We start from the raw sequence: 102,090 nt of genomic DNA on the forward strand, positions 1-102,090 counted from the left end.
TTTCCTTTTTCTCTAGTCAAACTTTTGATTGTCCCATGTAAAATTCATGGATCTCCATTTCCATATTTTATTTATGCTGCTATCTTACCTAGAATGAACTCTGGTAATTAACTGTCCCAAGTTCAAATTAGAAGGCTTTTCTAAACCATATTTACACTAATTGCTAACACCCTAAATAACAACAAAAGGGACAAGATGGTTTTTGTCCTCCCTACTAAGAAATTTGAGGGCTTCTAGATCTGTCTGATGATATAAATGATATGTAAACTAAACTAAACTAAAATGACAGGCAGATACTCAGTTTTGCCTTCAGAAACATAGAAATTCATGCCCCTGAAACTGGTTTTCATTCTTAGAGATAATTCTATGGAAAGGAAAAAAAAAGGAATCTTATACAGTAATACAATACTAGTAAGGCTCACGTAATTTAATACATAATTAGCACTGGCAGAAGGAACATGTGTACTGTGTATACAGCATAATAACATGAGATGGGATATGAAGATATTAGAGAAAGGGGAGGCAAATATTTTAAGATCATAAAACCTAAGAATAAACTCAAAATAGTCAACTTTAATGTTGATAAACAACACTTTATTTTTCCACCCCAACACTCTAAAACTATAGTAATAAACAAAGCGTAAGTCCTTTGAAAAGTCAACGTGGCTAAACAAAACTTCTATTAAATATATTTCATAGACCATAAGCATCATATTTTTTCAGTTCCTTGCAGATATTCAGAGCCATGCAGCATAGTTGGACTTTCGGTGTTTAAAGCCCGCTTCATGTTGTTTTATTATTATTATTGCTAAAGAATATGAATTAGTTGTCAAGGTTTCAGCAACAGTGATTAATTAATTTTTGAAAGCTCCACAAGATATTCGGACATAAAGTCATGAATCCATATATCAGTATCTGGTAGTGATGTGTCCACCAAGTAGGCCACTATTTTTCGATCCCAAGGATTGGTACTTTCAACAACTGCCTGTACCAATGCCACCAAAGGTTTCTTCTCCACATGATTTCGAAACACTATTGAAGCTTCTTCTGACCACTGACTGCATCTTACTCCTAGTACAAAAATGCAAAGAATATGCTGTAAGAATAGACATCCATAATCAAATATTACTTATATTTTATTCAAAGCAGTTTGAACAGTCCAAGTTAAAATTCCTGAAACTAAAAAAGTAAGCAGCAGGAAAAAAAATTTTTTTCCCCCAATCTGGATTGAACTACTTTTATGATTCTATGTCTCTGAACAGTAATTATTTATTAAGAACTAAACACCAGAAATGCACCCCTCCAAAAAAAATTGAATTTAAATTCTCAAAAAATTTACATTCCGGAAGAACCCTTGGAGTATAATGCTGTGGAATAAAGAACATATAATGATCACATCTCTTTGGTCAACATGATTTTAATGGATAATTTCAAAAGAGAAAGGATAGGTCCATTTACCTCATAAATAATTAAGATACAGTACTCCTTGAAATGTTCCTAGTTAGAGTAAATGCAAGTGTGTGTATGTGTGTGTATGTGTTAAGGCTTATCTTGGGCAAGCCATTCTCTTTGGGTGTCAGCTACAAAAATGAGGGGTTAGACTAGATAATCTTCTAAGTCCCTTCCAATTCTGGGACTTAAAATCAATGAATGACATCAGTAAGTTTTCTCTAATTCTAGATCTTTTTACAGTTTTTAATACAACTTATTCTAAATAAGTGGTATGGGACTGTGATTTAGGCAACCTAAGTTACCCAGGCAGATTACTAAGGATTTAGAAAAAAAGCTGGGAAAGGCCTTAAAATTATCTATTTTACTCCTTTTCATTTTACAAATGAGGAAACTGAGGTCTATCAAATGATCTGCTTTAGTTCACATGGGCAGTAGATAGGAAAGTCACAAGTTCAAGCCACGTTCCTTCCCAACTACAAATTTAGTGCTCTTTCCATTATACCAAAGTGTGTCTGTCTTCTCTCTGGGCCAAGTTTTTCTCATTTCTAAAATGAACAGACTGAACTAGATAATTTTTAAAATTTCTTTTCATTTGTTAGATTCTATAATCTAAGATCTCTAGAACTCAGAAGGCAAGTGTTATGAGACCCAACTTTACAAAATCTTTAAAACTGAACTGAAACAGGGGCAGCTTGGTGGCACAGTGGATAGAGCACCAGCCCTGAAAGTAAGGAGGACCTGAGTTCAAATGTGACTTCAGATACTTAACACTTCCTGACCCTAGATACTTAACCTTAATTATAATAATTGCCTTAGGGGAGGGAGTTAATTGAACTGAAACTTAATAATAAAATTTTATTTCCTAAGCTTGCACAAATTTGATGTTAAGTCTATAATAAAGTTAGTATGTTAGTTACATATTTTGTTGGACTTGTAATATGCAAAGAAAAGAATAAAGGATCATATAGAGCCATATAGTGCTGCAATGGATGCCCAAGGTTAGAAAGCCATTGTTAAGAGGGGTGGAACTTGAGTTCTTTTAAGTCTACAATCCATGGTGTTCTTTTCCTGGTATCAAAATTTAGTTAAAGTTAGCATGAAGTTAGATAAGGGTTAATAAAAAGTAATGGAATTTAGGCATGATATAATTTTATATGCTTTTTGTTTTTACATTATTCATTTCTGAAAATATTCCTCCCTGTCGAACAAAGTATCCTTAGTCATAAAGACTTCCAAAAAAACCAAAAAAAAAAAAAAGCACTAGTGTTATAAAATCAAACATACTTCTGCATCTAACAGTGAATGTGATATTCTACATTGGCAGTGATAAGAAAGTCTCAATTCTTCACTGGGGACATGTTTGGTCATTTTATAAATATATAACGTTCAGTTTAGTTTTATTTTGTTCTTACCACCTTCCATTGTTTGTCATCGTGTATTTTATTTTCCTGATCCTCTTTACTTTCTATCCATTTATAACATTTATAACATTGGCTGAATGGACTATTAAGTCATGATTTTTTAGAGCACAAGAATATTCCATTTTCCCAGTTGACAGGTCTTTGTTTTTAGTTCTTTGCCTTCCCCCAAACCACAATTACTATTCTGGTGTATGTCAGAACTCCAGAGGGCCCATGGATAGCAGAGACATAGACATCAAGACAAGAGCATGATCTAGGGCTGGTTCCAGTTTTACAATTTACCTGCAAGTTGAGCTGTGATGGCTTGAAAGGGCAGCTTCCGGAACACATCCACTAGAGGCTGTACTTTCCTGATGCTCACTAATTCATGTTTACCATAATCCAACTCATAAACAGATACCAGTCCATTGGTCAGAATTCCTTTCAAAAGTACTCTGTGCCACCTAAAAACATTTAATGAGTTAAAGAGAAAAACGATTCAAGTAAATATTGATTTAATGATTAAATATGATTAAATTAAATGATTAAAAATGATTAAATAAATAAAAATTATGAACATTTATAAAATTAATGTGGGTTGTTGCTTCTCAAAAGCTAAGATCAAAGGACAAAATAATATAGATGGGGCACACTTTTTGAAGCCATTACCATTTCTTGGTCCACAGACTATCATTAACATAATAGCTCAAAATCAGAATGAATATGGCAATAAGGTTAAGACATTAAGACATTTAAAAATTCCAAATTTAATGCCAAATACAATGAGCATTTCCATATACACAGAAAACAGAAAGAGAATTGTACAGGAGAATATACATTTCTATAATTTGCTGCCTGTTTTTCTTTCTAAGTATATAATAAATTTAAAGTGTAACTTTCAAAGTTGTTCTGCTTAAGACAGCACAATTGAGAATGACATAAATGAAAAAAGATTAGATTTTGAAGTTAAGCACAAGAAAAAAGTCAATGCTAGTTTTTTTCTTTCCAAATGATCCCCCAAAATGAGACTTCTTGATCAGTTCTAAACTTCAATCCTTGCACAACTAGAACATATTTTGTTGAGCTATTAATATGCGAAGAAGAGGGGAAAGGATCTTGAAACCATACAATGCTGGACTGGATGTCAGAGATATTCCAATTCAGTCCCTTTTTTTTGCATATGAGAGAAGCCAAGTGCCTAGCCTAAGTTTAGAAAGATAGCATCAGGGACAGAGTTGAATCCAGGTTTAAGTCTAGAGCTGGTGGTATTCTTTCACAATTTAGGGTTCCAAAATTTAGGGCTGGAAGAAAGTTTGGAGGGCAATGAATTGCAGATGATACAGCAATAGCAATGAAGGCCCATAGAGAGGAAGCAGCTTGATTTGTACAGGAGATAGAAATGGACGAAAGGCAGCTATGATTTATGTGAAGTAACCCTTAACTACTGGAAAAATGAAACTATCCTTCAAACAACCCCCCTTAAATGTAGCAATCAGAAAGTGAGTTGGAAATAGTAGTTAATAATATAAATACAGGAACTGAAAAGGTAAGGCTCCAAGAGAAAAGTGGAGAAACGGAGCTATGTGACATCTCTTGACATCTACTAGGTGTGTGCATGATCCTGGACAAATCCCAACCTCTCAATATTCTCAGTAAGACAAGTTGCAGAAAAGGTGGTCATCTACAATGATCGAGTTTCCTCATTTAAGAGTTCACTATGTCAATAAAACTCAGTTCTAGTTTCTATCTCTTCTATGAAGAGGGTGACAATTCAGATGACTGTTTCTAGGTGTGCAAGTGGCCAAATAGAATATATATCTACTTCAGAGTGACAAAAACATATTTTTTTTAAAGTGGCATTTTGATGTAATCAAAAGCATGGTGCTATAATAACTAGGAATATGAAATATACAACAAAATATGGATATAACAATAAAAAATCAATGGGACCAGAACTATAGGTACACTGATTATGATCATGGAGGGGAAAAAAATTAGGACAAACAAGTAGAACTTGGTGTAGATCTGAAAGGCAACAGAAAACAAAAATGTTTCTTTTTTGATTTAATTGGCTTTTTCTTGTTGGACCCATTCATTAGTAAGATACTGAGATGACCATAGGATTTGAAGTCAGAGGTGCCGGGTTCAAATGCTGCCTCAATGGCAAGTGTCACTTAACTTTTTGGATACTGAGCTTCCTCTTCTGTTAATGAAGGGGTCAGATTAAATGATCTCTAAGTTCAGCACAGTTCTAAATTTGTAAGTTTATATTTATTTGATTGCTTTTATTGATAAAACTTAAGTTTATAATTTAAAACATTTAATATTAAGGAAACAGGAAAGATCAATTTGAAAATATATTCACTGTATTTTAGTTTTGTTTTCATTTCTCAAGGATAATGGTTTAAGTAAAAGTTCTTTCCTTGATAGATTATGGATGGATTCTAGAAGTCTGACATTTTACTTTCTAACCAAGTATGAAGAATATTCAACATATGAGCTCGAATAGAAAAGTCATTTATAACTGACATTTACCTCATCCTATATTTGGATAGTTCAGTATCAGTCAAGAGTTCCATTGTGCAATGTATTTACTTTTTGAAAATTATCTTTCAAAGTTTTTTCTTTCGTATCTTAATCTTGATCCAAAGATGTACGGATAAAAAGTTGCATTTGATTAAATTAAAATATAAATTCTAGTCACTTTTCTGCCAGGACTAATGCAAGAGACTTCTAATTGACCTCCACAACTTAAGTTTCTTCCTATTCTTATTTTATCTCCACACACTTTCCAAAGTGGTTTTCCTAAATCACAGATCTGGCCATGTCATCCCCACCCTGCTAAAAAAAAAAAAAAAAAAAACTAGTAGGACCTTATTATCTCTAGAATCAAATATCAAATCATGTATGTGGCATATAAAGATCTTTACAATCTTCCCCCTTCCTATCTTTCTAGTCTTACACATTACTTTAATCCATGTATTTCTTGACTTTTTTCTAATTGGAAATGGAGCCCTAGAAGCACTCAGACAAGACTTCTCCCACACATGTTAAAGTCACATAAGATAGCATGAAAAAAGAGGGAGACAGATTTATTTGATGGTGAATATCAAGTGAAGAATAAAACTGCGAGACATAGACTCACTTATATTATTCACTAATATCATGGAAGATGTTTTACAGAATCCACATAGAAGATGGTTTCTCTACTAATGACAAAGTTTTAAAATGTCCCTATTGATAATTGAATTATGTTGTTTTATAGACTGGCAAACCCTACAATTTAATCAGTCTCCTTTTCCGTTTAAAATCCTTAAAAAAAGTATCTCCATTTTTTTCCCAAAGTAACTCCATTGGGGCAGAAAACTTTTGGCACTGACTTCTCTAAAAGCCAGTACAAACATCATGTGTAAAGACACCCTACTACTACCGCATCTCCCAAACACCTACTTGTTTTCCACCTTTGCAGCATACACTTTGTCTTTCTCCACTGTTACGGGTCGCTCTTCAGACACACTATAATACAGAATCATTTCTTCCATCAGAACTTCCAGTTTATGTAACTCTTGCCAAGGCTGGATAACAAAATGACCAGGATGGCAGGCCACTGGCACATAGACATCCATGTGTTCTCCTGGCTTCGACAAAGGTATTGGAGGGGGAAGCTCCATAATAGAAAGGTTGGTGGCATGTTCTATTAAAGACCTTGGGATGGTATCGATGAAGTTTTTCTTGACACTTTCAAGAGTGGTTCTTGGTAGAGTGACACTGTCACTTTTGTTGTTAGGAGGAGTAACTTCACAAGGTGCGGCACTCAAAAACACATCTTTCTGATGCTTCCATAAATCCGCATTTGTAATCTGCCGATTAATGCTGCGATGAGGATCTGGGAAATTTTTAGGAGTAAATAGATAAATATGTGCGATTCCTTTGGGTTCATCCAATTTCATAACCTTTTAGAAAAGAAATAAAATGATTAAATAAAACAAAATCTAAATTTATCAAAAAAAGGTAAAATTATTTACAGAATCAACATCATGAAAAAGATGATCTAGTATTTCATTATTAATTGTACAAATTTAAGACATAACACATTTTCTATTGTATTTGTATATCAAGGTAACTTTAGGGTCCTGACTTACATACTTAAAAACCCATGGAGAGTATTATGTTATGAATGACATTTTGCTTAAACTTACTTTCATTTATGAAGGTTATATGCTTTGGGAAATAGGAATTGTAGGTCTATGAAAAAATTTCAATGTTATTAACATTTCCCCCTTTGAAATTAAATTATGTATGCATTTTAATAATATCTACAATATGACACAATTATAAACATGTTATTTTGAGGTATGAAAATAAAGTTACTTTTCTCTTTTTGCTCTAAGTTGTTTTATGGTTAAATTATTTAGGAAAATACCAATATAGGGTGACTTATTTAATAACCAAGTAGTTTTTGTAGTTATAGCTGAAATATCCTCAGACTGGGATAGGAATAAATACAAAATAAACAATTTTTGGATCCAAATAACAAAAGATTCTGGTGAGCTGTTCCAAACTACTAGATGACTCAAGTGCCCCTTTCTTTAGCCTCTGTGCCAGCTGGGAGGCTCTGGATAGTCTAACAAGAAACAGAGTACATTTCTAATTTCTGTTAGAAAAGCCCTCAGCTATATTTCTAGAATTGGGGTATGTGCAAGAAATGGGAGTTTTGCAGCACAGAGAAGTCCTAGTGTGGGAATCTTATACCTGTATAAATTGCAACTGTCTAAATGAACAGATTTATAAGTTCATAAATTTAGAGCTGAAAGGAAAAGCTCAGAGATCAATTAGTCTAACCCCTTAATTTTAGAGAAAAGTCATACAGGTAGGTAGTCAGAATTTGAACCCAGTTTCAGAGACTTTACAATCAGTGGTTTTTGTTTTTTAATATGGAATTGACGATTTAGCGATATAAGTCCTGGTAGAATTGCCTGAGACAACACAGATGGTTTGTCCTGCATCACAAAGCTAATAATTATCAGATTTAGTGGGAAAATCACTCATGTGGTTACAATGGGAAAAAAAAAAAAGATCTGGAGCCCCATGAGCAAAATTCAAATTTCTTATTCTCTATTTGCTACAGGTAGGTGACTTTGGGTCACTTATTTAATGCTTTTCTAAGACCTCAGTATCTTTATCTATCAAGTCCCTTCCAGTTCTAACTCTGTAAGCCTATGATAAGAACCCAGATTTCCACATTCCAAGACCAGTACAAAGACTGGGAAAGACAAGAAGAGATGAGGTTAAATTAACTTTAAATAGCAAAGTAGTTTATATTTGAAGTTGGGGGTAATAGGGAGCTACTAGAATTTGCTGAGGAAAATGGAGGGGAAGTAGTGTGACATATAAGACTTATGCTTCAGAAAACCACAGTAGCAAGTCTGCAGAAGATGAATTAATATGGGGAGAGACTTAAGGAGTTCAGTTAGAAGGCTATGGTGATAGACTAAGGATTGATCAGAGCTTGAAAAAGAGTGGTAGCTTCTGTGAATGTGGAAAAACTGGAGGGGAAAGATTTTGCTGAGAAAGAAATTACAAAGTTTGGATTAGAATGTAGGTTGAGTTAAAGAGAAGAGTCTGGGATGATAAAAGGATTGAGAACTTGAATATCTAGAAGGATAGTAGTCAATATAATAGGAAAATTTAGTACACAGTTTTGTTCATAAGTATTTTAAAATGTACTTATGGCCTTCTAAATTTTAATCTATTTTTCTTTACCTAACATAAGACAGTTTATTACATTCTGTCAGATGTCATTAGTGTCTCTTTTCAAATTTTTCCCTATGCTAGTATCTTGTATATGGTGGGTGTCAGTCAACAAGCATTTATTCATCAATCACTGTGCTAAATACTAAGGTTTCAAAGTTCTACGGAGTTCAGAGAAAGGGAAAAAATCAGTATGGAATGTACTTAGTAGGAGGAAGATGGCTTCTGAATAAAGTGAGAATGGAGCTGGGTCTTAGTTTGGTATTTCTGGAAAAGGGGAATTAAGATACAAAAATAGCTGATTTTTTTGGTAGCTATTCAAAAACAAATATAAACAAATCAATTTAAAATTCTATCCAAGAAGAGAACCATTTTTTTTTCAATCAGTATTTTTTGCTTATAACACAAATTATGGCAGTTATGTTGCATTGCAGAAATATGTTAATTGTATCTATGCATTTCATACCAGTTAGCAAATAATACCTAAATCTTTTTAAAAGATCTTTTGGGTATTATTAAAAGGCAGTACTGTGCAGTTTTAAAGCATTTTGGACATAAGAGTCAGTTGGGCCCCACAGAACCACCAGTGTGTGTGACTCACACTTGGGCAAGTCCCACCCATCCTTCATATCCAACTTCTCACTCTTCCCAGCCAGCTAAAACCTTCCCAGGCTCTAAGGGGGGGAAAGTCAACATTATCCACCACACGGCACCGACATGAGGAAAGTGCATCATAAATCAAAAAATGTACTACATGGGCAAGTTATTATAGAAAATAAAAGCTCAAGTATTTAAGCAAAGTTCTATAAAAGAGAAATGTTTCAGGTTATAGAATACTTAGTTCCTTATCACCAGTTAAAATGGTGGCAAAGGGACATCTATTGGCATAATTGTGGCACATGAATGAGAGAATGAAATGAAGGCTATTCACAAAGACTTCATGAGCAGTGTGCTCGGTAATAAGGTAACAAAGTAAGAAAAGTGTCTTACAGATACTGCAAAAATCTGGAACACTTTCTCAAACAAGAAATTATTTAATTGTGAGCTACATTATATATATAAAAACATAATTGGAGCTCATGACCAAATCTAAAGGAAAGTTTTCATTTTGCCATAATATAAAATCATCTAGTTATATTTACAACTTTTTTCTTAAGAGATTTAAGCAATTAAGTTATTTAATAAAATGCCAACCTTAATGCTACAATCAGAGCAGTTCAAAACTGTATCTCTTAACCAAAGGACAGCATCTGGTGTCCACATGCCAATACTAAGTGGAAGATCAGCTAAACAGCATTTAATAGCCTGAAAATGAAGAACAATAAAAATGTATGAATATTTTTAGCTCATGCTATTTAAAAATTCACTATCTTAAAAAAAACATTATTTTTTATAAATCAGAGATGACCACAGTACAACGCAATCAATTACTCCTATGAAAACACACTCAGAGGACAAAATTGAACACAATCACAAAAATTATTGTAATATTTAGCTCTGAAGTTTGTAGAAAAAATACAATAAACTCCTAATTATGTGCAATCTTGAGAAAGAATGACATTGAAGTCAGACAGCCTGGGCTCTGATGCCAGTTTTGCCACTTACTACTCTGGTGACTATGTTCACGTCCCTTCAATTTCATGGACCTCTGTTCTGTCACCTATAAAATGGGAAGCCCAACTAGGCGGCCTCTAGGCAAGCTTTCTGCTCTAACTTTACAATAATATAAGATGCTAGAATCTAACAAATGATAATCATGATTGCCTTTGGTTTTTACCTTATCTCTTGTTATGTGTTGTTCAGTCATTTCAGTCGTGCCCAACTCTTGTGACCCCATTTGGGGTTTTCTTGGCTGAGACACTGGACTGCCATTTTCTCCTCCAGCTCATTTTTATAGATGAGGAACTGAAGCAAACAGGGTTAAGAGACTTGCCCAGAGTCACATAGCTAGTAAGTGTCTGAGGTCGGATCTGAAATGAGATCTTCCCGACTCCAGGCCAGACACTATCCACTACGCCACCTAGCTGCCCCAATATGAAATGCTGAAATCTAACATGATAATTAAAAAAACAAAAACAAAAACCCTCATTACCACCTTTGGCTTTCACCTTATCTGTTATTTTATCTCATTTCTATGTGAGCAGCTGCTCCTAAGCAAGCAGTAAGTCATCTCTTGGAGGCCTATAAGGCTTTTTAGGTTGAGCCTGGGTAAAACTGAGCTGAAGCTTGTTTCCAATGGCCTTGTCTTCAACTCCCTTTCTGTGCTGGATTCTTTTTTTGTACTTTCTCCTCCTGTGCTGTCCCATACTATGATGCTTTTCCTGAGTACCAGTAATTAGTTAATAATATAATACCTGAAGCTTTCATTTTAGTGGCAATGTGGAATGACTCAATACAATTTAGACACATTCATTTGTATTTCAGAAATGGACCAGGATTGTTTTTGGGGCAGTTGTTGACTCAGTGAATAGATAAAGTACCAGGCCTGGACTCAGGAAGATCTGAGTTCAAATATGTTCTCAGACACTTACTAGCTGTGTGACCCTAGACAAGTCACTTTATTTTGTTTGCCTCAATGTCCTCAAATGTAAAATGAGCTGGAGAACGAAATGGCAAATCATCCAATATCATGCTCAGAAAACCCCAAATGGGGTCACCAGTGAAAACAACTAAATAACAATAACAATGGACAAAGATTAGGAAAGAAAATAACTTACTTAAGGCTTTGTTTTTAAACATTCCAGCAATATGCATTTACAAACAATAATTGCAGTATATGAATATTGATGCCAGTACTGTTTACTTTGCAATATTTTAATTACTTATCATTTCTGTCTGTTCATTAAAGCTTGATTCCTACTATGAAACTCGTTTACTTCTAATTAACTGTGTGATCTTGGAAATGATAAAACAGAATTTCTTAAAAATACATTCAAACTAATAATAAAACATGATTCATACTAATCTAAGTATGAATTGGCAAAATTTGTCTGAAAGTGAGTAAGCAGCTAAATTCAGACTAATCTGAGACTAGGTTTTCTTAAATCTAATAGTGACTTTGGCTATACTCTAAGCATTTTCTGCAAATTTTTAAAAGTGATATGTTACCTGGGGTGGTATTGCAATCAATTCTTGTAGAAATCGAGGTGGAATTTCTCTGAGTTCTGATACTTTGACAGAAGTGACTGTGCCACTATCCAAGAACTGAACATCAAGAGCCCGACTACTGTGAACATTTGTTATCTGAAATGAAAAAAAGCATTTATTAACTTAAGATGGACAAAATATAAAGGTTTTTGAGTACTAGAATTCCAACTCATTATTTAAAATTTTCTAGAGATGGAGCTGATAGGACTATTGAGTCCAATGTCATCATTTTACAAAATAAGGAAACTGAGGCTTAGAGAAGTTAAGCGGCCTGACTATAGGTCTATTAAGTGTCAGAGGCATAACTTACCCCAGAGTTCTGACTTTAAAGCCTGGGTGCTTTTTACTCTAACAGGCAATAATTAGCAGAAAATATCAGCACTAACCAATTATAATGCTCACTTGCCCTAAAGTTAAATTGTACTTTTCTATGCTTCAAGTAATTTAATTTTAGGAAGATTTAATCCTTCTTTCCTACAAAGAGCACATTTTATATTGACATGAATTCAACTATTTAAGATCCTAAGAGACTTTGTCCTAGATTGCACTAATAGGGGTGTGTGTGTGTGTGTGTGTGTGTGTGTGTGTGTGGTGCTAGTTGTAACAAAAGGAATTAGCACACGTTATGGTAACATTAAAAAATTAAGGGAATTCTTCTAATCTAGTTTCCCTTAACTAACAGCATATTTTCAGTCACTGAAAAATAAGCTTAATTTGGTTAAGATTACCCTTTAGACACTTACTACATAAATTTGAGCTCTTTATATGCCACCAAGTAGGCCTTGAATATGGTATAAATATGGCGATGAGGCCTCATTTAAAAATTTATTTTTTAAAAAATGGAAGAGCATGCATAAGTAGAGAAATACCGTATGGAACAATATATATACAAAGTAGTCACAGATGGGAGTCACTTCTCACTGCTGAAATGTAATGTCACCAACGGTTTTATTTGCCATCAAACAGCTATCCACCTTTGATATTCTCTTAGTCTAATCTGAAATCACATTGAGTCTTGTAGGTCTTGAAAAGTGGGTCTTAAGTCTTAGATTGGGCATAACACTATAATAATCTACTTATTCTCTTAGTATAATCTGAAATCATATTGAATCTTATAGATCTTGAAAAGTGGGTTAGGTTGGGCATAACACTATAACAATCTACTTGGTTACACATTCAAAGACTGGTAATTACTTGAGGTGCTATAAATTATTATTATTTTCCCTGAATAAAGAATTTTGCTGACTGCCAGGCTGTTCTTACAAGTTGAGATTTATCACTACTCTCTAATATCAACTCTCCAGTGATAAACTAAAAGCTTGGCCAATCTACAACCAACCACTTCCCTCTCTGTAGAGTGTGTACTCCAACCAGCAAGTACATTGGAAACACTGTGTATGCTGTTTTCGGTGAATGGGGCAATGATGACATACCAGAGAGAAGAGAAATGACTCAAATTCCTACTATTTTTTTTTTGGCTTATTGATTAAAAAACATAACATCTTAAGAGTGTGGGAACTGAAACTGAAGAAAAATGGAGAGAAAATAAAAGGGCCCTTCACTATCCTATGGGAGAATCAAAATCACTGCCCCAGACAAATTACATCTTGGATTACAAAAATGATTCTCAGTTATAGTCTCTGAGGCACCATAGGTGCCTGGGCAAACACAGAGCCAGGTGGTGGGTTCTAGGGCAGGAAACAGATAAAAGCACCCCAATTTTCACAGAGAAAGAAGGTGGAGTCTACCTTCAAACTTAGGTGGAAGAATTTGATGTTGACCATAACAAAAGTCTGAAATACTCGAAAACATTTATTTAGTAATCAAAGAATCACTGCCATTTTGAGTTAAGAACAATCATGTTCATTTTTTTTTCTCTTGTGGTTTTTACCTTTTGAAATGTTTTTTTCTCTCCCAACATGATTCATAAAAATGTGTATTTAAAACATATATATATAAAACCAGGAAAAAATTAATAATAATAATAATAAAGATCATCATGCCAGAATGACCCTCAGTATTCAGTACTTTTTTGGGACAATTAATCAGTAATTCAGGGAAACTCCAGAGACTGTACAACTGGATTTCAGCCATGGATTTAATAGAATTATATTTTTGTTTGGGAGGAAAAGGGATGATAACAAAGTTTGGTGGATTTGGAAGTAACTGAAAAACTGGCCACAGAGAGTACTGCTAAATCATTGATAAATTAATATTAACTTGGAGGGATGTCTATTAGTGATATGCTACAAGGACTTTGCTTTTAATCATGCTTCATTCAAAGTATTTACCAATATATAAATGAAGATACATTTGATTATCAAATCTAATGATGACACAAAGCTGAGTATTATTGCCAATACAATAAGTGACAGGCAAATTAATCTAAAAAGACCTCAATAAGCTAAAGTAAAGCACTAAAATAAAGAAAATGAAGCTCAATAAGAAATAAAAATTAAAAAATGCTAACCTTAAAATAAATCAATAAAACAAATCAATAAAAATAAGAGGGTATAGAATTGTATATGGAGATTCATTAAAAAAAAAAAAAAAAAAAAGATGAGTTTTATACTGGAAGCTCCATGAGTTAAGAGGGAGAAATGGGAAACCAAAAAAACCTAATGTGGTCAACTTCAGGTAATTCTGTTATTCTACAGAAATAGCAATTTTTTTCTTATGCTAAAAACATGCTTTCTGGTTCTCTAATGAAAATAAAATTTAAAAATGGAACAAATTTTAAATAATTTCAAATTAAGAACAGAAAGTTTTTTTAAAAAGTTAAAAAAAAAAAAAACCCAACTCTGATTTCTCAGAATCAGAATTGGAAGGATTTCAGAGGCCATCTAATCCAACTCATAAATGAATAAGAATTCAATCTACAAACTTCCTCAAACATCTTTAGTTATTTAAACAGCCTTTGCTTTGAGTGACAGGAAAACCACCAGCTCCAGACAGTCATTATATTTTTTAAACTAGTCATTTCACTTTTGGATAGCTCCAATTGTCAGAAAGTTCTTCCTCACATCAAGTCCAAATCTGCCTCTTTGTAATTTCTGTCCAATGTTCCCAGCTTTGTCCTTTCCAATCAAGCAAAAGACTGGACACAGGACAACTACTTGTTGATTACTTGAAAACAGCTGTTTAGACTCTGCCAAATCTTCTCTTCTCTAAGCTAAAACATCTCCAGATCTTTCAAGTGAACTTCACATGGCATGGTGTCAAGCCTGTTTTTCATCCAGGTGGCTCAACCTTTTTTGGGCATTTCCAAGCTTATTAATGTCCTTCCAAAAAAAATGTGCCCAGAACTCAGTTTCTTGCAGTTTATAATGAGGGGGTATAAAGACACAAGAAATATGCTGCATAGTAAAGCAAAGGGAGAATTCATCTTTAATTTGTAGATCCCTGTGTTTTTCCTTGCTTCATAACCAGTTTTAGTACAAAGTCAAGATCTAAAATGCAACTTTTGACAAATTTACCAGTATATATCAGTGGTTTATGAGGATGTATACTCTATCATGTTCTTGAGAGGGAAAAAAGTATTGAATTTCTCTTCAGTAGGTAGTAGTAATATTTGGTAGTATGCTTAAAAAAAAATAAGTGACAGCTTTCCTACATGTTATCTTGGTCAGATGACATTTAAAATACTGTGTGCTCACAATTCTGAATGCCACATTTCAAAAGAAAAATTGATAAGTTGTATTGTAACTCAAAGGAGGCTGAAAAGGATGGTGAGGAACAGGAGATTAAGCTAAAAATTCTGACTCATCATAAGGAAAAGCTTTCTAACAACAAAAAAGATATAAAAGTAGAAGGGCTGTCTCAGGACTGAATTACATATAAACATAAGGTCTCAAAAGTTGAAATATTTCAGAGGATTTATGATGCTTCGATTAGAAAACAGACTAAAAACTTCTTATCCTTTCTATGCCTGATATCCTGATTTATACTGGCAAAGAATAAGGGTTGTTTTAGAACAAGTGCCAAAATAACAACTCTACACAAAGGGAGAGAAACATATAGCTTGCAGTTGACATGAAAACCCTTCAGTAAGAGAAGGTCCTGAGCTAAGCTCTGTAGACTTTGGATAAGCAAACCCAAAGGCATTTCAGGCTAGAAGAACAGCAGAACATAAATCGGAGTTAGGAATGAACATATTTTGCAGCATCAATAGAGAAGATATTTTATTTTGGGGAGAAAAATAAGGTTGGTTTGTAGAAATGATGATGGGGGGTGGTCGTGAATACCAAGATAACACTTTATATTCATATCTAAAGTAGAACTATTGAAGATTTTCAAGCATTAAAGTGAGATGAAGAAATTAAGTGTTTTCTTGTAGATTAATTTGCAGGATGGATGGAATAGAAGTGGAAAAGTCTAGAGGACGACAAATCAGAACACTGTAACAATAATAATAATAATAATCCAGGTGATAGGTGACAAATATGCCTGAATTTAGCTGATATTAGTAGAAAGGGATTCAGATACATTTTAAAGATTAAGTGACTGAAATTTTAATAACTGATTGTGAAGGAAAGGGAAAACTAGGAAACTGAGGTTTTAAAATAAAGATTAAAAAAAAGGTAGCTAGTGTCATTGAAAGAAATAGAAAGATGGAGGGATCAAATTTAGGGAAACAGAGAAAAAGATAATCTTACATACTTAATAGAGCTATCCCATAAGCAAACAGGCCTGAAGCCTGGATAGAGCTGAAGCTAGAAAAGTCAAAGCCATTTTCATAAAAGTTAAAGCTCAAATCATAAGATAATATCAGTTCATGAAGGAAAAGAATATAGATATAAAAGAGCTTATCTCAAATTTTTAGCAATCTAGTCTAAAAAAAAATATCCAACCTCACATAGAAGATACATTTCAAGGATACCTTTTATATGTTTTACACACACACACACACACACACACACACACACACAATATACATACGGCATCACATCATAGTGGAAGAGCTGGTTTCAGAATCATTAAGACCTAGGCTTAAGTCATGTCTTAAATATTTGCCAGCTTGTGTGATTAGTGTCACAGGTGAGTGGAAATCATTTCACCTCTCAATGTCTAATGTGACTCTTTAAGAGTATGGATTTTGGAAATGGAAGTTATCTGAACTAAGAAAATCACAAATCTGGGTTATTCAGATTATTGCTTATAGTAAGTAGGCAATTTTTTCAAGTTAAAAACAACATTTTCTGAACTTACGCTAACAATAAACTTCTAAGGTGATACATAATGGCACACACATTTTTGGACAAACCGGTATTGATCCCCATTATTGATCCCCATTATTTATGGTATTTTAAAACTTCTTATAAAACCTAGTTAAGAATCATTGAGAACTCTATATGAATCCCCAATGAGGAATATATATAGTCTGCTATGATATATTTATAAAATTCTATTAATCTGGTTGTATGGCTACAAATCTCTGAAGACTTAAAACTGAGCAGAATTAAAGGACAATGGAAAGGTACATACTGGGTACAGGTAGGTTGTAACATAACAAATGAATAAGTATACAGATTAAATCTGTCATAAAAAACAAGATAAGAATTAAGAAAATGATCTTTTCATGTGGAAAGAGAGAAGTATAACAATTGGACATTCCATTGGTATCCTGATGCTACTGAGAAAGCAGATTTCCAGCAATTTGAGTGGCAAACTGGGGTGAACTTTATGGAAGACATAAACAAATGTCAAACAAAAGGGGGCAGACAAGGACAAGTTGAAATTGAATTAAGAGAATATTCACATGAAACCACAGAACCATTGAAATATTTTTCTGTAGTGAGTACTCTAAAAAAGGTTATGGGAGTTTTTTCCTCAAATAATATAGACTGTCACATCTCCATTACTAAACACAGGAAAAAAAGCTTAAGACCCCATATTTTAGAGATTATACTTGATGTAATGTGGTTGGCTGGTCAAATGGACAAATATGAAGAACACTGTGAATGATTAGTCAGCTGCACTTTAAAATCTTAGAATTGAAGAGTTTATTATGTCTTTTCTAATCCTATATAGAACATTCCTTTGATGATTCAGTCTCTATTTGAAGATTTCCACTGATGAAAAATTCACTTCCCCTTGAAGTTTATTTCACTTTTAAACACATCTAAATGTTAGGCAATTTTTCTTATTGAAATATATAAGAGAAAAAATTAGCTGATCACATGGCAGGAATGAGGAACAACAGTTACAGAAGCTGAATATTCCATTGGAATTCTTGATATTAGAAAAAAAAAAGGCCTGCAGCATGTCAGGACATCAATTGATGGACAACAAGACCAAGAGTTGCATAGAATGGTTAAGTATGGATAGATTGCAATCTGCATCATTGGAGGGAATATTCACATCAATGAGATCATCAATTTAAGTACTTGAGTCTTGAACACTATTTCACTATCCATTCTATCCATTTGTCCTAATTTTGCTCACCACAGTTAAATAGAAAAAATTTTTTAAAATTCTTGTTGACAAACCTCTAAATGTTTGATTATGGTAACCCTATTTCCTAACTCACAACTCTTCTTTTCCCCAAATAAGACTTCTCTAGTTCTTGAGTGAATATCTCATATGTTCTGGGCCTGAAAATGGGAAGAACTGAATTCAAATCTGTCCTCAGATACTAGCTGTGTGACCCTAGGCAAGTCATATAACTCTCAAAATGCTTCAGTTTCCACATCTGTAAAATGGGGATAACAGCACCTACCTTCCAGGGTTGTTGTGGGGAATTAATTGAAAAGTCTTAGTGAAGTACCGGACATACAGTAAGTGCTATGTAAATGGTAGCTATTTTTATTACTGAATAAATTTACCATTCCTCTTAGGTATATAGTTTGTCAAATCCTTTCTAAAATTTGATACTTTACAACTAGACATAATAATTCCAACTTTTTTAACCAGGGAAGAATATAGTGGAATCACCTCCTATCTAATCATTAACATTACTGCTAATGCAACCTAAGAATTAGACTTTAATTTCCACATGAAAAACTTTCTAGTCATACCTTAAACTTTTGTATTTGTAAATTTTTTAAACTCAAGTGTAGGGTTTTAATTTATCTCCATTAAAATTTCATCTTGGTAGTTAAAACTTATCATTTCAGCTTTTCAAAATCTTTTTTTTTTGGGTATTCTATGGTCTTTTATTTTTCTTTTCTTTTTTATATCATTCAGAAATCTGATAAGCTTTCATTCAAGTCATTTATAAAAATGTTAAACTGAACTTAAGATAATAGATGTCACTTAGGATTGAATGGAAGCTATTCTTAAAGAAAGTTAACAAAAATGAGAGAAGTAACAAAAGGCAGAATAGACAAGAAACAAATGGAAGAAAAAAGGGGAAAATGAACTGGACAGAAGTAGTGTATGGCATTGACAATCAGAAGGTTACAAAGAAGATGGGGAGTAGCAGACACTGACAGCAAAAAGAGTCCCCAACAAAGAGGTAGGAAAGCATATGTCATACTAAAGGCATAGTCATGTAATAACTGCACCTTATGAAGGGAAAATAATCATTTAGGATATCAACAATTACCAACTTTGGTAATGCATAATGCTAAAAATCCACTATCCTTATGACAAATATGAAGAGAGAGAGAGAGAGAGAGAGAGAGAGAGAGAGAGAGAGAAAGAGAAAAAAAGAGAGAGAAATAGAGAGAAAGAAGAAGAAAAGAAGAAGAAAGAAGAAGAAAGAAAGAAGAAAGAAGAAAGAAGAAAGAAGAAGAAGAAGAAGAAGAAGAAGAAGAAGAAGAAGAAGAAGAAGAAGAAGAAGAAGAAGAAGAAAGGGAGAGAAAGAAAGAGAAGGTGTGTATGCATGCACTTGCAATCAAGAAGGCTCTCTTGTGTGATCTAAACTCTGCAATGTTGGAACAAAAGTCAGTAAAGTTGCAGGACTCTATGAAAAACTGAAATGCTCTTGTTAGAGATACTTAAGTTGTAAGCAAAAAAGATTGTGTTCCTAAAAACATTGAACTGTTCAAAAAGAACAGTTTGTGTTTGAGGATATTCTTTTCATTTTCCTGCCCTTCAATGTTGCCTTCATAATTCAATCTATTGGACGAGGCTGTTCTAAAGAATACGAGATATTATGAAATAGATTTAATGAAAAAGTTGATGTATCATTTGAGTATCATGCAAAACTTCCATTTTTGTTATAGCATTACCTGACTGACTCAAAGGTACAATGTTAAGTTTTCATTTAGCCCGACGTGAATATATGCAACTAAGACCAAAGACGTATCATCAGATTCAATTCAAGAAGCATTTTATTTATGAGCTAAGTACCTGAAGTACTTATCTGCATGTGTAAAACCTAGGTGGTCTTCCACACTAGGGAGACAAAAGCAATCATCTCTATCTTCAGGAAGTGGACATACTAATAAACTCTTCAAACAGAGACTGAATCATCAAAGGAATGTTCTATATAGGATTAGAAAAGACATAATAAACTCTTCAATTCTAAGATTCTAAAGTGCAGCTGACTAATCATTCACAGTGTTCTTGATATTTGTCCATTTGACCAGCCAACCACATTACATCAAGTATAATCTCTAAAAGCTATTTGTGTTTTTTTTAATTTAGTTCTAAATCATACTAAAAAGCAAGTCTTTTATGATTTGCTATTTTCATATTTATGTATACTATTTTTATGGAAAAGGCATAATTCTATAGAAGTAGGTAAGACTCCTAAATGAACCAAGTCTCAGTTAATAGTACCCATACTAAGAGTCATGTCATTATTTTGTTTAACAGGAGAGAAGGGTGGTCAAAAGTGGCAAGAATGCAAAATCTGGCTGATTAGCAGGAATATATATGGCAGGCAGAGAGCTAAAAAGGAGATTCTTCCTTATATTTAGCTGTAATTTACTTCCCCAGAAGATTTCACATGCCCTTCAGATATATGAATATAATTCCCATGCTCCTTCTTAAACTTCTGTTCTCAAAGTGGAATATCCCTACTTCCTTCAACTGCGTTATATATCAAAGTTTCCAGAACCACTATATATCCAAGTTCTTCTGTAAACTTACTTTAGATTGTCAATATCTCTGCTAATAAATGGCACCCATTATTGAACACATAATTTGGATGTAATATGGATAATGTAAACAATAAATGATTATTACTGATTGAAATCCTATATTCTTTTAATGAAACTAAAAATTGTGTTAGTTTTCTTAAGTATCTGATCACAATACCAACTCTTCTTGCAGTTAAACAGCCAGTACACTTTTTTTTTTTTAAACATAAAGTGTTGTCAGGATAGATCTTTTTCTTCCTATGCTTGAAAAATTTATTCTTTTAATCTAAATCTTGTCATATTAATTTAGGCTAATAATTCTAGCCTTTCAAGATCATTTTTAATTTTGTCATCCATAATTTTGAATGGACCTTAAAATTTTGTGAGATTAACAGACTTGGTTAATAAGCCTTCTACAAATTTATCCAAATCATTGATTTAAAACCCCAAACCTGTCAAACACTTGTCAAAAAGCAAAGGTTCAAAGAGAAAGCCTCATATTTGTTGAGAGACCACCCCTCTCCTTAGGATAACACTGATCCTTTAATTGGGCAATTATTCAAATGCAACTAATATACGATCATATAGTGTTTTCTATCTTGTCCAAGATTTTCATGAGAAATGTTACCAAACATTTTGCCAAAATCAAGATATACTTTGTCTATAGTATTCCTCTGCTTTACAGGTCTATTAAATCAATCAAAAAAGATTTGTTGTGGAATTAGTACAAATTGTTGTCTGCCAAGTCAGAGATAAGAATGTGCAAAATATATACAGATGAGTAAGAGACAAATTCAATTATTAGAAATCACAGTCTGTTATACTTAAATAAGATCTAGCCTTCCACTACCATATTCTAGTCAAGAATCCCATTACATGAATTCTGTAACATTGAGATATCTAACTTTACCTCTCTGTTTATTTGCTATGAAACTTTCTACTTTATATTACTGGTATAATCAGAATAAAAGTTGCTCAGTCTGCTATTTTTACTTCAGAAAGGTTGGATATTTCCTCTTTCAGGATTTTTTTTAAAATTCATTCCTCCCACCACATCATCTATCTAGAAAACTAGATTCTGTTGACATCATCTTCCCTCATCCTTATTTTCTCATTCAAAGTCAAAGCTTCTGTTAGCACCACTTTGTGTGGTTTATAGAAACTGACTGAGGTCTGGTTCAAATCTATTTCCTTCATTAACTTTGTATTTCAGGCAAACTGGACTACTAATACATTGCTCTCTGAATTCATCTCGTGTTTTTCCTTCTTAATCATCTTGCTTACATTCTTCTTCTTTTTATCTGGAATGTCCCTTTCCTCAACTTCAATGTGTCCAAATCTCATACTTCTTTCAAGACACAAATCTCAGTGGCCACTATATTTGTTTTATTTTCTCTGATCCTTTCCAGGGAGAAAGACCCCTTCTTCTGAATTTTTCTAGTACATTTATACTTCTATTATGTCACATCACATTTTCATTAGCATGAGAATTACATATATGTTCTGTAGTCCCTACTTAAACTATTAAACTAAGATCTAAACTAAAGATCTTTGAAGGCAAAACCCATCATTAATAATTGTGTCCTGATAATGCCCATCCCCATAGAAGGCCCTCAATGACTGTGTTGGATTAATGATCTTCAATCACCAGGAGAAATGGAAATGCTATCTGGACAGATGTATACACATAAATAGCGTGTATGTATGTATATATGTATCTATCTCTTTATCATACCTTTCAGTTTCCTAACATGGATTGTAATGTCATTAGGAACACCTAAGTCTTTTATTGTACTATGTGTTTCTATAGTAAACAACAGAAATGGTAGTGATAGGGAAATCTGAGAAATCTTGACATATTCTTCATCACATTTAAAAATGAAACACGTGTCCTAATTAGCCACATTAGATTTACATAAATGTAAATCTCAGCTCCTCAGTAAAGGATCATAGTTCATTATAATTATTCTTCCCGAGGGTGGCAAAACAGGGGTCCTCTCACCTACAATGATCCTTTTTGGTATTTGAATATATAATGACACTTCTTCCAAAGATCAGAAATTACCCTCCATAGTGAAAGACTACTACTTTATTATTCCACAGAATGTGGGTCTCCTCCATTAAAAAAAAAAAATCTATCTATCTCAGTCTTCCATTAACCAATATTTTGATCCTTTTTCTTTTCTTTCCTTTTTTTTTTTTTAAAATGCCCAGGAATCTTGTTTTCTGATTTCCTCTAATATTTCTTCCATCCTTTCTAGGGACCCTTCCTTCTCTCTTACTAAACTGAGATGCAAAGAGACATTCCTCAAGCCCTTTCCCCCTTCCCTCTTGCAGAGATCAACTTGCATTTGCAGCACACACAATTGGTGTGTGCTGGAAGGAAAGAAGGAAAGAAAGAAGGCAAGGAGGCAGACAAACATAGCACATACCCTGCATGTCACTGCACCAGCTCCCTTGTTGTCCGTATTTCCTGGATCTCAAGATGAACTAAGAGTCCTTTGAGGCTCCCCTGGAAACTGCAGCACAGGCAGAGGGCTAGGTCCTCTAGGGAGTGCTCACAGTTCTAACAACATTCTCATGGGGAGATGAGACAAACATATGGAACAGTTAAAAGCAGTGCAAGGCAGTATACGACTAAGTGCCAAAATGAGTGGTACAACAGACAATAGATGCTATAAGAGGGCAACAGTGTAAGAAATGTCAAGGCAAAGTTTTCTGGAGAAGCTGGGTCTTGAAAGAATTTGAATACAAGTAAAGAGGAAGGAGGATGTTCCAGGTGCAGGAAATAGTTATAAGCAAAGGAGCACAGGTAGGAATGAGCATGGGATATTCAAGTAAAAGTGAAAAGGCCGGCCTGTTATTTGGTTTTACATGCCAGGCAGGAGACTTGGATTTTATCCTAGAAATAATTCTTGCCATTCTTATGATTGGCACCTTACACATTTACAGGCTACATCAAAGTTGAGACATGCCCTTAATTCATCTATTTTAGTGACTTTTGCATTACAAGAGGGATAGCATCTTTTTATCCTTTAATTTCTCTCCATAGATAAAAGGCCCTGTTGAATAGAACCAGAATATGGTTCACTAGACCACCACAAATAAACTTAAAACTTAAGGTTAGCATGATCTGGAAGTGTACATACCTGTATGTTAACTGAATTCCAGAAACGAACCAAACTGTGAACCAAAAGTAGAATTCTGGTTCACTGGCAATCTTACTGGCAAACTCTGGGTAGCTTAAGGCTTGTACACTGAACACTAGTAAAGCTTCAAATAGGAACAAATCTAAACCTTTTGGAATTATTTAGGAATCAGAGTTAATGATGTCATCCCAATGGCTATTTCCCACACTAAGGGAGCCTCTTAATGATGATGACTGAATCTATAAAATTTACATACGTACTATTAACATAATAAATTTCAGCTAAGCTATAAAGTTAAGTTTTCAAGAAAGATGCTTCAAGAAAAAAATAAACTATTTTACCACAAGAATCATATGCCATGTATTTCCCTCCATATTCCATATAATTCCAATAAATAATTCTATTCTTTAGCCTTCACACAGACAATATTCTGAGTATCCAAATTATAACTATGAATATAAAAATAGTTCAGGAGTAGACTACTAGTATCTAATAAATTAATGAAATTGCTAAATAAGCAATTATGTTAAGAAAAGTTTATTTACATAAAATCATAACATAAAGCTCTACAAGTCTATTTGAAAATGCACATTTCAGTAAAATACTTATGCATTTCCATATCATATACTATAAAGAGTTGTGGCCACTGAATAATTCCATATATTCACCTAGTCAGGTCTCCTTGAAATGTAACAAATTGGTCATAGGCAATCCCCAACTTATTAAGGATCAATTTGCAAAGTCAGTTTGGAAAACCAGATGCCAAAAAGACTATTTTCCTTCCATATTATAATGTAGGATATCGGGAGATATCCTTCTTTCATTCTCTACTGACTGATACATGGGAACAAAAACACATATGCACAGGGTTCTTGCTTCATTCCTTGCTATAGAACAATCCAGAGCAGGGTTTCTGGCAGCTGAACTTAAGTGGTTAAGGGGAAGAAGGGAAGATAAATCTCAAGGACTATTTCTTTGTCTTTCTCCAGCCCAAAGACTGCTATTATCTCTGGCCCTCATCTCTCATTTCCTCTAGAGAGGCTCTACCCTTCATTCTTATCCTGGGACCAGCTTCTGTGATTGTGACAGCTGGACATCAAGGATAACCTGAGAATGGTTTTCTTCTGAAATTAAGATTTTTCATAGGATCATAGAGTTATATCTAAAGAACCTTCAAGACTAGTCATCTAGTAAATACTCTTGGAGAGGTTAAAGGATTTGTTTTTTAACTGCAACTCAGTCCCTGTGATTCAAAGTCAAGTATTCTTTCCCAGTATAGCAAAGGTGTTTTGTTTTGTTTTGGTAATACTTTGTGCACTTATAGCTCTACACATCTACAAAGTCAAAGTTAAAAAATTAAAAGTGAAAAAATTATGTTTTGGAAAAATTTATTTTTAATAATCCTTCAGTATTTCCCCCTTTGGTAAATCAGTTTTAAAAACCTTTTTTTCATTCTTCATCGGAGCAGGAAAGAAAAAAAAAAACCTCCTTATAAGCAATAGAAAGTAAATTGGGCCACTTTCTTTGGTGGTTCAGTTCTATATCTGGTATGTTAAACAATAAAATAATACTAAATAATGATAGCCAATATTCCTACAGCATTTATTATGTTCTAGTCACTATGTTAAGCACTTTATAAATATCTTGTTTGATCCTCACAATTATTCTGGGAAATGGGTGCTATTGTTATCCCCATACAACTGTTTTATAGATGTGGAAACTAAGAAAAATGGAGATTAAATGTTTTGCCCAGGGTCACAGAGCAAGTAAGTGTATAAGGCGTGATTTGAATTTGGGTCTTCCTAGTTCTAAGCACAGTACTCTTAACTATTATATCCCCTAGATGCCTGGTTTATAATAAATTAATCAGGCTTTTCTAGGCTGGCCCAAGATACCACTTATGTGTAGTACTGTTTTTATGGAGAAAACTGCTTCTAAATTCTAAATACCAAGGAATTTTTAAAACTACTGTAAGTTGGAGACAATTTGCATATAACCACTGTACAAGATTTAGACTTTTGGCACATATTCACATTAAAAAACTAATTATGCCACACTCATTAATTCCATTAAATTAGACTAATTTCACCTTTACTTTGAAAGGCCAAATAGGATTTAATTTATCTAAAACTTTGTTATCTTGAATAAACTCAAACTCAATAGTCAATGAAAGAGAATCTAACAAATAAAACAACCTAATTTTTACCTCCACCCGGGACCATTTTCCTTTGCAATGAAACAAGCAGATTTTCCCACAGAAAGGTAATGAAACAAAGTACTCAGATGTCATGTTCTGTAAAATAAAAATGAAGAATTTCAATTTTACTATCCAATAAAAATCTGACTACCATAGCATCAGTACATAAATGAATGATTGTGTAATATCAGCATGTTACTTAAAAACATAATCAACGCCGCTGCTTTCATATAAACATTCCCTTTCATTTTAGGTATCCCACTGATATATCTAGAATATAGTAAGATAAAAGCCCATACTCTGGAATTTTTCTTTGATATAATTTTCCAACCTCCTTTGAGACTTCCATGACTATACAACTCTACTGGGTAGAGTTCTTCTGCAGGTCAAGGCAGATTCAAACTCCCATTAATATAACACTCTGTCTGAATCAGTGTTTGCATTCAAGATTTTAATGACATAACTTTGTACTGAGGTACACATGATATTATTCATACTTACTCACCTTACAATGGAAGTAGTCTTCTAATTTATGCAAAATGTCATTGAGTTTGGACAGACCCTTACAAGGCACCTGGCAGTATAGAGTTCCATCAGAACAAATATTGGTCACTTTTACACTTGTATACATAGCATCAGCCTGTAAAAAAACAAAAACAAACTTTAAATATTTTAATATTAAATAACTTAAATATCTTGTCACCTATTAAATATATACCAATTTCTACAATCTATGATATATGCCCACATTTTTCTCAGAGTATTCCAGAAATTATTATTTGCTTTCATTTCTTTTTTCTTTCTCTTCCTTCCAGAAGAGGTATGAAGCTGATAGAATAGTTTGTTCTTCTAAGTTCTGAAATTTTTCAGATAAACTGATAGGCTGAAAGAATAAAATACTTAACTTTTACTCTTCACATTCAAAGGACCCACATGTGACCTTATTAATATGGATATCCTTTGTAACATTAGAGAGTCTATCTATATATTCTAATCTTGTACAATTTTCATGCAAGCCTTCCCATATATCTTCCACAAAGAATTCAAAATGCTGAATACCTTTAATAACACATGGGTACTAGTGCCGCACAACAGGCTCTCTCTCTTATGTGCAACTCTTTTTTTCAATCATCTACTTCCTGGAAATTTTGTACTACTTCTTCCACTCAATTCATCATTAGTTATATGCAAATAGCCTTTTAATGCTTTCATTGCCCTTTAGGTCACCTGCAATTCTGATTTATGTGTTCCATGATTCTCAAGTCTTAACAGCATCAATCACGCAGAATATCCAGTTTTAAGGGGGAGGAAGGAAGACTTTCTGCTGCAGGGAATGGCCTGGGATTACTTAAAGTTTTATGTATTTTCCAGAAGGAATTTCTTATTCAATTGTTTTGGCCCAAGATAGGTGTAATGTTAGATTAACTTAATGCCTGTCCATCTATCTAACTGCATTTACATCTGGACAAATAATGCTCTTTATTATCTCTTTTTAAGGAGTTGTAGGTATTAAGGAAGTTTTATAGTATTCTTGGTCTTAATTTAATTAACTTAATATGACATAATAACAACAATGATAGATAGCATTTATATAGTAGTTTAAAGTTTACAAAGCTCTTTTATAATATTATCTCATTTCATCTTTACCATAAACTTGGGAGATAAGTGCTATTATTACTCTCATTTTACAGTTGCAGAAAATGAGGCCCAAGTTAAATGACTTGCCCAGGATTAGAAATCTGTAAGAACTCACTCTTTTTTCCTCACTCTACCCTCTATAATATTTATCTATCAACAAATGGAATTATCTCGAGAAGCTAACATTTGTAAGAATTCCCTCTTCCATTAGTATTCTGCACTGGACATCTGCCCTATTGCTGGCATTTTTCTCCATGTTTCACATTTCATTTTAGATTAAGGATTATTGAACATAATTATTCCCTTTGTTTAATCTTATTTTTTCATTTCATTTCTTTCTTTTTTTTAATAATAATAATCACTTTCCTTTCATTTTTGGTTTGCTTTGTTCTCATTTTGGAATGGGGGGAAAAACCCTAAATGTTAAAAAATAAGATTCAAAGGATTCATTTGGTGTAATGATAATACATAGGGTCTTTAAAATTTGAAAAACAACAAACATATACACATATACCACACACATACCTCTCTCTTTTTCTATATGCATGAAATCTCATTTGATCCTCAAAACCTCATAAGAAAGGTTATTACTGTCTCCATAATGAGGTCAATGAAGCTGGTTTAAATGGCCTGCCCTGGGTTCAGAAAGCTACTAAGTATTTGAGAGGGAATTTGAACCCTGACATTCCTACCTCAATCCAGTGCTCTACCAATTATACTATAGAAGTAAAATACATTTTTATAGTTGATGAACAATAAACACTAAATAGGAACTCACTGTCTTCATTGTACCTTTCAATTATATGATTCTGAAGATGTAGTTTGTAAAACACTTGTACCTTTCTCAGATTCCCTTCTAAACAGAATACCTTATATGTGAAACCAATCTCATACTTCAGAAATGAGAAAGTAGGAATATATGCTTAAGTAGTTACTGATGTCTCTTTTTTGGTGGTAATATTATCTCTGTGTGGCTTTTGTCCATTGTTTATCTTCCCTTATTTCAGATTTCTTGAGAATCAATTGTGTCAACTTCAGAATATATTTTTTATGTCTATATCTTTAGACAGATATATAAATGATATAAGGCTTTATATATACAGACACACACATAGGGTCTGTTCTAGCTGCTCTTCTAATTTTCATCTTAAGAATTTATTTAGCATTTTAAATACCATCTCCACTTCTTTATAGATTACATGGTAGACTGCTATATTAAAACTCAAATGTTGTAGAATGTATGGTGAAAATAGCTTAATACTTGAAATTTTGTATTGGCAAGCACTCTTTCTGACCTTTTCGTATATTCAATTTTTCAAAAACTTAAAAAAACCTTAAATTTAGGTTATTTTCCTTAGAGCTTTTGAATTCAAAGTTTAATTTCAATCACAGTGATAAATTATATTCCCCGTTTTCCTAATTAAGTGATAACACTAAAAGAAGATAGTGTTCATGGGATTTTGCAATTAAGATAAAAAACAATTCAATTCATGTTATTAAAGTAACCCTAACTTTCTCATGTGATGATGCTTTTTCATAAACAATTCATATAGCCGGTGGCAATCATCACAGTACCTGAAGGTGCACCTCCAGCGTTTTGTCACAAAGTGCTTTTAAACAGGTGGCATTGATATTGATATCATCCTCTCCAGATGTATCATACAGGACCACAAGAGGAATCTCAGCTTTTTCCAGGATTTCTACAGCAAATATCTTCCCACAGGCTAAAGATTCAACCACCTTCACTAAACTAGGATCATCATTAAAAACTTCCAACCCTGAAAAACAATTGAATACTATTTTTAGTATGTATTTACCAGCTTAAAATGACTATATATATATATATTTTAGTATAAAATTCTTAAATTTTAACTGTATTTGTATCATATATTTTTACCTATATTCCTTATTAAAGGTTAGTACAAAAATGTACTGCAGTGTAAAAACTCTAATAATATTTACCCAGAGAAAAAAAATCCCAGGACAAAGAGGAAAAAATATGATCAGAAGAGACATCATATCAAGAGAAACAGATTTTTTCCTTAATTAGATGTAATACAAATAACCATATCTAAATCAAGTAAGTTGAATATAACACAACTATCAATGGAACCAGTCATATTCCACCCCCCCCCCCCAATTCTAGCCCTTTGCACCAATAATATCCTTTACTCCCAATTCATTTGTCAAAACAATGAATGTTCTCTTCACACTTGGAGGTATGCTCACCTTCCAATATTATGTGAGCTTTTTGATGCTGAGAGATCATTTTTCAATTTAATAAAGGTGGTACATTTGATCAGTATTTTTAAGGGTGCCATACATAGCTAAGAAATTTGGAAACTCTTTTCTGTTCCCCTTCAGTAATCACTATTCAGTTCCTTGACTCTTTTATTAGCTTTTTTTTTTTTTTATTAGGTGTATGTAGGACTGAAAGGGACATATTGAGGTTCCCAACTATTATAGTTTTGCTATCTATTTCATTCTGTAATTAGATTAAATCATCTTCAATAACTTTGGGGCTATGTCATTGTGTGTGTGTGTACAAAAAAAATGCACTAATATTGCTTTATCCATGGTGCCTTTAAGCACATTGCATTTTTATTACTTTCAAAAGTTTGCTTACCTGCTAATTTACATTTTGCTGCTTGGAAGGAGAGCAAACAAAACCTTGAATTTAGTTTGTATACTTTGGTCTTTTCTATAATCTCACTGAAACCATAGTCAACATAGCAAACCTAATGAAAAAAATGAAACCGAATATTTAGACCACATTTTTAAAAAATAATTCTTTAAAACATATAATAATGTAAGTTTCATTATAGGCTCCATCTTATTTCCAAATTACATTTTTTATTCTTCAATTAAGTATTAACACATTGGCACTAGAATGAGAATATTCTAGGGAAATTTTACTTTGAGAGAGAGATTATTTGGCTTTTAATACCCCTTCTGAATGGTATATAAACCTGACATTTTATAATGACATGACATTTTATAAGCATGCACTGAATGGGAAATCACATAATTCCCTGACCATTACTCTTGATAACTCCAATGCCCCTCATACTGTAATTCCCTTTCCATTCCCCCATCATCAGCCTTCTTTCTTTGAATTCTAATTTCCTGATATCTTCAATCCTTGACATCTTCTTTTGCTTCTAAGGTAATTAGTACTCTATTCCTAAAGAGAGCAAAGAGTCAAGCAGCTACAGAAGTATAGAGAAATGACTTACTGAGTGCAAAAGCATTTTATATTCAAGCACTTCTTGTATATTTGACACTTTGGTAAGCACCAAGGATACAAAAACAGAAATACATTTCTGCCCTCAAGGAACTTATTTTCTAATAGAAAATGATAACATACATAAATACATAAACATATATAAGCAGGGAAGGGTGTTTTGATAAGGGAAATCACAAAAAAAGATTGTTTTAACTTGTCGTTTCTAGGAATTGTCACATTGATTTGATCACACAACAATAATATAATTCTGGTCAGTGATGGAGCACATCTATGACTAAAAAGGTTTCATACTGAAAAGAAAAAAAAAAAACATCTAGAGAAGTGTTCAAATTTGATCCATAGAGATTTAGTAGCAGGTACAAAAAAGAATTAAAATAGTAGGAGAAAGAATAAGTAATTCTCAGAAGAAAATTTCAAGAAAGAAAGTTGGAAATAAACTCTAAGCCCAGGTATCTATATATAAATGCACAGAGTATATACAATAATAAAAATGAACAGTGAAACTTTGCCATAAGGAAGCAAATTCATCTTTGTAGGCCATCACTGAGATCTGGTAGGTTGGATAAATAAGAATATGCTCATAAGAATATACTATTGACCATTTAATTAAAAGAATGAGATGAGAAGTCTGGAAAAAATAGTTCACAAGCTTAAACTGAAGGTATGATATAGTAGTGATGGGAAACTTCAATAATTCAAATTCCCTTTCTGGATGCCACTCTCTTCCAAAAGTAAATAAAATTCTTAAATTGTGACTTATCTTGATAATTTCATTCACTGGAATTTGGGTCTGACTCTGATCGGCCAGGAGGAAAAGGTTAATAAAAAGGAATCAAGAAAAAGATAATCTTTGGAGCTGATGATTAAATTAATTATAGAAAGAAAAAGCCAAGCACAGCTATGTGTATCCTAGATTTTGGAAAAGATTTAAAAGGACTCAGAGAAAGGACTGATAGAATTCACTAACATTCTTCTGCTAAAGTCAAGTTCAAGAGGGTTAAATAGTAAGAAACAGAGAACAAAAGCAGAAATGATTCCACCTAAGTAAAAAGAAGAGCTACTTAAACACATGTAGAAGATGAAAGAAAGGAGGTGATAGAATTTAATTCACCAAACATTTATTAAGCATTAGAGTGACATAATTTTGTAAGAATAGGGCCAAGAGTACTGAAGCTGAATGCTTGGCCACAAAATTTTTGTTTTTGTTTTGAACATTGAAGGTATAGAAGGTCAGAACAATTTGACACTTGCTCAGGATAGAAGAAATAACTAGTGACCACTAAACACTAGCATGATTTCAAGGAAAAGTCATCTCCTTTACAGTAACTATATGGTTTTAACAGTCAAATGTTTAGAAATAGCATAATTGGATTTTAGCAACACAGTCAACAAAGTTTCTCATGGTATACTTGGTACCAAGGAGGAGAGAGGTGTGTTGGATGACAGTATAATTTGGCCCTTTAGGCTTGATTGAATGACCAGACCCAAAAAGTAGTCATTACTAGGTCAAAGTCAAATTATAGTGCTCTCTGTAGTGAAATGTCCGAAGGACCTGTATACCAATGGCTTGGAAGAAATTATGGAAGGTCTGTTTGCCAAAATTGCAGATAATAAGCTGGGAAGGGGAGCCGACTTATTGAGTAACACAAGATTCAAAAAGATCTTACTACATTAAAGCATGAGTCAAATCTATTAAGATGAAATAAAACAGAGACAAATATAAAGTTCTTTATTTGGATAAAGAAAAAAAATGTCTAAGATAGGTATGACTAAATAATAATAAAAAAAAATTGGGAATAGTTAAGTCCATATAAGTAAGCAGTGTGATACAGAAGCCAAAAAACTAAATGCTACCCTAAGTTGCATGAAGAGAGGTAGAATACTTAAGTACTTTCAAGGGCAGTGGACATTCCACTGTACGCTACCCTGGTCAGACTACTAAAGAGGGGCACAATGTTCAATTCAGGGCGCCATATTTTAGGAAAAGGACAAATTGGTTTTCAGAAAAGAATGATGAGTATAATTATAGGACTAGAAATCATATAACACAAGAATAAAGTGAAGGAACTAAGTATGGGCAACCGGGAGAAGATAAGACTTAATGGCTCTCAACAAGTATATGAAGAGCTATCAAGTGGAAAAGAGAAGAGACTTGATACTGATTGACTTCAGTTGGAAGAACCAGACAGTAGGTGGAAGATGAACAGTGAAAGTTTTAGGGGCTTGATATAAGGAAGGAAGGAAATAAATCTTTATTAATCATCTACTATAGTCCAGGAAAGGTGCTAAGCACTAGGAATATTAAAAAAAAAAAAAAAAAAAGCAAAAAACAGTATTGGCTCACAAAGAACTCATTCTAATGGGGAAGACAACATACAAACACTCATTTACAAGATATATATATATATATATATATATATATATATATATATATATAGGGAAAATTGGAGACAGTCAACAGTCAGTAGTGGAAAGGTACTAGCACTAAGAAGAAACAGAAAAGGCTTCTTGCAGTAAGCAGGAATTAAGCTGGGACCTGAAGAAAACAAAAGAAACCAGAAAGGAGAAAATTCCTGGCGTAAGAGATAAACAGTTGGCTCTGTAGAGTTAGGACATGGAGTATCTTTGTGTAAAGATATCAAGGGCGCTAGTGTCACTGGACTAAAGAATATTTGGAGGATAGCAAGGTAAAAGACTACTGGAAAGATAGAAAGAAAGGAGCAGCTTAAGGAGGATTTAAAAAGCCCAAACAAAATATTTTATTTGACCATGGAGATGACAGGAAAGGATAACAGAAGGATGTGTGTGTGTTTGTGTGCTGACACATGGTCAGACCTGCATTTTAGAATGATCATTTTGACAGATAAGTAGAGAAAATATAGGTGTGTGGAGACACTTCTATTCTCTACAAAAGAACATATCTAGAAAAACAAACTGATTTTCTAGATTTATCCTGATAGCCTAGATGATGCAGTAGAAAATGCTGGATTTAGTCAGAAATTCTTTGGTTTATCCTGTTTCTGACCCGTATACTTGATATTGTGATTCTGAACAAATCACTAGTCACAATCTCTGTCTGCCTTAGCTCCTCCTCCCAAAATTGAGAATAAAATGAGTTAATATTTATTAAACACTTAGTAATTAAATTAAACATTTAGTAAACACTTAGTAAGGTAGCCTGCACACAGGAGGTGCTTATCCATCCTTCCTTCCAAAATAGATGAGCACTCTTCATAACAAAGAAAATGGCCAAGCAATCAGGGAATTTGGATTCTAAGTTCAGCTCTATTGTGAAAAAGTAGCACCAAGGAAAAGAGGAGAAAATTGGGATTAAAGACTAATTTAAATGATATTAATGTTATGTCCATTATTATTCCACTTTCTTCGTACTTAAGAAATGTTATTAGAAACAAAAATAATGTTAACATTCTATGTGGTAGAGAATGTTTTTTTTTTAATTGATAAGAGAGGATAGCTGAAGAAAAACTGAAGAATAATAAAAAAGTGTGTTATGAAAACCGAAAGCTGCTTGAGTAGGAATTTTGATTGAATCCTAAGAATACTAGAATCGTGGGACAAGTCTAACTCTCTCTTGTATACTGCAGCAAAGAGCTAAAAACAGAATCAGCCAAATGATAAAAATTAAAAAAAAAAAACTGAATAGAAACTATAGTAAGTACCTTTATCCAGTTCAGCACTGCACAAAAAGATAGCCAGAAGCCTGTGAGACCGCTGCACCTGGGGAAATCTATGTGAGGCCAAGTAAACAAATTGGAAGTGGCAGTATTTGGACCACTGGTGCTCTAAGAGCACCAGAAAGCCTATAAGGAGGAGAAAGAAGTCCAGGCAATTTGGAGACCTGCAGCATTCTGGCTATGGATGTGAGGAGGAGCTGCCTTCTGACCAAGACAGTCCAAGGGAGCCGGAAGTCTATAGCAGTCTGACTTAATTGAATTCAGAACATACCTGAATCCTCTATAGGCGAAGAGGGCCAGAAGTCCAGGATACTTGGATAGAGAAGCCTCAGAAGATTAGAAATCTGAAGTTCTAACTCCTCTGACAGGAAACAAAAAGGGCAGGGAGTGCTCTGAGTATGTGTACTTATCATATCAAACTGACTGGGATACTCCAGAGGGCCCTAAAAGTCAGGATACTTTGAATTCATAATATAGAGGAGGGCCCCAAACCCTTTCCACTCTGAGTACAGATGTACCGGGGGAAGTAGAAGTCAATGGCATGAAACCAGTTATTGAGGGCTAAGGCCAAATAGGCTGAATACTTCAATTTAATAGTATGGGACAGGATGGAGTTTGGCCTTGGAACAAAGTGTCAAGTCAGGAACTGAAAATGAAGATGAACAAACAAAAAAAGATATTGAATAATATAAAGAAATATACAAAGAAAGAAGTCAAGAAGTACACTAAAAACAAAGTAACCTCACAACTACTTCAAGCTGAGTCCCAGAGAGAAAAATGGCTTGGCCACAAGAAATACAATATTACCTAGAAGAACTGAAATGAGGAATGAGAAAAAAACGAAACTGTAAGTTAATTAAGAGTCTTCCAAGAAATTACTAAGAGAATAAATACTTTTCAAAAGAAGATGGCAAACCTTACCCAAGCAATAGATTTGTTAAAAATTAGAAAAGGAACAAAACAGAACAAAAAACTCAAAAGATTGAAGGAAAAAGAAGAAAACATAAGGTATATTTTATCAAACACAACTGACCTAGAAAACAGGTTAAGTACAAATAATTTATGAACTATTTTGACTCCTCAAAAATTATAAATTCAAAAATTTTTATTTATATAACATATATAATATATATAATTTACTAAAAATTATATTTAAAAAATTATAAACCCGGATACTGAAATTCATTAACTCAAAATGAAAACTACCAAGATCTATCAGAATCAGGGTTCAAAGTACAAACAGAGAGATTCTGTTACTCTTATCAGGTATCTTCCGGAAGTAATCCTAAACTAAAAATACCAAGGATTGTTGGCCAAAAATTCAGAGCTCACAGGACAAAGAATAAACATATTTTAAGTAACCAGAAAGAAAGAGTTCAAGTATCAATGACTCAGAGTTAGGATCATATAAATACTTAAAATAACTAAGATAACTATAAAAAATCTTGGTATCTGCTGACACTGAAATTGTCCCAAGCTGACTCCATAGAGAATCTTTTATCCTCTCCAAAGGTTAAATTAAACAAAAGTAATACAAAATAATACAGTTTGCAATAAGAGACCAAGAAGCCTACTCCTAATACTACCCCATTCTGAAAGATTTCATCTGTTGTCAAGCTGTGGTCAGAATTCCTAAGAAGCTGCAAATCTAAAGTAGCCTAGTTCAAGGGCTCAATGCCAAAATACAACATGCACAATCACATCCTTGCAACTGTTCCTGACCACCCTAGTTCATGTTTTCTTTATCTGCCAACTGGACAACTGCAATAGCCTCTCCTCTCAAAATTTTATTTTCAGTTCTAAGTTCTTTCCCTTCTTTCACAACTTCTCTCACCCACTGAGAAAGTAAAAAAGAAGATATCCATTATACATATGAAGGCATACAAAACATATTTCTACATTAGTCAGGGTGGGAGGGAAGATAAGAAGAATAAAAAGAAAAAATATACTCAGAGCTTATCAGTTTTCTACCTGGAAATGAATAACACTTTTCTAAATACTTGGAATTAATGTGGATCATTGTATTGATCAGAGAGGCTAAGTCTTTCACTTTTTTTAAAAAACATTGCTATTACTGTCTATATTATTCTCATGGTCTTATTACTCAATTCACTTTGCATCAGTTCCCAGATTTCCCTGAAATACTCTCTTGTCATTTCTTATGGCCCAACAGTATTCTATCACAACTGTATCATTTGTCATTTGTTCAGCCATCCCTTAAATGATAGGCATCCCCTTAAGTTTCCAATTCTTTGACACCACAAAATAAACTGCTGTAAACATTTTTGTGCAAACAGATCCCTATCCCTTTTTTCTGATCTCTGTGGGGTACAAATCTAGTAGTGGTATTTTGGATCAAAGAATAGGTATAGTTCCAAATAGTTCTCCAGAACATTTGGATCTGTTTCTAGCTTTACCAACAGTATATTAGGGTATCTATTTTCCTTTATCATCTCCAGCATGTGTCATTTAACTTTTTTGTCATCTTAAGACAAGATGATAGAAGTGGTACCTCTGAGTTGTTTAAATTTAAATGTCTCTAATTATTAGTGATTTACAGTATTTTTTACATAGTTATTAATAGCTTTGATTTCTTCTTGAAAAGGCCTGTTCTCATTCTTTGACCATTTGCCAATTGCTCATATTTTACAAAATTTGCCACAGTTCTCTATACATTTCAGAAATGAAACCTTTATCAGACAAATTTACTGTAAAAATTTTTTTTTACCAGTTTCCTGCTTTTCTATTAATTTTGACTGTGCAATAGCCTCTTAGGTCTAGATTTCTGCTCCATTCTCCTCCAATCTAATATTCACTTTCTTGTCAGATCAATTTTCCTATAATACATATCTGAAGATATTCTAGGGCTTAAAATCTCTGCCTATTAAATATGAACTAAAGAATTCTTTAATTCCTAATATCGATGTGTCACTATATTGACCAAAAACACTATGTAAAGAAAATTTAAACTAATTTCAATGGCAAATCAATAATTAATGCAAATGTTTTGACTGAACAAAGGTTAGTAAATAATAAATAATATTTGAAATGCCAAACTGAAATATCTGGAAATATTCCAGAAATATCTGGAAACTTTATAAACCCCAGAGACTTCTGGATAACACATGCATCAAACCAGGAAAATATCCTGGCCTTATGGCAAAGAATTCTGGATTTTGCTTTTTAAAAGATGACCAACAATTATTTTTTCCTAGGTAAAAAGCGAAAAGGAATAGAAGAAGTCAAGAGCTAATGACAAAAGAAGACCCAAGATAGAAAGGAAAGAAAAAGGAAGTTCAGACTCTCGTTTTAAATAAGGATTTGAGGTAGCAAATAGAGTCAATGCTTAAAAGGTAATCAAGAGTCCCATTCTAGTTCACTGCTATATAAAGCAGAGATCTGATGAATGGTAGATATAGGAGGACAAAATAAGACTGGAAATTCTTTCAAAGGACTGGAAAAATTTGAGTAGTCAAAGATGGAAGCAAAAGAAGATCCCTTGTCTACCTACAAGAGTAATCATAGCAAGTGAGGACATGAAACCCTTCCTAATTTACTGACAATGAATATACAAGGAAGCTTATCAAGACATAGGAGACAGAGAGCCAGCCCAGAAAATCTGTGCTCAAAATTTCTCTATGAAATATACTGGCTATATAACTCTGGTCACATCATCTCTGTGCCTCAAACAACTGAACAAATAGAGATCTGCACATTAGACATTTTTCAATGGAATTCCCTAAGCCATTAAATCACAGGTCTAGTTCTATAACTGATACTCACAGGATACATCTTAAGAGTTCAGATATTATGAGAATAATAAGGATAATTTTTTTAATATACCAAAAATTATATATAACTAAAAAGGTAGTAAATCAATATTTGCATCAAAATGTGCATTAAAAATCCTCTGAAGTATCAAAAGTAAGAATATTACTTGCCTTTATTCTGCTATCTTCTACTGAAATTATCTGTGCACGCAGCCAAGCATCTTCCTCTGCATTTACAGCAACCAGTTGTCCAACATACACAGATTGTACTGATGTCACTTTAGGATTCTTACTATAATATTCTTTCATTTCATCCTCCATTAGTTCTTGAGCAGCAGAATAGTCTTTTCCAACATACCTGCAAAGGGAAAAGGAGCAAATGAATTTTTAAAAGGGCAATATATATAAACTGTTAATTTTGTAGTACTTTCTCAAGGGCCTTTCTTGATCCTCATTTCATTCTTTCCAGCAGCAACAAAAAAAAAAAACCTGGATAGATGGAACTGTCTTAATAAGGATGTCTTAACACCAGTAAAATACAAACTATAACATAGAACAAAAAAGAAATCTTAAAGAGTTGGGACTCCCTAAGACATTTGATTCTTAGTCTACACCAAAATTATGAAACCCAAATTATTAAACTCATCTACAATATCTCTCACCAATGGTCATTCAGTTTCTCCTGAAGCAGCCCAAAAATGTATTTCCAATTCATGAAGCTTACTGAGTGATTTACAATTCATAATATAGAAAAATGACAAAGTCAGAAAATGTGTTCTGACTAAACATCACTATCGTATTTGAACTAAGGTTGATGGAAGTGAATTTTCATATGTGCAGTCAGGAGCTCAATGAAAATCTGGGGAATTCAGTACCACATACAAGCAAGGTAAAAAGAAAGTTCATTTTGAAAAACAATTCAATTTTATCAGTAGAAAACAAAGTAGCATTTTAAGCCCCTACTTACTAATCCAGTATGAAAAATTACAATAAAATTGAGAGATAGGTACTCTTGATTCAGAGATGATTTGTACTCTCATCTCTGTAAACTAAAATTCCTGACATCAATAACTGTTTCTTCATTGCCTATTTAGACAGATTTCTTTTAAATCTCACTATTTTTCCCATTATAGTGGGAGGGTTATAATTACTCTGCTATACAATTTCTGTCACTAATACTCATCCTTATTTTTCTGCCAAGGATCATCTTTCTTGCAGCCACTACCAACGTCTTACATTTATGGAGGGAATAGTGACTTCTCAAGATGAAGAACTCTTTGTAGAATACTATCACTTCTTTTGTAGAATTTTCTTCCTTCTTCATTTGTAGATTTTGTCACTCCTCTTCCAGAATGAAAAGGTAGTAAGAATTAAAATTCTATACCATGTCCCAGGTTAGTATGTGCTACCTTATGAAATAAGCAGACCTAGTGCATGATTTAGAAGATGAAGACTATGGAGGAAAGAGATAGCACTGTCTACTAGAAAGGACATTGGACACTAATCCTGGTTCTGTCATTTAGCAGGGATATGACTTGAGTAGGTGATTTACCCCAAGATATGTTTATAGAGCAAGGCAAGCATTAATGCTTCAAGATATTAGCATACCAAATCACTTGGAGTCACCATTTTCAGACACTTGCTGAAAGATTATCCCTCTTTCCAGTCCTAAAGGGAAGGGTCTCACACATTACTACTTGAGTCTGTACAGAAAAAATGAAGATGTTTAGAGATTCACTAGTATCATAGGCTGATTCATGGAAGCTGGCATATCACCCTAGCCAAGTATTCTTACCATGGCTAAAAAGCTTTAGGTATAAATTATAACATTTACACAAGAGAAATAATTAGAAAGTTGAAGAATTAGAATGCAATACTTGCCTGATAACAACTTCATTTGTGTTGCTCAATTCAACTACTAAAACTGATGGTGATGGCTCAGTTGGGATGATTAAAGGAGGAACAATTATTTCTTCTGTGGAAAAGTCAGGGTTTTCTTCTTCTATCTGCAAATATTCTTGTTCAACCATGGATGTTATATCATCATTCTTAATTTTTTGCTTTGCATTAGTCAGATTCCCATCAGTACATTTTGGTAATTTTGCGTAAAGAATGGCCTTTTGAGGATTGTCAGAAATGTGGTCTACAGTGCATACATCCGACAGCAAGTCAAGATTTTTCAATGCATCCTCAGGAAATTTTAATTTGTACATATCCTCAAATGCTTTGGGGAGTGCGTTTGCCCAAAGACCACTTGAATATTTCATTAACAGGTCTGCAACCTTCTTCTTAAAGTCATCATTAATGGAAGCTGACCCAACTTCTGAGAATTCTTTTGAAAGAGATACTTGTTTTGGAGCTGGTGTCTGAGACTGTGGTGTTTTTTCACTGTCTGTTTCACTTTTCAAAAGCGGTCTTCTCTTAGCTGGATAAATAAGCACATCCTGTTGACTACCACTGTAAGGTTTTTCTACCTTTAAAAAATTAAAATAAAACAAATGACATTTTTTCAATTATTAATAATCCAAATTTCATTTTATTTACATTTTTTATTTTATTCAAGAAAATGGAAAAATTTATCCACTATCATTCTATTTATTGCTACATGCTTCAGTTTCAGTGACTTGTATAGGCTCTTTTATCACCTGACTGGCCTGTGAATTATCATTTATTTTAAAGACTTAGGTATTTCTAAATCCAAGAAGACAAGATACCCATTTGACTTGCATTTGATATCATAACTTACCATCTTTCTAGTTTCACTATGCATTTTCCAGCCTTGTTATACACTAAATTCATATATTCTATGATCAAACCAGATTTACCTTTAAATGGAGCTTTGCACAGTGGATAGTGTGTTGTTCTGGGAAAAAGAAAGATCTGATTTCAAATCTAGGCTCAGCCACTTAATAACGGTGTGACTTAGGTTAACCTCTGTCTGCCTCAGTTTCCTCAACAGTAAAATGGTGTTAATGGCACCTATTATTGTTGTAAGGATCAAATGAAATTTTATTTGTAAAGTGCTTAGCACAAAGCCTGGCACATAAGTGCTTAATAAATGCCCACTTCCTTTCTTTACTGTAGGTACATAATAAATGCTTATTTCCTTCCATGTTTGTGCCTTTGCATTGGTTGTCTGTCATCCATATTTTGAATGCGTGCTTTCTTCATCTCTGCCTCTTAAAAACCCGAGCTTCTTTAAATACTTAGTTCAAGACCTACTTTCTTCATAAAGTCTTTCCTGGCCCCTTCAGCTACCAGTGTCTTTCCTCCCAACTACCTTATGTGTATTTTGCATATATTAATATACCTATGAGGAACTCTCTATCCACTAAATCATCAAACTGTCACTAACAGCTATATGCTTCAAGGAGCCAAAGACAGAAGTTCCACATTCCCCAGAATATTTGTAGCAGTATTTTTACTAAATGCAAAGATATAGGTAGGGAAAAATAGATGTTCAATCACGTGGCCAATAGCTATGTATTTTTTTTTTTTGTACATACAGAATAAGAAACTGAAAAATATAGAGGAGCATGTGTAAGACATATAAACAATAGAATGAAATAAGCAGAACTAAGAAAATATATCCAGTGTAACAAAGAAAAAAACCATAACAAAATTCCTTGAAATTATCATGATGAAGTTTAGCTTCAAAGAATAGAGCAGAGAGGTAACATCTTTCCTCCTTTTACAGAGGAGGGCACTGTATAAAAGGAAGGCACCATAAAACTATCTGGCTCAGTTGATGTATGTGTTGGTTGGTTTTGCTCTGTCTTTTCCTCCTCTTAATGGTTCTTTATTTATACACTAGTGTTTTGGGGTAAGGAAAGGGAAGAAGAATTTGAAAATGAAGGAGATAATGAAAAAACAAAAGATAGTAATAAATAAAAAAAAATTCTCAGCCTAAATTATATCATGAATTTTTCTGGCTTTAGATTTAAAGATTTTTACTTCATTTAAAGGTCATCATAATTCAATCTAATCTTTGAAACATAGTATAGCAGAAACTCAGTTACCCAGAGATTAGCTTCCAAGCATTCTCAAGCATGGAGAACAATGCTGATTGAGGAAGTGTGAGAAAATTACCTTTGATGGTGAAAAATTCAGTTCCTATGCAACTGTGGCCATAGGCTCTGGAATGATTATAAAAATTTTGTTATATATGTTTGATCCTCCCTTCTTTATAGGGGAGGACGATGGGAATGTACAATAACCCCAGCTAATAAGAAGGATTTCTGAAGCCCAAAGTGGCTGTTTGACATTACGGGAAATTCTTTGCAAATAAACTCTAGAGAGAGGTTGGGCCAGCCTTGAATGGCTCAAGCTGCAGATGTGGCACTTTCCAAACTACATATATATTCTCCTCTAATACTCTGCTTCTCACCTGAAAACCTCTAGAAACTATTATTTCACTCTTTCCCCATTTCTCCACTTTCATTTGAGCAGCTGAGAATTCTGTTCCCTTGTGAATTTTCTTCTGCATGTTCTTCTCATATAATAAACTCTTTTGTAATTTGGAATCAGACTCTGTTTCATCTAGAGTCTCTCTTTTTAGACCTGCAATATACCTTTAACACAACCAACAAAACATTAAAGACAACCTTCAAGTCTCAAAAGATTATTTTGGCCAAGTATTCTAATTGGCTGGTGATGACTTAAAAAAATATGCCAATCTTTCTGTACTAAAAGTGAAAAATAGAGAAGTAACAGATAACCAAAGAGACAAGAAAACAGAATGGCAGACTGAAGCAGGAAGAAAACAAACATAAAAAGTAGGTGCAGTGATTTGGAGGGGTTGATGGGAGATCAGAAGTGACACAGTGAAATTTAATTTTACTGAACTGTTTAGGTCCTTCTTTGATGACCACCAAGACCTGTGGCCCAAACAACATTCTTTCTGCAAAGAAAAGATATTTTTTCTGTCTCTGTCTACATATACACATACATATACAAATACATCATACATGTATTTAATTTTCCAGGAAATACTTATTACTCCATTTATGGGTTCATAATTTTTGCTATTTTAGGGTTAAAACATTTGGAGTCTTTGTAGTCATTTTATATGACTTATTAGATAACTTCTTCAAGATCAGGTTTATGTCTCCAGCAGCCATGAGATGGCACTCTTTTTCAGTCTGATGACAATGAGTTAGAGTCCGCTCCTTTGGAGACTCAAGTCTGTGATATAGTGGAAAAAGTGGTGGAAAAAGATGTAGTCAAAGGCCCTTAGTTCTCAACCCAGCCCTGCTGCCTTTTACTTGTGACTTTATTTCTCTGAGTCTCAAGTTTCCTAATCAATAACATGAGTGAGTGAGTCTTGCAGTTGTTACTGAATAATCTCAAATATCTCAGATGTTCTTGAAACCAGGAAAAAAAAGTCAAGTTACCATTCTTAGGTGAATTTAATCTATTATCAAGATGCGAGTGGAGTTCTTACCGATTAGACATCTCCAGAAGACTAGTACATATGGTCACAGAAATCACTAGCACAGATTATACTCTTAAGACACACAGTCTTGGCACACAGTCAATCTTAAATATCTGCTGAATTGAATTACTAATCTTATTGTGCTGGGGTCTTTAATAACTTTAGAGACATCCAACTCTATTGAAATAATTAAATAGTAACAGGTAACTTTTAGAAATACTTTTATTCTAGTTATTTTTGGTATATGTCATCTATCTACTATAAGCTTGGAAGGCAGGGATTATGTCCTGGTCATCAATGTCCTTTGTATGCCCATATCCATTTGTGAGTAGATACACAATTAATATATGCTGAATTAAGAAAGAAAGTTTCTATGATGGAAATAATTCAAGATAATGATGAAGAGTCAAAACACTTAGCACTGTGCTGGTTGCAGTCCTCATCCTTACGTTTGTAAAGAGGCAAGATACATATAGTTATAATATGTGCATTACAAGTTTAAAAATGAGTATTACCATTGAGCCTGAAGGGCAAGGTCATGGTGAATGAAGGCAAGTGTGATCAGCTAAGGCTTTGGGAAGACATAGCATTTAAGTTGGCTTTAAAGTACAGATTAAGAATTCAGAGAGAGAGAAAGAGAGAGAAAGAGAGAGAGAGAGCGTGAGTGAGCGCGTGCATTGCAGGGATAAAGGATAAAGAACATAAGCAAAGGGACAAGAAAGCAAAGTACAGTACTCATAAGGTGGAGAAAAAAATTCCAGGGAATGTACCACAGAAAATGAGATAAGAAGATAAGAAATCAGATAAGCATTGGAATGCTGTGTTAAAAACAAATAGCAGAGTGCCTCAAATGTCCCTTGCATTTTAACACTACTCAGCAGAAAGACCTTTAGGGGAGTATCCATCCAGCTAAAAAAGCTGGGAGATGAAGAGTAAGTGGGGAAAAAAGAATAGTTGTAGAATTTGGAAGAAAAACCAAGAACATATGGTAAATATCTGAAATGAAGCAAAGAAAAGAGTAGCCATAGGAAGGAACAAATATGATTAATGCTCTTTGTACTTGGAAATTAGGAGGTAACCTTTGAAAATATATCACAAGAGTGACTACATAGGTTGGAATGATTATTGTTCACCATTTATATAGTTTTGCAAAGCATTTCATATACATTATTGTATTTGATCTCTGAGAAATCTCAAAATCACAACGCTAGCATCAAACACAGAATTCAAATCTAGGTTTCTCCTGACTCCAGTCTAGCATTCTATCCACTAGGAAGGACAGACAATTTTTTTCTCCCAAGAAATTTATCAGTGAAGGAAAAGGGAGTGATCAGAAATAAGTTATTTGTCAAAGAAGATTCAATGGAAGGAATTTAAAAAAAATATTGAGAAAACTAAGACTATTAGACTATTTTATAGGCAGATTAAAATCATGACTGAAAATACTTCCAGAAGAGCCAAGAGGGGACAGGACTAAAGGATTAGACTTAGGGGATGGGAAGGCATAAGTGAAGGAAAATATGTAATTATGCTGAGAAATTATGAGAAATGAACGGAAACTTCTGAGGAAATTTATATTAGACAACCTTCATTTTAATCAAAAAAGTGGAAAGCTACACTGATTTGATATGCCATGTAGCAGGTGAAAATCAGCTAAACTTTGATACTTTTTCCAGTACAACTAGTAAGTCATGATAGGACATTTTCAATGATATTTAAAAGATCTAGAACAAAACTAAAGCAGAAACAATAGTATATAAAAGTCTGTAAAGTGTTTTACAAAACAAAGATTATCTCTCTTGAACTGCACAAAATTCTTGAGACAAGGTTATTATTCCCATTTTACAGATGGGGGAAAATAAGGTTAAGAAAAGCTAATTGCTTATGGGGCAAAGAGTTCAGTTTGGGAATGAATGGCAGTAAGTTGAGAAATCTTTGATACTACTTATAGAAGTATTAAATTGTCAGACTATAAGGTAAATGCTGAGTATAGATAGAGCCAAGTGAATCACAAACAAGGATAGAAGGGAAAAGGAGACTTGGACCAAAGAACTGGTGTTCAGAATGAGGCAGAAGAATAATTTACAGTGAATGGGAAAATTTATATATGGGAGGTTGTGGTTAGAAGGTAAATTATCAAAATTACATACTTTGGAGGTAGTATATACATAAGATGAATGAGTGTGTTTAAAGCACTATTACACTAAATAATGAAGATACAAATAGAAAAAAAAGAAGTCAGTCTCTGCTTCTCAAGATGTTCCCAGTTCTAATAAGGAGATAACAGAAAGAAAGTCTCACAATCCTTAGGACACAGCAGCAATTGGTAAGACCTCTTTTTAAAAAGTCATTTCCAAAAATAAATCCATACCCACTTCAGATGCAGAACCATTTCATAATGCCAAGAGCTTTGGTGTTAAGAGTTTTCGTGTTCTTCAGGAGCTATGGGGGCTGCAGCAGCTGCCAATTTCCATCCCCCAGAAGTTGTTTCCCTTGATACTGGCTCCATGGGGGCTATAAGTATGTCAGCAGCCTAGAGGAGCACTTTTATGCCCAGTGCTCTAGGGCTTGGAGCTATCTCCATCAGTATCTGAGTGGAGATGTCTATTGAGGTAGTGATGGTTCAGCTAGTTTGGTCCATGCTGCTTTTTTCCTTCACTCAGGAGGGTCTTGCTGCTTAGTCTAGCTTAGCTTGTCAGGCCTCCCTTTCCCCCCTAGGGTAGAAGCTGGTAAAGAAAAATAGTTGGAGAAATGAATCATGTTGTCAAATTCCTATATAGTCACAAATGTCAGAAGTCTTTGTTGTTCAGAACAAGAACGGGTCTTAGGGATTTAGAACATGACAGTCAGGCATTGAAGCTGAGAATATTAAGAATGACCTGGAAACTAACAGATGACTTCAAAGACAGAAAAGGGTAGTGTAAACAGTGTATGGACCTCACATAAGAAAACTGAGGAACAACAGTGGAGAAATGGTTTGGATATGACACTGGATAAAAATGGGACTGAGAGTTCAGCCATGACTGAGAGATCAATGTAATGGGAACAAAGCAGAAGAATAAACCCACTCCAAAGTTCTGAATATAGCTGAGAAAACTGATGTTTTGCTCAGTACTTCCATAAAATTTCTTTCCCATGAGCCTTTGCTTCTTGATTGAGGGAGCCGAGTTTCGGAAAATGGAAGATGAAAAGGCTGCCAGTTTAATAGTGAGTGGCCTGCAGGAAATCATATCCCTAGAAAGCCTGCGCTCTTTGACATGGAAGTGAGCATGAGAAAAAACATTCAAATCAGTCAAATCTACAAAGTCCTGTAATGATTCTACTGCGAGAATATGTAATTGTTTGCTGCCATAACAATTATTTGATGTTCCAAGAAGTATGGATTAAAATTAAAATATTTTCTGTTTTAAATGTGTTCCTAGGAGAAAAGGGACCCAAATGTGCAAAAATATTTGTCGCAGCCATTTTTATAGTGGCTAGAAACTGGCAACTTGAATAAAGGCCCATCAGTTGGAGAATGGCTGAATAAGTTATGATATGTGAATGTTATGGACTATTATTGTTCTATAAGAAACAATCAGCAAGGATGATTTCAAAGAGGCCCGGAGAGACTTATATGAACTGATGCTGAGTGAAATGAGCAGAACCAGGACATCATTGTATACAGCAACAACAAGATTATACGATGATCAGTTCTGATGGACGTGGCTCTTTTCAACAATGAGATGATTCAGGCCAGTTCCAAGAATCTTGTGATGAAGAGAGCCATTTATACCCAGAAAGAGGACTGTGGAAACTGTATCACAAGTGGTGGATCACAACGTAGCATTTTCACTCTTTTTGTTATTTGCTTGCATTTTATTTTCTTTCTCATTTTTCCCTCTGATTTATTTTTCTTGTGCAGCAAAATAATTGCATAAATATGTATGCATATATTGGATTCAACATTATATATACATATATATGTATTTTTTTTTTTTACCATGTTTAACATATATTGGATTACTTGCCATCTAGGGGAGGAGGTAAGGGGAAGGAGAGGAAAGATTGAAACACTAAGGTTTTAGAAGGGTTAATGTTGAAAAATTATCCATGCATATGTTTTGAAAATAAAAAAATTTTAATTAAAAATAAAAGCACTGTGTTCCTATGCTGTCTGTCCCTTTTTGGATTTTTCTTCCCTATAGTCTTCCTTGCTATTCACACTGGTAACTTATTCCTTCAACAGTGACATTTGTTTTTCTCGTCAAGCTAAGATCACTTCATCTGGGATAAGGTTTAGTCTTCTTAAGCCTATCACACCTAAATTAAACCTACTTTATTTTTAGATCTTACTTCACCCTGTATGAGAAATAGAGTACTCTAGCATCTATCTTCTATCACTAGTTCTAAATGGAATATTTCCTCCAGATATTTCCTCTCAAATCAGAAAGGTAGCAAAAACAAATATTTTTACAACTTGGAGACCATTTATACTAAACATAATGAATTTCCCAAGCTCTATCTTTGGGAACCAATCAGAAAAACCTCTGTCAGGACCTGGAGTTATTTAAATATTAAAGAGGACTCCACTTTAAAGAATAGATAATATCTATGTAGCACTTTAAAATTGGCAAAGAATGTTGCAAGCATTATTTTCATGTGAAACTCACAACAACCCTGATGAGGTAGGTGTTCCTGTTCTACTGATGAGAAAACTAAGGCTCAGGGAGGTGAAGTGTCTTGCTCTGGAAGGCTAGCTAAGAGGCAGGACCTGAGCTCAGAATTTGACCAAAAGCACATTCACATTCCTCTCAGATTTCAGAATGCATTTTACAGAAAGCCCTTCCATCAGCTAATTGTCTAAACCATATCCTGGCCATTGTAATCTACTTTTCTACTTCTAAATCTGTCAGCACAGTGTTATACAAAGGACCTAACAGAGCAGCAGAATCTGCTGATGGGTTTCTCTGCTCTGAATGACCCAGTCTTTTCTCTTTTTTTTCCTTCCTGTCAGTATGTGTGTGTGTGTGTGTGTGTGTGTGTGTGTGTCCACAGAATGTCCATTTGCCCTCCAGAATTCCAGAAAGATGGTTTCAGGCTAACACATAGCCTGTTAATAAGGTTTGGAGGAAAACTGTAAATACTTATTAGCAAACCACTGGGGTATCTGGGTATCCTTCAAGCAGGGTGGTATAAAATTTTAAATAAAACAGAATTGCCTCATGCTATTAGTAAGTATGATGTAATGTACTTGTATTTTGATTTAAGTAATTGTGGCAGAAGGTATAATCATAGAATCATGGGACATAGAGCTAGGACTACTGGATTATTTTTTTTTTAAACATGTGCCATTAGAAGATGCGTCCAACATAATGAGGAGGTAGGAAAAGGGTTCATAATATTATTTGTTCCTCCTCTGGTTCAAGTATTTTATACTTCTATTTGCTTAGTTCACACTCTTATTATATTTGTACAGATCTTTTATCTTTTTTTTAACCTTTGATCTTCTTTATTGGACTGTATGAACGCAGAGGTCAATTTACTTATTCCTCTTTGCAATCTCTATAACATCTACCATGGTACCTTACACATAGTAGATGTTCAATAAATACTTTCAGATATGACAATGGAAAGTATAAAGTGCAATGCAATGGAAAGGACAACTTTATTTTGAGCTTCAATTTTCCTCATCTGTAAAGTGAGGGGAATAGACTAAAATTTAGTCAACAGATGATCTCTAAGGTACCTTATAGCTGTAGCATTCTGTTATTCTAGTTATGGACTGATGAACTGTTTGATTTGACTGATCCTTCATTTTTTGTTCTTGTTGCCACCATCTCTTTCACTTGATATAAGAAAGTCAAAAGGTCATGAGTTTTTCACTATCTGATTTTATGTAGATCCTTTTAATTCAAGCAATAAACAATTAACAGGGTGCCACCTTATCCAGGGAGTGAGGCCCTATTCTTAGGACTCTTACACAGAATTTTTTGTTCTAGTCAATCAGTATGTTTGTTTCCAGCATTCTTTTTCGGGTGCATACCAAATCTTTGATCTTCTATGTATGCCAACATGAGAGCTCCTGCAGTTAATTTTCCTGCCTCATACCCTGGTCAGACCAAGTATATACTTCAATGGATCCATGATAAAGTGAGAACTACCTGAAGCTGGTTGCAAAAAAATTGCTTTTTAAAAAATTCCTGCATAATTCATATGTTAGCATATGTTGTGATTTTTTAAAATTCAGATTGAAAATCTGAAAACAGAAAATTTACCACACTAAAAAACAAAGAAAAAATTTTTTGTTTAAAAATTCTGAGGACAAAAATAACTTTAAAGATTATTGTAACAACATTGAAATAAACATTATTTAATAAATAAACATTTAAACAATTTAAACAGTTAAATAAATATTTAAAAAATTTTTAAAATAGATTTTTATTTTCAAAATACATGGAAAAATAGTTTTCAACATTCAGAACCCAGGCAAAAATCTTGTGTTCCAATATTTTCTCCTTCCCTTTCCCCCATTTCCTCACCTAGCCAGCAAGTAATCCATTATATGTTAAATATGTACAGTTCTTCTCTATACTTCAATACTTCCAAATTTATCATTGCATAATTCTTGACCAAGTTTTTTCATATACCTTTTATAAGGAATCTATATAATGTACTAGAAGAACTTTATTTGGCTTTTTCAATGTTTTTGCATATAACAGGCTATCTCTTCCCTTGAGAGCTCCTTTCCTATGCACAATATCCTCTGATAATACCTTTTATGCCATTTCGTGTGCAAAAGTAATCACTACATTCTACTTATAGCTACATGCTTCTTTACAATCTTTTGAGACACTGGCAATTTCTATTTTCCCAAGACTGCGGTATTCTATGATCTATAGAAATAGCAAACCCCTGAATGATTTCTCAGTTCATTTTTCATTTGCAAAACTTATCAAAGAGATAAAGGATTAATCCGATAATCCCAGTGCAGGTTGTAACTGGGATATTGATGACCAGACCAAACCATGTAACCATGAATCTTGGAGCATTACAACAATTGATGTAATTGGTACAATATCATCTATAGCAAATCCTATTTCTATTTGTCTTTATAGAAGACATTTTTCAAGACACCTGATCTTATATAGTGATAATGTGACTTTTACCATTTTATGTATGTCAGATACTGCTACTCAGGAAAATGCTGAGAAAAATTATTATTGTAAGAATAATTATTTGTTAAGAGTCTTATATTGATCAACCAATCAGCAATCATTTATTAAACACCTAACTAAAGGTAGAAACTCTGCAAGGTGCTGGGGATAGAGACCAACCAAAAGGTTACACTTGAATCCAGGCCTTCCTGAGTCTGTGTCTGCCTCTCTATTGTATCATATAACTCAAAACACTTTACATTTTGTGGCTCCCTGGAATAACACTATCAAAGCCATCCCAGCAGCAGTTACTTACAGTGCCCTTGGTATCTAGAAACCAATTGAAAGAGAATCTCATCAGTTACCTACCTCACTTTCTATGGGGGCGGGGAAGAAACTATCCTCAGAGGGTTTTTGTAATGTTGTTATAATAATCTTTAAAGTTATTTTTGTCCTCAAAGAATTTTTGGACAAAAAATTTTTTTCTTTCTGTTTTTTAGTGTGGTAAATTTTCTGTTTTCAGATTTTCACTCTGAATTTTAAAAAAAATCACAACATATGCTAAGTAAACACCAGTATTTAATTATCTAGTGTAGAACTGAGGAAATAGAACCTATGGAGATCATGAAGTTCCTGATGTATGAAGTCTTTCTTTTGTATACCTGTTCCACAAAAAACAATCTTAAATGTTATTATTAATAATTAGAATTTTGGAATATGTTTATTTTTATTTTTTAAAAAACTTGTAAAACTCATTAAAGATGCACTGTAATTCCTTGCCTGTTGTTTTGCTTTGCTTTTTGGAGGGTAGTTTTTGAGAGGCAATTGGAGTTGCCTTTAAGGTCCCACAGCTAGTAACTGTTAAGTGTTTTGAGGCCACATTTGTACTCAGGTCCTTCTGATGCCAGGGCTTGTGCACTATCCATTGCTCTATCTAGTTGCCCCAATTCATTTCTCTGGATTTTAAACTTCACCCCCAGAGAAAGCTAGGCCAAAAATATGAAATAAGCTCATTCATTCACAGCCCATTCAGATTACAGCCATCATTATAAAAGAAGGAAGACTTTGTAATACATTCCAGAAGTTAAAAGATAGAGGCTTATTGCTAAGAATGATTTATTAAGCAAAACTGAGTATAATCCCACAGGAAAAGCATCTTTAATGAAAGAACTTGTAAGCATTCTTGATGAAAAAAAGCTGTATAGAAACTGTAAAATACAAACACAGCTTTTAAAAAAGATAAATATGAGTGAATAATCATAAATAACTAAACAAAGATATGCTGTTTACATTCTAACATGAGGAGATGATATACATCCCCTATGAACCTTATCATCAACAGGAGTCTTCCAGGGATCTATTCGGGTTATTATGTTTTGATGATCTTATAAGAAAAAAGAAAAGGTAAAAGAAAAAGAAGAAACTAGGAAAAGGAGGGGAAAGTTAGCAACAATCATGAGTTCCTATACAATTGAGTACAGGAATAAAAGTGTATACAAACAAGGAAGGAAGGAGTGGATGGAGCAGCTAACTTTTTTTTAGGGAGAAATTGGAGGAATTATATAGATTGAGAGTTTAGTTTTAAAACAAATTCTAAGGATGTACAAAAATGATCCTCTTTATAGTGACAAAAAATTAGAAACAGAAAATGTCTTATCAATTGGGGTATGGATGAATAAATTATGCTGTAAGATGATAATGGATGGTTCAGAGAAACCATCTCTGAATTGATGCAGAGTGAAGAGTCAGAAGAATAATTTATACAGTGACAGCAATATGGTAAAGAAAAACAACTCTTGAAAGAATTAGGAAATCTCACCAGTGTGACCACCAGCCATGGTCCTAGACTACTAATGATAATATACACTTACTCACATCCAGACCAGGAAAAGTCTCAAGAGTGTAAAATGAGATCAAATCAAGAAAATAATTTATAAAATGACAACAACATGCTAAAGACAAATAAGAGAAAACTTGGGAAGATTTGTATCAACTAATACAGGATGGAGTGAATAGTACCAGGAGAGCCATTTACACAATGATAATATTATTATAAAGACAAGCAGTTAAAACTCTGGAACTCTGAGCAGCATGATTTCAGAAAATTCATGATAAAACATGTTATCCACACTCCTGACAGTGAGGTTTGAGAAATATTTTGGGGAGAGCAGAATTTCTGCCAATGTAGATACTTTGCTTGAAATTACATATTTGTAACAAGGATTTTGTTGTTTTTTTCTCAATTGGGTAGGTAAGGAGTGATATAAAGGAAAAAAGAAGAATTTTTGCTTATTAAAAATATAATTTAATTTTTAAAAAATTGACAGATTTTTCAAATGAATAGTTGTTAATTTCTATACATTTATATTCCTCTATCTACCACACTATAACATTTGCCATTTATCAATTTTAGATATGTTAAAATTGAGACAATGTGTATGAAATGCTTTACAGTTCTTGAATAATCAAGTGATATGGCTGAAAAAGTATCATTACCATAACATTGGATTTGGAAAGATGAGATAAAAAAGAAGAAAACCTACCGTGCAAATATGAGGCCAGTGTTCAAACTGTTGAAAAACTCCTTGGTTAAGTTCTTCTTTATACAGGTCTTTGTAAAACTGTGGAAGCTTTGATACCCAAATGCCATTGTTATGCTTGTTTAATATCTCCTTAATTCGCATCTGAACCTCATCCATTTTATAAGTATTAGACACAGGAGGCATGATGTTTGTTTTTTGAATAGTCTCATTTAAATTATCTTCAAAGCAAAAGATTGAAAGAATTAACCAAAACACTCAGTATTTTATGTAAAGATAAAGGGAAAAAAACTTCACTACCCAGTACCTTACCTAGGACTATAGGACCACAGATTTAGAGATGGAAGGGAGCTCAAAGGTCATTTGGTCTAACATTCTCAGTTTATTGATAAGGAAACTGAGTCTCAGAGACATTCAGTGACTTGCCTAAAGTCACACATGCCAGTGTTAAGCTGCAGACCAGGATCTGAACTCTGCTCTTTAGATGTAATAAATCTATTATAGCCTTTTCTGCTTATTAATCGACTACTATTTCTGGAATCATGACAGAGGCTTCTAGGTCTAAGAAGACTAAACATGGGAGGCAGAAATATTAAGTTGCAAAGGAAAAGAGCAAGCTACTCTATCCCCAACACCAGTGAAACAGGTTGGAGAGGGGCCCAATAACCACACAAAAGAGACATTACCCAAATAATAGTTAACATTCTATAAGTTTGCTTCAGAGTTTATTCAAAAACAAGAGGCTGATAGCATTGCTATGGAAGTATTAGTAAAAGAAGCATTTCAAAAACAAGCTTTCTACTTCCAGTTCAAAATGTGTTTTACACAATATTGGCTAAGAGGTAATGACACATGTTCTAACCCACAAATTTTATGGATGTTAAAACTTTTAAACACTTTAGCTTGTAAAAATTACTTGTCTGGTCTGTAAAACTTGTTCAAATTTCCTTTTTAAGAAGGAAAATGAATAATTTTTAAAAACAAGTCCAAAGAAGTGATATAATAAATAACAGTAATAAAAGTTTACATTTATATAGAAATTTATGAACAGTACTTTCAAGTTCAGTACCTTACATGGTCCTCACAACAATTTTGTGAGAAGTGGTTAGCAAAGGTAGCAAAGTATTATTGTGTACATTGTATATTTATAAGAAAATCGAGCCCTTCAATGTTGGCCAAGACCAGATAATTAAGTCAGTGGCAGAGAAAAGTCTGAGATCTCAAGGCTTTTGATTTTAAAACCAGGAGTCTCTCCACTACAGCATGCTAATATCATTACACCAAAAAGGTCCTCTTATCCCCTTTCTTCAGTACTTTAGATCAGGGTTTCAAACTTTTTCCACTTGCTTTTCATCAGAGAAATTTTTATGTGACTCTGGGTATGTAAGTTTATAAAAACAGATATATAAATCAAATATCTACTGATAATAAACTATAATTTCATGACCCCCACATTCAATTATGAGACCCCATATGGGGTTATGAACCACCATTTAAGAAGGTGGGTTCTAGGTGGTAGTGCAAACATGAACTATCAAGGAGTCCAAAAAAAGGCTAGGAGAATCTAGGGAGATACAATAGTCTGAGACTCATGACTCAAGACTTTTCTCCTAAAAATTCTTAAGATCACTTTTCTAGATGATCTGTTTAGTACTAAAACAGCAAGACTTTCTCTGAAAGATTTTTAGACTAAAGATCTGGCTCAGTATCCTATAGTCACTTGTGGACTGAATTAGATCTTTTCAGACTGTTATCCAGCTCCATAATCCTGTACTGACCCTTACTTAAGTACATTAATTCTAAGAGTAAGAGTCACTTTCTTCTCTTGGTTTTAGCCAGTTTTATTCCATAATACTTTCCTCCTTACAAAATAAATAGTCTTTTACTTATTTTGCATAAGTGAAGATCTGTAAGACTTTATATTACACACACACACATACACACACAAAATTTTTTTTTAAACAAACCTGTATATTCTTCTTTTTCAGTGGAAGTTAACTTGCTTAAGTTAATTTGCCTACCTAAAAGGAGATGGACTGAGTTATATATATTGAGAAGATATGGGTACTAAATTAGAGAAAGTTTTAAAATTTTAACAGTTGTATATATAATACTTTCCTAATTTCTTTCAAATTTGCAACTATAAATTAAACAAGCTAATTAAAGCCAATTTTCAAATAAAAAAATTTATGTTAACGAAATGTGGGTTCTTATGCAAGAACTGAATTTCTTTAAAAATATCTTCCCATCTCTGTCTGAAAATGAATGGCTTATTGAAGTAAAACTTGCCACTCTGAATTTTTTCCCCTCATAAAACCCTCTAGAAAGCTTTGACAAAACAATCTGAAAACTATGATTTCAAAAAAAGCATTATTCTAATAATTCTCTACTGACAAAATGTATTTCCATGCAAAATGTTTTTGCACAGAATGCAAAACAAACATGTAAATCAAATCAGCTTTTTGATAAAAAAAAACTATAGATGTACTCTCATTAAAAAGTCTACTATGATATATAGCATTACCTATGTTTAACATACGTATATATTAAAACAGCAATTAAAAAAAACTTTGATTTAACATAAAAAGCAGAACAAAAATATATTTGCATACTATCATTGTAGTCATTCAAAGTTAAAATACTACTTATTATTATCCTCATGGTTGTCATATTTTGATTTCTTCTTTATTCCTTCTTAACTAATTACTATACCCAAGCAGCTACATGAATACTCTGCAATTGTAGAGATGGAAAAGATGCATTTATAGGGTATCAGAACAAGGTCAAAAGGATAAAGTGCTCCCTCTCAAAGGTATGGCTAGATAACTTTGGCCTAACTGGTAGAACATAGTTAAGGGGCATTAAGAGGTGATATATAGTAAAGTGTACCATTTATATCTTTGGGAGAACTTCTTGAAAGATGCACTTGAAATACTGGTGGAAGGGCTGCTTTGGGGTTAGACCTAAAAAGTGTAAAAAAAATATATACAGTTAATATTAAAGCCATATGTAAATAGATTTCAAAATTATATTTTTCATTTTAAGTCTCATTAAAGTTTCATCATTCATTAAAATATTACAAAAAAAGCAATGTTGCCAAAAGCATCTGCCGATTTAGAAAGATCGATATCTATATAGTATATCTAGAAATAAGTAAACAGCCTTTGCTGTTTGAAATCTGAAAAATGATAAAAAATACTTTCAGATGAATAGAGGATCTGTTGAAAGATTTTCAATTAAGAATAACAGTGATGAAAAAACATTCAGAACTGAGTACTGGAATTTCACTCACCACAGATATAAATTTAAGGCTTAAAAAAAATCTCCCAAATTAGAGTTGGTGAGAAAAACAACATTGAAGTAGCAGAAAGAAAACTGTGCTAGGAATGAATCAAAGCAAGTCAGAAACTCTGGAGTTTCACTTTAACTAACAGGAAAATGAGAGGTTTAAAATCAGAATTGTAGTAATAGGAACAAGTTTAGATATCAAATTGGACAAAAAGTCCCTTTTCATTCTAAAATGGGTCACTAGGTAGCTCCATGGATAGAATCTCAAGTCTGGACTCATCTTTCCAGAATTCAAATCTGCCTCTGACAACTAGCTTTCTGTGAACCTGGGTCAAGCCAGTTTTGACTGTTTTTATGGTTTTATAACCATTCTTAGCTAATTTTTTTAAAACCTAGAGAAAAATACTACTTTGAAAATAAATAAGCACATGAAAGTTTTAAAACAGGGTATGGAAATCTGAACTATAGGTTGAATCTAATTTTTGACATTCGGCTTTCAAGACATTTTTTAAAATCAGTGTCTGCTATTTATTCACTAATCATACTTTTATTCATACATTGTAAATTAATAAACCAATTCTCTGTATAGCAAAGAGAAAGTTCTAGAGGTAACATGGCCTCCATTGTGGATATTGGACATTATCAATTTAGCACACTTGATTGTGATATTTCAAGAGTAAGTGAGATGTTAAAGCATCTAATTACTGGTAAGTTTTTGACAGATTACTTTGATAAGGAAGCATACTATATAATTCAAAGTGAACTGGATTTGCCATAGAAGACCTGGACAAATTCTGCCTTTTCACTCATAACTTTTATGACCTTGGCTTAAAACCTCAATTTTTTTCTTCTACAAAATATGAAAATTGGACCACACAGCCTCTAAGTTTAGTTCTGTGTGTCTCAGTTTTAATTCTATGATACCATGATGAAATGGGAGATATGGGACTTAAACTAGCCAGAGCTGGATGTGAGAGAAGAGGCAGTTGGGTGGCATGCCAGATCTGCCACATGTTTATTAGGAAAAGCCAAATAAGTGAAAGATCTTAATCAATCAGGAGAATGGTGCAAAGATTAAAAGCATTGGGCAAGCAAGGAACTGTTTTCTGGTAGCTGGTAGGAGGGAATCAGCTTCTCTGATGTTGAATGAGGGGATCAATTTCAAGTATCAGGTAACAGAGTTGGAGAATACTTATGTGCAATGGTCAAAGTGGCACAGAAGGGAAGGAGATGGTAGAAAGTGTCACCTTCCCCCCACTTTGTCTCCATTTCCATTGAAAGTCTCTTCCCCTACCTATTTTCAAGTATCCCTCTCCTCCAAATCTTTTCTCCTCTTTTTCCTTATTAACTATCCATGTCAACTAATTTTTCTTCCCTTTGTCAAAATGATTTTTCTACTAAATTTCCTAGAGAATTCTTAATTATTTTTATACAATAATTTATAAATTTTTAATAACGCCTCAGAATGATATTTAATATATAGTATGTGCTAATTAAATTTCCACTGATTAAATGAAACAGGCCAATGTCAAAATAGCAGAGGACTGTAATAACTTAATTATTCATACTATTAAAATTAGAAAGCTGAAGCCAAGATTTGGCAATCCTGAAAGTTCTGAGTTGGAGAAAGCTAACATTAAAGAATCTTCCTCAGTTACTGTCACAGTCCAGGGTCAAGCCTTCCTAAGAAACCCAAAGATACACGGAAGTGCAGTTGAGACTAACCCATTAAGCAGCCTGGTCATTTCACTATCAATCCCACTTTTTTATGCTAAAAGAGAAATCCTTTTCCCAGTCATCTCTCTCCTATATGTATAGTCTTCTATTAGAAGGTAATGGTCCTTGAAGACCAGGGATTGTCTCTTTTTTAATCTTTGAATCCCCAGCACTTGGTACAAAGTAGTCCCTTAATAAATGCTTTTTCATTCATGTATACATTCACTGATTCATTTGTTTGTTCATTAATTTAAGAAAAAAATGATTGGTTTCATTTTATGGACCAAGAAAGGGAAAAAAAAAACAAAACACTTACAAACCAGTGGAGGCCAAAAAAGCTGAGCCTTGTAGGTTTAAAAATGCATAAGGGGAAAAACAGAAAAGCAAGGCAAGGATCCATAGAAAGGACCATCTAATTCAACCTCTACCTGCTCAAGAATACAAGGTCGGAGGATGACCAAAAAGGGGTCATCCAATCTTCCTTTAAAGGCCTCTAATGAGGGAGCTCATTCTTTGGTCAACTATAATTGTTTCAATAGTTTTCCTTGCATTAAAATCTGTTTCTTTGAAAATACTCATTGCTCCTGCTTGCCTTCTGGGACACCAAGCAGAATAGGTCTAATTCTTCTTTGAAAAAGAAGAAAAACAGAAGTGACCAAAAAACAAACAAACAACCACCATCCAAAAAAAAAAAAAATAGTTGAGAATGAGGATGGGAAAAGGAAGGCAGAATAAGGAAGTAGAGGTTGACAAAGCAGAATATAGCCTATAAGTGGGAGAGGAAGACAGAGAAATGAAATAAATCTATAATAGTCTGTCTGTACATCCCTAAAGAAGTGTAGTATCCAAGAAGCAAATGCAAAGTTTATATCAGCCTGCTAACTCTATATAAGCCTTTCTGTCATATGTTTTCCTAAATTCCTGTGGTAAAAAGCAAAAGAAATATTGATATTGTTGATGTTGTACTAACACCACCAAAAGAGAATATGTTTATATTATTTTATAACTGTACTTTTTATAGATTCAATTAAACCTTCAAAACTTGATCCTGAAATTTAGAAAATTTACCACCTGAAAATACAGACTGGTGGAATCATGTATCCGTGGTAGTCTGAGACCTTGAAGGTAACTCAGGCCCAAGTAAATCTTATCCAATAGATTCTTTCAGTTTGGGAGTAGAGGTAAAATCAATTAACCATTGTCTAGATTAAGAGAATAAATAAAACTGGCAAACAATTATGATATTCCATACTAGAGGGAAAACTTCATGATATAGGAGAATTTGAAGAAGTCCCTTGCAATGTGAAAGACTAAGAACTCATATTAAAGACAATTAATTCAAATAAAAGGGTCTACAACTTCTTTCCTTAACTGCAAATCAAATCTCTTATACTTAACTCTATGAAGCTTTCTAACTGATAATAATGGCTTAGAGTATGTCATCTAAATCTTGCTATTTCTACCTTTGCAGAATCTAGGAAGAATTGACTGGAAATTACAAGCTGAAATGTTTGCTATTGCCATATTTAACTGTAATCTCTATGTAGATGATTCTCTAACCTTGTCCTCTCTTTTTAAAATATCTTCAACTTCCTACTGAATATTTCTACTTAAATATTCTACTTTCATTAAAAACTCAACCCTTTACCTAAAAATAGTTTCTGATTAAAAAAAAAAATACTCACCAAGCTTGAAACCTCGTAATCCTTGACTTTTTATTTCTCTCTTATTTTTATATCCAATCAACTTCCAATTCTTATTGCTTCTTCCTTCATAAGGTACCTCCTCTTACATATACCTTCATTTCTATTCTTACAGTCCCTGCCCTAGTCTAGGTCTTTATGACCTCAGAATTGGATTACTGCAGTAATTTCCTACCTGGTCTCCTTGCTTCTAGTCTCTCCTCCACATCATTATTGCCAAGTTAAATTTCCCTAAAATATTTCCTAAAAAAAATTTTTTTTCCTAAAAGTTATGTGATTGACTAACTTGCTAAAAAACTTTCAGTATATCTCCTTACTACTTACTAAATAAAATCCAAACCCTTGAATATGGCATTTGAAGTTGATTACAATCTGGATTTAATTTCTCTTTCTAACTTTAATTATTACTGCTGTCCTAAAATGAATGTTTCATTCCAGTTCTACTCATCTATAATATCTCTTCAAAAGAGATTATAAATCCTGTCCTCTCCCTCTCTCCTTTATGATTATCTAAAATTCATCCAATGTTCAGGTACCAGTTCAAGAGTCTTTTCCTAACCCACCATGACTTATTAGCACCTCTCCAAACTCTGCATTCCAAAGGCATTGTCTGTATTCCTCAGCTTTGATCTCACAAAGCCATCACTCTGGTCTAGCCCCTGATCTCCTCTCACTGGGTTGATTCCAATGGTTTAATTAGTTCCCTTACTATGAGGGTTTCCATTCATCCTCTATATAGGTATAAAATGGATAAAGTTCAGTTCTGTCAGTATTTTGCTCAAAGAACATATCTTCAGCTACAGTATATCTCTACTTATTGCTTTTGGCATAAAACACAAACTCCTGCTATTTAAAGCCCTTTACAATTGAACTCTAGCCTACCTTACCAGAATAATTATACATTTTTTCCCATCATAGCCTACATTTCCATTCAAACCAGCCTACTCACTGTCTTTCACATATAATATTCCATTTTCCAGCCTCTCCCAGACCTGAGATGCACCTTTGCAAAGCTCAGCTCAATCACTACCTCTTATCTGAGTGCCTCTTTGAACCTGTCAATGAAATTACTTTGAATTTACTTGAAAACACATTTTATTTGGCTTATGTTTCTACACGGTGTCTCCTCTAATAAAAATAAATTTCTTAAGTACAACAACTGCTTCATTTCTGTCTTTTTATTTCCAGCACTATACTCAGAAAGTGACCTTAGCTTCTATGATAAATAAATTTTAAATTACTTTATAGTTTTATTAGTTGACCTTAACTTTAAAAGTAGACAAGTGGAACATCCTATAATTATCTCAAACATAAATCAAAACCTAAATAATTTTTTAAATGTGACCATGTCCCTCAATTGGGTTTTTCTCTGAAGTGCCACAAGTAGTTTTCTTGATAGAAACCTGAAATAGAATCTGGCTTTGGCAAATCACTTAATTTCTCTGTCTCAATTTCATCATCTGGAAAATGAAGGAACTGATTTATTCAATTGCTAAGGTCCCCTAAAGTTCTAAATCTAGAATCCCTTGATTTTTTGTTTTTCAGTTCTCTTAACTCTGAATTGTAAACAGATGTTCATGGGGTACTAGAATTCTGAGTCATATATATAAAATATTTTTTATAACATTAAAAATCACTAGAATGACTCCATGCTGACTATTTTAACTCAGGGTTAAAAGGTATGAATCATAAGGATTAGCTCCATAGCTAGTTGTCCCATTTTAAATTAATTTGTATGACTTTCAACTTGCAGAAATGAAAAAAACACAAGGTACACTATCTTTCAGTAAGAAAAAAGGTTTTGAGGTAGCAGGAAAATGTTAGGTTCTATGGTAAGATTGTGCCTGCTTGTTCACATGCTTTGTATTATGTGGTAAAACTACCAAGAAAAGTTTTAGGGCCACTCTCCTAGCTCTAAAATTTGTAACTTTGTATGGAAAAGAAAAAGAAGGGAAGGTTTTGTTCTTCTACACCCGCCCTCTAACTGCACATGTTCTGTCCCCTAAGATTTCTATCCAACCGGAAAACTACATTATCTTGAAAGGGCATGTTAGGATAGAAAGTAAAGATGGAAACCCAAGGTAAAGGAAGTAAGGTGACCAATCCACCAAGCTTCCCTTCCCACCACTATAATAGCAAACAAGGAAATTAAGATTTATTATATGGGATTATTAGGGGCTGGGCATTTCCCCCACAAAGTAGCCTACTCACCATTATGGGTAAAAGCACAAGATAATGGAGTTTTTGTAGGGAGTTAAAGTTTAGGAAGGGAAGCCAGATATCATTTGGTAAAATAATATCTGAACAAGAATTCCCTCTACAACCCCATCCTACATATTTTCAATCTACTCTGTTCTCAAAAACTTCCATTAAGAGGGAATGCACTAACTCTTGAAGCACCCTATTCTACTCACCTCTTTGCAATTTCTGCCTATTATTTCTAATTATACCCCTAATCATGAAGTAAAAAAAGTTGAATTCTTTGGCCCTTAAAATAATTAAGACTGTCATGTCCCACCTCCACCTCTCAAGTTTTTCTGTCTTTAAGTTAAAAATCCGTAGTATATTCAACTGAAGGTACTTCAATTATGGCACAAAGTTTATAGCTTTTATTTTGAATGCTGGCAAACAACAATAACAAACTTCAAAGCCCAGCTCTTTATACTTCACCCTATGGTCCCCAGATAGTTGTACAAACTCCTGAATTCAAAAGAAATTCAATCCTGAGTTTGGGAAGTATTAAATGTAACCATGTACACATACACATATCCACACATCAGAAAAGAATAGAAAAGGCTAAAAAAAAAATGGTGTAGGACTTACTGCCCTCTTTCACTAACTACCTTGTAATTATCTGTATTTTCTGTATTCTTTTAATAGTTATATATGTCTTTCTTTCTCACTGTGAATATTTGTTATTTGTATTACCAGTGTCTGGCAAAGACCCTGGCACTGAAAGGTGTTTCACAAATATTTGCTAATTATTTAAGAAGAGAAAAATTTCTCAGTGATGTCAGGAGAAAAATCTGATTAGTCTTCCCTTACTACCCTCAAAAGTTGATCCCCTTGAATATGGATCAAAACATAGTATTTTCACCTTTGTTGCTGCTGCTGTTTGCTTGCTTGTTTTTTTCTTTCTCATTTTTTCCACTTTTAATCTGATTCTTCTTGTGCAACATGGTAAATGAGGAAATATGTTTAGAACAACTGCACATGTTTAACCTATTTTGGATTACTTGCTATCTAGGGGAGGAGGGAGTTGGGGCTGGAGAAAAATTTGGAACACAAGGTTTTGCAAGGGTGAATGCTGAAAATTATCTTAGCATGTATTTTGAAAAATAAAAAGCTGTTATAAAAAAAAGGATGATCCCCAAATGATTTTGCAGAAGAAAGAGATGATGTTACCAACGGGGGAAAAAAGAGATGATGTCTCCCAAGAAAAGAAACAATCAAAAGGATACATTCCTTTGCTTTAATTACTAACATTTTGACTCATACATCCAGTTTATCCTCTCTCCTACATTCCCCCACCCCAGAACAGACACAAATTAAGAAGACAATCAATCATGACAAATGTCTACATAATTTTTTCCTCTGTTGAAATAACCATATGATTTTAAAGTTTTCTCTAGACTAAATAAGTTTTGTCCTTGTTAGGAAAAAAAAATGTAATTAAAGGAGCTCTTGGGATGCTTGATTTAGGCGTTAGTAGGGGAAGGAAAAGCCAGTCACCACAATCCCTCTTCCATCTCCCACCCAATTACATTGCCATATTGTTCATTTCTTTTTTGTTATAGCTGTTTCTTTTCTAAATCCCCAAGGCTGGGGGTATAATTTTGTCCCCCAATCCTTTTTCTACCATGTAAAAGAATAAATTAGGAATTAGATGGTGCTGGAACTGTACCAATGACCTGGGCTTTTCTCTTAACCAAAGATACTTAAGAAACAAATAAAGATATTCTCAATTACTGTGTGTTTTTATTTTAAATTAAGGCACAATAATGACTGATCTCTCTATTAATGTCATTATCAAGGAGCAATCGCTAAGAAATTTAAAAGTAAAGTTTATAAAAAATCACAACCATACTATCTCATCATCTTCTTATTTTCTGACCCTTGCTATTACAGAATAAATGCATCAAGGTTGGTACATAACCAAACAAAGATGATTCAAAGAAGCTTTCAAGCTTGAAGCAGACATCATCTACTCTAACTAGCTCATTTTACAGAAGAGGGTACTTCGGCCCAAAGTGTTTAAAATAGTTTCCTAAAATAATTTAACTGGTTAGTGACACAAAGCTCAAATCTCCTAATTCCTAGCCTGTGGCTTTCTTCTTTATTTCTTCTTTTTTCTCTCCCAACTGTCCAAAGAGAAATAGAACTTTTGATTCTTTTGTTAGTTATTTCAACAGACAACCAGTATGACAAATTTAGAGTAGTGCTTTCTGAAAATTCAGTTTTTTAATTATTTGAACTGTACTTACAGTATTTTGAACACACTGCCACACAAGAACTAAAAATATTTTCTGTCATTCTTAGAGTTTAAAAAATATTAAAATACCATCTTTTAAATTGAAAGACAGTTGGATGCTTTCCCCAAAATTTACACACTCAAGAGTTTGGGACTAGAAAATCAATAAAATAAACTATTTAAGGGTGTTTTTTTTTTTTTTTAATTAGACAGTCTTCGGTGATGCAAAGGCAGAGATTATTTTTGTTACCTCCTGCCTCTCTGTATCTTCCTAAAGTGAATATTGTTGGCTCTGTCATAAAACTCTAGATACTGCTCAACAGACAAGACAAAATAACATAACTTTGTATCTTCCCAGTGATCAATTGCTGTTGCTTCTCTCCTTCTGTCCTGGACCACAAATACTATGATATATAATTTGAATGTAGGTAATTTAAAAAAATAATTACAGGTAACGTTTCATAAAAGTTGTATACTACATCAGGGTAGTATTTTGAAGCAACCTAGTCATTTCAACTAAAGATGTATATGCTAAGACATTGGCAATTAAGATGAGAATCATGAAAAAAGGTATCATTTCTATTATTTACAGAAGAAGCATTAATCATTAGCTATACTTGATAAGCAGCTTCCTCCTGAATATATTTAAATTGTAGGGTGTGGAAGAGACTAAAGTCCTAATTGACAGACTAAATTTATTCAGGGTTAGTCCAACTCTGAGTTTACCAAGTACTAACAAAAAGTTAGGAACACACATAAACACATTAAGGGTTTTACTATTACAGAATTGAATAGCAAAAAAATCATTTAAGAGTACAGATTACAAATAAATTCATAATGAAATAATCTAATAAGCATTTACCTTAAAAATGCAAAATTAGACTAGTTCTGCTAAATGTTTTATTTTAGTATATCTAACAAACTGCTAAGCAGCTGGGTGGTACAGTGGATATAGCATCATGTTTGGAGTCAAGAATACTCATCTTCAGAAGTTCCACTCCAGCCCAGACACTTACTAGTTGTGAGACAAATCAGAAATGAGCTAGAAAAGGAAAAAGATACCACTTTGGTCTTTGCCAAGAAAACCCAAATGGGGTCACGGAGTTAGACACAACTAAAAAACAACTGAGCACACAATGAACTGTATGTGTACTAACCTGTTTATCATTGTCACATGTCTCTGCATCGGCACTTCTCTGGACACTCCACTTCCAAGGGTAGGGGGCAAGGTATATGGTGAAGTTTCGTTACCAGACTTGACACATTTTTCTCTTAAGAGTGTGGGTTTTTTGCTGTCTCTTTCAGACTCTGAAGAAAATCCTGGCTGTCTGAGTGTTGCTTTTGGTTTTCCTATTAAAAAAAGATATACATATGGGATTGTATAAGCTTCCTAAAATTAAAGATTCATTATGTCACTCTCTTGCTTTCAAACATGTTGAAGAGCCAGATCCCCCTAATTTCAGGCTAATGCACAGACATCTCAACCTAACTAATAAGGACTTACTCTAATTACTCAACCATTTTTTATACTTATTCCACTCCAAATCCCAGCATTGTTCTTCAAACACACTATCTTCATTCCTTTCTCCATGCTATTCCTTGATCTTCCAACCACTTCTATGACTGCTCCAGCTTGGTACTTGATCCCCCTCACTCCTCTAGCCTTTCCCAAAGAACTTTACCTCTTAAGGGCCAGGTATTGTCTCAGGGACTGGGGATACAAAGAAAAGTGAAGGCATCTTGACTCAAGGAACTTTCGTTCTATTGGCAAAAACAACATATGCACATATAAATATATACAAAAGTCAGGGATAAAGACTGGACCTGTGACTTCACTGACTTCACTAAAGGAACTCCTACATGAGGAAAAATCACTCTACCAATACAGATTGGCTCCTTTTCTTCAATGTCTAGTCTTAAAAGTATTAGAAGTGAAGCCACTTGTCCATGCTTACCAGGTCAGTATGCTTTATAAATATGCCTTGAACCCATGTCCTCTTAAGTCAACACCAGCTCTACTTGCTATGTCACATTGCCTTTCATACAAATTATGTATGTGTGTGTGTGTGTATATCTAGGGAGAAGTGCTACCAGCTTAGAATCAGGAATGGAAATTTTAAAAAATTTTGTTATTTCCCTCAAATACATGTCAAAACAATTTTTTAATATTCATTTTTAAACATCTGGGTTTTAAAATCTTTTCTTCTGTCTTTACTCCCTTTCCCATTCCCTGGGAGAAGACAAGCCATTTGATATAGGTTATACATGTGTAGTTGTGCAAAATAAATGTCCATATTAGTCATGTTGCAAAAGAAAATATAGACAAAAAACTCCTCAAGCCCCAAGAAAAATAAATTTTAAAAAAGTATTCTTCAATCTGCATTACTACTTCATCACTTCTTTCTCTGGGGATGGATAACATTTTTCATCATAATTCCTTCAGAGTTGTCTTGGATCATTCTATTTGCTGAGAATAGCTAAGTTATTCACAAGTGATCATCATCTTACAATACTGCTAATACTGTGTACAGTGTTCTCCTGGTTCTACTCATTTCATTTTGCATCAGTTCATGTTAAGTCTTTCCCGTTTTTTCCTGAGAGCATCCTAAGCATCATTTCTAAGATCTTCCTAAAGATCTCATTTAGGAAGTCTTTGTCACTCTTGGGCACTTCAGATAAGTCACAGCTTTTTAATGCTTAGAAAATACCTTAGAAATCATCTGATCCAATATTCTCATTTTGGAAATCATAAACCGAGAAATTCAAAAAGCATTTAAGTCTATCTAAGATAACACACAAAGTCAATAGCAGCATAAGTACGAACCCAAGTCTTTTGGTTGCATCTCACTACACTGTTGTACTTATTAAATATAACCTTCCCCAACAAGTCTATAAGCTCCTTGAGAAAATGTCTCTTATTCATATTTTTGAATTGCCTTCAGTGATGAGCAAAAAATAAGTACTTAATAAATGCTATTGACTTCACATGCTCTATGTAATTACAAATTTTGTAAAAACTAAACACAAGGTTTACTTCTAAAAAGTTTATAATCTGGCAAATCAGCTTCTGGTACTTTAGTCAATGCTTTTCCCCTGCAAAAGCCACTATAATAATAAAGATACAAAGCTTCACACCCCACCGGGTGTTATTTCCAATTTCTTTTCGGCTCATCAAATTTACTTTATAACAATTTTTAAGTGGAAAGACTTTTTTCTTTGAAATAGTACAATACAAACATGTTAATGCCACTTGGAATTCCAAAGTATTCATTTTCATCATGAATTCCTTTTCTATATGATTAACCATCTGTAGACAAAGTCTGACATTTCCAGCACATAAGACAAATTTACCTTCTAGGAAGAACGGCATGGTTTTCTTCACTCTCATTTGACAATTCACCTGCCTTCCTGTTTTTCTTTTTGAACTCCTCTGGCGTGCTACTAGTTGAGCAATCCGGGCTGTCTCTGTGCAAGCCACAGCATAGCAAGTTATCTGCTCATAGGAAGCAAGGAAAAAAATTTGAGATTTAAAATTTCTTAGGAGTAAGCAAAACAAGTAGACCTCAGTAAAAGCATGCACATACAAATGATATAATATTCCTTTTATTTATTTTAAATGAAAATACTTTAGCAAAAACACATTTTTCAGCATAATTTATGACTATCTTTTCCAAAAAGCTTTATTCATTTTATTTTTCAGTTTCAGAATCAAATTACAATGTTACTCTTCATATATCATGGTGATAATGCTGGATGACTAGTAATAGAGACTGTGATACATGGAGTCATTTTTTTCAATAGCAGTCATGGTTTTTTACTGATTTCTTTCTTTTTAATCTGATCTCCTTTGTAACACAGTTCTGCAAGACAGCACAATGGGACAAATTTGTAGCCATGAAATACAGCAGAGCCAACTCGGTCATACAGGGAAAAAATTAATAACAATGATAATAATAATAGCTAACACATAAAATTTCAAGGGCTTCAAAGTTCTTTATGTACATTATCTCATCTGATCCTCACAACAACCCTGTTAGGTAGCTGCTGTGATTATTTCCATTTTACAAATTGGAAAACCAAGACCGAGAGAGGTTAGGATGAAGAATAAAAATAGGCCAATTTCATCACCAGTAGGCCCAGTTATAAAGTTCCCCAATTATAAAGAATTTCCCTCAGGTATACTCACTAGCTGTCAAGATCCATACATGTTCATATTACTTTCTTTGCTTTATCAGAAAAATCTGCTTTGCTCTTCTGACTTTTTATAATTCTAATAGTAACTTAAGCCTCATCAATCCCATGAAGCAATCAAGTAAACTTAGGTTCACATTATGTACAACACACTTTAAAATTCATTTTAAAAATCAGTTCAAAAGTGATTTTAAAATTCTGACATCCACAAAAGTGAAAGCTTACCAATATAATGATATTACTACTAATTACTTATTGACTCTTCTTCTAATATCAAATCAAGAAAAAAAGACAAGAAGTTCTGTATTGTTCTTTATGTTAATTATACATACACTCACCATTTAGTTTTCCACTCTATCACTGCTGGGTTCAAGTCATTTGTTGAAAAAAATCAGACTTGCGTTAAAAGTGATAAAGATGCAAGAAAAATGACAAACGGGGAAGTTCACAGTATAGAATTAAAAAGCGCATGGGATCTTAAGCTGTATTACTAGAATACAGAATGAGCAAAGTGGCAGTCCTATAGTATACATTTTCACTACTTCTAGACATTCCATAATTGCCAATCAGCAGAGCGATGAGAGGACCCAAAATCATATCCCTACAAACATCTGTGAATAAAAGACTTAAGGGACTAGGACAGCTGTTTTCAATTATTTGAAAGCTTGTAAAAGAGAATTAGACCTATTCTGTTTGGCCAACTGGAATTATAGGATACCCATTATAGGAAAGAATATGAAGTTTCATTGTAGAAATGATATTTATTCAAGCCCTTAACAATTACAGCTGTCAAAAAAACACCAAAAACACGCTAACTCATGCAGCTGCATGGTACTTTATTTACTATATGTACAATATAGTACTGTATGTACAGTACTATACAGTGTAGTACAATACAGCCACTGTATGGCCACTTGTAGAGGATATTTTACAAGGATTTTATCTTTATCTAACTCACTCAAAAATTATTTCCCAACTCAAACTACACTTCAGATCAGAATAAAATATATGAAAAATTTCAATTGTGAATTATTTCACCTTTAGTCAGTTCACTTTCAGCCTTCAGTGTGAAAGTGTGTTCATCAGCTCAGGATGTGAGGACCAGGAACCAAAGAAAAGAGTGACAGAAGTGAAAGGAGGAGGGAAGAAAAGGAAGAGGATAACATTCATTTTTGAAAATTCACAGGTTTTTAAAATGCAATCTCCTTGGAAGTAATTTTTTTTTTTTGCATTAGTAAAAATTTGGACTGGAAGATCTCTGAGATTACTTCCAATTTTTTAAGCCTATCTATGATTCTGTGAACTTTTTAAGAAGTCAAGTTTTCATTTAATTTACATGGCATATATATGTATATATGTGCAATTACCTTCTTACCTCTCCAGATCTACTGATCTCTATTCTGACAACTGCTGGCACACTTCTCAAATATGCCTCTAATGTAGGATATCCTAGTTGTTTGAATGGGATCCAATCACCAGTCAAAGATTTGTATTCCCCTTGTAGCCTGGGTAATGCTATTCCGTTCTTATGGGACTGCAGAACAGCTCGAAGCATCTTTGCAACCAAGTCTGCTTCCAGCATCTTCACCTGTAATTAAATAGAAGAGAAATTCATTGCAACACAGTTCATCATTCTACAAATTTACAATTATGAAGGAATTGACACTTAAATTGCAAAGCATAAATAGATTATATAGGAGATATAAACACTGGCTATTCTACTACTAGAACAAAGTCATTTCTTCTTGGTTTTGTGAGCAAGGGGGTTTGCCAATACTTCACTAAGAAGCTGGCACACTCTTTTGTACCTAACCTATTCTTCTTCTCTTAATTCAGCTGTTTTCACAGAAAAGGGCTATTTCACAACAGAAGAGAAAGGATAACCCTTCCTTGTTCTAAATGATAACTTCATCTTCATTTATATGAAAGGCAAAGAAAACAGATGACTAGGTAAGGATCAAGACAGAGCTGTAGTTTTATTGTCCATTGCACTCTAAAGGAGCATATTCTAAAATCCCTGGTTCACATCATACATTTTATGGGGATGAGCTGTTATTATGTCATTACCTTATAATACCCATTAGCATGTCTTCCCAGTTTAACATTTCAAGGGATCCTAAAGGGGAGTCTAAAGCCTAAATTCCTAAAAGAAGCTAAACTCCAAGTAACTGAAAAAAACAATCAAAGTCCATATAATAATGAACCCATACCTCCCTTCCCCAGAACAGAGAGGTGAGGGAAGAGGATATTGAATTAGGGATTAATGTTATGTAAATTGCCGTATATGGTCACCACATTGGATACTTTTGTTTTCTTTATCACAGTGGAGATGTCTGCACCCTGCCCTGCCTCCATCTTGCCCATGTCTATGATACAAAGAAGAAAAGCATCAATAAAACTTACTTAGAATATAAGATATCAAGAATATGTAAATTTTGTCAACACATTCATACCATTCTCCTCCCTTTCTACAGTATGTTATTTCATGGATACACCTTTTGTCAACACATATCATAACCCCTCTAATCTAGAAGTCTGTGAGAGTTCATCATACTGAAATTACTTGGTGACAAGCCTCTCTCTGAGCTTTACTAGGCTGGTACTCAGATAAAAGGTAACTTCATCATTGGGTCCATACTTAAAACCTTTCCATTTCTTCTTATGTAAAAGTGGACTCCTACTAGTTGTAATTTTTGATTTTGATTTTTGATTTTTTTTAATTTTTAATTTTTAAAAGGACTTACGTAGTCTTTAAATACATAAATTGATACTGTAGTAGAATGAAGAACTGATTTTCAAATAATACCCCAATACCTCATTTTATATAATTGATGTGAAATTTCTGCCAATGGTTCAGTTCACAATCTCTCTTGTTTATCCAACATGTGCAACTCTTATCAGTTTTTTCCATAAGTTCACAATATTAAAGCCACCAATTTGACTAGCGATACTCTACTTTCTTGACATTGCAAGTATCCCCGTAAAGTCTGCTATTCATTAAATATCTTTTACTTTCACCATGTGACTAATCCATTTCTTAATTTATACATTTCTTTGATGATATCCTTTATATGACATATCTCCTGAATGAATCTTAGTTTTTTAAGTGTTGTAGCCAGCTCAGATCCACAATTTCCCTCTCCATTAAACTTTGGAGATATTCAACTTCAAATCTTTAAAGACTTGTAGCCATAGATCTTCCCTGGAATAATAAATAGTATTTACTTTTGGTAAGTACTCCCCCCAAAAAGGTATAAGCCTTTGTTACATGAAAAAGCTTGAAGTCATTAAAAGAACTATGCCAATTTTCCAAAGACAATCTAGAGTACTGCCCTCCCATTCACTTCTTAGATCAGAGCTCACAATATTCCTCTTTATTATCTATCAAAGATAAAGATACTGTTAGATGAGCTTAATACATTCTCTCTCTCTCTGAATTAGACTAAAATGTAATTGAGAAATGTTTAACAAAATAAATAAAAACATAGCACAATAAAATGTGAATTTATGGTTTTCTAAGTATTTTATGTGATCCTAGGGCTCTATTTCTGTTTTGAATTTGACATAATTAGTCTACGTAATAGGCATTCTTTATTATTTTGTTTTTCTAGAACTAGAGCATAGGCCAAGCTCTTTTGTTCAAATACAGTATGACCTAAATCAACCAAGCACATCTTGAGAATGGAGACTTGTTTCTATCTTTGTATTTTAAATGTTTTAGCACAGTAGTTGACTTTCAATACTTCAGTAGATTAGATTTTTAATTTCATTGATATAAGTATTTCTCTAGCAGAAAAGATTACAACCCATCCATCCTTTCTTGTCCATGTGCAATTATAAATTCTCCACAGATTGTGAATCAAAGAGTTTTGGGAGGTGGGAGAATATTAGATTCCTGTCTCTTAACATTGTGTGGATACATGGACTATTTATCTACTACATAACTGATCCCTTGTTTTTACAGTCACAGTCCCTTTAATATTCTTTATGGCTTTTTCTCCCCACATATTTTATCATGAATAATATATGGCACACTTATTTTTGCCCATTGTAAGTCTCTCCCCTTGTTTTTTTAAATGATCCATAATTGTAATTCTTTAATGATTGCTATAATCTGTGACCCTTGGTCATATAACATTACTAGAAAAACACTGTTATTAACTTCCAGAATTTCCCAAATGAAATCTATCCTGGTTTCCTTCCTTTTATTCAATTTTAAGTCCAGTTCATTGTGCAATTACTCTTTTGTCCATCTTCAGGACATTCTTCCAATGACCTCTTCAGTTCTAGTCCTGGAGCATTGCATTCTGAATGGTGAGTTCTTGATAATCAGTTGCTTCTCTCTGGCAAGCTATATTTAATAAATCATCTCTGTCCTTCCTTTAAAGAATGTCTCATTCAATAACCCTACACAGTTACACTCACTATTCTAGTGATTTTTCAGACCAAATTACCTTTCTCTGATTATCACTTTCTTGTATTATTTTCTTCTCTTATTAAAATGCTGAGGAAAGTATTGTCTTTTTGTATTTGTATCTCCAATATTTAGCATGTTACCTGGCTTATATTAAACATTCTATAAGTTTGGGTTTTTCCCCCCTTCTTTTCCTTCCTTCATTCCAGCAGCAATAGATACAACAGATACATGCTTGGGCCATCTACCTGTATATAATTTGGCCAAGATACATTCTTCATCCACTTAAGTTTTCTTTCTGTGCACAGAATAAACCATGTTCAAGTAGTTATGGATCTCACTTAAGAACTTTGGTGTGTTACAGGACCTGATGCAATTAATAATAACATTCTCCACATATAAAGCTGTTGGGAAAAACTCAACCACTTATAATCTCTTAATTTGGATTCTGTGTTGTATATATTCCATGATAGAAACACTTTTAGTAAGTATATGCCTCCTTGTTTTACATCTCTCTTGATATTAATAACTAGAATGGCAAAGTTCTTTGTCAAAATTGTCAAGAAAACTTCTTGCTGTTTATCCTTCCTTTTCTAAAAGGATCATGCCCATCTGAGAAGTAATGCCATGAGATGAAAGTGAATTGGATTTAAATGAGGGACAGCTGTGTAAGGTTACCTGCTTACTTTCCCTTCCAGAGCCATCTGGGTCCAGTGGCCAGATACAGATGAGGACTGGAGATGGACATGAATACAGTGGGAGACCTAAACCTTTTTTTTTTTTTTTTAAAGCTCATGTCTTCAACAAATCTCGGTTTGACTGAAGCTGCACCCATCTAAGATTCTGACATACATATAAGGAAACTCTGTCTCAGAGAAGGGTTTTTAATGTAGTATTTTTACTCTATCAAATAAAGTGACTTTTTAAAAGTCAGCCAACAATAAACATAGTGAAATCTAGTATTCTCTTTTTTAGTCAAATTTTGTGACTATAAAGTTATGGTCTACTGGAAAAAATCAGAATTTTTTTTTTAATCTTCAACTTTTCACCAAGGATATCCTTAATATGTGTATATTATCATCATAAAGATGAAGAGATTAAAAAGTAGACAAATGTTTGATAATTATAATTTCTATTTTTCTTTGGGTGGCAATAATATCTATGTTTCCCCTATTTAGTCAGTATCTTTTCCTCTTTTCAAATATTTTAAGAATTGATCCCTCATTTTTTTTCAAAAACATGTTATCTTTAGTCTGGACTTGTCTGTGAATAATAGGCTGTTCCAGCTATGTTACTATTCTTTTTTTTTTTTTCTTTTTTTTTCTTCATTAGTGCTATTTCTATATTCTTAGGTAGTACATTTGAGGACTATGATTTAAATCCAAATAGTTTGCTGTAGATATTAACATGTTTTCCCCTGATTTTCATTTGTTTGTTGTCCTAGTGATATTTTAAAATGTTCTTGGGATGATATGACATAGCCTTGTTCTCATACTAGGATTCCTTGATTGGCCACTAGGTGATGATTTGTGTGGTCACAGCAAGCAGTGAAAATGTCTTTGCACATAATTGCTATTTAGTAAATGTCTGTCTGTTAAAAGTGAACCAAAATCAATTTTCATAGCCTCCCAACTAGAAATCTGGTAGTCATAGATATCTCAAACTCAACATTTCCAAGACAAAACTGATTATCTCTCCCCTCCTAAAACCTCCTAAACTTTATCTTTCAGCAGCATCTAATTCTACTAGTCTATCAGGTTTGCAGTCTCAGTATCATTCCTGAATCCTTACTCTCTTACCCTAGATGGCCAATCAGTCTCCAAATCTTGCCATTTTTAGCTTCTTAATATTTCTTGTTTTTATCCTCTTCTCTTTACTCTCACATCACCACTACCCTCATTTAGGCTTTTATTATCTCTCATCTAGATGACTGCCATGGCTTCACTAATTGCTCCTTGCCTAAGTTTCTTCCATCTTTGATGTAAGTGCTTATGTAAAATGCAGGTATGATTATGTTACTCCTATACTTAAGAGCTCCAAGGCCTTCCTATTTCCCCTTCAATCGAACATAAATTTCTCTGATTTTTAGTGCATTCAGATGCTGACCCAACCCGTTTTTTTTAGCTTATTTATAAGTTATTTTCCCCCTTTCTGAACCTATGGTTTTATTGGACGACTATTCCTCATATAAAATAACACTACATCCTTGCTCTTTGCACTGGCTCTGCCTGACTGTAGCACACTTTCTTCCCTCTTTCCAAACTTCACAAAACCCTTCATTCATTTCCTTCATGTCTCAGTTTAAGTACCATCTTCTATAGGAAGACCTTCCTGATTTCTGCATCTATCTGTTCTCTTCTTCTCCAAATGCCTTATATTTAACTACCTCATTAATTTATTTTGCATTTATTCTATATACACATAGAAATGAGAAATCAAGGCTTAGTGGATAGATAGCTATCCTTGAAGCCAGAAAGATTGGAGTTCAAGTCTTTAGAACTCTTAGTGTTCTAGGCAAACTCTCTAAATTATGGAGAAGGTGCTGATCTGCATTGGGAGAGGGAATTTCCTCATCTGTGCCACTGAAATCACAAATCTAGTCATCCCTATGAATATATATATATATGTATAATGTTTTATCTTCCCTCATAGAATGGAAGCTCCTTGAGTACAGGAATTTATTTTGGTATTCTCATACCTAGCACAATGTCTGGTATGTAGTAGGCACTTAATAGAGGCTTATCAATAGATCAATCCTCTGTCCACAGTATCTTTCTACTATTCTTCTATTGAAATATTTCCTGTTTGTCTTTCTTGACATTCTTAATTACTTTAGCCTAGTCTAATTCCTTTATGAGATCACAGGTTTAGGAAAAACCGATCTTAGAAGTTAAAATAGCCCAAATCCCTCATTTTATAGATAAGGAAAATGATTCCCAGAAGATTTGTTATTCCAAAATTTAGCAGCAGAACTAGGATTCAAACTCAAGCTCTAGGATTCCAAATTTAACACATAAACTGCTATTATCAACTCATACCTGAGCCATCAGAATAGATTCTGAATATAAAAACAACACACACAAATATGTATTGTATGTATGTGTATATATGCATACATATATGCATAATATACACACATATATAATATGCGTATAATTTATATTAACCTGTAAATTTAATGTTTACAAATTATTTCCCTGTTCTACTCCACATTTTAATCTTCTTCAAAACTTCTTTCAACAAGACCCACTCTGATCAAAATTCTCCAGGGGCTTTCTCCATTGTCCCAGTATGTTATACAACCTTCAGCTGGGAAAAAAAAAATAACTAGTTGTAGATAAACTAGTTTATAGGGTTATACAGCTGAAAAAGAAAATAGGGCTCATCTAGTCCAACTATGTCAACTCAGAGATGAGGAAACAGGTCGAGAGGCCAAGTGACTAGTCAAGATTACACAGGCAAAAAGTGGCAGTTGTGTCTCACATCTCAGGTCATATAATTTCATATCTGGCACTGTTAAGTATCTTGTCTTAAGTGGTTTCTGAGTCCTTTATTTACACATGGGAGAACTAAGGCTCAGAAAGATTAAGTAAACTTTCCCAAGAACATATGGTTAGTAACAGAGTTGGCATAAGGACAAGGGACACCCAGGCCAAGGCTCTTATATATGCTATGGGAATGGTTTCATAATCTATTTCCATGATCCTTGCAGTTTTATTCATCCATACTCTGCCAATATTTTCTCTGAAATGTCTCCTGGATCCATTCCTTTCTAAAGTTACAACCCATGCTACAGCCCTAAAATACCTTTTCTTTTCCTAATCTCTCCTAAATTTCCTAACTTACTTGCCTTTAATTTCTCTCCCCAAAAGCCAAAGAATTAATTATTATTTTCCTTAAATAACCTTTTGATCTCATTATCAGCTTGCTAGAAATGTAAAGGGAATCATTTCTTGGGTAAAATTCATGTTTTTCATCATATTTTTTAAGGATACATTTATTAACCTGTGATTATCTGTCTCTGTTTCTTGCAAACAATTTATTCACTCCTGAAACTGAGTTTTCATGTAAGTTATTTCCTCCAGCTTGGAATGTCCTCCAACATTTCTCCCCCATCAAATAAAATAAGACCCTAAAAGATAAGTACGATTTGTTTTCTCCAACAGACAAATATGAGTCCACATATTATAAAAAGGATTATCAGTATTGGCTTACATTAATAAGAACTTTTTTCATGATTTAAATAATTTTGTTAATAAAATTTGCTTGGAATTTTTGATTTTATGGGCTCTCTAGTCACACGTTAGTTTCTGGTCAAAAGAATAAGCCTTTCTAAGATGACAGGAAAAGATAATGATAAATGTTGGAGGGGATATGGGAAAACTGGGACACTAATACATTGTTGGTGGAGTTGTGAACTTATCCAACCATTCTGGAGAGAAATATGGAACTATGCCAAAAGGGCTATCAATTGCACATATCCTTTTGTCCAGTAATATCTCTAGGGGCCTGGATCCCAAAGAGATCATAAAAAAGGGAAAGAGACCCACATGTGCAAAAATGTTTGTGACATTCCCTTTCTGTGGTGTCAAGGAACTGGAAACTGAAATGTATGCACATTAATTGGAGAACAGCTGAATAAGTTATGGAATACAAATGTTATGGAATATTATTGTTCTATAAGAAACAATCAGCAGGATGATTTTAAAGAGGCCTGGAGAGACTTACATGAACTAATGCTGAATAAAGTGAGCAGAAGCAGGAGATCACTGCACACAGCAACAAGATTATACAATGATAAATTCTGATGGGCTTTGACTCTCTTCAACAGCAAGGTGATCCAGGCCAGTTCCAATGGTCTTGTGATAGAGAGAGCTATCTACATTCAGAGAGGGGCCTGTGAGGATAAGTTTCTAGCTTATCCTCATTACAGATAAATGTTTGCTGATGGTTTAAATAGATATTATTTACCACTTTAAGGAAAGCTCCATTTATTCCTGTTCTTTTTAGTGCTTGTAATGTTTATTATAGTAAATTTTCTGTATCTTTTGAGATAATCACAAGACTTTTGTTGTTTTTGTACTATTAACATGGTCAATTATACTAATAGTTTTCCTAATACTGAATCAAGCTTGCATTTTTTATATAAATCCCACCTGGTCACAGTTTATGACCACTGTGAAATATTGCTGTACATTCCTTGCCGGTATTTTATTTAAATTTTTTTCTAACACTACAATTGGCCTACAAGTTTTCTTTCTCTCTTTTTGGTTTTCCTTCTTTAGGTATCAGCACCTTATTTGTGTTGTAAAATGAATTTGGAAGGATTCCTTCTTTGCCTATTTCCCTCAGTTTATGCCCTATTGTAATTAATTGTTCTTTAAGTGTTTGGTAGAATTCATTTGTGAATCCATTTAGTCCAGGGGATTTTTTTTCTTATAGAATTCACTGATGGCCTATTCAATTTCTTTTTTCTGAGAAAGAGTCATTTAAGTGTTCTATTTCTCCTTCAGTTAATCTGGGCAATTTACATTTTTGTAAAAATTCAACCATTTCACTTAGATTTCTGGGCATATAAGTAGGCAAAATAATGGTTAATTTCCTCATCACTGATGGTGAATTCACTCTTTTTATTTTTATTGCTGGTAATCTTTTTTTAAAAATAAAAATCAATCAATGATTTGTCTATTTTGTTTATTCCCAAAAAAAGAAATCGATCTCCAACTTTATTAGTTCAATTTTTTCACTTTTAATTTTATTAATCTCTTCTCCTTTGATTTTTCAGGATTTCCAACTTGTTGTTTAATTGGGGAGTTTTAAAACTATAGGATGTACGATTCACTGATCTGCTCTCTATTTTCTTAATATGAGCATTTTAAAAATTACAAATTTTCACCTAAGTATTACTTTGACTGCATCCCATAAATTTTGGTATACTGTTCTCATTCTTTGATGAAATCACTGATTGTTTCTATGATTTTTTTCTTCAACACACTCAATTCTTTAGGATTAGATTTAGTTTCCAATTAACTTTTAATCTATTTTTCCATGACCCTTTACTGAACACAATTTTGATGCATAGGATATTTTTTAAAGTGATTGTCATACTGATGAGGTGCAAATGATGAGGCTAGTGGTAGGTGTGAGAATTAGGGTGGGGAATCCCCTATGATTGGAGAAGGTCCAATGCGAAAGAATTCACAAACCCAAAAAGTCTGTGTGGTAAAAGGGAATTTTATTAGCACTGAGAAGCCACTTGTTAGGAAGACAGACTTCTTAGTGGTAAAGTCCTTTTAGAGAAGTAACAAAGGTCAACACCAAGAAGAGAATATCTTCACAGTGGGCAAGAGTCCTGGCAGAACAGCTTTGCCAAGAAGCAAGCTTCCTTGGCAAGCATAATTCTGTTTTGGACTTCTGCAAAGATCTGGGTTCAGAGTTGTCTTTTACTAGCAGTCTGAGGCTTGGGACTGGGAGCTGTCTGGACTAACCAATAGAGGACCATCAGGCAGAGATCTCCAATTAAATAAAATCACATAACTGGGAGTTTGAAGGATATTTCCCCAGAGTCTGGGAACTCCCTGAAGGGGATCAGAGACATCCCCAAAAGATCTCAGTTTCAATGGAGGGTGATTTAACCAAGATCTCCGATTGAATGAAGCCACTTAACTTGGGAAGGGCTTGTCTGGGAAAGGTATACTTTTCCTAGGGTTTGAGAGTATCCACCTCCCCTCTCCCCCCAAAAGATCTCAGTTTGCATCAATACAATGTTGGGGAAAATGAGAGACTAATATGCTCGGTTGATATGGACCACCGACTTGATCATACATGGAACTTGCAATTTTTAAAAAGAGCTAAGTAAAAGGTCTCTTCACCAATTACTTTTATATATATATTTAATATACAGCAGCTTTAATCCAGAGCCACATGTCTGACACTGCTGAAGGAGGAAACAAAGAGCAGGAAGAGTGCAACTTAGTTTGCTTGATATCATCTGCTTTCTAAGAAGAATACTTTAGTTGCTGATGAGACGAGTTAATAAAAACTTAATTACAATTCCAGGCAGCTTTTAATTAAACAAAAAAAAGTTTACTCAGAAATGATGGTGTAAAGCATCAGGGCTTCTTAAATTTTTTCCACTTGCAACCCATTTTAAGCTAAGAAATTTTTATGTGACTCCAAGTATATAGGTATACAAATCAAACAATTTTGCGACCCTCACGTTCAGTTATGCAACCCTAGATGAGGTTTTGACCCAGTTTAAGAAGCTTTAGTGTAGAGAATATGGCCCAAAATAAGAAAATTTCATATAAGAGACAGTGCTTGAAGTGGGGCTTGATGGATGGACTGATATAAAATAAAAGATAAGGAAAAAAAAACTTTTTTTATATGGGGCAAGCAACATAAGCTTGGAAAGGAGAAATAATTATTAAATGTTCTAGGAGGAGGAAAGACCAGCATAACTAGATAACAGGATACAATTTAGAGAGTAATAAGAGAGTTACCTCTGGAAAATTTAGTCAGAAAACTTTAAACCTGATGGGGGGAACCCTGAAACTGTCCTCTCTAACTTTAGGGGGAAAGCCATGGGGTGAACTCTTGAGAAACTCCTCTGGGAGAGGCCTGCCTCAGGGAATCAAAATAAAGTAGCTTCATTCTTTTATCTAGATGGTGACTAGCTGCATCCTCTACTAAGTTGAAAATTAGTCCAGGACCACTCCTACTAGCTGGAACTTAAGTGGTCTCATTCAACTGGAAATCTAGGCCTTCCTTCCATTGAAGGAATCTCATTCAACTGAAACTTCAGCCTCAGATTTCCTATTAAAAGGCAATATTAAACTTATTTCTTTGCAGAATGTCCAAAGCAAGATTATGCTTTGTCAAGGAACCTCTCCTTGGCATAGCTACTTGCCAGGACTCCTGCCTGCTATGAAGACATTCTTTTCTCAGCGATAACCCTTATGGTTTCTCTGCCAAGATTTCTCTGCCAGGCAGTGCCGAAAATAAAACTTCCTTTTTTTGCCACTAATATTTCGGGTTAATGAATTCTTTGATGTTGAACCTGCACTGATCAGAAGGGGATTCTCACACCTCAACTCTCTACACTGCCACTAATCGCATCAAACCCATGTACTCCATCGACTGTACTACCTAATTCTTGGCAAGTAGGTAGTACAGCAGACAGAGTACACGAGTCTAGAGTCACGGAGACCTGAATTCAACTTCCTAGCTGTTTGCACATAGGCAAGTCACTTAACTCTGTTTGTTTCAGTTTCCTCATTCACAAAATGAGTTGAAGGAAACGGTAAATCTCTCTAGTATCTTTGCCATGAAAATCCCAAATGGGTCATGAAAAAATGGGGCATTACTGAAAAGGGATGAATAAAACTTCTGGACTCCAGTGCCCTACTATGCTAACCTAAATGCCCCAGAATCAGTGATAAGAAGACTTAAAAGGTGACTCATTAAGATAGCCAAATTGGGTCTTGGGAGAAGAGTGATCTTATTGATACTAAAAGGGAAACTTGAACAGATCAAGATAACTAGGGAAAAAATAGCTATAAATACAAGTGTAAACTTTATCTAACTATCTTGTAGATATCAGGAAAGATATCAGAAAGAGGTTGGAAAGTCTGGGTAGAACAATCTGAAAATAGATTTGGAGTAATCTACATATAGTGAAAAAAGGGAGAACTGTGCCTTGGGTTGGATTTATGGAAACAGAGTTTATTTTTACACAAAGTATGTTTTAAAGGGGATTTTTGTTCAGGTATAGGTTGGAATGCCCTCGAATTTCTTTCTTTATTGTGCAAAGAAAAGAGTGCTGATTTTACTAAGCCCTTTTAATATATTAGTGAAAGAACTAAGGCTAAGAGAAGACACATGGGATGCTGAATAGAATGAAGACTTTGTGTCAGGAAGACCCTAGTCCCACTCCTTCTCAGGCAATTACTAGTTGGGGGTCTCTGGGCAAGTCACTTAACTTCTCTTAGCCTCAGTTTCCTCATATGTAAAATTAGGATAAACATATTTATCTCACAAAGTTGTTGGGGTCAACTGAGACTATCTATATAAAGCACTCTGCAAAACTTGAAGTATTATATAAATGCTAGCTATCATAGTCATTATCACTACTCTCATTGTCATCATCATCTTTAGCCAAGGTCACACAACCATAGTTGGTGGAAGAACTAGGTAAGAGCCTACATTTTATGAGGCCTAATCTTTAACATCTTTATATTCTGAGTTATGACAAATTAGATCAAAAAGAATTTCCTAAACAAGGTCTTTATGGGGAAACTTTTCAAAAGCTTGGGGACAGGGTGGGGTAAAGTTCTCTTTAAGTGACCTCAAGAACCATCTTTTCATTTTCAGGCAGACTAATGCATCATTGCTAGAGATGTGAATTTGCACAACCATTGTGGAAAGTATTTGGAACTGTGCAAAGAAAGTGACTAAAATGCTCATATCCTTTCATCTAAATATTCCACTGCTAGGGATAAATTAAAAAAAAAGAGAGAGAGGTTCCAGATACACCAAAATATTGATAGCAGCACTTTTTGTTAAAACAGAGAATTAGAAATGAAGTTAATGGCTTTCGATTGAGGAACAGCTAAACAAACTGTATAACATGAATGTGTAGTATTATCTATTGTTCAGTTATGTCCAAATTGTTATGACCCCAAGAATAATAGCATATCAGGCTTTTCTATCCTCCACTATCTTCCAAAGTCTGTCCAAGTTTATGTTTCCATGATACACTCTCTCCCTATCTTATCTCTGCCTTCCCGCTTTCCCTTCAATATTTCCAAACATTAGGATTTTTTTCCATTGAGTGTCATCTTCTCATATGAAACTGATGTATTTAAGTTTCAGAAAAAAATTACAAACATGATGAATCCAGAGAAGCACTGATATACTTAAATGAACTGATACATAGTAAAATGAGGATTGAGGAAACCAATAAACACAATGATTGCAAAAGTGTAAACAGAAAGAACTATTATAAAACCACTTAAATGAACGTTTGGAAATTACGAAGAATCCGTTTGGCCCTAACAAAGAAATACAAGTAGACATTTCCTCTCAACTCCTTTTGCATAGGCAAAATGATAAACATGGACACCACACATAACATTTTTTTAATGTAATGATTTTTTAAAAAAAATTCTTTGTCATTAGATGGCTTTCTGGAAGAAGGAAGAAGGATCGATGGGGATAGCTGATTGGTATTTGGGCAATGTAAAATAAAAGTATTAATTAAAATCAATTTTAAAATAAGGAATAGGTATTCAGTCCCCATGCAGCACCCTCTAAAATGGTGCTTTTTTATTGCAACATCCTTAGGAAGTCACTTAATGTACAAAATCAATTTATCACAGTTTGTGAAACTCTTCAGATACAAAGTATCTATTAGGTAAACTGCAGATGTCTAATTTCTCACTATTCTAGTGGATTCACTGTAATCCATTATATCAATCTTAACAGTCTATTGCCAAAAATTTTAGTCTCTATCGGACACTCCTGTACTGCAGCCATAATCCTGAAATAACTGAGTCTTTACTAGTACAAATTTGTTAATTTCAAATCATTAGAACACTTCCTGATAACTTTCTTCCACCACGCCCCACTTCCTCTTGTAACAAGGAAACTTGTTACTTACTGCTCAAGATGCTTACTCTCCAGCCTTAATGAGAACTAAATCCTAGAGAATTTAAGAAAGGTCCTAATTTCTCTAGGATTTAAGAAAATTTAAGAAAGGTCCTAACTTCTCTAGGATTTAAGAAAATTTAAGAAAGGTCCTAACTTATCTAGGATTTAGCTCTTCTATAATCGGAAGAGAAGAATCAGGAGACCCTAACTCACAATATGACTTAAATATCACTAAATCTTGCTCTAGGCTTCAGCTTCTTCATCTTTAAAATGAAAAGGTACTTTTCCAGTGTTAACAGTATATGATGTATGATCCTAAACTCAGACATTTCCTTTAACTATTTTTTTCCCGGTGGTAAGAAACAATTTACAAACTTGCCCTTAATATATGTATCTCTCAGGCCAAGTTTGCCCCATTCTGTCTAATGAAGAGCTGTTTGTACTCCCATTCTATCTCTCTCTAGAAATATATAGTAGTAATGGTGGGATGTATCTCTTTTACAAATTATAACTTCTTTTTAATTCTTCCCATCTTTTTCTGCCATTTTCTTCCTTTTACAAAGCTTAAGTTTTCTCACAACTTTTCTTGCAAAGCTTGCAAACTTTTCTTCAGTACTCCTTTCCCTTCCTTCCAGCCCCACTTCAGGAAATAATGTATACCAGGCATACAATTCCTAAACATGTTGTCTTTTTAATATGAATATTGTACATCTAAAAATCATGATATATTTCATAATTCTTCAGTAAAGTCCTTTACTTTATCACAGCATCAATATGCTATATAAATAGTACTTATATCTATCCAATTATATCTCCTTAAAGTATATTCTTCAAAAGAAAGCATAGTAAAATTAGATACTTAAAAATTACCATTTTAATTGTTACAACAATAAATAAAAAATAGTAGAAAATATGAGAAGAATCATATGAACTAAGTTCATATGACAGTTCATAAAAGTAAGTAGGTGAGGAAACTGAGGCAAACAGGATTAAGTGATTTGCCCAGGGTCACCCAGCTAGTAAGTATCTGACATCAGATTTGAATTTCTGAAAATGAATCTTCCTGATTTTCAGACCCAACACTATCCACTGTACCATCTTGCTGCCCAACTGCATACATTTTTCCAACATATTGATTAATTTTGCTTAACTATTAATTTTTTCTTTTTTATATTCTGTCACAAAGGACAGTTCTCTGGGAGTGGGAAAACATTGAAAAACAAATGATTTAAAAGAGAAAATTTCTCTTATTTTTCTTTCTTTTTTTTAAAAAAATTGTTATGCACAAAAATATAAACATTTAATAGTTTCCTTTTTAAAAATTTAAGTATTTTTTAGTCAGTTGTGTCCACCTTTTTGTGACTGTGAAGACATACAGTTCATAGGATTTTCCTGGAAAAGTACTAGAGTGTAGGGTAGTTAGGTGGTGCAGTGGATAGAGCATCAATCCTGAAGTCAGGGGGACTTAAGTTCAAATCTGATCTCAGACACTTAATACTTCCTAGCTGTGTGACCCTGGGCAAGTCCCTTAGCCCTAATTGCCTCAGCAAAAATGAATGAATGAATGAATGAATGAATAAATAAATAAATAAATAAATGCTAGAGTGGTTTGCCATTTCTTTCTCCAGTGGATTAAGGCAAAAAGAGGTTAAATTGCTAGCTCAGAATCACAAGTATCTGAGATCAATTTGAATTCAGGTCTTCCTGACTCCAACACCATCACTTTATACCTAAGAGTCATTTAGTTGACATCTGTGCAGAACAATCACATTTATCTTTTAATACTGACCTCAAAAAAAGAATTCATCATCTTGTTAGAAAAAGGTGCTTAATACCCCTGAAACAATTAGAGAACCCTACAAAACAGAACAGGATTAAAGTGCTAAAGTGTATAGTATACAGTTTTCATATAAAAGTGAAATCATAGCGGTCCAGAAAGCCAATAGGATCAAAAGAAAACATTATAAACATTTAGTTGAAGGTAGGGGAAAAGTAGGATATTTCATAAGAAAAAAAAAATAACACTAAGCTCAATTTGTGGAAAGCAAGGACTTCAACATGACTAGGGGGGAGGAATACTTGTTAAGTGAGAAATACAGTTGGATAAATATATGAGAGGTAGTATTGCTGAATGGATTGGAGAGGGAGAAAAGCCTTACAGAGAATTTAACTATAAACTATACTGGCTAATCAGGGCCTGTACTAGGATGATGGGATAGAATACTGACAGGATTTTATAACAGTTTGTAAGGAGGTAGAGGAAGAGAGAGAACAGTGAAAAGTTGAGTCCAAAGTTTGAGTCTGCAGGACTGAGAGAGAATGGTGATTTCTGGGTAATGCCTGTCTTTGCTTCCCATACTATTCTTTTTTTTTTTTTTAGTTGTGTTATTTTTTTCTGATTATACATGTATATTAGCTTTAATACATATTTATGATTCATTTTGGGACAGAAAAATCAGAACAAAAGGGAAACCATAAGAGAAAAAAATAAAGAAAAAAAGTGAATATAACATGGTGATTTACATTTAATCTCCATAGTTCTCTTTCTGGATGCAGATGGGATTATTATTCCCTTGGATCCCCATACTATTCATGACTCAAACAGTGAGATTTGAGGCCACACTCACTCCATAATGATTTTGATGAGAATAAGAAAAGAATATGTATAGCTAAAAGAGAAAGGGGAAAGTGTCTTAAAATTAAGTTCTTCAAGTAGCTGTTGCTGTCATGGGACGTATCTGCTTCTGGGCTCTCTCAAGTTCTACAGAATTCCTGATCATCTGATCTTATGACTCACTCTTGCCTGCAAAACTCCTATACCTCTTGTAGTATCTATTTGCATGGACTTTGTACAACTCATTAACTCAACCCTCTGATATTTATTTTGAATCTCCATTGCGCATCTGACTAATACCAATATCCTTGCATTTTCTGTGTGCTCTGCTCCCTCATAACAAGAGTTCCACTGAGTTCTTGTATTTCTCTACCTCAATAATGTACACTAAGTAATACTACTGAGAGACAGCTAAATTTGGAGGGAGAAGAAGATAATGATTAGTTCATTGATTACATTTAGAGTTTGAAGTGAGCAAAACATCCAAAGAATATCTAGTAAATATTTAGAGATATGAGACTGAAACTCAAGTAAATGAATAAATAAATAACTGATATGAACAAAGTTCTACTTTTAAGCTCTGCCCTGGGTAACTGGCTTGTTTGCATCTCCTTTTAATATTCTGGTTTTCTACTCTACTGGAACTTTGCTCTCTAATTTACAGAAGGTGGAATAATAGGAAGAGGTGATGAGGAAGGAAAGCAAAGAAGGGAAAGAAGATGGCAGACAAAAATAGAGGTGAGACACTTTCTATTCCTATAGGCTAGGAATTCTACTTTCTTTGTGTTTCATGTCCCCCTCTGGCAATATAGTGAAACCTATAGATCCTTTTTCAGAATGGTTCTAAATGCATTTAAAAAAATACATAGAATTACAAAGGAAATCAATGACATGTAAATACACAGTTGTCAAAAGATTTTTAAGAAACAAGTTCAGGGAGTAAAAGTTATTAAGAAGACCTGTTATAGAGGGACATAAGGCATCTTTGTTTCCTTCTCTATTATCAGCACCTATTCTGCTAGTTGTGAGAATCCCATAGAAATGCTAAGATCAGCAGCTCCAGCAAAATCTTATCCATCTCCACATTTTCCTTTTACCCAGAGACCACCACCCTTGTAACAAGTCCAAGTCCATCCTCCAGGAGATTATGCCAACACTTCCAAATTTCTTCTCTGGATGCTCTAAATACTTAATAGTACACTTCATGTCTCAAAACTTTAACCATACATAATTAACATAATACTAGGATACATTACTTCATTTATGCTTATCTAAGAATTGACACATAGAGCATGCACCCTGTATTTCAAAGCATGGAGTCAGCTTTTTTTGGTAGCTGACAAGTCAGCACACATATATCCAAGTCAAAGTATCCATTTTCTATCTAAATTGTCCCAAGAACCTTTTCCCCTTTTCCCCACTCCCAGCTTCCTCACAAAAAAGATATAAAGCATAAGAAATTATATTATTGCTTCATTTTGACAGTTAGAATCTTCAAACCCTTAGGAAGATAGTGATTTCTAATATAGTAAAAGAAGTAAAAGAAACTGCTGGTTTAAAATATCTCAGGTTTATTATGCCTTTTTTGATTCTCCTTGCTATTGTTCTATGATCTCCAATATTTACATACTGATTCTCCTCAGTAATTCTGGTTGGTCACATTCATCTTGTTTTATTCTCAACCTCTCTCCACCTTGGTTTGCCTGGCCTCTAATCCTGTAACTTCCATTCATCAATTCAATCTAATAAACATTTTAAGCACTTTTACTGCATGCCTCTTCCACCCCCCCCCCCACAAAAAAAAGGAAGATAATTTATTTTTATCAAACAGTAAAGATTTTTATTCTTAAGGGGCATTTTTTTTTTCAGTAATCCTAAACTTTCTGGAATCCAGAGCACCATTTTAAAATTATTGAAGAGACAATATACTAGAATCAATTGTGTGCTGGAGGTGAGGAAGGCTGCCTGTGTCATAGCTAACAAAACTTCAACTACTACAATGAAATTTGTTTTCCATAATGCATGTCTCCTACTCTCTATCCCCCCTTCTATTTATAACATAAGGACATATTTTGCTTCTTAGAGATTTTTTTTCTGCTAAGTGCTATCCCTTCTATGACAGATATAAATGAAGCTATATTGCTTGCTACAGAATATATTCATGTATCTACATACCTACACACCTTAATATATAGTTATATTAATTTAATAAATAAGGAATCTGAGTTGGCATTCATATCTCAAATCTCAAGAGGAAAAAAACTAACAATTCTAAGTTACAAATAATGAACCCCAAGGAGGAACAATGCCCTCTATAGGACTGCTGTCTCCTTATTTTAGGAGAAAAATCTAAAATGCTTGTCCAGAACCTCTTAGGGAGTTCTATCCTTAATTTCTCTGTATAGATTTTCCAACTGTTAATTGTTTTCTACTTTCTTGCTCCTAAAACCAACCACATCTCCCAATAATTACTAGGTAAAACTCTGCTACTTACCTCTAGAGAGGAGTGATGGACTCAGGATGCAAAAAGAAACAAACATTGACAAACACAGATAATATAGGAATTTGTTTTGCTTGAGTATGCCTATTTCTTTTGTTGTTGTTGTTAATTTTACTTTTTAAAGATTTTTATTCTCAAAACATATTTATAGTTTTCAACATTCACCCTTGCAAAACTTTATGTTTCAAATTTTTCTCTCTCCTGTCCCTCTACTCCTCCTCCCCTCATGGAAAGTAATCCAATATATGTTAAACATGTGCAATTCTTTTATACATATTTCTACAATTACCTTGCTGCACAAGAAGAATTAGATCAAAAAGGAAAAAAATAAGAAAACAAAACAAGTCTACAACAACAAAAAGAGTGAAAACACTATGTTGTGATCTTCACTTATCCCATGGTCCTCTCTGGATGCAGATGGCTCTCTCCATCACAAGACTATTGAAACTGTCCTGAATCACCTCATTGTTGAAAAAAGCCACGTACATCAGAATTGATCATTATATAATCTTGTTGCTGTGTACAATGTTCTTTTTGTTCTACTCACTTCATGCAGCATCAGTTCACGTAAGTCTCTCCAGGTCTTTTTAAAATCATCCTGCTGATCGTTTCTTATAGAACAATAATATTCCATAATATTAATATACCATAACTTATTCAGCCATTCTCCAACTGATGAGCATCCACTCAGTTTCCAGTTCCTTGACACTGCAAAATGAGCTGCTACAAATAGTTTTGCACATGTGGGTCCTTTCCCCTTTTTTAGGATCTCTTTGGGATACAGGCCCAGTAGAAGCATAGATGGATCCAAAGAGTATGCACAGTTTGATAGCCCTTTAGGCATAGTTCCATATTGCTCTCTAGAATAGTCAGATCAGTTTACAACTCCACCAACAATGTATTAGTGTCCCAGTTTTCCCACATCTGTTCTAATATTTATCATTATCTTTTCCTGTCATTTTAGCCAATCTGAGAGGTATATGATGGTACCTCAGAATTGTCAATTTGCATTTCTCTGATCAATAATGATTTAGAGCATTTTTCATATGACTAAAAATGGTTTTAATTTCTTCATCTAAAAATTGTTCATATCCTTTGACTATTTATCAATTGTAGAATGGCTTGTATTTTTATAAATCTGCGTCAATTCGCTATATATTTTAGAAATAAGGCCTTGGATATAAATTTTTTTCCTAGTTTGCTGCTTCCATTCTAATCTTATCTGCATTGCTTTTGTTTGTACAAAAACTTTTAAACTTAATATAATAAAAAATATCCATTTATATTCTATAATGTACTCTAATTCTTTTTTATGGCTATTAATTTTAATATTTTTGTTTTATCAATAAGGGACGGGAAGTGGTAAAGAAAGGAAAGTCTTCTGACAGAGTTGCCCCTCAAAAGAGGTTCAATGAAGCATTAAAAATATGCAGAAGAGAACATGAGAAGAGGTTGATCTGTGGAATGGATTAAGTATACAACAAGACAAATGAATTTAGGAGTCTTGTGTTTGATAACCCCCAAAACTCATGCTGGTAGGATGAGAATTTATTATTTAACAAAAATTGCTAGAAAAAAATGAGAAAGTAATCTGGGAGAAATTAGGTATAGAGACATATCCTACACTTTATATCAAGATAAGATCCAAATGGATACATGACAGACATTAAAAACGTCATGATAAATGAGAAGAATGGGGAAAATTACTTTTTAGATCTATGAACAGAGGAAGTATTCACAACTAAACAAAGGATAGAGAATAATACAAGTTAACATTTTGGGGAAAATAAAAGCAACTAAAATTAGAAGATAAACAGGTAAATGCTTCTTTTTGCAGCAACTTATGTTAGTAAGATCTTATTTCCAGGGAATATAAGGAACTGATTAAGATCAGTAAGAGTAAGAACCATTCCCCAATTGACAGAAAGGAAAAAAATAAGCAGTTTTTGGAGGAAGAAATTGAAGCTATCAATACCCATATTTAAGAAAAAAAAATCCAAATCACTAAGTCAGAGAAATGTAAATTGAAGCAACTATGAGGTCCTACTTCACAACTATTAATTATCAGAGATGGCCAAAAAGGAAAATGATAAATGTTGGAGGGGCAGTTAGATGGCACAATTGGATAGACCACTGGCCCTGAAGTCAGAAGGACCTGAGTTCAAATCCAGCCTCAGACACTTAATACTTCCTAGCTGTGTGACCCTGGGCATGTCACTTAACCCCAACTGCTTCAGCAAAAAAGATAAATGTTCGAAAGGCTGAAGAAAAAACAAGGAAGGGCACCATCAATACGCTCTTGCTGTAGCTATGAACTGGTTAAGGTATTTTGGAGATCAATGAATGCCCCAAAAGTTACTAAACTATGCATGTATGCCTGATAATACTATTTTTAGGCCTATCCCCTAAAGAAAGAGGAAAAGGACTTATATGTTAAAAAAAAAAATAGTAATAAATTACAGCAGCTCTTTTTACAGTTGCAACTTAGTGATATTCCCACCAACTGGAAAATGGCTGAATAAATCATGGTATATAAATGTAAGGGAATACTATTGTGCCATAAGAAAGGATGAAGGGATGATTTAGGAGAAACATGTATACATGTATGAACTGATACAGAGTAAAGTAAGCAGAATAAAGAGAATAATTTTTACAATAATACAACAATTAAGTTTGAAAGCCAACACAATTATCCACTATTATCAACAGGACTGATAAAGCAGCATGCTACCTACCACCTGGGAGATGATAGACTCAGGATACAGGAGACACAATTTTCTTGAATACATACAATGTGTCTGTCTCTCTCTACTTCTGTTAAAAGCTGTTTCCTCCTCATGGGAAGGAGGGAAATTGATTTTTTTGTTAATTATACAAGATAAAATCTAATTAAAAATATTAGGAAGGCCAGAAGAAAATGCAGACAAGCAGAACAGTTTGGCAAGTTATGTAACAGAAAGGTGATGGATTAACATGCATAATGAAATATATTTCTGGATGTAGTCCATATGCTTATATATTATGTTGGTTTTCTTTTCTTTTTCCCCCCAGTAGGGAGAAAAGCTATAGGAAAGAAAAAAAAATTGATAAATCAAAAAAAAATTAAAATTGATGTTGAATTTATCAAATGTTTAAAAGGAAAAACAAACTGTACATAACAAAGATGTGGAATTTCATGTGTATTCTTTTTGTTGTTCTATTCTGCATAAGACAACAATTATTTTATTTACTGTTTGTTAAATTCTGGATTAATTTAAGAGTTCTGGTTCCAGAGATACTAACATCCAAGAAACTATAGAAAATTTAAATTTGAAATTTTTAGATATAACTCCCTACCCACAAAATACTCCAACAAAACAAAAGAATGAAAATCTTTTAATTTAAAAATTTTGACAATATTCCAAGAGAAAAACTGTAATTTTGATTCTTTAGAGTTAAAAAACAAAGTTTGATAAAATGAAGAGAAACCTCAATAGGAAGAGACAAGGATAATAATTTTAAAAATTAAAAGATATAAAGAAAAAAAGAACAGAGCAAAAAAAATAACTAAATTTTCTGATGAAGAAGGGAACCTGGATTTGTATTTTAAGTGGGATAGGGAAGCATTTCTTCTATCAAAGGAGCTGAGCATCTTCCCACATGATTTCAGAGGTTAAGTAATTTGTCCAGGCTTTCAGTAGCTCAGAGATTATTTTCTAGAGGGAGGCAAGTAATACAAGGTTCAATTCTTTTTGGGTAGAAAGAGACCATAGGTTCACTAATAAGAAACTTAAAGAGATCTCTTAGGATAAGTCCTTCAGTACTAGAAACTGAAGATTTTAAGTGGGATGACACAGAATTTTCTTCTCTCCACTACAGCTTTCAATTAACAACTATTCAACTTGGCATAGGCAGCACACATTGGTGAAAAGGGAAACACAGCAGTATTTCCCTTTTTGTTAAATAAAACTTCAAACATTCAGAAGAGAGAATAAGCTTGTAGAAAATTCATAATAAAGACTTCTGGCAAATATAGCAACATGAAAATTTAAATCAGAATCTAGTTCCCCTAAGAAATTCTCTAGTGAAGATAAAAAAAAACTCTGGAAGAAGCAGTGATGAATCAAACCAAGGGAAAACATTAAGTTTCTGTAGATTCCAACCCTACACTGAACTGTTTCCAAGGATAATAGTGAGGATCACTTCAATAGATCCCTTTCAAACTTGCACAAATTTAACAAAAAGATAGTTGAGAAAAACCTTAAGGCCTTTAATTGAAGTTCATTTGAATTAGAAATGGTAAATCTCTAGTCATTTTTGAATGGAAGAAGCAAAAAGAAATATGCATATCCTAATCTATACATGATATACTTTGTACTAGGATATAAAAATATAAAAAAGAATATTAAATACATCCTTTATTGATCATAACAATAAAAATTATAATAAAGTATATAGATAAATGAAGATTAAAAATATAAGAGACAAAACAAAACACAAAAATAACAATTTTTATCAAGGAAAATGAAAACAATATGACAATATACCAGAATCATCAGAATGCAGTTAAAGTAATTCTTAAGGGAAAGTTAATATCTCTAATTATTTTCATCAAAAAAAGAAAGGGGAAGGGAAGCAAGAGAGGAGGACAAAAGCAAGAATGACATTGAGTTGAGAGAGAATATAAGAGTTGAGGATGGGGGGTGGGAGGGAGAGTGAGAATAAGTCCCAGAGTCAAAAAAGGGCCTGAGCTCAAATATGACCCCAGATCCTGGTCATTAAACCTCATTGCTTCCAGAAACAAAAAAACAAGGGGTATGGTGGTGCAGAAAAACAGAGATGGGGATAAAAGGGGAAAAAAAGGGAGAAAGAGAGAGTGCTCAAGTCCATACTGAACAAGTGTTTTTCTTTTAATTCTCACTGATTTTGTTTTGTACAAAAGTTTTTCATAGTGATTTAGAGCTGGAAGGACTAGATTCTATCGAGTCCAACCCCCTAGAGTCTACTCAAGTCAAGAGCTGCATAAAAGACTCTGTCCTTAAGAATTATATGGAGTGACAGAGAGTGGGGTTTCTATCTCAATCCTAATAGTTGCTTACTGCATAATGAAAAACAAGTCATTTAAGCTTTTCAAAACCTTCATATTCACAGCCAGTATGACTTATTTAAATAGAGGGGTGTTCTAGAAGTCAGAAGACTGGAATCAAGTCTCAATTCCTATATTTAACATATTTTAGTTGTGTGTGACTGGACAAGTCAAGTCACTATAATTCTCCTGTGCCTCTAAAACTTGTAAATGTTAGAACAAATGCCAATCTTCCCTTCTTCCTAATTCCTATAGTCAACATTATAATATAATAATGGGTAGTTAGGTGGCATAGTGCTGGGCCTTAAGTCAGGAAGATTATTAGTCTTTTGAACTAGATACTTAATAAATTTGTGATTCTGGGCAAGTCACTTAATCATGTTTGCTCAGTTCCTCAATTGTAAAATGAGCTGGAGAAGGAAAAGGCAAACTACTCTAGTATCTATGCCAAAACAAACAAACAAACAAATAAGGTCACAGAATCAGATACAGCTGAAATGACTGTACAACATAACACATTTATACCTAAACTAGATTTCTAACAGGTTTTTAGTGTCTCTCTTTTCTTCAGCAACCAACCATCTCAATTAAAAAAAAAATCCATTCAAGATTTGTAGTTTTTACAATCTGATATAAAAATCTACTGAATTACTCCAATCACAACAACAACAAAAATAATGTAAGAATCTACTGAATTCCTCTGATCATGTCTCTTGAGTAATTCAGAAAAATAAATGTTTGACTAGAAATAAAGATGGGTTGGTTTGTGAAAACAGAAGATATCCAGGGTAGTTTATATATTCCTTTGGGATTTACACAATGTAAAGAAACCTAGAAGAAAGTCCTCAAAACACTGCCTGAACTCTCTGTGGTATTTTACAAAAGGACATAGCCAAGAGTCACACAGTATGGACAGGCAGAGAAGGAGGGGGACCAACAACGATGAAGCCATAATCCACTCTCACACACAATTTTTTGTAACTTATAGGCCTCTAAGATTTAGAAATAACTATACTCCCAAGAAAAAATAGCTCACAAATTTATACAATCACAAATCTTTATTTAACAATCTTGTGGGGGGAAATGGTATTGGTATTATCCATAGTTTTACAGATGAGGAAATCGAAGCAAAGAGATGTTAACTTAAAATGGCCCATACCTCATCTAAAAGCCACAATTCAAACCCAAGGGCTTCTGAATAGACTTTAGTCCAGAGATCTTGGGGTTCCAGCCAACACAAAAACAAATTGGCAATTTCAATTTTAAGATGCCATCACATTTGTACTTCTGTCTTATAGAGGTGTTGGAAGGAAAGAAGTGCTTTGTAAATCTTAAGGTGAGTCATCACTTAGACTAGGAAAAATCATTATGGGAAATATACAGGCACTTGGGTTTTTAGGCTCATAAGATCATACTGAAAGGACCTTAAAGGTCATCTATTTCAAACTTTTTATTTTATAGGAGAGGGAATTAAGATCTAAAGAGATTGACTTGTTCAAAGTCCCAGAGGTTGGCAGAATTTGAATCAAAGTCCTCTGACCCTTATCCAATATCAATTAATACTGGAAGATTACCCCCCCCCCAAAACAAAAACAAACCCAAACCCAAACCATTATATCTTACCTCTCTTTTTTTTTCCCTTTAAAGAGTAAAAGTAATTCCAGTCACTGACCTAGCATCACAAGGATTCTCAAAAACCATGTTAATCAATTCTCCATCCCCAAGCTAGGCAAGATGTAAATTTGGTTGTGGATAGATCAGTTTTCTGGGTAATATATATCAAGAAAAGAGAGATAAAAAGAGGCTGAAAGGTCTAGCAACTTTAAGCCTCTTCATTTACTGGAAATTTACCAATTGTGAAGCTTGAGAACCATGGGAGATAAGATCAAATTTGACATTCTGGTCTTATTAGCTTGTCTACATTCTTTTCTCTCCAATTCCCTTTCTGAATAAAAGTCAAAAAGTCCAATGAGTTAAATGTGGCTATAACCAGTCAACTACCTGTCCAGTTAAAAAAATACATACGAATCTTACTGATGGGTTATGTCACTTCGGTTTTAAAGATTTGATATAGGTAGCCCTCCCTAATCCCAAACCCCTTGGGTTACCCCCTCTGCACATGACCTTGCTCTGATTCAACTCTAATACTCTCACTCCAATTTATTTTTCAAGTGTAAAGCAGGGACTTCTGAGTTAAGAAATCTAAAAAATGCTCCAGAGAGAAAGGATTCTAAATGTTAAAACATCTAATGCTCAAAAACTACTGAATATTAATTTTTTATCTCAGACTTTAAAAGCACAATATTACATTTTATGAAAAAAGAATTTGACTCTGCTGTATGGGATCATTCACCTCACTAGCATACACCAGCAAATTTGCCAGAAATACCAATTGTTCCAGAACTCCCTACCTACCAAGGTGTTGGCAAATTACATTCTCCTTAAGTAGAAATGCACTTATTTCAATTTTCTAAGAAAGAGGCACTTGGTCCTACTGGATTTAGGGGAGAAATGGATTAGGGTAAGCAAGTAGGAGATAACAGATAATTGCTTCCTTCTTTATATTGTTAGTCCCTGAAAAGAAAATCTCCCCTGATACTACTGAAGCTGCTAATCTACAAGCCACCTCTTGCTCCATAGTCCTAACATTCTTTTTTTTTCTTAATTAAAGTTTTTTATTTTCAAAATACATGTATGGATAATTTTCAACATTCATCCTTACAAAACCCTGTGTTCTAATTTTTCCCCTCTTCCCCTCATTCCCTCTCCTAGATGGCAAGTGATCCAATATGTTAAACATGTGCAATTCTTTTATATGTATTTCCACAAATATCAAGAAAAATCTGATCAAAAAGAAAAAAAAGAAAAAGAAAACAAAATGTAAGCAAACAACAACAAAATGAGTGAAAATGCTATGCTATGGTCCACATTCAGTTCCTATTGTCCTCTCTCTGGGTGTAGATGGCTTTCTTCAAGACCACTGGAACTGAATAGTTCCTGAATAGAACATTCAAGGAATAGGAAAATAGCAATCAACAGTACTTTGACTGAAGCCTAAAGTCAAAATAATTTGCTAGAAGTTAAGTCAAACTCTAGTCTGGTAAGCCTCATATACTGCAGTACAAAGTTTGAGAAAATCCTCTTATGTGAAACCCCTGGCATTTGAGTTCTCAAGTAGCTCTCTGGGACTTTAGCTGGTTAGTCAGAAACTAAGCTACTGTCCTAAGGACTAAATGTTAAAAGGATGAAAATAAAATAAAAATTAATCTAAAAACCTCCCCATGAGCAGTCATTTATTTCTCACTCCCTGTGACTTCAAATGGAGTACTACACCAAGTCAGTGTGGGATTATTATGCCTCCTAGTACCCTTGCAGCATCCATATTACAATACTGTATTATCAACTACTTCTCATTTGGTTCAAGCCGCTCCATATTAGTAGTAGATAGAGACCTGGGCTAGTTATAAAGTTCTGGTTTTATATCCTGCCTTTAACATTTATTTACTGTGTGACCCTGGACAAATCACTTAATTGTTCTGTGCCTCAGGGTCCTCATCTGTAAAAAGAGTTAGATTGGTTTAGCCTCTAAGGACTTTTCCAGTTCCAATTTTTTATCTATTTCCCCAAATTAATATTTTTCATTTCATAAAATTGAATTTTGGCTTTCATTAAAACAAAAGGAGTAGGTATAATATAATGGCAAATGTAGGAACTGCAGAATCACAAGATTGAAGTTAAGAGACTCAACTCTGTTACTTAACATAGGCTAAAAACTTGAAGCAAATTACAATCTCTTTAGGTTTGTTTCCTCAGATGTAAAATGAAGAGAATTAAGACTAAATTCCTTTCCAGATCTAACATTCTATTTATCTGTCAATTGATTCTTAATATTCTTAGAAAAAAACTCAAGTGGTTGGGAGGCAGCTTGGTATAAAAATAGAATGTTGGATTTGGAATCAAAAGATTTGGATTCAAATCTCATCTGGTCCCCAAACCATTATTTTTCTGGGTCTTGGTTTCTTTATATTTAAGGTGAGTAGTGTGAAGGGAGTTGGAATAAATAACTTAGGTCTCCTTGACCTATTAATTCACAGTTCTTCTGCCTTTAATTAAATAACCAAAGTTCTAGTTTTAAGACTTTTAGTTTCTATTTGAGATGTAGTTATGGTAACAAGTTTCACTTGAACACATTTCATTAGCAACTGATAATTTCTTCCTCAGCTTTAATTTCTACACCCAGTATACTCCTACTCAATTTTTCCTGGTGAAAACCTAAATAACTTTCCTTATTAAATGAACTCCGAAAGAGTGGGAAATTAAGTAAAACATTTAGGTGTTGACATATTTGGATTTCTTTGAAATTTTTCATTTCTTGTTCCTAATTTTAAATGCCTTAATAACTGCATGACTGACTACTGCAACATTTAATCACTAAAAAAGATACTTTTTGTAAATTTGTCTATAGCTAAAATATTGGATATAAGTTTAGTGGAAAGAGAACTGACTGAGAAGCCTAAAACCTGCCCTGTCTCTTATCTTTTATCAAGCTCCTATCTAAAGAACCTCAGGTTTTCTCATATGTAAAATGAGGAACTAAAGGATTTCTCAATTTTTTCCCCCAGCTCTAAAACTCCTTGATACAAAAAAGTCAAATTATTGTGACAATAGAACCTCCTTTCCAAGACATGAACAGAGATTCCAAATACAAAATCATTGTTTAAACCAATTTGTAAGTGATCCTTATAAATCGGTTTTGGCTTCACATTCACTAAGAATCTAAGATATACTAGTTTCTAAGGTATAGAGACTTAAATTGTAGGATGAAAAACTCACCAAACAATTCCTACAACCAAATACTAATCAGACCAACAAAGCCCAAAACAATACAGTAATTAGAGGGGACTAAGAAATAGGGAGTGGCCATACAAGAAGGATAAAAATCAACTCACTTGTATCTAGTTCAAAACATATATTTGCGAAATACTCAAGAATTTATTGCATGGTTATATTGCATGGAGAACTTTGGTCTCGAAAGACTTAAAACTTAGGAAGAGGCACCTAACATTCCCAACAGGTAAATTTAGGGCGTAGCAACAAACCCAACACAAAAATTAGTAGGTCGAGGAGGTGGACAAGGAATAAAAATCAATTCATTTGTATCTGATTCGAATCCTTCCTCTACTTACTACTAATGTGACTCCAGGAAAGTCACTTCAAGTGCCTGGCTCGGTCAACAAGCAACGAATACATCAAGTGCTTACTTCTGTGTCAGTCACTGCTTTCATTTTTATCTGCATTAGGGGAAGGTTAAGGCTTACTTACTGTACGGTGCTTAAAGACTTAGTTACAATCTTAATTATTACGTCCGACACCTGCCACCCCCTCACCTGAACCATAAATTTAAACCCATTGTCTCAAAGAAGCTACTCAACACAACATAAGCCTTTATCAGTTGTTACATGAATGAAATCTGCACAGAATTTAGATTCGATAAATTTCCTCTCCAACTAGAGAGAGACTAAGGCAGGGGACAATTGCTTTCCCCAACCCCCAGATTCGGATCTGAAGCATTAACTCCCCGGCTCCCAATCCGGACTCCCAGGCAATAACTGCCCGCTCCCCTGTTTCTGACTCAAGGCATTAAGACCTCACCCACCCCGCCCCCCACCCCGCCTCGGTCCTAGCCCGCTGGCAGTTTAGACCCAAGGATGATTTCGCAGCCAGGAGCACGGAATCTGGGGGGAGAACTGCGCCAAGGGCAATTTAACTGAGCGTGGGAACCGCCCTCCGCTGGCTGAGGGAAGCGCTGGGGAAATGGGGACTTCCAGCCCCACGGGTGGACAGCTAAGTGAATGGAGCCCCACCCGGGCCCAGCCGTAACCCACTCCAGGAGTCGCAGGGCCAGAGGTGCTGCGGGGGGTCTGTACAAGGGAGTGTCAGTCTCAGCCCGATCCCGAGTCCAGTCCGGAGGCGCTCCCAGCCCAGGTACAAAGCGGCCGAGATACCGGTCCGGGAGCGCAGTGGGCGGCGCCCGCCTCGCCGAGGCTGCGCCGGTATCCCTGGAGATGGGGGGGGATAGCCAATGGCCGGAGAGGGGGGTGGGGGCGGGTGCTTACCTGGGTCCGTGCGCTGGGGATCCTTCCCAGCGCCGGTGGTCAGCACCGTCTCGGTCAGTCGCCACCACGGCCACGACTTTCAATTTCGGTTTGCTCACAGCCAGCTCCCGGACCTCTGAGATAGCTCTTCAGGAGCTCTCTAACCCCACCCCGTCCCGCCCCGTCCCGCCCAGATCCTTCCCCTGCCTACCTATGTTTTCCCCACCCCTCCCACATCTCCGTTCCGTTCCGCCCCGCCCCCTCTCTTGCCCCGCCCCACGTAGTACGCCTGCGCACAACCGCCGCGGCGATCCACCTTCCCTTCTTTTTCCTGCTTAGTGCGCACGCGCAACTTTCTCCAGCCTTCCTGGTTCTCCTACCAGTCCTTCCTCCAACCAAATGCCAAGGGTGAAGCCGGGAGGGAGGAGCGCGGCGGAGAGGAGGAGCCGATTCGGCGGACTGGCCGGCCCACCCGAGGTGGCTGAGAAGAGCAGTGGAAACCGACGCCACCCAGCGGTTTCTGCGCGCGTCGTGATCGCGACTCCGCGCTACCGGAAAGAGGCTCGTGGGCGCTGGTGGCTGGAGTGAGTGGGAACCGGGCGGTTGTGCCCTCGAGGCCCGCGGGCAGGGCCCGCTCCGAGGCCCGCTGGATGCGTGGTCCAGGTTAGGCCCGGAGCCAGGAGAGCCGGCCGAGCCGGCGTGTGGCGGAGAATGCCGGGGGAGGGGCCCAGGGCAGTACGCACAGGGGACCCCCTGCCCGTCTCTTGGTTTCTCTCCGAATCTCCCGCCTGCCTCCACACACACATTCTCAAAAACCTTAGTCTAGTTTTAAGCTTTGGAATTCTATGCGTAAGTTTGTGTGATACGTAGTATCTATTTTACACACATTGTGAGATGTGTTATACATACACAGATATGTATCCTCATATATACATTGTGGCATTTATATTCTATATATACATATTGTGTAAAATGTATTATTATTGCATCCATAATCTCTAACGTATTCTATACGCAGTGTGGTATTTGTTACAGACATAGTTTGTGAAATGTATTATATATATGCATCCTGTGTGAAATGTATCTCTTATGTATACTCCTGTAGCACGTATACCGATATGTATTTATATATACTCTGATACATAGTATCTATACGGCATATATATGCAGCATGTATATGAACTATGAAATGTATTACATACATTTATGAATGTGAAATATACACACTCGCACTGTATTATATACACGGTGCGCGATATATGTTCTGTATTTCATATACACACTGTGATTCTTGTCGATTCTTTGTGACTTCGTTTATAGTTTTCTTGGCAAAAATACATGAGTGGTTTGCTATTTCTTTTTCCAGCTCATTTTACAAATGAGGAAACGAGGCAAACGAATGATTTGCCTGGGTCACAGAGCTATTCAGGTCCTTCTGACTTCAGGGCCAGCATTCTATCCCCTGTCACACAGTTGTCCCACACACTATATAGTGTGTGTGTGTGTGTGTGTATACATATATATGAAATATATTTAATCTGAGATATATATATATATACACACACTGTATGTGAATATGTATCATATATTATACAATATATGATGTGTTTTATATGTCAAATATATACTTTATGATGTGTATTAATCTGAGCCTTGAAAGAAATCAGATATCCCAAGGGGGTGATGTTCTAGCTCTAGGGACAATCAGTGCAAAGGAATAAAGATGGGAGATGAAACATTGTGTGTTCAGATGAGCAGGTAGGCTAGTATTACTACATAACAGAATATTTAGGATGGG

At 34.2% G+C, this 102,090-nt stretch overlaps 1 protein-coding gene across 7 annotated transcripts; it reads right to left on the reverse strand.

The window, feature by feature from the left end:
* Positions 1-412: 412 nt before the first annotated feature.
* On the reverse strand, positions 413-100,471 carry TDRD7 (tudor domain containing 7). Of its 7 annotated transcripts, none has more exons than XM_031936741.1 (18): positions 100,314-100,471; positions 70,330-70,542; positions 68,115-68,256; positions 65,921-66,113; positions 56,475-56,548; positions 55,553-55,606; positions 53,589-53,806; positions 40,357-40,949; positions 38,647-38,833; positions 30,390-30,501; positions 29,339-29,541; positions 26,631-26,765; positions 26,135-26,221; positions 11,712-11,846; positions 9,798-9,908; positions 6,303-6,805; positions 3,156-3,316; positions 413-1,071 (listed from the first exon to the last, which is right to left on the reverse strand). In XM_031936741.1, the coding sequence occupies exons 2-18, from the start codon at positions 70,534-70,536 to the stop codon at positions 851-853; spliced, it is 3,336 nt and encodes a 1,111-aa protein (XP_031792601.1). In that variant the 5' UTR covers positions 70,537-70,542; positions 100,314-100,471; the 3' UTR covers positions 413-850. The 7 variants fall into 7 exon arrangements, with proteins under 7 accessions (XP_031792601.1, XP_031792608.1, XP_031792612.1 ...); XM_031936748.1 differs by lacking the exon at positions 100,314-100,471 and adding an exon at positions 100,083-100,159; XM_031936752.1 differs by lacking the exon at positions 100,314-100,471 and adding an exon at positions 99,384-99,798.
* Positions 100,472-102,090: the final 1,619 nt, after the last annotated feature.

The sequence above is a fragment of the Sarcophilus harrisii genome, chromosome 1 (genome assembly GCF_902635505.1).
Source record: "Sarcophilus harrisii chromosome 1, mSarHar1.11, whole genome shotgun sequence".
NCBI lineage: Eukaryota > Metazoa > Chordata > Mammalia > Dasyuromorphia > Dasyuridae > Sarcophilus > Sarcophilus harrisii.

What these genes read in the sequence shown, in the direction of transcription:
- TDRD7 (XM_031936741.1), bottom strand. Translation starts at nt 70,536, where the DNA reads ATGCTGGAAGCAGACTTGGTTGCAAAGATGCTTCGAGCTGTTCTGCAG. An exon ending in CATGCCGTTCTTCCTAGAAG is followed by an intron (nt 66,114 to 68,114) that starts GTAAATTTGTCT and finishes TTTTTTTAATAG; the next exon opens with GAAAACCAAAAGCAACACTC. An exon ending in ACTGGCCTCATATTTGCACG is followed by an intron (nt 40,950 to 53,588) that starts GTAGGTTTTCTT and finishes AATTTTTTAAAG; the next exon opens with GTAGAAAAACCTTACAGTGG.